This window comes from Nyctibius grandis, chromosome 7, assembly GCF_013368605.1.
Source record: "Nyctibius grandis isolate bNycGra1 chromosome 7, bNycGra1.pri, whole genome shotgun sequence".
NCBI classification, from domain to species: domain Eukaryota; kingdom Metazoa; phylum Chordata; class Aves; order Nyctibiiformes; family Nyctibiidae; genus Nyctibius; species Nyctibius grandis.
The window spans coordinates 12,385,066-12,511,485 of NC_090664.1; the positions used below are offsets into that span (position 1 = coordinate 12,385,066).

Here is a 126,420-nt window from a genome sequence, read left to right on the forward strand (position 1 = left end):
CCTGACGTTTCTGTGCACTTACTGCTGGAAACCAGTTAAACTAAGGGAATATTTATAGCACCAGTAAGAGAATAAAGTTGGTCCCTTAACTGTGACAGAGCCCATTTCAGTCCTGTCAGCTGTCTCCTTTCTTAGTTGAACATCAGAAAGCAAGGTCCATTCAATGGTGGCTTCATGCTGCTCTCTGCTGCTAGCTGAAGCTTCAGTGTCAGTGTGAGTTGGTTATTAGACCTTTCTGTCTGTACTGGCTGCGGCTCCTGCTCTTGATCCTTGATCTCTTGCATCTAACATCCACTTGCTCTCTTGATTGTGTAATGCTTCATGGAAGTTTTCTAGTCCATCTGTGTCTAGGGGATTTTAAGTATATGCTAATTTTATTGTAAATTATTGACAAGATGAATACAGAAAGATCTGTTTGTATAACACTTTTGATACTGGAGAAATCTGATCAGACACTTTCCATCAAGGAATCCTCTTGTCCTGTTTTTCCATCTTTGTATGCTTCATTGTGAGTGTCTCTTGCTTGGCAAGTGGTCTGAGAAACTGAGAACTAGCCCCCACAGTGCTCATAGTTGCAACTACATGAGGGGTATAATCAAGTTTAGGCTGACTCATTATGTTGGTGTCTGCACGTTTGGCTCTAGGGTGACTATCACCAATTCCTTCCCTGCAGGTTAGGGTGGGGAGACCCAGTGAACGCCTTCTGAGACATGCTCAAGAGAGCTCAAAGAACAGTGTTTAAGGCAGTTGGATATCATTAGTTAAAACCGTAAGTGAATTTCCTTAGCTAAACCTAGTAGCAATCCTTCTTTGACCTTTCAGTTATTGTGGGTTGTTATTAGGATTATTTTTAGGACATTATTAGGATGATTATCCTTAGGATTAAGGGCCCCAAGCTCTTTTCCTCTGAAAAGGATAATGTGTTCTTTTTATTTTAGATTAAGGAAATCACAGACCTGCCAAATCTCATGATTGCTCAAGAGGCTTCTGCCATGGGGTCACATGTCGCTTTCCTCACCTGCCTGTCCTTTGTCTTAGGCATACACTATATAACACCCTGCCCTTTCTCCAGCTTTGTGGAACCTGATGATGGAGGATGTGCATGACCAATGTGATCTGTAATCTGCCTGTAGTGGCAGCTGGGGCATGGGTTGGTGGAGAGGCAAGGCCATGGTGCTACCATGAAGCACAGATATGCCCTCTCATGAGATCCAGTATTCAAAGAGACTTTCATAATTTCTTCAGCAGAAGCCTTTTACCAAGATCCCTCTCTGTCACAGGCTTCCAGATCCAGTCCACTATCACACACTGAAGGCATAGGGACTTGAATACTGGGAAAGAAGCAGCTTGCAAAGACTAACAAAAAAACCAAACCAAAACAAACCTTCAGTGAAAGCTATGTGAATACCTTCCTTAAGAGCCAGAAGTGACTCTGATGCAAGATGTTTTCTGTGCTAAGGATTCTGAAGGCACAATGCACAGAAAGCATATGCTTTGGCTGCATAAATCATAGAATTTGAGAATATTACTGGTGTCCCCTTTGCAGATCCCTGCTGATTATCTGTGTTGTAGAGAATATAGTTTTTATTCCCCTCCTGCAAACTGATCTTGTCGACACTTGTCTGATGAACTTTCAAAAAAACATTTTTTTTTTTTCAGGTCCAGAGGCTGTAGCGCTGAGACCCTGAGTTCCTCCAGCTAGCTGACAGAAATTAAATCCAGGCTCTTTGATTCATGACCATGTCTATTTCCCATTATCAGCACTGATACCCTAAACACTGAATTCTGGGAATTTGATTCTGAATTTTACAGTCTTGGCCTCTCCATCTGTGTGCACATACCCAATGGGTACTATGTCCTTATATGCTCTGAACTGGTATCACTGTTTAGGGATCCTTGTCTGATATTTCTGGGAGTTGGAATTTGCTCTTTTGGAATGCCTTGGCAGAGAGACCTGAACTTGGCCCTCTGCCTGCTTCCTTTGGCCTTTAACCTTTGCAGTGGTATGTTCTTCTTTCCTGAGACCTGTCTTCATCTCAGCTGTCTGGGAGAACTCTGTGACTTTTCCCATCCTTTGCTCTCTGGTTTTGCAGGGACTCTGACCTGACTGAGATCTGCACAAGTCGCTGATATTGCAGGGAATGGGATTTTTGAGAAATCTTGCTCTTGATGTTCTTTTTTTCCTCATTTCCTTTTCCAAGTATCCATTTTAGCACCTTTGCTTTTCACTTGGTCTTAATTTAATATCTCGTGAAACTTCACACTTTGCCCACTTCACAGCATTTCATCTACCTGCTGAAGTTACATCTATTCAAAATGTCTTGCAAATCCCTGATTCAGTTGTAATATTATGAAAATATCAATATGGAGCACATTTCCTGAAAAGGAATCAAAACAAAAGAGTTAGATACTGTCTTATTATTGTTTTAAAAACCTCTAAATATTCATATCCATTGCATTATGGCATAGACTGCTGGAGCTGAAAATCTACTTGTTAGATTAAACATTATGGAAAAAGTTCACATGAGATTATTAATGACTTCAAAATGCAAGAGTTAATTTTAATTTCCCTTCCTCTTGAAAAAAATGTAATTTGGTGATCTAAACTGTGATGATCTGAACTCTTTCAGTAAAAGTTTTACAGATGTCCTGAGCAGTGCCAGATGACTTTCATTGTTGGAAAAATTTCTAGTTCTATCACACCTAAATATATACCTATTCTCTTTCAGAGACCTTTTAAAAAATAACTCCTCTTGACCAAGTTTCAATTATTAAAATTGCTTCAGTCTCAGTGAGGAGACTCACTGAGCTCAGAGGGAGATCAGAGCCCTTCTTCTGGTAGATAAGTACACCTGTAAGTGTACTGCGAAGCCTAAGATGCATCCAAAGTCAGCTTCCCTCTCTGACTACCAATTGATTCAATGCAAAGCCATCTAGAGGGCTTTCCAGGTAGCAATTAGTGTGGCAATTTGGCCTTTAGACGGGCCTCTGCTGCACAGTCCCATAAAGCTTGCGTAGAGGCAGTGTCTGTAATGCTAGATAAAATGGGCCAGGGAGCATTCTCTGCCCTTGGGCCAGGTAGTGTAGCCTAGCTCATGTTCACATGGCTAAATTCTCTTTCCCTCTTCAAACATGACTCAGCCCAAATGGCTTAATAAGGACGTGCCAATACTGTTCCATCCCCAAAACTGAGCCCAGGTAGGATGTGAGAGTGTGGGAGAATAGAGAGCATGAGTGAGAACTGGGCTGGGAGCATTCTAACACCTAAATAGCATCGATGCTCACGGACCAGAATGCAGGCTGGTACCTGGCCCTGCTTAGGTTACAGTATATAGTTATTAAGATTGAACTTCTTGGGTATTTTAAGTTTCAGTGTTACACATTGTAATGATCACTGTGGTGGCTTTGGGGGTCATAATGACAACATTATCAACAATGATGACAATTATCAACAAGGCTGACCAGCGATGAAAAGAACCTTTGCTATTAATGGCTAACCATTTCCAGCAATAGTAAAATAACTTTGTGAAGAAAAGGTGTGAATACTTGCTCGTCTTACTCCATTTGCTTTAAATTGGTTTCATATTCTGTGACTGTGAATGTGTAAGTGGGATAAGATTGGAAAACCTTTGTTCCCTCAAGGGAAAAAAAAAATGATGACCACATGCTGCCTTTGCCTTAGAAGTGTTGCCCCAGTTTGAATCCCAAGTAGCTTCTTTTTGGACCAAAATAGTTTATTCCCATGGAAACCCTGCATTTGCACGTTGCTGCTCTGAGCCAAGTCCTTTCAGGCTTTTGCCTTGAGGTACTCTGTCGTGTGCAATTCTGATCATATAGCCATAATCTTGTGCTTCGGTACAAGCCTTCATTTTCATTCCTAAAAATGCACGTTTTCCAGCTCAGTTACGAGATGACCTAACAAATATGCCTCCTGTAACCTCATATGTTTGTTTAATGGTCAGTGCAGCCCAGCAACAAATGTCAGAAATTTCACTCTTTCACTTTTAGTTGCAGAAGTTCAACACACGGCATGTCAGGGATGGACAGAGACTAATTAACATTCCCTAGGTGATTTTCATCCAGTTCATTTTTTTTATATCTTGACAGGACAGTACTGTTTTCATAGGTCTGATCTGAAAGTCATAAGTGTCAAAATGGATCAGTGTTCTCTTCCTCTGTGTCGTGGCTGTTTTCTTAATTTATTTTTCTGCTTTTAGAAGAATAATGATCATCTACTCACTTAGGTTAAAATATAAAGGCATCTGGGAATTCCAGGTTGTATTTTTGTTGGAAAATTCCAGTTAAAATGCTTTCTGATAAACAATGAAATTGATAATATCTTTGAAATATGTGTGGTTTTTTTTAGTAGTATTTGATCACTTGGAGGTAAGTTTTATTTATCCAGGAAGAGGTATGAGGAAAGAGCTTATTATGGTACAGCTTTGTGTGTGATTGTCTTTGGCCCCAGTCCTGCAACTTGATCTTTGCATAGGGACTTCTCTGAATGCGGTATAGAGGCACTTGAGGTCATGGAGGATGTTTCTGTATTATGTAATGAAACTCAACACGTAGACCTCTGGGGTACTAGTGGCCTTCACTCACACATGCAGATGGTGCAGAGATGCTAGCCTCGATCAAGCAATACTGCCAAAGAACCACCGGTTATGATCAGCTGCAAAAGAGTTCACTGAAGTGAGGCCTGGACTTAAAAAGGTTGGAAGTCAGTGGTCTACAATGTGTCACACTGAAGACTGCTATAACACTTTCAATTTGCAGCTGAGTCGTTCACAGGAATGGGCAAAGTGTTGTCAAAAGCATGAGGGTAGTCCTGCAATCCACTTTGGGGTTTGGCTTTGACCAGGACCTCCTTAACCAGAAGACAAAGGTCCCTCCTCCACTCTCCATCCATACACAGAGCCTGTACAGTTTAGTAATAAGTAATAAATTGTAGTAAGTAGCAAGTAATAAGTAATATTTCCTTCTGACAAGGGGGAGGCTCTTGACAGGCTTGTTAGAGACTGACGAATTGGTCTATTCAGCCTGCCCCTGAAGAGAGAAGACGACAGGAGGGTGTCCCACTGGGAAACTGCAGAGCACAGTCCTGGTGGTGAACCTGAGCTGGATGCAGTGAGCACTATAGCTGAAGGAGTGGAGAGAGGCAACCTTGCCCACAAACCTCCTTCATCTAGAGCTAGACTACTAATTTCCTTTCATCACAGGCATCTCTACTCAGACTATGGCCAAGCAACAGAATGTGAAAAGTGATAACAACTTGTCACCCGTTTGGAGAAGCTGCTAGAACTGTGTGTTTGCAGGTAAGGCTAAGTCAGTTGCTAACAAAACAGCTGAACTGGTTTAAGCTCTTATAGTCTCTTTGCTGTTTGCTACCCTCCCTCTGCCAGCAGTCACTATTCCTGTAGGAGACCTGGCAGAAGGAAATGTGTACCCGTGCCTCCGCCATTCCTGTTCACAGTCTGGCATCTTAGTGGAAACCCATGTTCTTTGATATTGCAAGCTATCAGGTACATTGGGAGATAAGGTGATTTTGGTTTAAACTTAGTGAGCAGGGTTTAACTAACACACTTCATATTTAAATTAACTTAAATTTTAAATTAAATTAATTGAAAGTCATGCTTTTGGTTAAACTAATGTTACTTCATTGTGAAGTTAAATCCTCAGATTTATATCTGAATACTCACAAATGTGAGCTGTTGTGGAGATTTTTTTTCTTTTTCATGGAGTTATGAATTTGTTCCAGACAGAAGTAACAGGTTTTGGTACTGCGCCCTCATAAATGTATGTTACTCAAATCTTTATTGCACTAGATCAAATGCTTCTATGCAAACTGCGAAAATTAAATCCAAGAAAATTGCCTTCATTAAGGTATAAATGAAACCATTTGCTGCACTTACGAAGACATTCCCAACCTGCTTTTGGCATAAAATGTGTCTTTTACAGCCTGTCTTGGCACGCACATCTCCTGCCTCCCAATTGTGAATGCCTTGGGGTAACCAAGTAAACAATAATTCCAGCTGCTCCTGACAGAGGAAGACACTGCTGCCCTGCATTATTTTTCTGATGAATGTATTTTCCCAATAAGCTGAAACAAGCTTTGCATCAGCAACATCTGCAACAACAGGGATTTAGAAAGTGGGTCAGGTATACTGATAGATTGGAGAAGGAGAACAGATGAAGGAGGGTGTGTGTAAGCACATGTATAAATGGGGTTCTACTTTTGTCTTCATATTTTCCTCCAAACACCTTGCTAATTGATTCAGGTCCTCTGGCGGTAGTCATAGAGGGAGCTTTCAGTATAAAGTGCTTTACATGGAGCTTTAGTCACCATGGCTGAAAAATCTGACTCTGTTTCTGTTAATAGTAATTCATTTTCTTGACTTGTATGGGGACAGCATTTCTCCTTGTAATTCCTAAACTAGTTCAGGGCAGGATCTAGGTAACACATTGATTATGCTATTTGTCCTCAGCACTGCTTTTTACTATTGGCTCTGTAATTTTGTATGTGGTAATGACAGTAGGTTGCTTAAGGTTAAAAAATCTTTAAAATAAGATGACAAATTTCAGGAAAGGAAGGACTAAAGTCTGCAGACCAAGGATTACAATCAGGTAGAGAAAGAGGTAGATGGAAAACCTGTGTTGTTTTCAGTCTGGTGTTAATATATCAGGCAGCCAGGCAGGAGGACGTATCGTAAAAACATCTGCAGTGTGAAGTTTGATTCCCTGGGGTGAGAAAGGAGATGGTGGAAGCAACAGCAGCTGCAGTCTGAGAAATCTCTGCTTTTGTTGTTTATTTTAACAGCAATATTGTGCTTATGTTGTGTTGATGGCTCTGGAGAATGTCTAAATTTCTTCTCCCTGGTCAGACAAGGCAGATTTTTTGGAGCATGCTTCCTGGGAGCTGCCCATTAAGTTGGCTAATGCATAAACTCGAAGGGCCACCTGGAGGGAACAGGGATCTTGAAGGAGGCACCTCAGTCATCAAATTTAGTTCTTTGCAATAGCAGGCAGCCCTGTGATAAATGTTTAGTACAGTTAAGTCAACAGAAATGCTGCTCTATGTATATCCCAGGAGCCGCAGAACACTTCCCCCAAACTTGTAATAACATAAAAGTCCATAATACAGAAGGCAGAAACACAAAAGCACACCACACCACAGGAAAAGAGCAGAAGAGACTGAGGCATTACCATTGTGTTCAGACTCTAAAGTATGGGGGAATTTGTACTCTAAAGAAGTCTAAAAGATCCCACAAAGTAAATAATCCCTCACACTATTGATAGAGACCAAAAACTTCAAGCCTTCTCTGCCACTCTGCTCTGAAAGAATTTTTTGGCCCCAAACCTGGTGACCAGTTTAACCCTCGATGCCTGAGCAAGATGCATCATGATTTGGACAGCTGTTTATCCTCCATGTCCATTCAGTTTTCTCCCTGGCCTCTATCTTCTGAAACACGTAAGGAGATTCTCCATTAGTATCAATTACGAACATAGTGAGTCACACTAGAAACTGACTGGACACAGACTTTCAGACCCATCTTATGTTGACCGATCACCCACCATTACAGAGATCTTGTCAAATCTTGTAAAAAAAAAATCTAACAATAAGCTAACTTTCTTTTTATGTTTGTTTGTTTTCCTTTAGACCTTGCTGCAGCGTGAAGGAAAAGGGGCTCATCAGAGATCAGCACAGGAGTCTTGTTGATTGGCTTTACTATGTTGGCACCATATGTGTCTATCTTCTTTTTCACTGTCATTGTCTATAGTAGCAAGGATCAGATAGAAAATCTGGCCTTTCCTATGCATTTTTATGAATTAAACCCCTCCAGGTGGGACCGCTGTCAAATTTGGTTAATTTATAGACTCTTTATCATAGGCAATGTCTCTTAAAATTAGCCTGTGGAGTTTCAAGGCCACTAGGGCCATATGCTTCTAGCCTTTAAACGAAACAGAAGAAACCATATGTGTAGACATTGTAAGAGAGAAATGAAGTGAAAGCTTCAGCCCATTCTTTACAACAAGAGGTTGTACATAACGTTCTGGAGCAGGGCACAGCAAACAGGGGGCTGTGAAAGAGGCCATTAGTGGTTATGTTGTCCTGGGGCAGAAACTGGCATTTCAGCACACAAATCACCAGGTACTTTCTAAACAGACAAAGTGAACTCTGAGTTGCAAACCTGTGAAAGTCTCATGCATAGTTCCCAATAGGTGGGAAAGATTGGGTTTATAATGCCTTAATATACCAACAGAAGTTCTTATTCTTTTTAGTGTTGAGTAGATTCTGGAAACCCCCTGAATGCAGTCCTGTTACTTACCATTTTTCTGTAACCTTTTTATTGAATTTATTTTTTTGGTCTGGTAAGAGAGAAATACCAATTAGCTCTCTCCATTTTTGATAGCTTGCCTTATTATAAAACTAATTACTGTCTGACTTTTATTGTTGTGAGAATTAGAATACTGAAAAAAGCCTCAGAGTAATAAAATTAAAAATATGAGATTTTTCTAATGATTCTGTGCTGGGTCAGACACTTATGTATTTCTTAAAAAAAAAAAAAAAAAGTAATTTTCTTTGGTAAAGGAAAAGAAAAGAGGGTACTCTTTGGGATACTTGAAGTTCTGTTACTGCACCAGTTCTTAAAACTAGCCTCTGAGAAAATGGGAGCAGTAAAGTATAAAAGATATTCAGGGCTAGAACTGTTAAGCAAAAAATCCAACTTGCTGTCAATAGAGGTTTCTGCTTGAAAACTAATGGCATGATTATCATCTTCATTCTAGTACTGAGAATACTCAAGAATTTCTTTGACATCTGAAAAGAAACCAAAGCATCCAGGATGGAACAAATGCCCTTATTGCTTCTCTGCTGCCGTAAATGAACTGAGTAACAAGGGACTAAGATTAAAGAATATATTCATGGATTTACAGAGAAGGGTCAAAAATAGTAGCAGTGGTGTCTTTTGATGGCCAAATACTGCAACAAAAAGCAAATGGCCTTAAATCTTGAAAAAAGATTTTTTTTTCTTCCATCTTGAAAAACTGGAAGTAATCTGAGATACCTAATTTTGCTACAGTCGGTCAATTTATGTTACAAATTTTATTGAAAAGTTCCAAACTATAGGGATTGACCTTTGAAGAGGAATCAAATAGCTACACGATTAACAAGAATTACCCATATCAATATAAGTAGTCCTGTTTTAAAAGGCAATATGCTGACTTGAGCTACTGATGTAGCACTTCTGAATACCAGTGGTAAGAGAATGTGTTTCAGTGGTTGTGTTAGTTTTTCTGTGTCTGAACTGCTACACTGACACTAAAACTGTATTGAGATAAACCTTTAGAAATGGGTTGCTTATGTGCAAGATGCAACACAGATGATGTAAAATTACATATTTTGATTTTATGTTGCTGTTGACATTAAATGTTTGAAGATAGTTATGATTCAGGAGGGAATGTAACTGCTTTTAATGGACCACAGTTGGTTGTGAAGTATATAATTTAATGGCATCTTTATCTCGAAGTATGTTACATACCGCTCTGTATTGCTTTACATAAGTAGGCACTAAAAGAATATGTTAAAATTATGCATTTTCTCTTCATTTAATTTTTAAGAGTACGTATATTTATACATTTTAGGTGTATATACTTGTCAGATATTCCCTATAGTTCAGTTTATTTGTAAAATGGCACTGGCATCTTTTCTAAAACAAGGTGGAAGTTCATTTTGATTTCTTTCCATGGCATTCCTGGTAGGCCTTGTGTTTTGTGACTGATTTGGCTCCATTCTTTCTAATATGCCTGTAAAGTAAGTCTTTGTATTTGTATTCTTCTGTGTTGTCAAGTACAGAAGACTATGCAGTGTTGTCATCTCTACTATTCTGAATACAACGGGTTGAGTGGGCAATCACAATCTGCATTTCTTTAGCTGTGAAATCCAAAGAGACCCCAAGAGAGGAGATGTCTCAGCAAAGAATGCCTTAAAAGTTTGAATGGAGGATGTCTCAGGAGAAAATAAGTTCTGAACGATTAAATAAAAAAATATTCTTTGAGATAATGAATCCTTCTTCCTGCCTGGGCAGGAAATTGCTGTTTTTGAGATACCAGTTCACATAATCCTAATATCTAATGGCACTCCCAAAGTGTTTGATGGTGAAGCAGTGCACAGGCTTCAGTTCAGCTATTCAGTTGTGAATGTCTTTGCCAAAGTGAAAATGTGGCTGAAAATGGTCAAAAGGCCTCCTTGGTTCAAAGTTCTCCTATTCCGTCACTTGTTTACACACTGCCATTTCTACACTGGAAACTCTAGTTTCTTTTTCTTATTAATATACCGATCCTGTTGCAAAAGGTCTGTAGGTATCCATGTCAAAACTCCACTGCAGAATAGAGGTTGTGCGATACTCGTCAAGTACCACAGCTTATGTTATCAGTGCCTTCCTCGGGTAGACCTGTCCTAGCTTTGCCTCAGCTTTATAAGCAGAGACAGCTGGTGCTTTTCATGTGCGTCATCTTTGGAGGACATGGTCTTTCTAGTCCTTAGGAAGCAGAAACAGGGGTTACAGTGTTTCAGCAACAAGGATAGACTTTTCTCCTAGTTAGGGGCTGGGACTTACATTTCTTTTTGCTGCATAACAATTTTAAATCACTGGCTCATTCTCAGTCACAAAACGTGAAGTGTCCTCCATGTGCAGGGCACTATGCTGGATGCAGGAGATGGGAGTTCAGATCCTCGTTCTCTCAGGAGTGTAGTAGGTAACTTTCCGCAAGACACTGGCATTGAGTTGACCTTTCTGCACATGATATTGTCTGTATACAAGCTGTTTTCTTTAATCTAACAATGGGGACTTTTGAAAAGTTATGTAAGAGTTGAAGACGCTAAGTAGAGCGTGCTGCTTAGCAGAATTCTTGTCCTGAGAGGTACTTATATTTCTTGTTTATATCCTTTGATCTCAGAAAAGATGCTTTGTCACAAACTAACCTTTTTCACACAGAATCACAGAATCAACCAGGTTGGAAGAGACCTCTGGGATCGTCGAGTCCAATCGTTGCCCTGACACCACCCTGTCAACTAGACCATGGCACTAAGTGCCATGTCCAGTCTTTTCTTAAACACCTCCAGAGATGGTGACTCCACCACCTCCCTGGGCAGCCCATTCCAATGTCTAATAACCCTTTCTGAAAAGAAATTCTTCCTAATGTCCAACCTGAACCTCCCCTGGCGCAGCTTGAGGCTGTGTCCTCTTGTCCTATCGCTAGTTGCCTGGGAGAAGAGGCCAACGCCCACTTCACTACAACCTCCCTTCAGGTACTTGTAGACTGCAATAAGGTTGCCTCGGAGCCTCCTCTTCTCCAGGCTAAACAACCCCAGCTCCCTCAGCCGTTCCTCGTAGGTCAGACCCTCCAGACCCTTCACCAGCTTGGTCGCCCTCCTCTGGACTCGCTCCAACACCTCAACACCTTTCTTGAAGTGCGGGGCCCAGAACTGGACACAGTATTCAAGGTGTGGCCTCACCAGTGCTGAGTACAGAGGGACGATCACCTCACTGTAAAAGAGTTGCTGAAGAAATAACTGCCAAAAAAACAAAGTTGCAGACATTACTGATACGCACTGTGCCCAACTCCCAATCATCTCTGTTATCGTCTCTGTTTCTTGGTCTTAAGCTTGAATTTGCAAAGCCAGCTTGTCACATACATTGCCTATTTGTAGTCAATGATGTAGTTGAGTGTTGTGAAAGCTGTACGAAAACGAGAGGCATCAGGACAGAATTGAACTGCAGTTGAATGTGTGTCCATTGGTAGTAACTAGGCACTTTACTTTCTGCAGGGGGGGGCTGGATACTAAAACCACTTCCAGTTACCACAATAACAAGGTTTGGCATAGCTTTGCTTTTTAACCGACAGTGTACAGACAGACAAAAGTGCCACTGAACTACTTAATTTCTGCCTCTGCGATCTTGAGAGAGCTGGCATAGGCCAGAAGTGCCTTCTGGTTTCATGTAGCTAATACTGATCTGAAGAAGTTAGCCCTCTCCCTGTTGCTGCTTCACTTCTCCTGAAAGACAGAGGAGTAGTAAGCCACCTAACTGAAACTGGTTCTCTAATCTACGTGCAATATTTACATTATTTAAAACATGTTACCATTAAAAAAATACTTTGTTCTGGGTGTAGGCTGGTGACATCTGTTTCCTTCTTGCCTGTGCTTAGTCTCTGTATCCCAGCCATGACATCAACTATTACAGTCCCTGCATACAGCAGATTTCATTTTACCTCAGATTTCTTTAGTCATAACAGGTCTTTGCACAAATACAAGAAATAGTGCTTATTGCAGTGAAATTGTACAAGGTCACATCAGATATGAAGATGCTCAAAGAAGCTTTTTTTTTTCTCCCTGAATGCAGTTTCATGATGCTTGGTGTACACTATACACAGAATTCTACATTTGCCATGCAAGCGAGTGTTGGAGTCATTTCATTTGCAGAACCCACAGGCTCCTTTTTTGCTAAATAACATTGCTCAGTATGGTTCTGAAATTGCCTGCTGCTTTCCATCCTTCTGAATGTTATGTGGTCCATGACTCTTGTTTTGCAACAGGAAAGAATTCATATAAAACCTGTCTTAAATTGATATAAACTTCATTCTTTTCCTGAAGTTTACAGAGACAGGAAGCTAATGCATTAGCCCTCCTTGCTTAATATGGTTACATGCTCTGGAAGACAACATATACATGTTCCACTCACACTCCGCAGTACCTGTATCTGCCTCGAAACGGTACCATACAATGCCCTGCACAGGATGGAGCCTTAGACCTGTTCAAGTGTATTTCTTGGGCTCTTGTTACCTTCTGGTGGCTGCAAGTTACCAAGGACATAAATCCTGATTCTAGAAACAATATTCATTCCTTTTATTTTATGGCTTTATGACAGTTACAGCTTTTACCACAAAGGTATTTCAGGAAGGCATATACTTAGCCTGCTCAAAATTTCCTAGTTTTTATTCTTTTGGAAAATCACAAGAGATTTTTTTTTAGGTGGGGAACAAACATGCAAGCTACTTTATGTAGAAAAACAGGTATATAGGGTTTTCTTAAGACTCCTGACACTACAAAATGTAAAAGTGGGGAGGTTGCCCCTTCTCTGCTTCATCACCTCTACTGTTGTGCTCTTCAGAGTTTATTGTCTCAAGAATATCTAGTGAAGCATGACTCAAAAGTATCTATAAAACATTTTTGAAAAGAGCCATTGTGAGACAGTCTGATTGATGCACCCAACTGATCAGTGATACCCTGTCTTTTTACTAATTGCGTCTGCAACTTTTGTAACCTTCATACATGGATTTTACCTCCTAACTTCCAAGATAAACCAAGGACTGATCTTTGATCTGTTCTGCCAGCACATATGATCATCTGTTATAGCCCTGTGCATGATAGCACTCTGGCTGCAGCAGTGTGTAGCTCTGTGTGGGCCACGTGCCAAATACCCAGCCTTGAGGAAGTCTGCAGCTTGCCTTGAGCATTGTGTTACTTTTGCTACTTCTTTAGCAATATCCAAGCTCTCTGGTTTAAAGATAGCTCACACTAGCTGCAGTGACCGCTAGTAGAGCAGTATATGCTGCTTCTTTAATTTTTCTCTGTCCCTTCTCTGTGATCCCCTTTCTCTTTCTATGCTTAAAATAGAATGTTAAGATTCTTTCATTTCAAAAAAAAAAAAGAAAAAAGCTATGTGCACTTGTAGTATCTTTTTGTTTATCAAAAAACATCGAGAACAGACACATAATGAGGATAAAAACACCTTGCTTTTATTAGCCGTTTTCCCCTAGGCTTCTCTGTCTAGAAACAATGAAACAGGCAAATGTGAATTATATGGCTATCAAAAGATTTTGGTGTTATAAACCATAAGAATGAAGCTTATATAGTCTTTTTCTTTGTAATCAATGAGATCTTGAGATAAACTTAGAGTCTGAGATTTGAAATATCCTCATTTATTTGTTACAATTCTTGAACATAATTTCCTCATTGCTTCTGCTCCCTCTTTTGTCTGCCTGATTCAAATAGCAAACAGAAGCCCTGCTCTAATCAGTTGATCATCCTATTTTTAATTTGTAGCAGTGATTTAATCCCTCTGAATTACAGAAGGGGCAAGTGACTTCATAAACCTGAGCAATGAGATTTGTTAAGCTTTATTTTATCATGAGGATCTTTCCTAGAGCATATAGCTACCCCAGGAAAATATTTGATGAAAACGTAATGGGTGAAACAGTATACTAATTCACAAATCCTGCAAGGTTCCTTCTCCTATGGGGTTTTAACTTCTGTTGCTTCCCACCAAAGTGAGCGTTAGTGAAGGGATATGACATGACCTGGTTTGCCAACATTGATTAAAGGAGAATGTACAAAATGTATCAGTTATTCAAACATAGCTTTACAATTTTGAAATCAGGCATCTTAGGTAGTCTACCCTTTAATAACGTGTGTTGCAAGGCTTCTTTTATTAAATATGGGAATAATAACAGTTAGATCTGTAATTATCATTATTGGCTTGAATCAACAAAAGTCAGTCTTGAAAGGTTGCATGTTCAAGGGTTATAAATAGCCCTATTTGGACTCCCCTATATATTTTTTCAAGAAAATACAGATGTGATTTAATAGATTTAAATACACAACATGGGTATCTAAGTGGGGTCTATGAAACCACGAAAGACTTGCCAGCAATTTGAGTGAGCTTCCATTTGAGCAGCAAGTGGGGATAACGGTAGCAACATGAGGTTGCATTGTGCCTGAGCTGGATGTCCAGCCCAGGCCTGCAGTGAAGTGGTGGTTTGTCCTTTCAGTGCCTCTGACTCTTTTAGGCTGGTGTTGTCTCCTGCTCATACTGCCCCTGGCACCACCAGCAGGGACAGCAGTGAGTTCTAGTATTTGACAGCTCCTTGCCCTGCTTCCTGAAGATGCAGAGGCCTTTGCTCTTTGTGAACTGCTCCCTGTGCTTTTCTCCACCTAGACTCTTCATAGTGTGTGTGACCTTTGGACATCTGAAGATGCCTATGTGTGTCTCAAGGGAATGAGATTTAATCACCTCTATATGCAGAATATAATTTCCAGAAAGTGTCCTGTAGCCATATTTTGCTGCTTGAATTCAGTACTTCTGCTGGCTTTGTTGTCTTTGCCGATGCCTTTAGGGTCTGAGCCTCACCTACCGATGTTTTGTTGCTTTGAGCCTTGATGTTCTGAACAAGGTGTTTTGTCAGCCAGCTAATGTAATATTGTTCCTTTGAAGGCATCAGATGCTGCAACTTGAGAGCCTAACTACTTCTTCACTTCACTGTATAGAATGATCAGTCTTCACCTTTGGTTGGCCTCCAGTAGCACAGCAACATTACTCCTCTAGGCATCAAAAAGGTAATGAATGCCCTTCAGCCTCTTACTGCTTTTTCTTCCCCATCTCAGTTACCTGCACCAGACTACTAATGTTTGAGTTCCATAGGTGGTGTTGATGCCAATAGAGGTAACCATGACACTTCAATAGTTAATGCCCCAGGATCTGATTTTCACAAGCAGCTTTTGTTTACCCCATTTGGACTTGGGAATTCTTTGTAATTCTAAAAATGAAGCCCACAGCTGCTTCTGGGGAAAAGACAGAGAAAGAGCTGAGACCCTACTTTATGCAGCTTCCAGTTTAGATTTGCAAAAGTATCTGGTAATTTTGAAAGCTTTAAGACCCTCTAAAGGGCCCAGCATTTTTCTAAATAATTTCTAGAAGTCGGAACCATCCACAGGGTGTTAAGGTTTGCATACCAAAATTAGGCAGTTCAAAGTCTTTGAGTCCCTTTTGGATAACGTTTTCTTGTTTGAAAAGCACCTTTTTTTGAATTTAGGGGTAGTGGAACCAAAAAAAAGTTTATATGCTAACTCCAAAATGAACTCTCCCTCTCCCACTTTATTGTTTCTTCCTTCGGTAAGGAATGTATTTTTATTTGTTTTAACTATTTGTTTATGGCCACTGGTTTTCTACATAGTTTAGAAAAGATTCCTTACTTGATGAAAAGGTGGTGTCTTCATGTAACAAACTTCAGGGACGGGGACAGGTGATAAGAACAGAAAGGGCACTGAGGTGAACATTGCCATATCAACTTTGTGAGCAGAAGAGAGAAAATGCAGGTTCACATGCTGGCAAATACAACAATTTAAAAAGAATGTTAGTTCATTAATGTTTAAATGCAGTTCTCAATAGTTTACATGCAATGCCATTCGGTTGTGTGGTCCTGGCTGCTTTCAGAAAGGTAGGTATTACTTGTCAGTGTCAAACCTTTTAGTCTTCCTTGCATACCACAGCTCATTATGGGGGATCATAGCTTCAGGTGAGGTAACTTGAGTCGTTTATGCACAAGTTGGGCAAGAAATCCATAAATATTTAAAACTGATGTATATTTACTAGTGTAATATTGCATATAGAATTAGTTGTCTGGTTTGTCTGCCAGTGTTTCAAAGCTTGCAGTTTAATTATCATGTTACCTATGTCTGATGGCCAGTGTTTTTAATGGTGTCACGGTTTAAAGCTGGGCTGGCGATTAAACCTGCGGCAGATGCCCTCTGTTATCCCCCCCTCCTCCCCCCAGAGGGAAAGGGAAAGGGAAAAGGGAGAGAGACTTCTGGGTTGGAAAATTAAAACAGTTTTAATAAACTATAATAATGAAAAAAAAGTATAATAATAATAATAGAAATAATCAAATATATACAAATATATATACAAAACCAAGATTGAGCTCCCCTGAAGTCAGCCACGTCACCACCGGCACTGCAGGGCAGGCTCCGGGAAGGCCCAGCCTGGGCCCAGCGACGGACAGGAACTGGATTCAGGGATGCACGGATCGGGATCGGGGGCAGCAGGAAAACAGACGGAGTCCTCCCTGGACACCGGCCATAGCAGAAAGAGAGCGAGACCCTCGTGATCCCCCCGTTTTATACTGAGAATGACATGTATGGGATGGAATACCCTCGTTGGTCAATTTTGAGTCACCTGCCCTGTCCGCTCCCCCCTGCAGCTGCGACCCCCCTTCGGCTCTTCACTCGTAAGCAGTGAGGAATTCAGCAGTGACCTTGGTTTCTCTCAAGAACAAGTACAGCAAGAGTCTTTCTGCACAACATCCCTACCGGTGCCTCAGTGATAACTACAAACTTCAAGCGTTATCAGTCCTGGAAGCAGACACTGTCCGCAAAAACATGCAGTTAGTTTCAGAAAGTGCAGTTACTTAGAGGAGACTTAGCTGAAAGTAAAAATCACTGAAAGGAAAATCGGCCTGGTTTAGGCCAAACCAGGACATTCCACTCCTTATTCCATACCATTCACGTCATACTCAGATCACCACTAACTTTTCATTTTAAAATATATACAGATAACATTAGTTTATGATTCATCTCTTTACAAAAAAAAAAGTTCATCAAGTTCATTTAGTTCAGGATTGTGGGTTTCCATCTGGCTAGGAGTCTCCCAGGGTAGGAGAGATGATATGAGCTTTGTCACAGTTCGTGCCCACGGGTTTCAGGTTAAAGATGTCAGTCTCGAGGAGGCTACTGGACGCCACTTGCAGCTAGCTCTGGTCTCATCACCACTGCTTCAATCTGAAAGACACTTATGAACACTGTTAGTATTATGCAGCAATTAACATCATGCAGTTCAGAATTAAGTATTCTCACCCAAGATCAGATCACCTTCAGGGACACATCGGATTCCACCATCCTGCAGCATCACCCACCAAGTACATCCAGGTCCTTGAGCAAAAGCAATCCCATGAATGGGTTTACCTTTGCCCGTAGCAGGAAGAACCCAGACAGTTTTTCCCAACAGATTCCTTTGATGCACCACAGGGACTTTATCCCCTTCTACTGTATGTAAAAGGTCTGACTGAGCAGGGCCAGCTCGGTTGATAGATCCTCTGGTGTTAACTAGCCAGGTAGCTTGTGCCAAATGCTTATCACAGTTTTTAAAGGTTCCACCCCCCATTGCTTTTAGGGTAGTTTTTAACAGCCCATTATACCGTTCAATTTTCCCAGAGGCTGGTGCATGATAGGGGATGTGATATACCCATTCGATGCCATGCTCTTTGGCCCAGTTATCTATGAGACTGTTTCTGAAATGAGTCCCATTGTCCGACTCAATTCTCTCTGGTGTGCCATGTCGCCACAAGATTTGCTTTTCGAGGCCCAGGATAGTGTTCCGGGCAGTGGCATGGGGCACAGAGTATGTTTCCAGCCATCCGGTGGTCGCCTCCACCATGGTAAGTACATAACGTTTACCCTGGCGGGTCTGAGGGAGTGTGATGTAGTCAATTTGCCAGGCCTCCCCATATTTATATTTCAACCACCGCCCCCCCATACCACAAAGGTTTTAACCGTTTGGGCTTGCTTAATTGCGGCGCATGTTTCACAATCATGGATAACCTGTGCAATAGAGTCCATAGTTAAGTCCACCCCTCGGTCACGAGCCCATCTGTATGTTGCATCTCTCCCTTGATGACCTGAAGTGTCATGAGCCCACCGAGCTAAAAATAGTTCACCTTTATGTTCCCAGTCCAAATCTATTTGGAACACTTTAGCAGCCTGATCTGCTTGTTGGTTGTTTCGATGTTCCTCAGTTGCCCGACTTTTAGGTACGTGAGCATCTACATGACGTACCTTCACGACTAGTTTCTCTAGCCGAGCAGCAATATCTTGCCACAGTTCAACAGCCCAATAGGTTTACCTTTACGCTGCCAGTTGCTTCGCTTCCACTGCTTTAACCACCCCCACAAGGCATTTGCCACCATCCATGAGTCAGTATACAGATACAGCCTTGGCCACTTTTCTCGTTCAGCAATGTCTAGAGCCAGCTGGATGGCTTTTACCTCTGCAAATTGACTTGATTCACCTTGTCCTTCTGTGGCTTCTGTGACTCGTCGTATAGGACTCCATACAGCAGCTTTCTACTTCCGATGCTTTCCTACAAGACGGCAGGATCCATCGGTGAACAGGGCATACTGCTTCTCATCCTCTGGTAGTTCATTATACGGTGGGGCTTCTTCAGCACGTGTCACCTCCTTTTCTGGTGGCATTCCGAAGTCTTTGCCTTCTGGCCAGTCCATGATCACTTCTAAGATTCCTGGGCGATTAGAGTTTCCTATTCGAGCCCTCTGTGTAATTAATGCAATCCATTTACTCCATGTAGCATCAGTTGCATGATGAGTAGTAGGAACCTTACCCTTGAACATCCAGCCTAGTACTGGTAATCGGGGTGCCAGGAGAAGCTGTGCTTCAGTACCGATTACCTCTGAGGCAGCTCTAACTCCTTCATATGCTGCCAGTATCTCTTTTTCAGTTGGGGTGTAATTGGCCTCAGAGCCCTTGTATCCTCGACTCCAAAATCCTAGGGGTCGACCTCGAGTCTCCCCTGGCACTTTCTGCCAGAGGCTCCAGGTAGGACCATTGTCCCCAGCTGAGGTGTAGAGCACATTTTTAACATCTTGTCCCATACGGGCTGGTCCAAGGGCTACTGCATGCACAATTTCTTGTTTAATCTGTTCAAAAGCCTGTCGTTGTTCAGGGCCCCACTGAAAATCATTTTTCTTTCTGGTCACGCTGATAAAGAGGGCGTACAATCTGGCTGTAATCTGGAATATGCATTCTCCAGAAACCCACAACGCCTAAGAAGGCTTGTGTTTCCTTTTTATTAGTTGGTGGGGACATAGCTGTTATCTTGTTGATCACCTCTATCGGGATCTGGCGACGCCCATCTTGCCATTTAATCCCTAAAAACTGGATCTCCCGGGCAGGCCCCTTGACCTTGCCTCTTTTTATGGCAAAACCAGCTTGCAGAAGAATTTGAATTATTTTCTCCCCTTTGTCAAAAACTTCTGCTGCTGTATCACCCCATACAATGATGTCATCAATATATTGCAAATGTTCTGGAGCTCCACCCTCTTCTAGTGCAGTCTGGATCAGTCCGTGGCAAATAGTAGGACTGTGTTTCCACCCCTGGGGCAGTCGATTCCAGGTGTACTGGATACCTCTCCAGGTAAAAGCAAACTGTGGCCTGCACTTTGGTGCCAAGGGAATAGAGAAAAATGCATTAGCAATGTCTATAGTGGCGTACCACTTGGCTGCCTTTGATTCCAGTTCGTATTGAAGTTCTAGCATGTCTGGCACAGCAGCACTCAGAGGTGGCGTAACTTCATTTAGGCCACGATAGTCCACAGTTAATCTCCATTCTCCATCAGACTTTCGCACTGGCCATGTAGGACTATTAAAGGGTGAGCGGGTCTTGTTAATCACTCCTTGATTTTCTAATTGTCTAATCAGTTTATGAATGGGGATCAGGGAGTCTCGATTGGTGCGATATTGTCGTCGGTGCACCGTGGCAGTAGCAATTGCACCTGTTGTTCTTCAACTTTCAGCAACCCCACAACAGAAGGATCCTCTGAGAGGCCAGGCAAGGTAGACAGCTGTTTAATGTCCTCAGTCTCTACAGCTGCTACACCAAAGGCCCATCTATATCCTTTTGGGTCCTTAAAATACCCTTTCTTAAGGTAGTCTATGCCAAGGATGCACGGAGCATCTGGACCAGTCACAATGGGGTGCTTTTTCCATTCATTTTCAGTTAGGCTCACTTCGGCCTCCAATACAGATAACTCTTGAGATCCCCCTGTTATTCCCGAGATACTGACAGATTCTGTCCCTTTATGATTCGATGGCATGAGGGTGCACTGTGCACCAGTGTCTACCAGGGCTCGATACTTTTGTGGTTCTAATGTGCCAGGCCATCGAATCCACACAGTCCAATAAATCCGGTTATCCCTCTCCTCCTCCTGGCTAGAGGCAGGGCCCCTCTAATTAAAGACTGGATTCGTGCTGCTCACGGGGATTGGACCTTCATTTCCCCTATTCACTCTTGGAAAAAAGGGATTTGAGGCCCATCTACCCTGACTGGGGTCCTGCTCACTGGTAACTGGAGCAGCCATCCTCCTAGGAAAATTCTCTCTGGTATTTCTGTTAGCTTGCAACTCACGTACTCGTGCCTGTAGGGTACTGGTAGGTTGTCCATGCCATCTGTTCATGTCCTCCCCATAATCACGCAGGGTAAACCACAGGATACCTCGTGACGTGTTCCGTTTCCTTTGAGCCGGTCCAGTAGGAGGGCGTTGCCTCCTAAAGGCTGCAACGCGGGCCTGTGTAGGTAGAGAGTCAAGTTTATTCTCGATCCTGGACAGTTTGTCTGACAGTTGTTTCAATGAGTCCTTGTTCTCCTTAGTCAGTTTTTCCACAGCCGAGACACGGGCCTGCAGTGGGGAAGAAATACTATCTTCATACTGTCGCATACAGTTAGCCATTTCGCCCACACTAGGTCGTGCCATAGCATCTTCTCCCCAGACTAATATTGACAATGTATGGGTATGTGTTGGTGGAGCACTCTTCACAACCTTCCGGAACATGGATCGGTTGCATTCCACTTCATCAGGATTTACAGGATCTACAATGTCCTGAGGGTGTTTATAAATGATCTCTTGCACAGCTAGTTCTCTAAGGTAGTTAATACCTTTTTCTATAGTGGTCCATTTGCTTAGGTGGCTCATAACATCATCTTTATAGGGATACCTGCTCTTTACAGCTGACAAGAGTCGCCTCCAGAGACTGATACTGTTCGACCTTCTTGGAAGCATCTTATCAATACCACCATCTCTGGACAGGGATCCCAACTGTCTGGCTTCTCTACCATCCAATTCTATGCTATCTGCCCCATTATCCCAGCATCGGAGCAACCAGGTAATTATTGGCTCACCGTCATAGCGACTAAAATCTTTTCTTATATTTCGCAGTTCTTTCAGGGATAAGGAGTGGTAGGTTATCTCTACTTCCGAGTCCGAGTCCTCCTGTGATTATTCTGCTTTAGAAGGACCTTTCTTGTCCTTCTTGTGTAATGGGCCTTCTTTAAAAAGACGATCAAGGAAACCCCCTCTGTGTCAGGCCCTGACTCTGACTGAGAAGGGCCCTCACCTGGGTCCCGTGCTGGCTCTGCCTTAGAAGCCTCTGAGTCATCATCCTTCACTTTACTAGCTGATTTCTTTTGGTGTTTTCTCCTGGTTACAGGGGCAGCATGATACCTCCCGCTGTTGCTGCACTGACATCTAATCACATAGCACACCAGTAACACATTCAGGACACACGAAAATAACGACATGCCCTGTTCGAATTTTGCAGGAATCAGCTTGGCAAAAAAGGAGCAGATACTATCAAAATCAGTTAAAAGACGCCCGGTGTGCGCAGCTACGGATTCGCGATTAAAGCTGCCCATCATTGTATCATAGAGATAAGAGATCGGAATAATAACTGCCCGGTTTATCATACATAAATCAGTATCAAAACCCATACCAAAAAGACACATTTCGACCAGCACGCCCTGTTAACCACATGAAAGCACTAACACACAGCGCATACGGCAAGTAAGGTATCATTACACATAACTCTAAAACAAGCTTTATAAAGAAAAGAGGTAACACAAAGGCTCACAAATAACATTATCATCTTAGCTATCTGTTTTAATTTCCAACCCCTCGTAAATCTCAAAGGAAGAAATCTGATACTCTCTTGGCTGAGCTCTCCGGGTCTCCTCCCACTGGAGCTGGGATTCGACTTATCAGAGCAACCTGTCGGAGCTTTCTCTCGAGCCCCACGTTGGGCGCCAATAAATCTGTCACGGTTTAAAAGCTGGGCTGGCGATTAAACCTGCGCAGATGCCCTCTGTTATCCCCCCCCCCGCCCCCCAGAGGGACAGGGAAAGGGAAAAGGGAGAGAGACTTCTGGGTTGGAAAATTAAAACAGTTTTAATAAACTATAATAATGAAAAAAAAGTATAATAATAATAATAGAAATAATCAAATATATACAAATATATATACAAAACCAAGATTGAGCTCCCCTGAAGTCAGCCACGTCACCACCGGCACTGCAGGGCAGGCTCCGGGAAGGCCCAGCCTGGGCCCAGCGACGGACAGGAACTGGATTCAGGGATGCACGGATCGGGATCGGGGGCAGCAGGAAAACAGACGGAGTCCTCCCTGGACACCGGCCATAGCAGAAAGAGAGCGAGACCCTCGTGATCCCCCCGTTTTATACTGAGAATGACGTGTATGGGATGGAATACCCTCGTTGGTCAATTTTGAGTCACCTGCCCTGTCCGCTCCCCCCTGCAGCTGCGACCCCCCTTCGGCTCTTCACTCGTAAGCAGTGAGGAATTCAGCAGTGACCTTGGTTTCTCTCAAGAACAAGTACAGCAAGAGCCTTTCTGCACAACATCCCTACCGGTGCCTCAGTGATAACTACAAACTTCAAGCGTTATCAGTCCTGGAAGCAGACACTGTCCGCAAAAACATGCAGTTAGTTTCAGAAAGTGCAGTTACTTAGAGGAGACTTAGCTGAAAGTAAAAATCACTGAAAGGAAAATCGGCCTGGTTTAGGCCAAACCAGGACAAATGGATTCATGCTTCTGCCCTTTTCTTCAGCTTCCCCTTAAGCTCTTCTGATCTCCTTTGTGAGCCAGAGGAATTGAAATCTTGTCAGCTTAGTGCACTGACAAATGAAAACAGGTGACTAATGTTGATTGTCTTTTGATATTTCGTACTCTGCTTGCCAAGAATGTCTCATGTACTGCAATCATTTAAAATCCTACACACTTGGGATAGTCATGTTTTTCACAGAGACTGATTGCAGTCAGTTGACAAGGAATATCATCTTGAGCAGATGCTCGCCACCCCTTCTTATATTTACTTAGTACAACAAGAAATAATGAAGTAAGACCACAAAGGACCATTTAGTCACATGATCTGATCTCCTCTGTATCCTATGCCATTAAATTTCATGCATGTACATGCACTGAAGGCAGTAACCTGCATTTGGCTAAAACCTGTCTTTCAGAAAGACATCTTGTCCTGGTTGGGGGACATAAAACTATTAAGAATTTCTTGGTGCCCTGTTAGCTTGTTCCAGTGATGTATTGTCACCTTAAGAAGAAAAATTCTGTGCTTCATTTGAATCTGTCTGACTTCAGTTTCTACCGCAGCTTCTTGTTATGCCACTCTCCACTAGGTTAAAGAGCCCTTCAGAATTCAGTATTTTTTTCTCCGTAGAGGTACTTAGATGCTGTAATCAAGTCAATCTTTTTGATACGATAAACAGATTGAGCTCTTTAAATCTTAGCAGCATTTTTCTTCAATTCTCAAATCACATTTTCAGCTCTTAATCTGCCCCCTCTCCAATTTTTCAACGTTTTTTTCAAAACATGGGCAGGAACACAGTATACAAGACTGGTCTCATCAGTGATCTAGCCAGAGATAAAACTATCTCCACTACTTCCTACTCCCCTGACGCAGATTAATCCTTCCTGTTACCAGCGTCAGAGCGAGGGTTTATGATGAGTTGGTGACTACAACCCCTAAATCTTTTCCAGCAAGTGCTATCTCCCTCTCAGTACACAGCACCTATAGCCCTTCACGCCTGTTATAGGGGTTTAGTTATAGTATATGTATTTTGTTTGACAAGGCCTGGTTTGCCACTCAATTCAGGCTCCTTCACATGGTTGCTTGGTCCTTATTACTTTTACCATTTCTCTCCTCTTTATGTCATTTTCAGATGTGACCCCCTTCTCACAGAAACATACCTGTTTGATGAATGTTCCTTACTGTCAGCTACTTTTTGTCATCAGTCATTTAGGCAAGTCTTAATCAATGTACTATGTGCTTGAATGATATTACGGGGTACTACCTTTTCTTTCAGACTGTCTTAAAGGTCTAGATCATCAATATGCACTAACCAAATGAGCAATCTCATCAAAGAATGAATTTAGAGAAGTTGGATTAGACCTAGTCTTCATAAAAAAAAGACTGGAATAATTTCTACTCCTTTCTTTGAAATCTTTTTAAATTAAATCTGTTATTCCCATTATCATGTGGGGTTCTGATGTTGGCCCATATTTTCCTGTCATTGGAATTGCCCTTTTTTGACTACTGGTATTACATTAGCATCCCTTTGGAATATCACAAGTATTCCAAAGTTTACTAAAACAGGTGAAGAAGCGCAAGTAGCTATTCTGGAACTGGGAGTAAAAGTTATCTAAGTTTGCTTATAGGATAATGGTCATGATTCCTATCTTTCTTACTAGCAGGCTGGAGCAGTTCTTCATAGTCCCCGTGAGATCCATCTACTTGTTTCTTTTGTATCACGGAAGTACTTATTGAACATATTTACATTTTCCACATCAGCACAAAGCCACTTAAGAACCACATTTACTGATGGTCCAGAATCACCACTGGGTTTTCTTTTATTCCTAACACACTTAAAATGTCTCATTTGTCTAGCTCTTCTAAGCACAGTTTTTTCCTTGCCTATGGAATTCACTTATCAATTTTTGATATTGTAATTTATATCAACTGTAAGTTATATAATTTATCTTTGTTTTCCATTTTATTTCTAACTGCCACCTTTGAGGTTTTATGGGAAAGTTACTGCCTTCTGTGATTGCAAAATCATAGTGGTTTGGCCATTTAATAGTCTTTAAAAGAGCCCCTTTTTTTGATATTCTCACCTTTTCGCCGTGTCAGTTTCCCTTACTGTTTTTCTCAGTTTGTGGAAATTAGCTCTTTTGAAGCAGCAGAGATACATAGTTTTGATTGGGGCTGTCCTTCATTTACCCATGATGAATGCAATCAGGTCATGATTACTTGTTCCCAGGCACCTATGAACTTTTAATTTAGTGGTATCTACCATTTTCATCTATCACAATGAGGTTCAAAGACTTATCTCTTGCAGTGTAGGATATCTATTGGGCTACAAAATTATCTTCTGCAAGTTGTAGAAGTTATTAATGACTTAGTAGAGGCTGCAGTCGAAGCTAGAAAAGGGCTGCATTTATTTCCTCACAAACAAGGAAAATTAGGATACTATGTGTGAATAAGTGTTTGATTCATGCCTGAATATTTCCCCAGCTTCCAAAAATCTTTGCCAAACTTTAATCAGGCCTGAATTTTAATGGAAGTCATGTGATTTTGGGGGCTTTGGGTGCCTTTCATCAAAAAGAAAGCTTGTTTTCATTTATTTTTTTAAAGGTAGCAATTAAGAGGAAATAAGGGGATGAGAGTTAAGAAGGCCTGTGTCGCGTGGAATGGGGCTGGTGTCCTGGAATAAACTGGAATAAGGAGGTCAGCCACAACTCACTCGGAGGCCTTAAAATAGCCCTTAGTGGCCGGTGCAGATGACACTAAGTTGGGCGTGAATGTTGATCTCCTGGAGGGTAGGAAGGCTCTGCAGAGGGATCTCGACAGGTTGGATCGATGGGCTGAGGCCAATTGTATGAAGTTCAACAAGGCTAAGTGTCGGGTCCTGCACTTGGGTCATAACAACCCCATGCACCGCTACAGGCTTGGGGAAGAGTGGCTGGAAAGCTGCCTGGTGGAAAAGGACCTTCGGATGTTGATCGATGGCTGACTGAATATGAGCCAGCAGTGTGCCCAGGTGGCCAAGAAGGCCAACAGCATCCTGGCTTGTATCAGAAATAGTGTGGCCAGCAGCACTAGGGCAGGGATCGTCCCCCTGTACTCAGCACTGGTGAGGCTGCATCTCGAGTACTGTGTTCAGTTTTGGGCCCCTCACTACCAGACAGACATCAAGGTGCTGGAGTGAGTCCAAAGAAGGACAACAAAGCTGGTGAAGGGTCTAGAGCACAAGTCTTGTGAGGAGCGGCTGAGGGAACTGGGGTTGTTTAGCCTGGAGAAAAGGAGGCTGAGGGGAGACCTTATCGCTCTCTACAAGTACCTAGAAGGAGGTTGTAGCGAGGTGGGTGTCAGTCTCTTCTCCCAGGTAACAAATGTAAAAATTTCTTCACTGCGAGGGTTGTCAAGCATTGGAACAGGCTGCCCAGGGAAGTGGTGGAGTCACCATCCCTGGAGGTATTTAAAAGACATATAGATGTGGTGCTTAGGGACATGGTTTAGTGGTGGACTTGGCAGTGTTAGGTTAATGGTTGGACCTGATGATCTTAAAGGTCTTTTCCAACCAAAACGATTCTATGATTCTATGATTCAAAATGCCCCCTTTATTTACCGCAGCCTCCCCGCAGCCGGGGTGCAGCCGGGCAGGGGAGCCCTGCGGGAGGCTCCCCCCCGTCCAGTGCGCCCGGTCGTGCCTCATCACCCGCCTCCCCGCCGGAGGAGGTGGCTGGCGGCGGGCCAGCGGCGCCGAGGGTATTAATAGGCGGCCCGGAGGCAGAGGCCGGGCGGCTGCGGGTGTGCGGGGCGAAGGCTGCGGGCTCGGCTCGGCCTCGGTGCGGCACAGGACGGCTCGGCGCGGGAGCGGCCACGGCCACGGCCGGGAGGTGCCTCCCCTCCTCTCCGCACCCGGCTCCCACCGCGAAGGCGAGATGGAGGGTAAACGCTGCCGGGGCCAGAACCGCCTTGTCCCTCCTCTCTCCCCGCTTCAGCGGGACTGCGGCCCCCGCCCGCCGCGCCTCAGGCTGCGGCCGCCGGGGCGGTGCCCTTCGGTCGGGCGGGGGAGGCGGGGAGGAGGGGAAGCGCCTCGCTCCTCTGCCCGCTCGGGGCTTTTAACCCCTTCCGCCGCCGGCCGCCGCCCTGCGGGGGCTCCCGGAGCCTCCCCGGGCCCGGGGAGGAGAGGGAGCTCGGGACTGAGGAGGGAGGGAGGCAGGGCCGGCTCGCAGCCGAGGTGCGGGAGGGGTAGGGCTGCCTTCCTGGGGGACTGCCTGTTGGGTATCTACCTATAACCTTTTGCTGAAGTGCAGCAGTAGTGGAGCCAGAACGGTTTAACAAGGTGCAGAGTTTGCACCAATGATTATAAAAGAATCGCAGCACAGTATTTTTTTTGGAATAAATGATCTTTAAAGAGTGGTGCCTTTTATTTTTTTCAGGCACCAGAATAAAACAGGCATGGCAATACAGTGATTTGCTTTGGAGCAAAAGGTCTCAGGAAGGGAGAAGTTAATCCTGTTTTATAAATGTATTATCAAGTGAACTTGTTTACCTGCATTAACAGGAAGGCCTTGCATCATTATGTAATGAAAAATAAAAGTTGACCATATGTTTATGAAAGTTGGGTGTATGGAAGACCTGTGGCTAATACAATAATGAGGCTTCTGTAGAAGCTTGGAAAACGAGAAGAGACTAAATTGTGGTATGCTTAGGCTTTAGGTATGCCATTATTTGCAAGGTTAAGAAGTGAGGAATTCCTTGAACTTGTGGGTGTAAACTGGTTGCTAAGTCAGAAAGCAGTAAAAGTGGTTATGGACGGCAGTCCCTCAAGATCAGTATTCTTGATAAGAGTTTCTCCACTTATCCCAAATTGGGAATCTCTTACAAAAACAGTCAAAAAGGCTTGGGAGCTAGTAGGTTTCTTTTAGTTTTACCCTGAGCATGGACGAGGAACTAAAAAAGATTTTACTTCTAAGTTGAGAAAGTCTCCTAGCTTGTCTCCAAAAGTTCAGTCTTGCATTCGTGGGTGACCTAAGTCATTACGACACTATTGGTGGAAACTCTCCAAACAAAAATACGTTTGAAATTGAGAGAATATAAGAACTCCAGAAACTTAATATTTAAGGACAGTGATTCCCTTTTTCTTAATTTGCTGTGAATTGAATGAGCTTTGTGAAGTTACGTGACAACTCTAGTATGCAGTAGATACGTTCTAGAGTGCACAGTAGCTTGAGGCTGTACTGTACAAGTAGCAGCAGCAGTACTGTATGAGTGGCAGCAGCTCCAAAAGTGATTCCCTTTAGATGCAGCTTATCTTAATGTCCTCTGCCAAGACAACACTAAAGCTAACCTTCTAGTGGTCACCAAGACTGAGATCTCGGTGTTCCCTTCAGCTGAGTAATAGTGTTCTTGTTCAAATATTGCCCAAAGTATGCTACCAGAAGTCTAATTTCCTTCCAAAACCATTGGCATGTGCTGGTAAGACAGAATGAGTCTAGTGATAATACGATCCCCACCCTTGTTGCTGCAGGTCCTTCAGTCCCTATACCTTCCTTATGAGTAGCATCTATAACTTCTCCCTACTTTCCTCTCATCAGAAATTCTTCAGTCTCCCTGTCCCCTCTTCTTCCCTTTACTTTTGGTGATTTGCTGTGTTTTCTGTCTGGTGAATGAACTTCACATCAGTGAGGTGGTGAAGGAAGTTGGGCTGCACTGTAGCCTTTGCCTTTGCTTTTGCTAGGATGTTGATTGTAGACTGATTATTTGTGGATTTAGGTGATTTGGGATCTGGGGAAAGATTTCGCTTGTTATTCAGAGCCATTGGAAAAATGTGGCTCAGGTTCTTGAGGTGGTAAGGTGCCTCCTGAAAGCTTTTTTTTGTAGTAAGTGTGCATCCACACTTAAAAGATATTTCTGGGCTGGTATGTGCAGTCTTGTGCCTTTCAGTACAGATTTTATGTGCTCTTTGATGGATCTTCTTAAGGTTGTACAGAAAAACATCTGGGAGACGAAGACTGAAGGGCACTTGCCTGTTGCAGCAGTAGCATTGTGTTTGCTTTGCACGACTGGAGCAGCTGGCAGAGTGGACACTGTTGCGGTGGAGACTTGGATGTGTTTCCCAGTGCATAGAATTATCCTTGCAGTGGCTGCTGTGGCTGTGAAGGCAGTGGGAGCGCTCTTGGGTGGTGACAGTGATTTTTAACATCCTTAATGTATCTGAAAGTAAGCGCTTGTGAGGTTCACCTTGCTTGTTGCTAATTGAGCCTAATTTCTCTCAGACATTATCACCACTGTCCACAAGGGCAGCCTTACTGACTGCGCAGGGATGGGTAAGAGGATTCTTTAGGCTATGTCTCCACTAACACAAAAGACAGCAAAATCTCATGTGTGAGTGGGGACCGAGTTGTAGATTCCTGCTACTAGCTGCAGAAACAGGTCTTGACTGCATATATCCTTCAGTCATTTGGTATCAGGGTAGCTTTCCAAGGCTGTTTGGCAGGGAGAAAGCCTGGAGAATTCTGTATTTGGAAAAAAATAAATAGGTGAGATGTTCCCTTGTGGGGCATACAGGCTGAGTCTCTTAAGCAGACTCTCAAGCAAGTTGTTACTAGCTCATCAAGTACAACAAATCGTATTGGAGCTGGAAACCACAAGACGAAGGGAGCAGCTAGCATTTATGCAGTATGCTGCTTTTTGACTTCTGAATTGCTGGCTGCTCGGTGTGTATATGTTAAGTTTGTGGCGTTATGTGGTTTGCATCTGCCAGCAGACCAGGGAGATGAGTCAGCAAACATTTATTTCATGTAAGATGTTGCTGTGTTGCCATCTCAAACAGATGTAATGTGAAGCAAGGTAAGACATACTGGAAGTTCGGGTGACTTTAAGGCTCTGGTAATGTGACACTCAGGTTAGTATTTTGGTCAGAGCAGAGGGATAGGATCTCTCCTGTGTCTTAAAATCTGATCTGATAAAAAAGATACTAGGATCTTTGCTAATATCACTTCATCAAAGGAAGGAAAACATAGGTTTGCAAGAAATTAAGTTCGCACCAAGTAAAGCCATTCTGTGTGAGTGCATTCATTGTGCTTTAAAATTAATAAGAATTTTCTTGGCAGTTAATGAATGTTTAACGAAGAAGCTTAATTTGACATTTGAGAAGTTCAATAAATAATTTTTCTTTCTTGATTAAGGTATCTTTTAAGCTGTCACTTATACAGCCAAGAATTGTCGCTTTTTAATGCATTGGGAGATCTTGTTACATACTGATTCAGCTATTATTGTGTGTTAAACAGTTTCGATTTCATGTGCCTTAATTTCCCTGCCCTTAATTATTTTAAGCAGACTGTTTCTATAAAGACCATTTATATTTCCATAAGCATTTATTACATTTTCAAGACACAAAAAATGGACACATTGAAATAAATGTCTTTGTATTTCTCTGACTTCCTCCCTTGCTGTGATCAGATTTGGGATAGTCAGTCCTAATGCTCATCCCAAATGTTTACAGAAACTACCTTTTGATTTTTAAAATCAAAAGTTAAATTTTTTATGGCCTTTTTTGCTTTGTCTTGTGTCACAAACTATAGAGGTTGTTGGAAGTAGTTGTTTGTAAAGCACTGATAGCTCGAGGACACTCAGCAGGACATGGCTAAATTGGGGCCATTCCCCCCTTTTTTATTCTCCCATCTGTGCGCACAAGTTATCTTAACATTAATGGGGTTTATACATGTGCAATGAGGGGATGATAAATTTAAAAGGCAAATGGTTGTTGCTTTGTGGCATGTCAGTGGAAGTTGTTTCTGTTGATAATCATTGTCAGGGATAGTCTAAGGGTAACAAAAGGTGACTTTGACCTGGTTCAAATGTATGTATCTCCATCTGTATTACTGTTTCTTGAGTATATGTGATCTTGATTTTTTTTTTTTTTTTTAAATGAAAACCTTGTCAAGTGTCAGCAAATAGAGGTATCTTTAAAGAAAAAGACACTGGACAAGAGGTTTATCAGTGCCATAAATATGATGAGGAAAGTGGTTCTTAGTGACCAAGGTCTTTTGTCAGCGAAGTGGTGATAAATCTACAAAGTAGCTGGTTAAATCTAGATAATTTGGAAGAACTTTTGGCTCTAAAGCTTGGATGTCCCTGCCCTTTCTCATGTCTCACCTTATGTTAAGCTGAAAAGCCTCATAAATATGATCTTATCCATCAGCAAATGTCAGGGTTTCAACAAGAAAGGTTGTCTCATAAGCAGCTTGGTGTCCCTCTGCTAGTTACACTGCAAGACAGCTTGTGTCTCATTGAGCTTCTTAAACTCATTTTTCCCAAGCAGACCTACTCCATTGTTCAGGGATTACTGAACCCCCTTTGGGGCCAATATATTATGTTAAAAAGCTGATACACCCGCCTGAAGGGGAAGGAGCAAGCAAGAAATACTGTATGTACCTGGTATTTGGTTGCAGTGCTGATGTTGATCTCAAATGACTGATTAAAGTTTCAGCATGGTCAAAAAAACCCCAAAATAAGTTATCCATTTTCTGCCTTCCTTAGAGGGAAAAATGGAAGACTGGGATCACGGGTGCAGTCAGACTGCAGGTGGTGTGGGGACTCTGTTTGAGCCTCTTCCAGCTGCCTTGGGGCAGGGATCACATAGTCTCGTTGGTGAGCCCTAGCATGCATAGCATGGTCAGATCTGTGCTTCTACCACGCATCATGCAGGCTGCTGCCTCTAAAAGGATTGCCAGTGTCTTCTGTTGGCACGTACCATTGTGTATTGTCACCCAGCAGCTTGGCCTCTTTCAGCTCAGGAGATGTTTCCCAAAACCACATAGGAAAAGCAAAGTAGATGTGATCTGAAGTGATATATCCAGAGCTCTGCTGGGTCCTTCAGCTGTGGGACTGGTCTCTGCTGATCTGACCAGCAACAGTATAATGGTCTGTGCAAAGCAGCCTGTTCCATTTTGAATGTGCATTAACTGCTTTGCTATACATAATATGCTAATAAATTATGAATGTCTACACAGGAACTAGTTCAGAGGACCTCGTGGGCTGGAAAGTTACATCTTGATTTACTATGCGCTAACTTCCCTGTGTTAGTAACTAAGGGCATATCTCAGAACAATGTTGTAAATGTGAATTAGTGAGCAGTAATTAGAAATCCTTTGTAGGAAACAGAAAATATGGAAGTGTTTATAATGTTAAGAAAAAGTGAGAGAAAAAAGTTGTTTTGACCGTAACTTGAATGTAGAGGTAAAACTTTCTAAAATGAAATTTAGACTTTTAATCTATTTTTATGTTTTAACTTGCATTGAATCCCAGAAAACTTGGTTTTAGTAAATTACTGCTTTCTTAGTTGGTTTTTGAAAGACTGGAGTTAAAAGTTGTTTTTATGTTATGACTGAAAATGTAGCTCTTGCGTGAAATTGCAGGCTGTCATGGACTCTTTTAAATCAAGTTGCAGGACTTCCATTTGAAAAAAAAAAAACCAAACAATTGTACTTTCACTTCAATTTTTTTTAGTGGGAAGCAGTGGTGGAATCTCAGGGTTTCTTTATGTTCTATGTGGGTCACACATATATTCGTCGCTTCTGTCTGAACTCAGCTTCCTGAAGTTAACTTTGCTATTTATGCATAGTGCCTGTGATTGACTTGGATGTTGCAAATATATTCACTTTCCCCCAGAAAAAGGAACGTTCATTAAATGTTCATTATCAACGTGCAACTTCTAATTAAAATAAAAGCCATTTTGTTTCTCACATGCTCCCTACATTGTTGGCAGATGTTAAAAATTAGAACATGTGAGCTGAGAAAATTTCATTGGGGTCAGGGAGTTGGGATTTCCATTTCATAGTTGGCATTTGCCATTTCGCAGTTTCTCATCAAGGTGAATTCCAATTCTCCGCAGCCTTTCTTCCTAATTGGAAGTGTTGCAGCGTGAATCGTTCCTGCAGTTACTTGGTTAGGGCATTAAGAAGTCATTCTTAAATATTAACATAAATTCCTGTGGTTTGGCTGCATAAAAATTCCTGATTCTTGTTTCTTATCTTTTGTCTGCTTCTTTTATTATTTTTTTTTTTTAGCCTAGTACTGTTGTGTGTAGCAAGCAGTTGGCATGCAGTGAATGGGCACAACATGTCAAGAGCATTCAACTTATAAGGGTGTCCCCTCAGGACTCCGGAAGCGTCTCTGAAAGCAGAGCCTCTCTCCTAGCACGGACCTTGCATTGCCTGTCATATACTTGTCCCTGGGGCTCCTCTCCAGATTCCTCTCTCTCCTCCCAACCTTTCCTTTCAGAATGGGAAATTTAGGTGTGGGGTGGAGAATAGGACCTGTTTGTTGTACTGTTGCCATTTAGTGCTAGCAGTGTGCTCAGAGAGTCTGTTGAGGGGCCTTTGAGCCTGGACACAAGCACTTTTGTTTTCCTGCTCTGTGAAGGTCACTTTTGCATTTTCACAGTCAGAGGGTTCCTGTATGTGGGGGGCTGTTAACAGCCCATCTGAAAGAAAGCACCCAACTTGTTCCCTGTCCACAGGCCCGGTCCATAAACCTGAAAAATGGGAACACATAGTGTAGGGGCAATTGCATGAGCCCTACCATACCTGTGCCTCCTTTTCTTTCCTATGGATGGCTTTGCCAGGACACCAAGTCAAGTTATATACTGGATTCTAAGAAACCTGCATCTCCTTTACTTGGCAACAGGCCTGGGAAATCAGTTTACTAAGCAGCAATGTATTTCGCTTTAAAACTGGAGTGGTTTTACTTCAGCCATAGACATACAGAAACCAGTGATCAAAGAAACAAAAGTATCTTTAAAGATTATGTATGCCAAGGGACTCAAATAGCTGCATAGTACAGGAGAGGTTTATGTTTTAATAGTTTGGTACATGATATGGCACCACAGTAATCCATTAAACATGGTGGTGTGGAGTCTTGACAATGAAGTTCACTTGTTTTCTTTTGCTTGACACACTGAAAGAAAATACCAAGGTCTTCTGAAAGAAGAACCAGGAGTAGATCATACAGGATGAGAAATTTGAAATCCGTTTCTGATTAATGTTAGCAATTATTATTGCATTTGTTACAGAGCAGAAATCAATCTTTGGGCAAAGCCAGCATTTTGCATTCATTTGACTAGTCCGTGGTGCTTGTACAGTGTAAACTGAATAGGATTTGGCTCTGCAAAATCCAAATCATTCAAGCACAAGATACTCTTTCACAGCCACCCCCTTCTGTTTCTGCCTTTTCCTTGTGAGCAGTAAATCTTTCTGGGCATTTTATTCTGCTCTCCCAAATGTTGTCAGAACGTGCCAAGTACAAGGCTCCAGTTTCTTTTTGTAGTGCAAGAATTTAGCAGTGAAAGTTTCTATATGTTTATGGAAACACAGATGCAGTTTTTAAAATACTTGGTAATGCTTACATAAAGATATGGAAACATCTGAAAAATATTTATTTTTCTGTACATTCTTTCAGCCAATTAATTTATGTTTCCTGCTAGGAAAATAATACTGATCATAAAAATGAAATGCTAGTTGGAAATCCCTAGGCTTCTGTAATAGAATATTTCATTAAGGATGAAATGTGAGAATTATGGGCCTGAGTCTACTGCTGCTGAAGCCAGTGGCTAAATGCCCAGTTACCTTCAATTGGAGCAGGATCGAGTCTTCTCTTTTGCAGAAGGATATCTTGAACAATCAATAATCCTTAATCTCTGATTTAAAGCACTTCCATTTGGTAAAGTTTTAGTTCTGTTTCAAGCCTGGAGCCATTTGGCTGAAATTGCATTTGATATACTTCTGGAAGTTTGTTTTCTGACTCTGCTTAGGAGTCTGTTTCTGTATTCTTAAATAGAAGAGAATATATTTATTGCAGCTACATCTCTAGATTGTTTGCCTATTGTGCTTGAAAACAAAAAAGGTATATGTGACAAGATGCTGTTTCTATGAAGTGGGCTCCATGTGGAACATGTACCCTTAGTGCAATCAGGTGTGTTTGAGACAGATGTGTAAAAGGCCCAAAATTCTTGGAGAATAATGTTTTGAGCATTGGAAGTATTTTTTTTTTATTTTTTAAAGACACAACATGAATTATCAGCTCGTAAAGATAGAGTGTGCGTTTCTTAGCTTGGATGCTGAGCTCTGAGAAGGTGTTAAAGGCATGCTATTTAACTTGGGTACTGTGAAATAAAAAGTGAAATTTGACTCTTTCTGGAGGTTCACCCATCTAAAACATAACAAATTGGTCATAAGATCTTTTAAAAAATGTGACAAAAAGAAAAACAATGTTATGGAAATTCAGACTTTTATAATCTGCTTAGTTTTCCTCTTCAAGGATTTTGCTGCAACCAAGAGGAAACAAACTTTTTTTTCAGTAAAGAAGAGCTTGGGATTCTCATAAGAACTCACAAAGTTAGACAGTTATAGGGAGAAGATTAAGTATCACAGGATTTGCAGTAAAATCATGAGGGATGGGAATCGTGTATATATCCAATAGTGGCTTGCAAAACCTGAAGACATTTACCTCAGAAAATGTGTATGTTTGTGGCTTGATTTAGCTGCTGATTGTGAAATAGTTGTTCATATTCACTTCCAGTAATAGTCTTATTTCCAGGGCAGAATTTAGCTCAGCAAATTGAGATTGAAATGGTAAGTGATAACAAAAAAATATTGAGAAGGTGGTATATGATTGCAAGGTGTATTATTTCATGAAATATAATGCAGGCTAAGTCCTGAACTCTTTGCTGGAGCCTTACACAGGTAAATTGCTGTTGAAGTGGACTCTTTTCTCTCCCTTCCTTCTGACCCCTCTGCTTTGCCTTTCTGTTTCATAGACTGTGCCTGAGGCCAAATACAGATCTGGTGGGTTTAGAGGTACGCTATCGCCCATTTTCTAGAGGATATCTCCTTCCTCAGGCTCCACAGAGAGTCCTGTGGACACTGTAAAACTGTGTAGAGTGGAATAGACCTGCTTCAAAGAGAGAGCCATTGTTAGACCCATCACCCAGCCCCTTAAAGACCTGGTAGAAAAAGTAATGTGAAGTTCTGCTTTTGCTTTTTACAGAATCCCTGGAAGATATCATTGTAAAGTCATAGAAGTACTAGTATCACATCTCTGTGCAAAAGTATCAGAAATAGGGCTGATAGAGTTACCAACAGAAAGCTTTTGCACAGCTCTTGTTCTAGCAGAGACCCGAGGGGTGGAGCAGAGCAAAAAAAGGAGTTAGTGAATTCTCTTGCTCTGCCATCTCTTGTTCCTGTAATGAAAGGAAGTATCAACATGTGTGCTCTGTGATAGATATTAGTCTGCTATAAAGTTTTTTTCAGATCCTGTCCTCTTTTTTCATAGACACAAAACACCTTTGATATACATGGAGATAGTAGCATCTCCAGGAGATGGCAAGGCTGACATATTTTAATCCAAAAATCTTAATCCAAAAATAGTCCCTGTTCTATCTGCCCAAAGACCTGATGGCTTCCAATTCCTTGTTAATACCTGATGTTTTAACTCTTGTAAAGTTGACCTAGTAGTTTGTGTTTTCAGAGAGAAACCTCTGAGAATTTTTCAAAGCTGCAATTTCTGTACAATGCCTCTGCTGTGGTGTACTGGGAAGCATGATGAGAATTGACATTTCTGATGTCTGGGATTTTCCCTCTTTGCCTGTTGAAGATGGAATACTGTTTACCTGCTAGTTCTGTATCTGTCCCACAAGAACATTTATGCATCTCCTATAACAATGTGCTGAAGGCTACTCTGTTCAGTGAAATTTAGTATATTGCTCCTTTGGATTAAAAATAGAAGTAATTTCAGAAATGCAGAGGGTGAGGGTCTCATTTTTATCATCAGTGCTATGGGAAGCCTGAGGTTCCAACTCTTGTTAGAATCTGATCTTGTTTGGCATATCTCTCCTGATAAGTCAAAGTAAACTGAATAGCTTCTTTGAGTCATCAGTAAATAAAAGCTCATGGGATTGACAGGGTTTCTTTCAATCAGTGGACCTCGAAGTCATCCACCTTTCTAGGCAGCGTTGTTGTTCTTCTATATTCTCCTGCACATGAGGAACTGTAATTATGATAAGCATCATGAATGTGTCGGACTGCAGTGTCTGACAGCCTTCTGGAAATTCAGTTGTTTGTTTAGATCTATGAAAAGCTGCCTTTCTTCTGTATTTTGTAACTGGAGCAAAAAGTAAAGCAGAAGATAAAGTTGTTTTTGGCACAGAACTTTCTTCTTCCACCATTCTCACTGTAGATGAAGAGCCTTCAAGGCAATGCTTCCTGGCTTCATAGATCTTAGCTATTCTAAGGCGAGATCAGTGGACAGATGCTGTCTGTAACCCAGATAATTTGGATATGGTAGTTACCGCTTCTCCTTTCAGCGCTATACTGTTTCAAATGTCTGTTGCCTTGATATCTCCAAATGTCTCACTTTCATTTTATCGTCACGTTGATTAACACTGGAGTCCTGATCTTGCCATATGAAATCAACACATGAAATAGATACGTGGTTGCCGCTATTGGCCAGTGTCTTTTAAGCATCTTGGATGTGCTATCAGAAGTAATATAAAGGAGGAAGTAGCAATGTGTTTATGGAACACTTCAGGAAAGTACGTCTCGTGGATAAAGGTGAGGACGAGGAAAGAGATCGTTGTTGAAGTGAATGAACAAGATAATCTGCACAGCAAATTGCTGTAATTAATGACTGAGGGCACTTAATAGGATAAGGGCAGAAAGGAGAGAAGTACAGGTATGTGATATTGACAGCAGTCTCAAAAGGTTTTAGCTTCATGGAGTGTGGGTCAGTGAAACACTTTGCAGAGTATGCAGAAGACTCAGAGCAATAGGGCTGGCTGGTGGGAAGGAGAAGCATAAACATATGGGAAATGAAGCTGAAAATTATTTAATGAAAAAAGGGGAGCAGGAGGGATGACATGTGGAGGGAAATATTTTCAGCTAAGAAAAATGCCTATTATCTTGCAGTTTATTTTTGTTTATCCAGCTGTATCATGTTCTAGGCCAGAACTGTATTTTCCTCTGTGTTTGGAAGGTGTCTTGCATGCTTTTGTATGCTACAGAAAGCATTTGATACCATAGAGTAGGCTATTATTACCTACATAATAACAATCTAGGTTTGAAATAGCACATTTGTTTTTTTTGTCTGTAAAGATTCTTCCACCAAAATCTAGGATTTTTGTACATGTGAAAAGTCCATGTGAATTTTTTCTTTAAGTTGACTAAATCTTCATCGATGAAAGAATATTTTTTTGGTTTATGATTTAGTTGTTCAGGCCTTTCTCTAATGGTGAGTTATTTATCTTACAGTTGGTATTTGGAAAGAGGAGATGCTCCAGAAGAAGAAGAATGCTGTTTTGGTGGATGGGGTCATCCTAAATGGTCCAATAATGGACTCAAAGGCAGGAGAGAAGTTTGTGGAAGATGCCTGTAAGATTATAATGGAAGAAGTCATCCAGAAAGCTGATGATGTAACAGAAAAGGTAAAGCCATAGAGTGTTGTTGAGAATTTGTAACAGAGATAATGGACAGTAAATCAGTTGTTTTTTTTTTTTTAAGCTGTATTTTATTGTGCTTCAAGTAGCCTCAAAATTGCTTCTAGTCTGTGCCTGGCTCTGAAATAAAAATGCAGCCTTACAAATTAAGAAAGATTATATTATAAAACCTTTCAAAAACATAATTAGCATACATATTTGCCAGAAAATAATGAGTTTTTTCATCTCACAGTACAATGGTCACTTTCTTTCATATGACAAATGGGTGCAGTGTTTTTCTTGTTTGGGGTGGAGGGAGTTATTTGCTCCTCAGGGGCACTGGTATCGGAGAAGGAGAAACAATGGATGTGGTACCACTCTGAAAGGGCAACATTATGAAATCGCTATGGGTTTCGCAGAACCCCTGCTTAAGAGAGTGTATGACAAGAGGAGCTGCAAATGAAACATGCTTGCCTTTTGGCATGCACTGGTTGCTCCCACTCCTTGGCAGAACAGCATCTGAAAACCCTGTTGATTACAAATCCATAGCTAAGGACAGAATTTGACCTGCAGGCCTCTTGCTTTTCAGCCTTCCAGCATTCCCCACTCTAATTTTTGTGGTCAAGCAATGCCCGAGACACAATAAAACCAAGATCCCATAAGAGCAGTTTACCAGAGATATTTTGTGGTCACATGCTGCGCTGCACTGTAGTGGGCAGTTTTGTGAAACCAGTGCTGAATGTGGTGCTTAGCGTGTACTTTTATAGCCTCTTCTTCTTGGCTAACCTGTTCACTGCTGGTGTCTCCCCCCTCCCCATCGCTAGGTTTGTGAATGGCGAGCCCCTGAAACACTGAAGATGATTCTTGATCTGGAAATGAGGGACACTGGAGAATCTCATCAGAAACTCTTGCAACTCTGCCGGGATGTTATACAATACAGCGTCAAAACCAGTAGGAATGTGCTTTCTAGTGGTTATTTTGTATGCTAATCTAGGAAGACAGGATAATGTTTACAAAGTTCTGTCACCTTTCAGGAAACTGGGGATGTGAATGTTTGTTTTCTGCCTGCCTATACAAGTATGCAAACATTTGGCTGCGTTTCCATTGTTTGACTGAATGCTGGTCGCCATAGATTTGACTCAAATGTGTAATCATGGCAAACTCATCAAAAACTAATTCCTGTAACGCCATTGACATTAGTGGTAGGTTCTGTCATTTTGAAGTCTAGTGAAAGTCAGTTAGAGAGGTATGATATAAGCTTCCAGCAAAACAGGCAGGGAAAGGACCTTTGTGTGTGATTTCCCGCTCTCTGAGCGGTGAGGAGTGGAGTCGCCGTCACTGCCCTTGTACAAACAAGAATACATTCTTAGTGATGATTATCCTGCATTTACTATTGCTCCTTATGAGCAATGGTCTTATAGGGTGTTAATTTGCTAATGGGCAGTAATTCCTGTTTCAGACACTGTGAGAAGAGAGCCTGCAGTGTTTCAGAGACAGTACACCACATCTCTGCAGGATTAGCTCTCTATGGCTAACCTTTCTGCAGCATGTGTAGTATAATTCAATCTTAGCGAAAAGGGATGAACAACATCTGTTCAGGAAGTAGCGCTGTGGATCAGTAGCTCAGGATTTCAGATGTGGCATAGCTTAGGCTGTGTTTTGGAAAGTGAGAAGGACATTTGATATAGTTAGTTGTGCATTTCCAGGGCATGTTCCCTGTTGCTACAAAGTAAAACCATAAAATAATTTTGCGAGTGAACGCATACCTTTGAAAACCCTAGAAAAGCAGCAATACTGATGTACAGAGGGAGTGCACTAATAATATGCAGATATAATTACTGAGTTACTAGAAGGTGTTCTGTTTATCTTACTTTTGCAAATTGCCTTCAGATTTTCATTTGTTACACTATGTTACCTTAGAAAGGGTATTGTATATAAAAATATGCTGTGCAAATAGTCTTTAATCTAAGTATAAACAATTATTGAAGCCCCAAATATAATATAAATGGAGCCATACAGTTTACCTGATTTTGCATGTGAAAGTACTATGCTGTGAATTAAAATTTAGGTGGTGATCCCACTGCTGAACTTGTTTTTATAATCAGAAGTACTATAGAATTTTCTCATAATTAGTTATATCTCAGTGTTTCAAGGCAGGTAAACATATTTTGTAATTTTAAGTCTGCAGCAAGTTTTCCCAAGCTGTTATACTGCCGTTCTCCATCAATACTGAGATTCTGGTGGGAGCACAGGCACAGCTGCCTAGGACTGGCAGGTTCCTGTATTCTACTGCTTAGCAAAATTTGGCTGAGCATCCATCGTGGCCTCTCAAGACCACTGTTAAAAGCCACTGCGTATACTCAGTTGTCAATCCCTTTTCTTTTTTTGATTTGTAAAACTTGTGAACAAGCCACATTCATTCTGTGCACTGCTTACATCTCTCAAACCTTGTTTTGGGACCTGAAAGTGCTTATTAAATTTACTTTCAAAGGATTGTCTATCCTAAGAAAAGGACAGTAAGTCCAGAAAATACTGAGAATGATGGAGTGAATTGTGGTTTGCAGTGATCAGCATTCAGCTGAGAGGGCCTGTTGTATATTCTCTTTTCATGTATATCCTGTCACTGCTTGCTTTTCATCTGTATTTTCAGGTCATCCAAGATTTTTCAATCAGCTGTATGCTGGAATAGATTATTACTCGTTAGCAGCCCGTTTCATTACAGAAGCACTGAACCCAAGTGTGTAAGTGTAGTTCTTGTTCTCCTGATGACGAATTAGCATGTGTATTGGAATAACAGCTTATTTTTTTCTTTTGCTTCCCCTGCTTCTGATTTCTGTTTTCAGTGTTAGAGGGGAGGTAGGAATTGTGCAGGAATTTGGGAGAGAAAACAGTTTGGATTGGCTGAATAGTTCACCAGAAACTTGGCTAAGCTGATGAAGCCTTTTTTCTAGTTTGTGAGGTGGGGCTTAAGAGGAGAGATCTTTGTTTTTCAACACTTTTAAACCTAGTTTTTTTTTTTTTTTTTTTTTACTTAGTGCATAAAAATTAATTAATCAGACTTACTCAGTTATTAATTTCCTTTGAAGTATTCTGCACAGAGCTGAATGCAGATGGTTACCTGTCTACTGTTTACTTGCAAATGTAAAGCCAAAACAAAAAGTAATTGTTGCTTGTAATAGATCATTATAGCTGAAATTTAAGTGTGTGACCTACATTAAAAGCAAACTCTGATGTATTAATTTGAGAGTGGAAGTGTCAATGTGATGCTGTCAGGAACTAAGCAATTGCTCTACTGTGTCTGATCCATAGTGTTTTTAGTTTAGGATTTTACTGCTGATGGTGGTCAGCTTCTGATAGATTAGAGAAAGGTGCGAGAAACCTTTATCTAGTTTTAGCAATATTCTGTGGCATGAGTTCTGTAGTCTTAATACCAATCATGATGCTCTTATTTTTGTTCAGATATACATATGAAGTATCGCCTGTGTTTCTGTTGGTGGAAGAAGCAGTCATCAAGAAAATGATTGAGTTCATAGGCTGGGAAGAAGGTGATGGCATATTTAATCCAGGTAGGAATAGTTTAGATTTCAAGCCAAGTTGCTGTAAATCAACTAATACAGTAATTTCGTGAACATTTGATTTGTGCAGAATATTTGAGAATGCGTGCAAAAATCCAGTGATGCACACAATTTCATCCAGGCTTATTCTTATCATGTTTCTAGTAATAATTCTGTGAATCTGATCAGCAGATGAATAAAACAGTTCTGTATTAAATATAATTATGTGGAAATTAATTGTTTGTAACTGATGCCCTTCCTGACCTTGTTAACAACAATACCAACAGCCTCATTGGACTAAGTAAAACTGGCTGACAGACACGGAGCTGATGTACAAGCTAGACACCAACTGGTGGTGCCTGAGGGCACTGATGTGTGTATCCTGCCTATCAACTGTGGGAGCCAGAGTTTATCTTGGTGGGAGTGTCATGAGCTTAACTCCTTTGAGTTTTGATAGATTTTTGAAATGTTTTGATAAAGGCAACCAGACAAATATTTCTTAAGCTTCTTGATAAGCCACAGTTTTCAAATGTTCTGCAAAGCAGCATTTCAGCCCACTGTATGGAAATAATAAAGCATAATAATATTAGTCCACAGATTATTCAGATAACAAATTATTAGGCTAGATGTGAAGCTTTTCTATCTAATTTTGGGGTGAGAAGAGAAATTAAATGACTAAATGGATTTAAACCCCCCCTCTAAAACCAAAGCAAAATCAGTAACTTTGGCCTACATGTGAGTAGTAGAAAAATAAATAAACTAAGATCCCCTATCATTTTTTAAAAAAATATATTAATGGTATGGATTTTTTTTCACATCAGATTTGATGTATATTTTCAATAGAATCCTTGCTTTTACTGCAGAATTACTTAATTAAAACTTACTGAGACACTGTCAAAAGATAAATGAATTGTACCTTTTTGTGCTACCTTTATGTAAAGATTTTTCTTATTATTTTGCTCTTTTAAGTGAATAAAACCTGTCCAGATCTTACCTTGCAGACCTTGCAGTTTCACTCACTTCCTCCCGCCCAATGGCCTTTTTCTCCCCACAATATTCTGAGATGGGGTTGCCCAAGAGATGGCCTAGGCTCTGTATGGTGCGGCCACAGCTGAGCTTGGAGCAGGCAGCTGAACTGGCACTGCTTCAGAGTAAATGGGAAGGAGCTGTTGCAGGGTATCCTCTGTTGAGGAGGGCTCTGTCTGGGCATGGTTCTTATTCTTCAGGAAATATCACCAAAGAGTATTCCAACCAGCTCTGTTTCCATGCATGCTGCAGAGCCCAAAGTTCCTTTTATGTCTATAGGCTTTTGAGGAGCAAACAAGCTATGATGCATGCATCTATAGGCTAATTCTGTGTTGTCCCCCCCCTGCCTTGATAGGTCAGGCACTCAGACACAGGACAGGTGCTAACATGGTATTTGTATGTCTCTTTCTGCAGGGGGCTCTGTTTCTAATATGTACGCTATGAACTTAGCAAGATACAGGTTTTGTCCTGAGATAAAGGAAAAAGGGCTTTCAGGTTTGCCAAGACTAGTCCTGTTCACTTCGGAAGAGGTAAAAACAAAACAAAAAAAGCTTTTTGAACTTTATTTTTCAATGGCTGCAAAATTATATTGTTTGCATATCTGATGGGGCACTGGCACAACAAATTTGTCACCAGTGTATGATGTGGAATATTGGAGCTAAGTAGAGAAGTCTGATGGTAAAATTCCCTGCAGAAGCTTCCTTGCTTGCAGAACACAAACACAGATGTTCCTGTTCTTGGAAGCTGCTGGTATAAGAATAGGTTGTACGTGGGGCAAACCTGTAGCAGAATGTATATGGGATGTTGTGGAAGTCTGCAGCATTTGATTTCCCACAGCATAAAGACTAGCAGGAATCATAGGTAGGTTTTGGACGTCAAAGTTTTTTTCCTACAGGTTTAATTTGTGCTAAGCTGAGCACTTGTGGACCTGTGAGATGCCTCTCTGCAGCTCCTACTCTGCCCTAAGTCTGAATACAGACTGGCTGTGGTAGTAAACCAAAACCACCATAAAGCATTTTGGAAAAACCTGCTTGTTCTTTAGACAGTTCTTCTTTAAATAATTGAAAATATGTGGCTAGTGTTATAGTTTTTGAATAATACCTGTCTAAACTGCCAGTGGAAAATTGAGTTATATTCATACATTTATTCTGAAGCTAATTTTTTAGAGGCTTTTTTCTCTCACCTGTCCCTCCAATTTTAAGAGTTTGTAATTTGATTAATACAGAGTTGTTACTAATTCAGACTCCATTGTATAAAGGTCCCAATGGAAGTGAGAACCTTGTTGTACTAGGGAGTATAAAGTTACTAGAATAATTTTGGCTCTTAAGTTTATGCTCCAAAACAGTTTGCAGTGTAAGTAGACAAGAGAGGCTTATTTTGAAGAGGCTTCAGGGATGAAGGCGTTGCATAAGTAGTCCAAGACGGCACGTATATTTTGGAATGGAATCCAAATGTCCTAAATAAAGGGATTTTTTTTTTTCTGGGCAAAATATATTCAGTTTTTTCTTTCTGAAAAGTGTGTTTATGAAATGACATGCCAGTTCATACTTAACCCATCATATTACATCTTAAAAATAGCTAAGGAGGAAAAAAATGAGGTTGAAACTTGTTCTTTTAATGCTTTTTGAGATGAAGCACATAGAATTTTTATCATGAATTGCAAGATTTCATTGCAAGATTTAAATAAAAAGTACAGTCTCTTACTCCAAAACAAACAAGTGTTTAATTTAATGACAAAATAAATTTTATTTGACTCACAGAATAAATTTTTTTTTGGTATCTTTGCTTCACCAAAAAGACCAAAACAATAAAACGTAGAACTGACCAGGAAAAATAAATTGGTAAATTATTTGTAAGGCAATGCTCTTGATCTCTAATACTTTGCTTGATTCACAAAACCATGTTGTCTTCTGTACTCAGTAATCACTTGCTGTAAAAATGCCATTTTTAGTAGCTAGATATTGGGACTATCATCTAAAATATCTAGTATTTATTCATGGTTATGAGGGAGATGTACATATTCATGTATCCTTAGTTGAGATCCACCTGTACTGGGTCCAAGTTACATTGCCTTTTGGAAGTTTGTTTAGTTCAGATATGTCATATTATTGAGAATATGTTTAATAAATGGCCCACATTGAAAGTAAGTATATAAGTGCTTGTGTCACACACTTTTCATTTTTTATTATTTGTTTTAATTTTGAGCTTTTTTTTTTCTGTTTGTGCATATGTGTGTCCTGAAGGATATAGACCTGTTTTGCACTGATCAGGCAAATGATTAAAAAAAATGATCCTGGGGAAGTTAACAACCTGTGTTTTTCTTTGAAGTGAATCAGGCAAACTGTGTTAGTATGGAGAAGCCATGAGGCTGTAATGAACTGAGAGTATTAACAAGGAGTCAAAACGCATGGCTGCTCAAGGCACTGGTGTTGTTTTAGGGCTTGGCTTCAACACTGTGTTCAAATGAAATTATTTTTGCCTTGAGTTGCCAAGTCCCAAAGCTTCAGTCTGGCACTTGGCAGACTGGAAGAGTTGCCTTGCTGTAGAGCAGGGGAATGCACGGACTTGTCAGTGACTTAATATTACATGATCTGGGGCTGTACATTCTTGGATAACATGGAGGTGAATAGCGTACCCAAGGTCCTCACGTGCTCTGCTTGGCCTTCAGGAACAAAAGGGCTCTTTGTTCCTGCAAGTAAAATGATTAGCTACTTAAAATTACGGTAATACACAATGAACACTGTTTGTGCTACTACTTCATAGTTCTCTTGCTGGACCATTACAGAGTGATTCCTCTTGAGACAGTAGCAGTAGTAGAGAAATTGTTATATCCCACTTTCTTGAGGCATGATTTGTGGCTCTGTGGGAGCTAAATACAGGTGTAGTTAGCCCACCTTTTTATCACTTTTTGTTATTTGAGTCCCATCTGAACTTTATTCTGACCCAAGAAAGTATTGCATTGATCTGAAAGGTAGAAATGTGCTAAATTTGAGGTAACTGAGGGGAGAAGAGTATGTATAAACAGTTGAAATATGCATGCTGATACGAGCAGTTTTTTAGATGCAATGAAACTAAATTCCTCCCCAGTGCAACTTGATCATGAAAGTAATAAAGTGAGAGAACACAACATTAACTCACCATGTCGTCCCCTGTTGAAATTACAACAGACAAAAATGAGTAATAAAACAATCTCATAATAATGTAATTGCTTTATGCAATCGTGTTTCTAGGAAACTTTTCAAGATCAAGAAAATACAAATTTATCTTCTGTTTTAATGAGCACAGAGGGAAAGTACCTTGTCTTTGCAAATGTTATTAGGAAAAGAAAACTATGTCTAGCTATAGTTAAAATAATACAGCAGCACATCTTAAATGCACTGTTGCGATTTGATCTTGTGCTCAAAGGCATTAATTTCTTACTACAAATGGCTATAGATTTAATAATGTGTCCAAATGAAAAAAACTGTGAAAGACATGGCAAGAGTAATCTGAAATCACAGTATTTAAAATTATTATTTAAAATTATGTATATAATCTAGATACAAATAATACCTTTTATCTGGATATTTCTTTCCCTTCGTTTGGAAAGGGAACTGTGAATTAGTTGACACTTGTGACTGGAGCTGCTAAATGTTCTCTGGTGTATTTTTTCTTAAAATGATGCGGTGTAATTTAGCATAATGGCTTCTAGTAATGATAGCGGGGGAAAAAAAAAGAAATTCTTGTGTGTTTTCAATCAATATAACTGAAAGACTACTTTTTCATCAAAGAAAGCATATTCCAAGTTTATGTAGTAGTATGTCTTGTCCCTTTTCTGTCAAAATTTTCCAAGAGGTGCAGAAGTACTTGTGGAGGCGAGAAATAATGTATCTTGCAGTCTGTTTTGTTTTGTTATTCCCTTTGTTCTTCTCTTTTCCTCTGCTTTTTGGTATAATCTCTCAGGTGCTCCAGCCTCTTTTATCTTTCTCCCAGTCTCCCATACCATTTTTTGTAATAAAATACATTTAGTGATTGCCTGTTTACTAGTATACTGAATTTGCAGGTCTGCTGCTTTCTCAGTTTGGAGCAATCTGATTATTCCTGGTGATTCATACCTTTCATTGGAACCTAATGGATAGAAATCAGTGATGGAGGCAACTTGTATTTTAAGTGATTCACTAATCCGTTGAAAACATCTCCAAACTTCTACTGAGTAACACACAGCCACTCTATAATCATTATTACCATTATTGATGTAATTTGATGTAATGTAAGACTAATTATCCACCTATGTATGTTATTATTCTTGTAACAGTCTAAATGAATGAGCCCTAAAGGCTTTGTGGATGTGTCATGTTACAAAATGAAGCTTTCTTAAAACTACCTGATAGTATCAAGTAGTGTCTTTGTATGACTTTATTTAAAAAGTGGGTGATGGTGGGGGAAACCTTCTTGTCAAAAAGAAAAAGAGCCCTTTGAGATGATCAGTCTCATCAAAATACGCGTGACAGGCTTTAATACCCTTAATATATTCATACCCACATACTAAAATGTTGTACATTTTTCATAATTAAGTAACTGCATTTGTGTGAACTCTCTGGAAGAAAACGGAATTAATTAACCACCTGGCTTCACCTGCTGTATGAAAAGTAACAATTCTAGACATCTTCATGGTTGCTCGAGCATGCGTTATTTTAACTCTTCACTAATAATTTGAAGAAGAGGCTTTTTTTTTTTTTTTTTTGAGAAGAGCAGTGATAATCCAAGGCTTGGATGATCTTGATTCTGAGAAGAACTGTGTAGTCCTATGAGATGCTGCATACTCTCAAAACTGACTCCATTGCTATGAGTGTGTAGGGATTTGGCATGCTGCAGGTTATTCAGGTTATTTTTAGGTTTTGACATCTAAAAGTATCTTCAGATTAAGATCACTGTGTCTTGAATTCCCAGGCTTATCTTGAAGATAGATTAAGCAGAGATCAGCATACTCTTATTCTGGAGTAATACAAAATGTTATGCTAGAATAACAGTATAGACAGTAGAGTAGGTCCTAACTTACAGAGGTGGATGTTGGAAATACGGTAAGATATGACCTTCAATATTTGTTTGACAGAAAAAAGCTTGTAAAAAGTAGAGAGTGGACTGTGGTCTTGAGTATCCTCCTTACCAGAGCCACTTTACCGCATTCTGATTGAATAAACACCCATTTCTAACATCCTTCGTGCAGGTGAAGGGGCCTCTTCTTTTACACTCACTTCACAGGCTTCATCCACTAATGCCCTTTAGTGTAAAGTGAGAAGTGGGCTGCGTGTATCTGTAATCATTCAAAGATGCCTCTGTGATGAGACCTAGCTAAAATACTTTGCTGAAATAGTAACTTCATTTTCTGGAAAATGCAGACTGGTCCAGACTGGAAACTATTGCAAAATCCATATTTATTTAAAGACTTTTGAAGATTTGCTTAAGTCTTATCTAAAGTCTGCTTTTGTAATGGCTTCTAAGATCCACATTCATATGAACAACCTCAGTGTCTAAACACCAAGATTTTCAGGTTCTTTTGCAGAGACAGGGCTTTGAATGCCTTGGCAGTCCCAAATGTACTGCATCTAAAGGCTCTGGTAAATCTTGGGACTTGAGCTCCTTGATCCTATTAACAGACTCACTGGATCAGGACAAGGGTCAGTTTAGCATAGTATCGTGTCTCTGGCAGTGGCCAACATCTGATGTTCAGAGAAAACATATAGAAAAATTACAAAGATAAAGTGGTAGAGGCTTTCAATATATCATAAGATATATCCTAGTTAAGGGTCCGGTTTCCAAGGAGTGGTGCTTTTGGACTTTCAGACCTCGCTGTTTTTCTAGGGTGTTGAGTTCAACGGCCTTTGGATGTTTCTTCTCATGCATTTCCTAACTCTTACACTCATTAATACTTTTCACTCAGTTCTATTAAAACATTTTGAAACGATTAATAATTCTTCCCAGATGATACTTCAAAATTTCTACTTTTCATTCTAATGCAGAACCAGCTTTAAAAAAATTGTGTCAAATAGAGCTTTTTATTTTTTTTAAGCCCACATTTTAAACATGGTGTACGTCTTTTTTTCTTTTATTTTACCCAGTCTTCAGTGTGTGTTATTAATTGTTAAATACAAGATGGTCTTGGTGCTGTGTAGCTTTGTCAGTTTGCTTTTTGTGTTAGGATATGCTGTTGTTGTGATTGTTAGCTGCTATTACATTAATTTCAGTGTCACTGTTCCCTATGCTAAGGAAGTTCTTTCTTTTGTTTTAATTGTGTACTTACTTTTTTTTTTTTCGTGCCTCTCTCATTTACAGTGTCATTACTCCATGAAGAAGGCAGCCTCCTTCCTGGGTATTGGTACAGAGAATGTTTACTTCATCAAAACAGATGAAAGGTAAGAAAGCAAAAGCCATGGCTGTGGTCTCTGAGCATTTTTAAAATGCAGTAGTGCTGTACATAACCAACCTATTTGAATGTAACTGAAAAAGTTTTAAATCTGTGTCCCTTAGAGGTAAGATGATACCTGAGGAACTGGAGAAACAAGTCCAACGGGCCAGGAAAGAGGTGAGAGGGGGAGAGAGAGCATGAAGGAGAGAAGAGAAGTGTATGCAGACTGTGTGCTTGTGTCTGAGTGAAAGGAAGGAAAACTAAGAGTGAGTGAAATCTTAAAAATAGGGCAGTTAATGTACCAGTGTCATTCTCACAGGTGCAATCTGTTCGCCACAAACTTGTGGAACAAGCCAAAACTTCTAGGTACTACACTCTTTATGAGGGAGAAAAATTCCACAGGGTGTTTACTACTAATGAAAGTCCTCAGTACAACACTGCTCTGAAGTATTTAGCACATTTCTTCTAGGATTTCTTTTGACCTTGATCCTTTTTTAAATGGATGCAGTGTTTGTTTTCCTTAATCGGTAAATGAAAACTGTAGGTTTTTCAGTTAATTACAGCAGATATTGCTCTATCCTTTGCAGTAAGCAAGAGCTGTAACATGTGGCTTAGTCTCTAAAACTATTATATGAGCTACAAATGCTAAATTTGGTCCTTTCTAGTATTGTAGCAAGAGTGCAGAGATTCTGTCCCGTGCCTCTTTTCCCCCAGGGACTTTGCAAAGTAGAAAGTCAAAGGCTAGCATTTGGAAATGTGCTGATGTATGTATTTAGACAACATTAATATACATTCACACAACCTGAAAGACAGTACTTACTACAGTCAACATAATATATTTTAGAGATCTTGGAGGACTGAATGTGAGTTCTAAGGCACAGAGCATCTTCTTTTGGCTTGGTTAGCTCACCTTATTTCTCACTTCCAGTTTGTGAATGAGAGCAGTAGGATGCAGAGCTCAGCCCGTAGTCCACGATCTGTGAATACCAAGTAGCTAGTGCAATGTCTGTGGTGTCGATAATGCCTACCATGGAATCCTACCTTGGGAAACCCTACTGTTGTGGCTGATAGAAAACCCAAGGCAGTGCTGTCCTGTCATGCACTGGCATGGCCACAACAGCTTTCACTAAGACCTGATTTGGATACATCTTCTGACAAACAACCATCTCCTCTGAGTTTCATGCTAGATAGCATAACTATTGATACATGGTGATTCTAATTACCTAGCAAACTCTCTTGCTTGCCTCTTTCTGTACTTTGCATTATCCATGGAAGACCTCTGTACTTTATCCATTTAAGAATCAGCTTCCTCCTAGAGAAACCAATGTGTTACAGTCTAGAGAAGTGGTCTATGTGGTGGGTGGGGAACTGGCTGACAGGTGAAACCCGGAGGGTGGTGGTAAATAGCTCTTTTTCAGACTGGCAACCAGTCACAAGTGGGGTCCCCCAGGGACCAACGCTGTTTGATATCTTCATAAGTGTCTGGATGATGGGATCAAGTGTACCTTGATGAAGTTTGCTGATGATACCAAACTGAGTGGGCAAGTGGACACTTCAGAAGGGAGAGCCACCCTGCAGGAGGACCTGGATAGGCTGGAAGAGTGGGCTAACAAGAACCTTATGAAGTTCAACAAGGACAAGTGTAAGGTCTTGCACCTGGGAAAACATAATCCAGGAGTGCAGCACAGACTGGGATCTACCTGGCTGGAGAGCAGCTCTGTGGAAAGGGACCTGGGGGTCCTGGTGGACAAGCAGCTCAACATGAGAGAATAGTGTGCTGCAGCAGCAAAGAAAGCCAACAGGATGCTGCATTGCATCAGCAAGGGCATCACCAGCAGAGATAAAGAAGTCATTATTGCACTCCACTCAGCACTTGTCAGGGCACACTTGGAATACTGTGTTCAGTTCTGGTCCCCACTATAAAAAAAGATGTGAACAGGCTGAAGAGGGTCCAGAGAAGGGCCACGAAGATGACTAAAGACTGGGAAGCCTGCCATATGAGGAAAGGCTGAGAGAATTGGGTTTGTTCAGCCTTGACAAAACAAGGCTTAGGGGAGACTTCATCACCATGTTCCAGTACTTAAAGGGTGGCTACAAAGAAGATGGAGACTCCCTTTTTACAAGGAGTCATACGGAAAAGACGAGGGGTAATGGGTACAAGTTACTCCTGGGGAGGTTCCAATTGGACAGAAAAGGAAAATTTTTTACAGTGAGAACCATCAGCCCTTGGAATAATTGCCTCAGGGAAGTGGTGGATTCCCCAACACTGGACATTTATAAGATTCAGCTGGACAGGGTGCTGGGCCATCTTGTCTAGACTGTGCTTTTGCCAAGAAAGGTTGGACCAGATGATCCTGGAGGTCTCTTCCAACCTGGTATTCTATGATAAGAAAAAAAGGACTGAAATAAAATGAAGCAAGAGGAAGCAGGCTGATGGGAGAATGAGCACTTTTCTGTTAAAAAAACAGATTTTTTTTTTTTTTTTTTGTTGGTGTAATAATAAATTTAGTAGTTATTTTTAAAAAATCATCTGGCATTTATGATGTAAAAAAAGAAAGTTAGCCTTAGTATGGTGCTCTGCAATTTAGAAATAAATGTTCTATATTTAAGTGCTCTTCTTACAGGAGAAACACTGTCTCACTTGCATTTTAATGGAAGTTACAGGTATATTGGAAGGTTTCCATTTCACCAGAGCTTCAGTAAGTGTGTCTGTCCTTAATAAAGTGCTATTTTACAACTCTTACAGAAGGACACTTCAGTGAATTACAGTAAATATTTTAATGACTCTAGACAACAGAAGATGTATTTCCTAGTGGTAGGAGCACAAAATGATCACTGACTGTGAGTAGCAAGAGTCTTATGCCTCTTTTAAGAGGATTTAGTCAGGAAGATTTATTTAAGTATATTTTCAAGAAGAATAAAAATTTAATTCCCTTCTTTGTGGGGAAAAAGGCAAAGGTAATGATCTTTGGAATTTGTAGAGATCCTAGACTTGCCCCATATTCAGTCATATTACCTGCTGGCTGCTGGAGGAGCTTTGACTTTGATGTAGGTGTGGGAGAAAATTAAGAATGCTAACAGAAACTCTTAAGTGCAGCAGTTACATCTTTGCCTCACTTGCAAGTGTGTTTTGTACTTGTGCTTCAGGCTGGCATTTACATTTGACTGAATTTTGTAAGTTGTGCTAGGAATGAATGACCAAGAAGTGAGTTATAGCCTGGTAATTCTTTGTGAATGTACGGGATTAATTTAAATTCATTCCAAGGTTACTTCTCACTGTTTTAGCAATTTGTAAAGACATTTTAAAATACAAATAAATCATAATTATGCACCATTCTAAGTCTTTTACACTGTTAGAGAAGGATAAAACTGTCAGAGTGTAAATGTGAATTAAACCTGTCTGTCTCTGTAGTAGATATTTAAAAGTGGCAACACTTAAAACAAGAGAAAAGAGAGATCAAATTGCAAAGACTCTTGTAGAGTTTGATTTTTCAGCTGATGTCTGATTTCAGTGAAGCTACATTGAGTTACATCAGCAGAGAGACTTACATCATCTGAGAGATTTAGTTCACTGCAAATGAACTCCAGGGATCCCAGACTGTACAATTCAATAACAACTTTAGTGCCTTTTCAGTAACTGCCTTGTCATTCTTTGGGCCAGATGCTGAAACATGCAGAGGAGTTCCTTCAGCATGCATTTACCAGCAAATGAGGCTGCACAGTCATTGCTAGGGCTGATACTCTGAATTTCATGTAGTAGTTACAGACTCCGCCAATTCTTTTCATTGTTTCAGTTTCTGCTCCTGCACAGCCACAGGCACATACATCTGCCAGGGTTCGTGACCTAGTTTGCTGTTGTAATTGCCCCCATGCTATTAGTTGAATGGGAAAGCAACAAGCAAAGCCACTGCAAACAAAATGGATGGCTTGTGATGGTTGTCTGAGACTGCAGCCTGACAATAGTTTTCCTAATCCCACCTTAAAACTGTCTGAGATTTCCAGTGGTCTCTCTCCTGATGTTCAGTTACCATCTACAGCCCTTCCAATTTTCTAGACAGGGGTGAGAGCAAGAGAATAGTGCTTTGCTGTACATCAGGCACGGGGGTCAGACAGCGATGACTGTCCCAGTCGCAGTGTGTGCCAGTGCTGCTGAAGGCAAATCCTGTTCCCTAACTGAAGGTTCCTCTTCACCAGGCAGAGAATAGGGGCATTGTAGAGACAACGCAGGTGGAACCCTTAGAGGGATGAGCCCTCTCCTTGCATGGGTAGCCTGCTGGCTGAGCCAGCGGCTTTATTTTATTCGGCAGAATGGCAGCAAATATGGTAGTAAAATGTGGAAGACTGAGAAATGAAAATCGGTGCATAAAGAGAAATGTTAAATAGCTGGTATGTTTTGATCCTGACAAAACTAGCATCTGTCAAAACAGTCTGAAGCTGGTGAAATCTGCCCTGGGATGGTGATAACTGGAAATGGGAAATGTTTTTGGTGTTTTTTTGTTTTTTTTTTTTTTTTTTTTAAAGAGTCAGCACTTTTAAATGAAATGTCTTCTGCTGGGAGACTAAAATGTGAACTGTCGCATCTTTGTCCTACATTCCTAGACCTTTTTATACTTTAGCTTTGCAGCTATACTGGAGGAAATGACAATTTTGTTTTGAATCCTATTGCAGGGGTCAGCACCATTTCTTGTCTGTGCTACAGCAGGCACAACAGTGCTGGGAGCATTTGATCCTCTGGATAAAATCGCTGATGTCTGTGAAAAGCATGGCCTCTGGCTTCACGTTGATGTGAGTTTGTATACGGTGTGGTTTTGTTTAGCATTGCTTTTTTTATAATTGCTATTTTTCTTTGAATGTTGATGTTTCTTTGTAGAAGTAAGTTGGGCTCTAATAACTTTTTTTTTTTTGCATAGAGAACAGAAATACATTCTGATTTGTGCTGAAAAACAGCAAATGTGCTGAAAAACAGCAAATACATGTGCTGAAAAACAGCAAATAATTTGGTTGTGACAAGCAGTCAAAGCTATTTTGTCATTGTCAGGTTATATTTCAAAATAATTTAAAAATGAATTTCTCTTCTTGCTACCTCCTAAAAATTTTTCAAGTGTGATTATATACAAATATAACTTCGGATTCTTTCCACATTCTATTGGAGAATGGACACATTAGAATTGTGGTGTACGGTTCATACAGGTTAAAATAAAGGTATATTTGTGACTCACTAGTTGTAAATTATTCTGTTTCATATTTACAGGTTTGAGTTTCCTGTAGATCTCCCCACGTTTTCCTAAATTCTTCAGAAATTTTTCTTTTCTACTTTCTTTACAATTTAAGGTTTGGATATTCAAATCCGTTCATGAACCTTTTTGGAATAATCATTGAGACTTTTTATTACCTGAAAGAGTTAGCTGTAAATGTATTTTTCTAAAACTAGGTCTCTTCATATTTTCTGAAATTGCATTCTCTTTATAATTGCAATGCCACAAATCCAGAATGGCTAGATTAAAAGCCATGGAGCACTGAGAAAATCTGGAGCAACATCAATGGAGATTTTTAGACCTGCTCTAAATTTTTGAAGTGTTTGTTTAACATTGAGTATCTAAAGAAAAATCACATAGGCACCGATGTGTGTTTCAAATAAATGTCTCCCAGGCATTAATATATAAAGCCGCTGTATGTGTGAGTCAGATGAGTTTTCTTATTGACTTGGAGGCAAAGATGCAGAATTTAGCCCTAGTATTTAAAGTGTCTGCAGAGCCTCCTCATGGCTGTGTGCTGATGAGAACGACCCAGCAGATTTTCAGCAGAAGTGCAGCATTCACGTTAGGCGCTAGTCTCTTGCATGTCTGCGCATAGTCGGGGGAAAGAGGGATGTATTCAGAATCTGTGTTGGATCTTCAATGAGTTGAGTAGACATGGCTGGCGTCATCTCCAATGGCTGTAGGAGGACAATGAGTAGTCTCCTAACATATTCCCTGTAGCTGGATAACTAAAATTAGGTGGGATGACCCTGGGCCATATTTTGAACTATATAATTCATAGGCAGTTAATAGTGTTTTGTAAAGAATTAACTTCTTCCAATTTCGCCTCATGTTAAACTGAGGTAAAAATGTCAGGGAATATCTGAAAGTTAATTTTCTCTTTGAACAGTGACTGTAGTTGTCAGATGTTAATTGAGTCCCAGTAGAAGGACAAATGTCCAGTAATAAATCAGGTTTACGGTTTGGAAGACCAATCGTTCTGTTAAGATATGATTCATGTTATGAACCTCTCAGTGGTTCTCAGGAGTTCTGTCAATATTTTTTCCATCTTTCACCCTCTATGAAAAGTTGAGTGGATGGCTGTTTCTTTATTTTTTGTTTAATGTTTCTAGCTGTATTTATATGAGAACAGGGTATGGGGAAAAGACTGAAAGCTTTCCACGTAAGTGACATCAGGCATACATGTATGTACAAATGTGCTATGGTAACATAAGCAGACTGTAATTCATAATGTGACCTTTTTTCACTCACAGCACCATTAGAAATAGGTTTACTAGAATAATATGTGAAAAGGAACAGTGACACTAGGCATCTGCCATTCAAAAGAGTGTACAAGAAACATAGTGAAGAGTTGGATTTTTTTTCTTTGCTTTTAAGCAAGCCTACCTACCTCCTTCTAGCCTTATAGGCAAGAATATAATATTTTTGAAAGCTTTGGGGATCTACATTCCTCTGAAGGGCCTGGCTTCTTGTTGAATGATTTACATGTTATGCAGTCTTGAGTTATAGCGAGTGACTACTGCTGTTTGGGCCTGCTGTAACTTTGGAGGAAAAAAAGATACAGTACAATTAAAACAAAGATTAAAAACCAGGGAAAGTTCTTTCTAATTTAGGACTGTTTGTGTATAATTGGTGGGAATCAGGATTTTCTACTGCAAATGGTCTGAAGAGCTGTTTGTAAAAATATCTTATATGAATGTCAGTGGTGTTATTTCCAGATTTACACTGATGTATCTCATTTCAGAATATTTTCTGATCCTGAAAATTGATATGTTTGCCTTGGGGAGACTCTTTTCATTAAATATGAGATGATAAAGCTCATGATTCTTAGGAAGGGCAAAGGAGAGAATGCCAACATAAAATCAGTGGGCTTCAGGAAGATAAATTTCAATAAAGTCAGAAATAGCAGATAAGCTCTCACAGGGAGACAAACCTAAACAGGAAAAGGGAGTTAAGGAAAAAGTTGTTTTAAGAAGATAATACCAATAAGTCCAAACTGTCTCAGCAGTCAAGCCATTCAACAGCCTAAGTGCAGAGACTATAACCAGGCTTATTTTGTGCACATTACAGTATTCATACATGCATTCCAGTTGCTTATTGCACTCTATCGTACATCTATGATGCCTTTCTTAATGACTTGTTTTGCATCATCAATATGCACTCAAGCTGCAGCACTTATGTATGTCATGTATTATGTTCATGTAGCTTTAAATACTCTGTATGAGGATTTCTTCCCTGCTGGTCCTTACTTTGACTTTTTTTCCTATGGCTAGACCAGTACAGAAAATCAGGTTTGACCTATTAGACTGTGCTTAGGTAGTTAGTTTAATCACACTGCAAACACTGTGATTCCAGCTGTAAGCGGTTTGTTGCATATGAAACACAGTAATTTTCTCATACCTAATTACCAATTACATTGCATGGGACACAGTTATAATAATTATCTTCATGCTTTGAGCTACGCTGCATTGCTGTCAGCTGGATTTGTCATAAACAAAATGTATCAATCTAGTTTGATCAATTTACATTCCTTCTCTAGCCCATGGATGGAGGAGAAGCAGTTAACTTTATTGTGTCTCGGTAATATCTCATCTGAAAGCCAGAGAAACATTGCCAAGATGCAGCTTTGATAGTGAGTGACAACCTGGCTGGAAAATCATACTCAGAGAGCAATTACCAGTGGTTCACTGCTGAAAGGGGTGAAAATGTTGAGTAGGATTCCACAAAGGTCCATTCTAGGTTAGAATTTATCTGGTATTTTCATTAATAACGAAAAAGAATACGCTGACTAAATTTGAAAATGACATAAAACTGCTGCAAGAGGCAGTGGGAGGACAGGGTTAGAAATCAAAGAGATCTTGACAGTTTGGAGAAAAAAGTGGAAAAACTAGGCTAGAGTTCAATAAAGATAGTGCTCTAGGTTTAAGCTGTAATAATCAACTGCATAAACACTGTCTGGGGATTGTTGGCTAGACAGCAGATCTTCAGAAGAAGATCTGGGGTTTGCAGTACGTCACAAATCAGCGATAGTAAGCATTTTCAAATAGGTTTAAATGTCTTTCAGAATTCAATAAAGAAGATACATAAAATAATTGTCTCTTTCTGCTTGGTGCTCCATCTGCTTTATCTACATTGTGCTCAAATAAAAAGCTGCATTTCAAGAAGGTTAAGGACCTACAGGAGAAAGATTATAAAAAAGTAAAGCAGTGAGGATAAACAGAATTGTACCCAGAAATTATGACCGATGAGGAAATATTGAAAGCACTGATGTTATTTAAACTAGAAAAGACGAAGAGACAATCCGTAACGGTCTACAGATGCTTTAAAAGCTGCTGCAAACAGAAAAGCAATAATCTATTCCCCTGACCACTGCAGGTATCAGAAGAGGTAACACTGTTTAGGACTGACATTTTAAATCCTTAAGGTTGGTATAGTTAAACAAAAATTAAGTGGTTAAGATGTACAGCCTCAATCATTAGAGGTGTTTAAAAACAGACAAAACCCGTGATTCCCAATCTTCTTAGGTGCCTTCTCATTTGTTTTTGGTTTTTGCCAGTGCTGGATTCTAAGTGCTTGATCTTTGAACTGGGTAAAGAAGCATGGAGCACAAATTCATCTTGTAGTACTGCAGCTCAAGGAGAGATTGAAAGGTGGTGGAGATGCCTGGACCTCCAGTACTATCATCCCTCTCTTCCAGATCTCCAGCAGTAGTTTTTAAAACAAAGGCAGAAAGTAATGCCAATAGTGCTGTGGAGGCAGCAATTGCTGATTCTTTCTGCACCTTATTTTTCACTTTGATGCTGATCACAAGCCAGGTGTGTTCATTGATTAGCGATCTCTAGAAAAGACAAGTGTTTGACAGAAATCAGATGAGTGTGGCTGATCCTGCCTTTGGGGGCGGCACACTGTTGAGATGACCTCTTAAGGGCCTTTCTAGTCCTGTTTTTCAGAGGCAGTGTGAAAATGTCAACTTTTTCAAATATAGACACATTTGGATGCAAATTTTTTAAATATTTATTATATTTCAATGGGTTGATTATGAGTTATGAAAATCAGGGAATAATTTAGTGACTGTTTTGACTTTATTGAATCATAGAAGGAGAAGAGTATAATCTGTCTATGAATAGGAAGATCAGTTTGCTTGTCTTCCCATAACACGGCTAATTTGGGCTAGCTGGAGAAACTCAGTTTCAAGTTTGGTTCTGCCACAGGGTTACTGTGAACTTTGAAGCAAATAATTTCCTGCCCTAGGTCCCACCTGTAGATTAAGCAGCAGCCGTTTCCTCAGCAAGGATATTGTGAGCATGACAACATAAAATAGGATGTGGTGCATGAATGTACTGCATTAATGAGAACAACACGTGTTAAAACAAGTTATTAACCTTTCATTTCCCTTGTGAGCCTTTACTGTTCCTGTCTCCCAGAGATAGCAGATCTTATTCCTAATGTATGGCCTATAAAGCAAATACTGATGCTAAATTCATAGATCAACTATCACATCTGTTTCTTTCAAGGAAAAAAAGAACAAAAGTCAAACAAGCATGTGTTCTCCATGCTTAGATCAAGAATCTTCACATCTGTGATTTCTTCTTCTTAGCCCAAGGTTTATGAAGCTTTTTTTTAAATAAGCTGAGACCAGGTGTGTTTGGTGGACTGGTGCCTCCTGTATGTCTTTGAGGAGCCTTGCTTATTTCACAGGGAATTTGTTTAAGTGGATTCTGCCTGCATGAACATTGAAAATCCTTTTTTTCATGTTTAATAGTAATTTCTCAAATGCCCTGTATGACATGTCTACTGATGTTTTGTGTTCTCTCCACCCTGCCCCTGTGGACAAATATTGTTGTTTGAGGACTGAAGATTCACAGCAGCTGGTGGGTGAAATCTGATCCTTGCAAAATTCATGGATGAGAATCACCTTCCCTGACTCCAGTTGCCCAGAAATTAAACTTGTGTAATAAAAGCTTGTTGTCTGGGTTCCTTCTACAGCCTGTAGAGAGAGACATCTGCAAAAGGTGTCACTCAAAGTCAGGTATCTAGGATAGATAAGATGACACTCGATAAGGAGTTTCAGTGGAAAGCTCCTCACTACAGAGAAGGCCTAAATGACTCTTAGACCACACACTTAGTTCTTAGATGACCTGAGGGGAGATGTGGTGAATCTTACTCCCTTTTAACATCAGTTGGATTGCTGGTAACAGAAATGCTGCTGTTGCCTACTCACTGACTTTGCTTTTCGTATCCAAACTCTGTGCAAAGTCTGAGCCTGGACTTTGCAATTGGCAGAGGTTATAATTCTCTCCTGTTTTCCTTGTGAATGTCTCAGAAAGGAAATGGCTAACGGGAAGAAGATGGGGCTTTCTGCTCTCTTTGCTTAGGTTGAGGCTGCGGGAAAGGTAGCATCTCTGACTCAGTAGCAGGAATGGGTCTGGTTATGCAAGGACCCTTCAATTCATGCCCTTGCTTCCACAGAAGGCACAGTGTAGTTTGTGACTCACATAGTGGCACAAACCATCAGCTCCTCTACTTTAGGCATAGCCCCAGGCTGCCATCTTAATTTCAGTAGATGATATTAAAGGCAAAATTTAGCCCACTGACTGTGTAGTAAACTAAGTTTTAAATTAGATAAAACATCTTCAGAAATTGTTAGTTGAAGCATTAGCAAAAGAGTTTTATACAGATAATATTGTCTTGGCTCTATAAATGTTCCAACAGGCTTCTTGGGGTGGCTCGGCTTTGATATCGAGGAAGCATTGCAGACTTCTTCATGGCATCCACAGGTAAGTCAATTTAGTTCATGGGCACACTTACCAGGGCCTGAGATGGAAGTTGTGTGACCTGTTGGCCTCCATAAGAGCTGCATTTTCCAAAACACATACTGTTATTAATTGGAGAGATTTCTGAACCTATGGGGGTGTGTGTGGGAAAAAATGGGAAATACGATATGTCTGCCTGGATTGTGTTTGGCCATTTTTTATTCTCCAGTACCCATGATTATAGGTGCAATTTCCACCTCCCTTTCTCTGTTTATAAATTTCGCAGGGCTGATTCTGTCGCCTGGAATCCCCATAAAATGCTGTTGGCAGGAATCCAGTGCTGTGCTCTTCTGGTGAAAGACAATTCTGTAAGTCCTCCTGTCCTTTTTTTTTTTCTTTTTTTTTAATGTGGTAGGCTGTCATTGCTGTAATATGGAAGTGGAAATAATTCTAAAACAACTGCAAGTCAGTTTTAATACACTGCAGTGCAAAGGCTGAATGATATTATTTTGGATTTCACCACAAAATTAATAAAGGGTGAATAAGAGAGCAGAGTCAAACCGATCCAAATCACTGTACTCACAGTGGTCAAATTTTGCAGCTGGTGCCCTTGCTAGTTAACTTCTGTACATGATTTGCATTCAGAATCGAGTATTTTGCACCTGTGTCTGCAGCACTTAAACACCGAGCTCATCAAAGTCCTCAGAATAGCTGTCATCCATTGGGACTGCAGCAGTACTGCGTCTCTAAAGCAGGCAGAGCTCATCTTCGCATCCTCTTTCGTGGGTGCACCAGTGTGGGAAAGGAGAGGGACAGGAGTCGGAGTACATGCAGGTAAAGGTGCTGAGCCTTCTTTCCTCGCTCTACTAGTTCTTCCTCATCACCAGGGTGATTTAGGCTTTCCAAAAGCCATGACTAATTAAAAGGTCTAGCAAGCAAACAACAGAGCTCTGATTTCAAGTGGCACAAAAGTGACATGAGTCTGCAATGTGGTAAAAGTCCCTGCTTGTATCTTTGTGGAATTCTTCTGTCTTAATAAAGGAACCAGTAAGAGGTCAATTATTTCAAACCCCATTTTAAACTTAGCTGTGCTAAAACTTATGCCCATTGTCCACCATCAGGGTTGAGTTTTAGCTTATACTTTGTAGGTTATGAATGACTGAACATCATGGAGATACAGAGCTCCTGAGGTTTGCATCGCTATTTTGTGGCCATGGTTTGTAGATCACTTTTATCAAATCTCTGTCAAAATAGCTGATAGTTTCTATTCAGCTGCTAGTGGTTAGCTAACTGTGTAATTGGTTACTAACTTCTGGTAGTAAGAACTGATGAGGACCAAAGAGCATAGATGCTAATCAGCACTCTCTTGGAGCCGATTGCGCCAAGTCAGGGGTGAGACATGGCAGGACAGCAAGGAGAAGTATGCCTCATTTCCTTAGACTAGAGTCTGCGGGATTAAAGAGGATTAGGCTCCAGGACTACCCGTCCATCACTTTATCTTTATTCCAGGATGAAAAACAAGCAGAATGAAGTTATTGACTAAGATTAATGTGGTGTCTTAATTGCAGACTTGGGAAGAATTCAGTGCTATATTTTTAACTAATTAGGCCCAGTACATAGATACAGCCCCAGGTAATGATGAGACTACTTGGGCTGCATAGTGGAAATTTCACAGGAAGAAAAAGGAAAGAAACAGAGAGGAATGAAATATTCTAGCTGCCCTGGCGTTTAGAGTAACTTTCAGACACTGTTCCAACTTCAGGGCTCTGGCAGCCTTCCTGTATTCTCCTTCCATGGAGTGTAATGTCTGGTAGAGCAATCCTATTCCACCTCTAAATCACAGCTAGGCAATGTTATGCTGGAAACACTTGTAGAGCTGATTCATAGGCTGTTGAGGGGTGAAAACACAAGTATTACTGATCATACAATCAGATCCTGTTGTACAGTGAGACGTGTTCTGGAAAGTAGAAGATTTCTCTGCATGGTGAGGAGAGGGTGTTTTACTCTGTTTAATTCCTGGAAAATTGGCACTTACATGTTTTGTGTATCTGCCAGTGCAGTCTTTATATGCAAAGAGACTCACGTACAAATTTGAGTACTTTCTTACTAGCTTTTTGGAAGTGTTGGAATATAAATCCTTAAGAAAAAAAGATCAAATGCGTATTTAAGACACTTTGGCAGAAAGGCCTTGCTTCGCGTTGATCCTCTCCATACCAGAACAGGCAGTTGAATCCTGTTTCCTATTAAAAATACTATTTTCACACCAGTAAGAGAAGGGAAGAGCATGTGTTTCGGTTTCTCACTTTGGAGCTTGTTCCACTGCTCCTAAATTACATAAATACCTATGGCTGCAGATGAAGCACCCATTTATATGTGAATGTAGTTCCTTCATGCTGCGTCACTGGGAGCTGGATGCTGAGGTGGGAGCTGGAAGAGTTTGGCACACATTGCTCTGCTAGTGAATGTTCAAGGAACCTCAGGTAGTTTCTGAAGTGGTGAATTCTGCAAGAAATCAGAGCAGCAAAATGTTAAACAGATGTTATGTCCCATTTATGAATCAAGCCCTAGGTCCCTTTGAAGGGCTGATTAAGGAAGTTTTGGTAGCCTGTCTTCCCATTTGCTTTGAAGTCCATTTGGAAACTCTGGACTACCTCAGGATTAGGGTTAGATGATTATAAGTGGACAAATAATCCCCTTCAGTTTTTCTTTCTCTCTCTCTTTTTTAAAAAAATGGTATAGATCGTTTAACAAGCCCAAGATTGTATGTTACTTTGTGTATGAAAAGATAATCTTTAGAAGGAATCATCACATTTCTGATGTAGTGGTAACACCCTAATTTCCCATTAGCAAAAGCAATAGTGACTGGTTTTGTTTGGTTTGGGTATTTTTGCCACATAGCATCAATAAAGCTATGTGGTTTAGCAATGGTAATACGCTTAAGACATTGCAGCTAGATTATTAGAATGAAACATTGTATTTAAGTATTTTCCTATACAGATTTAAAAAAAAAAGTACAGACTGCAGTGGAATGCCAATAAAAGAGTATCTCCTAGCCTTAGTGAAACAAAATTGGAATAATTTCCAAAGAAGGTAGAGATAGAAAAGAAAAATACGTGTTTGACTTGATTAGAAGGGAGAAGCTTTTTCACCAAAGGGAAAGAGGGATAGGTTGATCCTCTGTAAAAGCTCAGATCAATGACAGTAGTTCTTCAGTGCTTAAAGCACTCAAGAAATGCACAGCTATCGCTTTTCCCCTGCCATACCCTGAGTAACTTTCATCACTTCTGTAATGAGACAGACTTACTCAGAAAACACTTGTATTGCTGTGGAGTGAATTGCCGTGACTGTTTAAACACAAAGCTACATGGACCGATATCCTCAAAATGTTAGTGAGTCAACTTTGTTCTTATATGTTCTTAAAATGCTATGAATCAGTCTTGGTTGTGCATACTCCCTTAAGACCACAGAGCTACTCCAATTTGTCCTTGCTATAATCCATATAAATGTGAATATTATTACCATATAAATAGAGAACTAATGTTTAGCACCAATGCCAAAGTTCTGTGACTCGTTAGAGTGTAGCACTGGGTGAGGTAATTAGCAATCAGTTCTAGGTAATGAGCAGAATTTTCACTTATTAGTTAAAAATAAAGTCTCAAAGAATGTAGCTAATAAAATCCCAGTTTAGCACAGAATATAATTGATTGAGGTGATTATGGTAGCCATCCACACCATAATCTGTTCCTCACCGTTAGCAGTATCACAAAGATACCTACTTCCCTGATTCCTTTCCAGGGCAGCTGCAGAAAATACTCTATTCCTATTGCTTTCTGCTGGGTGTTATTACAACTGAAAGCTCCTCCTCACCTCTTCAAGTCAATTACAGAGATGGCCTTTTGCACTGCACTGCTTTTGAGAATTTATAAGTATGCCATTTGAAAGATTGTCCTTATTACTTCAGATGAGGCAAATCAGGAAGATGTTTGTCTTGGGGAAAAAGATGTTTTCTTAATGAATTTAAAATTTCACTTTTTTAAATGTAAAGAGATCAGAAGGCTTGCTGTAGGTAAGTGTGTTCAATGAGAAAAATATGTTGAATTATGAAGCTGGAGTTCTTACATATTGATTTCAGTATCAATAATTATTCATTTATTTGCCATTAATTAGAACACACAGAAAATATCCATAGACTTCATCAAAACCAAAGGCTATTTGAAACTTTGTAGTGGACTGGGGCCTCCATGAAAACAGTATTTTCATTTTCTAAACTTTAGCAGCCCCAGTATAAGGCAGAGCACTACCATTAGTCTCTGTACAAAGGGTAGAAAGATGAAAGCTGCTGAAGAAAGAATCTCAAACTTGTCATAGGGAGCAGTTCTAATAAAATTTTTGCAATTCTTCTGAACAGGTGGAGCAGCTCAGTTACTGTGTGGAAAACTTGTAGTCGTCTTGGGACTGAGAATGTTGAAAGCATACTTTTTTCTTTTTTTTTTTCTTCTTCTACTTTTCCATCATTTGACTAGGAAAACTGAGATGACTTTTTATGCCTTCAGCACGTTTATATCTATTACTTTTAAGACAGTAGCGATTAAGGAGTAACTACTTTCTTGAGCATAAAATTTATCTTGGATTTTTTTCCTCTTCTGTTGTCCTCCCTACCCAAACTATTCTGCAACGTTCACTTTCTCTTCCCTTCTCTTTCTTCTCCACATTACTTCTTGCATTGGTCTAGCATATTTCTTTCTTTCTCACAAAGCATGATTTTTGTTTCTTCTCCTGGCTGCTCTAGTATTGTGCTGGAGGATGTCACTGTACTTGCCTCTGGAGATTGGCAGTAGGCAGTATCTTCAGCAGGATTTCTTGAGCATGTTGCATTATTAGTAAGATAAGCAGATGGAAAAGGATCATCAAGCCAGCACATCTTGTCAGCTTCGGATGCACCAGGAGAGTAGGATAATACCCGCTTTTTTTTTTAAATGAAATATGTTCCCAGGAATTTGAGTTCGCTCAAAGATATTGAACTATTTGTTCTTGTTGCGTTTTTACTCTAGAGCACTTGTTTTTAAACTATGAAACTCTGCAGCTGTACTGTGATCTTAAGTGAGCTTCTCAGTCTTTCTGTAATATTACCAACTGAGTTTAGGTTTCTTGTGACAAACAAAAGTTATTATTTCTCAGACAACAGGCATGAGGGGAACTAATATGCTGCGATGTCCTCTATTGTGCAGCTGTATTACATTCCGATAAGGCAGAAGATAGTCCCACATTGATCAGACCTGCTATACACTCACTGCAAAAACACTGTGAAAAATTTTAAAGTCAGTAAGAGACAAAGCAATCAAGTTAAATTTGTGGATGTTGCGGCCTTTTTTTTTTTTTTTTTTTTAAATACCATGTCTAGTAAACTTGTATTTCCCCTGAAAATCAAGGTATGGGGATCTAAATGAATAGGGCACAATGGCTTGACAAGCAGATTCCCGTTCCTGTTGTGCAGCTACTAGCCAGAGAACACAAAGCTGTAGAAAAACTGTAAAGGATGGATCCTTCAGTGCTTGAGTTTTCTTTGGTTTCTAATGTTGTCTTCTTGCTTTTCCTTTTCTGAGAAAGTTGGAAAGTGGGTGTGAGAATCTTGGGTACTGCAAAAAACTGGACCCAGCACTGGCTTTCATCTATGGCCACTGTGTGCTGCAGCAGCACATTATCACTCTGATGACTGCAGAGGGAGAGCAACTGCTGCTCCTTTTTTCCCCAAGCTGTCACATAAACTGTCTTTTCACAAGGCTGAATGTGCTGGTCCTGTGGCTAAAGAGTTCAGACTGAATTTGCTGTCCTTTTTGCAAGCCAGCAATACTACAATGGCATTTTCAAACCCCTGCAGAAGTTGTGGAGAAACCTTTGGTGGTGTTCTCCTTTTGTGCTCTATGAATAGGTGCGCAGGTTGGTGTGTTTCTTTTGTTTTCATTTTAGTATTGATGGAGGGAATTGAAAAAGCTAGGAGAGGAGAGACTTATTCTGTGTATGCCAGTGGACTATTTCTCCTTTGGATTTTTTTTGCCTTGACCTTTTTTTCTCTGTTTTATTGCCAGTTCCAAAGTTATCAGTAGTGCATTGTAATGTAGATCAAGAATTGTACCTCTGTTACAGGAACGTGACACTTTCATTAAGTGTGATGTCGGACACTGTCTGCCATTTTAAAATCAGACTTGCAGCAGATGCAGAGAAAAGGATGAAATGTGAAATGCTTTTTCAGTTGGTTCAAACTGAAGAGTGATGTTGAATTGGAAAATGAATTGTGCTCTTTGAGATACTGTTAAGCAACTTCTGTCATGCTGTCCACTTCTGTTCCTTGGTCTGTTCTGCATGGAAGACTTCTCGTTCAACTGTCACTTAAATACATGTTTGCAGACCTGAATCAGATGCTGTAGCTATGTTTTTAACCTCATCTGAATTTCTATTCTAGTATTATCTTACAGATTGTGGTTTATTTTTCTTACCCACTTTTAATATCACTGACAAATCTACAACCTTTTCTGTCTCTTGGGCTTCTTATACGACCACCCTCATCTCTGCTCTTGTAACCTGCTTTGTGCCAGCCCTTCTCTTTACTTCATAGTATTACGGAGTATACTTCGATATTTCATTCTTCAGCCAATGGCCAGTCCTATGCCTCTTGTCTTCCCCTGCACCTTTAAACCTATAACAGCTTCTGTCCTTTCTGTTTCTCACCTTTGTTCTTTGCTGGAACTTGCCACGTTACTCATTTATTTTTGTCTGTTTTCTGCTGCTCATCTCTGCCCAGGCAGCCTCTCAGAAGTTGGAGGCTGGAGATTGCTGAATAAAAAGAATTTCATTAACAAACCATAATTAGGGTATGCTGAAGTACCTCTTATGAGGTTTATTTTCAAATGTTAAAATTGTCTGAACTCTGAAAAAAGAAAAAAAATGGGGTTGTACTAATCTCTTCGTGGTGTTTCCACTCAAACAGTCAGATAGCCTATGCTAAATCCTCAGTGACTTTATTTTCTAGTAAGGGCTAAACATTTATTTCTTGGAGCTAAAATCTTCCCTACCTGCAACTAACTGTGCTGTATATAAAGTTCTTTGACAGAAAAGGAATAGATTGAGCCATTTGTGAACATGTAGGAAGCTCCTCGGGGGCTGTTCTTCCAGTCTATAGGCTGGAGCAATAGACGTAGGCTTCTCCTTCTCCTCCCTCTTTCCCCCCCTTGTATGTCTTTGGGCAACTGTTTCTGTGCTACCCACTGCCATGGTTTCTTGAGATCTGAGCCAGAATTGCTCTTCAATCTGCAATTGTTCAGTGACATTATGAAGAAAATAATTAAAAAAAAAAAAGTTTCCTTGTTGTCACTGCTGACTTCACTGGGTTCAGGTTTGTCCAGGGTTCTTAAACTGCACCATAAGCTTTGGATAGTTTCCTGCACATCCAGTTCTGTTTTACTAAGCAGTTGGTACAGACAGGAAAAAAAGGCTTTGGCTTGTGAAGATAAAAAAGTTTGAAAATGCCTATCAGCAATATAAGTCTCTGTTGTGTTTCTAATAGGGCCTCCTGAAGAAGTGTTACTCTGCCAAGGCTGCATACCTGTTCCAGCAGGACAAGTTCTACGATGTCAGCTATGACACTGGTGACAAGTCCATTCAGTGCAGCAGGCGTCCAGATGCATTCAAATTCTGGCTGATGTGGAAAGCATTGGGAACCACAGGCCTTGAGGAGAGAGTAAACAGGGCACTGGCTTTGGCTAGGTACCACCTCACAATTTTGATATGTCTAGTCTGTTTGACTGAAATGTTGACACTGCCAATACTCGGTATCCTGGAACAGATGATGTTGTTACTTTTTTTCCCTTTCCTTTTGTTTGTGTATAATAGGAAGAACTAATAGCAATAACAATTAGTGTTATTACATTTGCTACAATATTTAATAGTAATTATTACTTTTAGCAATAAGCATAGGTGTTGGTAAACATAGAAGTCCAAATTAGACTATCAATCTACATTGTTTAACATTTATGTTATTGGAACCAGACATAGGACAGGTTTATCAATAGACCCTCTTCTAACCCACAACTGTGTGTTCTGGTGTTAATGTAAAAGCAGCCTTATGTGCCAGGCTCTGAGCTGTGTCTAGCAAGAAGTGAATTAGCCTTTCTTCTGTTCACTTCATTCCTCATGACTGAGGAAATGCAGAAAGCCAATGATGTGGGGAAATTTGTATGAGGACACTCTTAATGTTAGGATGTAGCAGAGGTATATGAAGGCATATTGTTCTGAGATACTGCTTGTTTTTTCTCCACAAGTTTGCTGAAGTTCTTAATGGTTACAGGATGTTCTGTTAGGGACTGAAGCACCTTTTTCTTGTGATCTTCCCCTTGCCTGTCCTGTTCAATTTTACTAAGATTTTGGTCTTGCAGAACTGAGTTTCACAAGTGAATTCTGCAAAATTCTTGCTAGAATGTGTTTCTAAAGTGATGGTGATGTCTGTATCTGGGAAGAAGCTTCCATACACAGGTTGTTTTGTCTTCTGATAGAAGAAATAGTATTGAAATAAGAAAATGGCCCATTAAAAACAATTCACTTGAAGTATTATATTTGTTCAGAATTTACACAAGATAAACCACAATGAAATCTTCACCAATTCCTGGGCTAGCTACACACTACCATAAGTGAAATAATTAATATTGAAAAACAGTCACCCGTATCATATTGCCATTTTATTTTTGATATGAGCTACCAAGTTGAAAAAATCGAATGTTTACTCCAGTGAAAATTAAAGCAATAGTCTCACTTTAATGTAGTCACTTAAAGAAAAGGTAAAAATATCCATGACCTAAACCCAGAGTGGATTAGAAAGGAATAAAAAGAAAGAAGCAAAACCAGAAAAGCCCAAATGAGCTGTGGCTTTTTTCTCTATTTTATTTCTTTAAAGCTACTCATTGTTTGACTCGTTAAGTGTTCCTTAATATCTTCTGGTTAAATTGCACCTTGTTTTTGTTCTGAAGCATTGTACAGTTCTGTGCCTGTACAAAATATTGTATTCCACTAACAGTACGAGAATTCAGCCTTATCAAGGTCACTGGCCAAGGTCGTTTGAGAGTGTAGTGATTAATGACCTTTCTGGGATCGATATTGTCGTTGAATGTTAGGATTCAGCTGGTAGTGCTTCTAAGGAGCGACTGGGTTGTCTTTTTTTTTTTTTTTTCTTCTTTAAGAAGAAATTTAATTCTTAGTCATTATCTGATGAAGTATATTCTTTACAGTAGCTGCATTGCTATCTTGAGTTTGCATGGACATGGGCACTTCGCAGCTGAGACATCAGATTTACTGGGCACTGTGCCAGGTTTCCTAACTACTCAACAGCTGTGCAGTCTTTCTCCTGATTTGTAACAGTAGGTTTTACTTTGATGTGGCAAAGATAGTATTTCAGTGTTCCTGAACACAGACCTGGATTAATTCTGGAACTAGTCCACTGACTATAGAATTTAAGAGCAAGATTCCTTTTTTTTCTTCCCATGGCCAGGCAGAGCTGCAAAGGTTTCAGGGTAATTGCAGGCATGTATTTCTGTTGCATCAAACTTTGCTTATTGGCTATTCCATTAATTTCTTCTTGTTCTGGAGATGAATCATGTTTTCAGTGTAGTAGGTATCCCAGGAACATTGCGATGCTACCTATTTGGAAAGGCTTATTTTTAGAATACCTACAGTAGAGCATCCTGCTTATCACTTCAGAAAAATTTTTGCGGTTTTTTTTTCCCTGATTAGTTTTGGTGCAGGGATGTTGCTTTATGAAGTACACTAAAAAGAAAATGGATGTAAACTGCTTTTAGAATACAACTAAAACCACCTCTGCATTTTATGCTACAGCATCTTTGCAGTTTTTCTGCCTGATTTCTCTTCTGACACCCACTCTTAGCAGACATATGTCTACTTTCACTGCAGATCTCCACCCCTCATTTTCTACAAGGCTTAATCATAGCAAATACCACTTCTCTGTGTACTCCAGTCTTCACCGAGACTCAAGCCCTCTGACATTCTACAACTGTGACATGATAATAAAACTCCACTGTCAAGTGTGGAAAGATGCACAGAGTAAATTGCTCCACTGCCATCAAATGGTCCTGGCAAGATAAATCATGGGTGATGGATTTTCTAATGGCTGCCTTCTTAGGCTATTGGCAATATAGTTAAGAACATGATTAACAGTGTTGTGAGCTTGACTGACATCAGATATCCTATGTCAGATGGTTGTATAAACAAAAGGCACTTGTGGTAAGACGTAAGGGTATTAAGCATTGTAAAATAGCTCTAACAATTCAAGACCTAAAAAAAAAAAAAAAAGGTGATCATACATAGTTTCTTTTTCATGATTTATTAAAAAAAATAAATTGAGGGCCACTGTCTTGTGAACAGCCTGCTGATTTTGCTGAATGTTGGTTTTATGGCACAGACAAGTATCTTTTAATCAACAGGACAAAAGCACTGAGCTTGTTTCGCTTAAGACAATTCCCCTACAGAAACAGGTTCCCCCCAACAAGCTCACATGATATCTAGCCTCCCACTTACCTTTCAGCATGCCTCTCTTTCAACGTAAACAGAGGTGTGGGCATTAACAGCCAGGTAACAAACAAATGCACATAGTAGGATCTAAATGGTCATGGCAGAAAAGACCCAGAACTGTGACTTGTTGTAGTGAGAGGAAACATGTCAACAGCGCACAATGCGACGCAACTCATAGAGCTGTGTGTCGTGGGAACAGCACTCTACCACAGCGATCATTTTGCAGGGATGTGTGCTAAGAGGTAATGAGTCACACGCACAATACTTTTTAATGATAAACAGCGTGACAACTCCCCATGCTCTATTTTGAAAAATGTATACTGTCTAGGGTATTGTTTACTGCCTCCCTAGCCAACCTGTTTCTGCAGCACATCTGCCGAATAGCAGGCATTGCAGATACCACTATGCTAGAGGTGTCCCTGTGAGGCAGGTTTCAGACATGTGGGTGTGACTGAGGGAGGTTATTTTGGCAATATTTTTCTTCCTCAAGTAGCAGATAAAAGAATTGTTTGTGTGATGACCAGTAATGCAGGCAGGAAAATACCAAATTAATGCAACAAAAGAACAGATTTGTACACAATCAGTAGTTTAACTGTCTCAGTTGTATTACTGTTAGAAGCAAAACCTTTCTGTAGAAAACTAAAATTCAGCTGAAATGGAAAATCTGTGTGAAATTGAGGTGATTTCTTTGGAGTTTTCCTTAGGAAGGCTTTGACAGGGGGGAACAAAGAGAGCAGTCCCAGCTATGTCAAAGCATTGTCTTTGCTTCAGAACTTCTGTGTGTTGTGTGCCATGGCAAAGTTGAGGTCATGTTTTAAAAAAATTGCTATAAATTGAAGCTGTTTGGATCCAAAGTTTTGATTCAAACTCATCTTCCCATTGAAGGCTTCTCTGTTTTTCATACTGACAGGTGAAAGAGAAAAGGAATATCTATTTCAATGCATTGTTCGCATAGGATGCCCAGGGATTATGTGCATCAGCAGTGGCTCACTGAATGGAAATGTGCACTGTTGTGTACAGTGTGGAATAAGAACAGTACTGGGAAAATTGCTGGGCTTGAAGTATATGGAAACTTAAATTTTTGGCTAAACTAAGGTCCCGGTGACTGTAGTCAGGGTGACCATGAAATAACATGGCAGCACAGCATCAGCACTTGAGAAAGAGATGGAGGAATTAATTTGTAGAGAGCAACATCAATGGAAATTTGCATTGGGAAAGTTCACAGCCTAATGCAAATAGGATCAATTTGTGCCACGTGACTCCACTGAAAATCCGAGCCTGAGGACAGAATATGGCCTCTCCTCAGTGCTCCTTGGCTGGCTGTAGCTTTCATTTGTTTCCAGGAACTGATAGCTACTGCATTTTCACAGCAGGTAAAAATTAGGTTTAGCTCGGTGCTTTCTTTAGGGGAGGGAAAAAAAAGGAAAAGCAAATTGGGGGAAAAAAAAAAAAAAGAAAACAAAGTGCACAAATGTTCAAGATCTTTTTTGTTGTCTGTATGTATTGTTTTGTTCTATGCTTTAAAACTCTACACCTTTAATTACAGATATCTAGTGGAGGAAATTAAGAAAAGAGAGGGATTCCAGCTTATTTTGGAGGTAAGTGAAAATGGAACAGACCTGTTGTTCTTGGGGGGTGTCTATTGTTTGATTTGTTCTTTTTAGCCCATTGCCAAGTTGTATTTGAAGTGTATAATTGAATAAGCTTTATGTATTGGAGATGCACAGATATGATTGAACACATAACATGCTCTGTATTCTCTGCCATCACTCTACCTGTTTTCCTAGCTTCTGGGCCTGTGTTGCCTCAGGGAGTATAGATGGAGCACTTTCATAGAAAATAAAGAGTCTGCCTGCCAGTGCTTGCCAGACTTACGGATAAGACTGTGTGCTGGATGGAAGAATATTTTGATCCTAAAAATGGACTTTTCATCATTAAACTCTATTTTTTTTTTTTTTTTTTTTTTCCTTAAGTGAGGAATTCTGAGCCAGCAGCACATGGTGGGGTTACTAAAGTGGCAAGTCTGTTAAAAGCTCTCCATTCTCTGCTATTGTAGAGCTTTAGCAGAGAGCCCAGATCTACTGTAGATGTGAAAGCTGTTGGTGAGAGCAGAGACTGCTGTTTAGTTCCTGCAGGAACAGGATACCTGGATTAAAAAAAGTGGGATTGGAGGGAGTGCTATAGTATGGGCTATGAGAAGGATGTTGAGCAAGGGTTAAGAAAAGGTTTTCTGGAGTGCAGGGGGACAAGCAGTGAGAAGTCAAAGAAAGACTGCCGGGAGGCAGCTAGGCCCAGTTATGCGAGACCTTTCTGAAAGGAAGTTGGACTTTGGACAAGAAGCTCAGGAAGATGATCCCCTGATACGTGCGGTGAGGGAAGTCCTGTAATGAGAACCACTCTACGGCCGGGAAATGCTGCTCGCGCTTGAGTCATCTTGAACTCTTCTGTGGTATAATTGCTTACCCGCATGGATAAGAGCTGTGACAAGAAAATCAGAAATAGAATGAGGCATGGCTGGGGGTAGTTAAGTTTTTCTAGGATGAATGGTATTTTCAGAGGGGGTTGATGTATTTGATGTGTGAAAGGAAACTGAGATAATCAAGGCGGCAATGCAGGCAATGGCAATATGGTAATATATGCCATCTGTCTGCTCCTGCCATCTGATTTTAAATAGTTTTAAAATAAATCCTGTAACAGTGAGCTAGTACTTGTGCTCATGAGGAAGCCACTGCCTTTTCAGGATCTGTGTTTATGTGTGTACTCAATGCATGCTCTTTGGGGAAAGAAATGGGACTTTAAGAGCTGAGCTTTATTTCATTCAGTGGAAGCAGGTGGCAGGTTTGCAGCTCTGTTCCTGCTGACAATGATATTCTTCTTGATGATTAAATTGTATTTAATGCATTCTTTGAAGTGAGGTGGAAAATGATATGAGCAGTTCCCAGTGCCCTTTCATGAAAGAACATGTCTCAGCTGGTGGGCTCTCCTCATTCAGGAGACTGCCTGGGATTGTAAGAGCAGCTGCATTCACAGTGGGGCAAAGAGATGGTGTGACCCAGCTACCAAGCTCCCTTTTAACTTCGTTTTTTTACTTTCAACCAGTACTAATGAGGATGGCGTGTGGGGAAGGGAGAGGGGTGTGTGAGTTTATAATCCATGTTATAATCTAGACCCCAGTTAAATACTGTGTTACAAATAATGTAGGTCAAGACTGACTAAATGTTTTTATGGGAAGTGCTGAGTGGGATTTCATCTATTCCTCATGCTATTGCTATCTGTACAGGTAAAAAAAAAAAAGAAATTTGTTCCAAATTAGCAGGAAATTTAGAAAGACCCTGGACTGGTCTGCTGGGAACATTTTCTCAATCATATATGAAATAGAAACCTCATAAGCACAAAATGCCTTATTTTATAATGCATTGTGAACAGCCATTCTTCTTGTCAGAAGGCTTGCAGCTAAATCTCTGCTGAGTTTAAAGGCAAAATTTCCCTGGAGGCAAGCAGAGATGTGGAGTCTGAGTCTTTGCTCAAAAGGCCTGCTTAGATATTGGACAAGATATATCCAGGATATGGCACATACCGTGCAAGGGGTCCTGAGATTCTTATAAAGCATGGAAGTTGAGAAAGCCAGCATTAACTCCAGCACTGTGTAGTGTGCTGTGTTCCATATGATATAAAAGGCGACTGGCATTGTTCAGTAGAAAAATGACTAGGTGTGCAAGTGTTAAATGGTGACAAAAACCGAGTTTGTGTGTTTTGTGTAAAATGCATCATAGGAAACTTCTATTTAAAAAAAAAAACAAAAACACTAGAAAGAAAATTTGTTGTTCTCTTTAAAGTTGCTTCAGTTTTGAAATCTGTAAGTTACCTCTCTAAGCCTATCTTTACACTTTTTCCTAACTAAAATTGTTAGTGAGCAAAGCAGAGTTAAATATGTATATAGGAAGGAGAAATGAAAAAGGAACCTGGACAGGTTTCCTTTTTCTGGCAATAGGGGGAGATGTGATGATGTGAAAACTATTTCGAAACTCAAAAAAGGGAAACAAAAGGTGCATTGGAGAAGGAAGTTTTAATGAAAAGGGTGTAAACTCAAAGGCTTTTTTTAATCCCCTAAAAAAATAAGACAGAACTTTTGGGCAACCTATTATATGTATTAGTTTCATCTGTTACATCTCATAAGCAATCACTTCTCTTGTTTAGCCGGAGTATGCAAACGTTTGCTTTTGGTACATTCCACCAAGCTTAAGAAAGATGGAGGACGGACCTGAATTTTGGCAGAAGCTACACCAGGTGAGTGTCACATGAACAGTCTTATCTGTAGCTTACTGAATTACCTCTGTGCCAGATAAGAATGTGAAGTAGCCTCTGACTTTGCCCACCATTAACCTATCAGTATGTGGATTTAATCCTTAAATAAGTGTTAGTAGGATTTTTAAGTGTGAGTAGTGTAAGTAGGATTTTTAAGTGTGTCCTCTATTTAGACAAGGCTAATTAATTCTTCTCTTAATGTAAGAAATGCAGACATTCACAACTATTCAGCTTACTATCAAAGCTGTTAGCCGATGGCAGAACTGAGAGAATAGGAACAATGTTGTCTGCATCTCTTGTCTAGAGCTGTTCATTACCTGTTTCAGACACTTAACGTTGTCCTTGGAATTTGTCTTGCATTATCTATAATAATCTATGATAATACAAGTGAGGAAGTGCTTAAGAATACATTTCTGATGTTAAACAACCCATAAATGACAACAGGAATACAATGGGAAAAACTTCATTGGAGAGCATTTTGGTAACTCTTTGCCATCCTAGTAGAAAATCATGAACATCTTGAAAAAAGCAGTAGTAAAATTTTGAAGTACTAGTGGAGAATCAGTAGTTAAAACTTCATTAGAAGCCAATAGACACTGTGGTATTATATTTCACTGAATAAGCTATTCAGTGAGGAATTTAATTAATTGTTTGACCTCTCTGTAGCAGCTTTAGTGTTCTATATTTATCTTTTCCTATAATTGGTTACTAAAATTTAAATTAGAAGGTAGATGTGTATACCATATGCATACTTGCACATGGTATACTTATTATATATACATGCTATACGTACTATATATACATGCATAGTTCCTATAAAGTCTGCTCTCCTTTCAGCAGCTTTCCTTTCACATGAATCGCTTTCAATTTATGCTGGATGCTGGTGTCTTTAGGGGTGAGGTCTTCCTTAACCCTGTCTGTATTGTTTTGGAAAGTATATTTAACTTTTGCAGTACAAAGCCATGCATAGCCACAGTGTGGATACAAGGGCTTTGCATTTATCATGCTTTCACAAAGCATGGATGGGTTATGATCACTTCATATGGGGCTTCCCTTCCTCTCATTAGAGTGGAAGACCTATAATATGTACGTATACACACACACACACACAGATGTATAACAGCTCCTCTACCCATGGAGGAGTGAGGATTTGGAAAGAGACAATGGGAAGGCACAGAAGAAATAATGCTACCACTGCCACCTTTTGATTTATGTATCTAGGGAGGGGACTGAGGAGGGAAGGAATGAGGCACAATGAATGGCTTTGAGTGCATATATTGTGAGTGGCTTTTTTGAGTGTAACTTACCAGTTCTTTGCTCTGCTGCCTTATGGTGCTTCCCATATAGGGTGGGGAATAGATGCCTGGGTTTATTTTATGTACTGATATAGACAGACTGATGCTGGAAATGCAGATTTCCTAGCCAGTGTTTTGTGGGAGAGAACTTGGAGGGAAAGGAGCTTGTGTGCAATTTCTCCCAAGAACTGAGCACCACTCTTTTCATGGGCAAGATGTAATTTTCTTAATTCTTATGCCTTCTCTGAAGAAGCATTAAGGAACCCAAAATCCTAAAACATAACCAGTTTTCCTCCTCCCCACAAAAGCCCAGAAGAGAATTTACCACAAAATAGACCAAAACTCCCTAGCAAAGCAAGGCACTGAATGGCACAAATTCCTCTCCTGGAGGATGGGGAGAGGAAACGACGAGTGATGATAGCTGTGTTGCTTTAGACACTGCTGGGAAGTTCTTGGACACTACAAAAATGAGCCTGTTATAGAACTAAAACATTATTTCACCTCCCTGATTCTCTACAGGGATAGGTCTGGTCTTACTTTGCTTTTTGGGTACTGAGGACCAGTTTGGGGTACAACATGTATTGGTGAGCAGACGAGATGACAGCACTGGGTCACAAAAAATAAGGCTGACTTGACTTTTCCAGCTAATGTCAATTTGTTCTAACATTGCTGATGCAAACAGCATAGTCATTATATTAGTATTACATTAATCAGTACAAATATATGGCTGGGCAAGAAGTAATGCATCCTGATCAGCAAGGTGTAAGTGATAAGAAGATGCAGACTGGAGAGGTTGCTGCATTATGCCATTGATGGGCAGATGGGGATGTGTACAGTTTCTTGACTGCAAGTGCTTCCTGAATATTCCCATCATTTCACTAAAGTGAGCATTAAAATGCTTTAATTAATAATTTGTCTTTCCACACAACATTTTAACATCACAGTATTCTGTTTATCCAGAAATCAATCTTCCTTTTTGTTGACCTGCATATCTGACAATAATTAAGGAAATGTATGTCTTAAAAACCCCTTAAGCAAGTAATTGATTTTATTCAGCTGCTTGTTCAGCAATATTGTTCAGAATAACATGCTGTCTTCTAAGGTTAGTTATGTGAGTTTTAGTGCTGGTGAAAGTTGATAAGCAAATAGCTCTGATCTCAAGTACTCAGCTTCGTGAAGAATTTGCATAGTCCTATGCAAAATAACCCTGAAGTTTTTCTGCTCTGGCTTTTCTCCAGCTTCCATGGCCCACTTTATGTGGAAATGTGTCAGGGCTGACTGGATCGCAGCATGATACCTGATTCTGATGTCAGTCTTCTAGCTGTCCTAAATACATTGTGTCTCTCGGAAGCTTTTTTTTTTTAAAATGTGGTAGGCTGTTTGTTTGTTTGTTTTAAATTCTAGGGCCTTGGACTTTAGGTATAAAATTTGCCCTCTTCAGAGTCTCCAACATGCAAAACAGAAAGATGATAGGAAAGAGTATCCTGGAGGATTTGGGTCAGCCACTAGCTGGTCATTTGAGTCATCACCTGAACACTTTAGGGAATGAGAAACAACGTGATGGTGGGAAAGTAAAGAACAGCATAAACGGTACATTGCTCCATTACCCAGTGAAACTGGGAATTCCGTGCACATCCGCAGTCTTACAACACTGTCATCTTTTGGGATTACAGCAGGAATTGGCTGTGTAGTGTAACTGGTTCTATAGACAGTACAGCAAGGCTTTGGATGCAGTTGAGTGGTTCAAGATAGTCCATGTCCTGAACATTTTGCAGTACTCTTAGGGCACAGCAGATGGCATACCCCGTAAAGGAACCTGAGATGTAAGGTGTTTTTCAGTGACTTTCTTCACAAGTAAGTAAAGATTGTTTTCTTCTTGTAGAAACCATACAAATGGGCACTCTGTGGTAATTGGGGAGCTACTGTTACATTCAACTAGAAATATTTGTAAGTGGTGTTATTTTGTCATTGCAAACTGGGAGCAGTTTTCTCTGACCTGGCACTGACGTAACTGATGGGATGAAGGAACAATTGCTTTGCTGGTACTGTATGTGTCCCCTAGTGGTATTTTGCTCTTCTTCCTCTTATGACACACTGTTAAGATTTACTTTGTTTACTGCTGAGGATGGTCAGTGTGCCACCAAGTCACAGTGAAAAAAATGTAATGAGAAATTACAATCCAGAAATGGAAGTGAGGGAAGAAGTAAAAATTTCAAGCCCAAACCATTCCAATTTTCATATTTTTTCCATAACTACAAATATCCATGCATATTCTTACTTGTAACAGTCTTCTCTTTAGAAATTCAAAGGTCAGCTTTCTCAGCTCATGCTGAAATGTCTTCAGATGATGCAGAATTGGGTGATTGTTAGTAATACTGTCTCTGGGAAGCCTCCTGGCAGCTCAGAGGGTGCTAGGGCACAAGGAAAGGTTTGGAGGGATACTGTTGCCATCCTGTTGCTAACCCACCCAGCCAGCTATGCCTTGTGCATCTGAATAAGCTTGTAGTCTGCTCAGACTCAGTGTGGTCTAGAAGGCTAAGAATGAGATACAGAGGTAACAATCTCTAAGAGATCCCTCCTCAAGCGGGAGCCTGGCTTTGCTGAAGGATCCTGGAGCATAACTGTAGGTAGACTACTGCATACTGAACTGCTCAGTAAAGAAGGCTAGTGGTATATTGCTAAATACCACTTTAGACCTCAAAATTGAGGTTAAAAAAGTGTCAGTAGGTTCCTGGTAGGTTTTTTATGCTTTAGTAAACTTTTCTTGGTCTGTAGTTGTAAACAACATATGCTGGAATATCTGATTTCCAATGGTTCAATAAAGCTTTTATACACAGTTGTTAGCTCCAATTATTCAAAATTCTAGCATCTCAGTCTCAGACTCTACTTGTGCGGTGTGTTTGGGGTTTTTTTGTTTTGTTTGCTTCCTGCCCTTTTGTGGATTTTTGGCCAAATAATACAAAATTTATTGGCTGTATTAGAATTCTCAGGATACAATTTCATAATAAAGCCTATATAGCTTTGAATGCCATTTTTGCCTCTCTCCCTTAGTAAAAAGTAACCTTATTCCTGCCTTCCCTCCCAGTTAAAAGAAGAATATAGCTGTCTGCTATCTGAAGGCATATTTATAAAATAGCCTGTCATACTGACTGGTGTTGTGATACATTTATATAATGAGAGGTTTCATATCAAAGCAGAAATGTAAGGAGCTTGAACTGGTGTTGCCTTGGCAACCTCTGAATCTTGTGGTCTTTGTGGTGTAAATCAAACACTAATCAAGGTCATGATTCAGTATTCTTTGTGTATTCAAAGTATCTATTGACTATGGTATGAGGTTTGAATGGGAAGGGAAAACAAGACCTCCAATTGGTTATATTAATAATATTTGCCCTCTATGTTTTGGAAGAACAAGAGAAAAATGACATAGATTATAACCACAACATTAAATGCAACAAGCCCAGGTTGATGCACAAGAAAGGTCTCCAACATGTCACTGCAAGTGTATTTCCACTTGGGATTTGTGTGAAAAATGTTGTTACTTCATCACGTGGCATGCTTGTGTACTACACTTTGAGTTTTTCTTGCACTTGAACAAGAAAACAATTAAACAATATTTTAATGTGTGTGTTTGAAGAGTAATGGTAGAGACCCGTTTCTGTGAACTTTGCTTACATGAGTGATTTTTACAGTAACCAGTAGCCTACTGACTCTAGCATCTAGCTCTGTTTGACACAAGTTTCTGTGGAGGGCCACATCAAATGACAGGAAAATCAATGGTAAGATTTACACAGAAGCATATGGGAGTTAGATTGGCTAAATCATTGTGACTGACAGATCTGGAGCTGTTCATCAGTCATTTGTGAATACTGTACGTTGATCTAATTGTTTCTGATCCCATGTGCTTTCTTGTTGCATTGAAATAGTGTAATTGTGTAGAAATGTGTTTAGAAAAGAACAGAAAGAAAAAGAGTGGGTCATGTTCTGTGTGGTTTTTTTTTTTCCAACATGTGCGAATTGTTAAGAGATGATGCCATCTCTTAACCTTTTTGCTTTCACTCAAAGCAACCTACAAATATGTTGTGGACTTCAAGAAATAAAAATCTACAAGTAGAAGAGATTGCTTTGGCAGGTCTAAAAGAAAGACCTTCCGGGAGGATGGATTGTCATTTCAGGGAATCAGATGAGGACCTCCAAAGGGGTTGTCTGAAGAAATTTTGTTTGTCAGGGAAATCCTCAGGGTCAACAAAAGCTCCAGATTCATCCTATATAGCTGGAGTCACTTACCCAAGGAAGCTACTTGAGGAGTTGGCACAGTTTCCCTCCATCTTTAACATGGAGAAGGGGAACCCCAAGATCATGACTTAGGCAACCTAGTGTCAGAACCACCCTTGGGACAGACTTGTCTGGCTTCATTATTCAGGAGGGGAACCTTAGGGCTGCCAGGATCCCAGCTCAGCTGCTTTAGTTCATAAATACAAGTACAAAGAACCCAACACTAAATCCTGACCGTGCTGTGCGCTGGTTTAGACCCCTATCTTACAGGCTCTTGGAGGGAAGAGCTGCAAAATCTCTTCCTAATTCAGTGGGCCCAACTGAATTCTCAGTATTGTGTTCAAGAGGGGCAGAAATGCAGCATTCTTGGAGAGGTGAGAGCAGGAGGCCTGGTAGAGGCAGAGCTGCAGGCAAGGACCTTAGGGGAGAGAGGCACAATAAGCCTTGAAACCACAAAATGAGTAATATGGTAATAACCAGGACTTATGTTGTAGTGTGACCATTTCTCAGCAGAGAATAGTGCTCAGAAATTTAATAATACAATAAGCAGTCACTTGTTAAAGTAACATCTCTTATTTTACAACTAATAGTACGTAATATACAGCAGCAGATGAATAAAAATCTTTGTAGTTTAGCTGCATATAAATGACTGTTATTGTTAAGCAGAGAGATCTGAGCTCTGATAAATGAGAAGGAACAGTACAGTGGAGTATAATAGCAGAGAAAAATTACAGCAGTGTTTCAGTATCTTGTTAATGAGAGATTTGCACACTTTCCCTTTTAATATGTTTTTTCTGCAGTTTTATATAACTCATCAGTACAAAAGTGTCTGTAGCTGTTAATTAAAAAAGATATTTAGCGTGACTTTGTTTTAAATATCTCCTCCGTAGATTTGAGTTGTAAGAACACAAAAATAACATGCCTTTTAAAAAAATTTGTTAATTCAAAATAGAATACTTTGTTTTTTTGACTGCATATCTGCACATTACTGGAATTTAGGTCTTTGTTCTCTGTTATATCTGTTCTTACCTGAGTATTGAAGTAGTAGTGTAGACTAAGGGGCCAAATTCACTGTTAAAGTCTCCATCAGGAGAAGTAGAGATCAATACATTTTACATTGACGGTGTCCATCTCACCTTAGTATTAGACCCCGGTGCTAGGTCTATACACTTCAGTATATATTTTACATTGGTGGGGTTGTACACCTGCTTAATTTTCAGCCACATATAATGGTTTGTGAGACTGACCTGATCTCATGCTTGCTCTTTCATGGGATGACTGGCATATCAGACACGTGTATGGGAATAGAACAGAGGTATATTTGTATGACCGTATTGTAACCTACAGTACATGTAGTAAGACAAGGCAAAGATGTGAATGGCTTCCAGCTCATGCTTTCTGTAATAGTCCTAAGTGATATATTAGTAATTCATATGTCAATTGTAGAGATTTCTGTTCTAGCTGTCTGCTTGACCCCTTTTCCAGACTGGCTTTTCAGGAGTGGGTAGTACCAGCTGGGCTCCAGTTGAATGCAGTTCTATTCATGCAGAAAACTTTGCTTTTTTTTTAGGTTAGTGGTACCATTTCAATTGAGGTGAATATGCAAGAATCAACATCACTAAATTACCTTCCACTTCATTTTAACCATCTAAGTTCTGTCCTTTGGGTAGCTGTCTATTTCTATTCTACCCCTCAGTCCCTTCCCAGACTTATAATATCAGGTGATATCTTGAAGTGATGATATTTACGTCAGCAATAGTAACACATACGGCAGCAAAACATCTCTATTGTACGAGCACAGTTACACAGCTGCTAGAACTACCCCTCAATTCTTGGAACAAAGGGAAGAAACCCAAATGGTTTTGCTACTGTATGGTTTACTAGATGAGAGTGTAGGGCAACTTTTGTCAGAGATTTAACATTGAGCTGAGCATGTTCAAGGCCCACTGGCGACTGAGGTCTATTGATCCCTAGTGCTCAGCGTACATACAGAAATGATCGAAGCTGTGGGGAGGGAGTCTGCTGCAGCTCCATACGCTGCATTCAGGCTGAACAAGGATTTCATCTTCTCTGAGCCACCTGCAGAGCAAGATTGCTCAGATCTCCAGAGGTAAAGTAGGTTTCACATTAGTTGTGTCTTGCTTAAAATCCTTTTAAGGATAATGGATGGTCCAATCATTTCTCTGTGTGGTAATACATGTAATGGTATGAAATGAAGCTGGGGGGGATAGAGAAGGTGGAGAAAAATATTGTGAGGAAATAAAATCATGAGAGACTGATAGATTCAAAGTAAAGGACCAAAGCTTCCAGGGAGATCAAATGCAAGATGTATTTTCATCACAGTATGTAATGCTCTGTGAAGGTACCTCAGCTAGCTCAGGTACTAGGAGCAGTATGGCCATATGTAAGTATGGTACTTAATTCAGTTTAAAAAGTATCTCACTAGGACTAGTTAGCTAACATGACCATTCTTTCAGGACCCAAGCAATTCACCTACGATAGTGGGGTATGTTTTGTGTAGATGTACTCCCTTCTTACAGGGGAGGTATAGGTTCCACTTGTCTGATGTCTTAAAAAATTTTGCATACTGCCTTGCTAAAACCTGAGGGTCATTCTAGCTTTCAGTTCAAATACAGAAGAAAACAAGCTGATTTCAAACCTTTGCACTGTTAAAAGCTTCACACAACAAATCTTTCTGTTTACATATAAGAAGCATCTAAAAAGCCTTATATTCTAACCGAAAGATCACAGAAACAAAGGCCATGGGGGATTCAGTGGGACTGCATTCTCTGCTTTATTGCCACAGATTCAATTGACTAAAGGGTGCTTAAGCACTGCATAAGCACTTCTTGCTATTTCTGTGTGAACAAAGACAGTACTATTTAATTTGTATGGCTTTCAAATAGATACAGCTGTGCTACCCAGAGCAGTGGACGTTTTGCATCCATTGTTACGAGTCTCACGGCTTGTGGAAGGACCAAGAGGGTAAAACTAAACCTCATTTCTTTTCCAGAAAAGCGAATCTTTTGGGGGGCTAAGTGGAAGTGGCGCAGTTCATATAAATTAAGTAGGCCGTTGGTGACATACCTCAGAAAATCGTTCTCTCTGTGTTTGTGAAGAATCGAAAAAGTAAGATATCTAAGTGTTCCTAATTTGGAGATAATGGTCATCTTGATTAAAGGGTTATACTAGGGTAAAACTAAAGCATTGGAATGTTATATCCTACTCTGAATGACTAAGGCAGAAAAGAAAAATAATGATCACTGCCTGTGAACAGAGGAACAAAAAATAATTTAACATTTTCTGTTATTACTAGCCTGTCTTTATGCTAATAGGCAAAACCAGCTAATCTGAAAACAAAGTCAACTCTGTGACATTTTTTCAAAGCAAGCATTAAACTATTTTCAGGGTATAGGAAGCCAAAGGGAATTTACATTGAATCTGTCCCACTAGTTAACCTTTGTTACATATTTGAAAGGCAGGTAAATTATTGATGAATTATCAATATTTTACAGATAAATAAAATAAGGAAAAAGAGGCATGGATATGGAAGTTTATCTTGTTTTTGCATTAAGAGCACTTCAACATGTTGTCCTTATTTGTACCTCTTGTCATTTCCCAATAGCATAATAAAAATAAGCACTTTTTACTTGGAATCATGTTGCCACGCAGAACAGTATTGCATTGTTGTTCATTACTACTATAGAAATGAAAAATTTCATATTTTGTAATGCAACACTGGGAGACTTTTTAGAATTGTTCATATGTGCTTTTTGAATATAAATGTGTGTGTGCGCTTATGCATACATATGCATATGATCATGTAAAAGAAAATTATTCTTGAAAAGGAAGAGGATGGAATAAGGCATAGTATTACTGAGGTAACTAGGTTCTTAGAAAAACTTGTTACCAGAATCACAGAACAGCTGAGGTTGGAAGGGACCTCCAGAGGTCATCTTGTCCAAGTCCCTGTTCAAGCAGGGCCACTTCGAGCTGGTTGTCCAGGACCTTGTCCAGATGGCTTTTGAATATCTCCATGGATGGAGACTCCACAACCTCCCTGGGCAGCCTGTGCCAATGCTCAGTCACCCTCACAGTGAAGTGTTTCCTGATGTTCAGAGGGAACCTCCTGAGTTTGTGCCCATTGCCTCTGGTCCTCTCACTGTGCACTACTGGAAAGAGCCTGGTTCCCTCTTCTTCACTGCCTCCCTTCGGGTATAAATGTTCATTGATAAGATCCCCTCCCAAGCTTTCTCTTCTCTAGGCTGAACAGTCTCAGGAGACTTCCTCAGGAGAGACGCTATAGTCCCTTAACCATCTTTGTGGCCCTTCATTGGACTCTCTCCAGTAGGTCCATGTCTCTCTTGTACTGTGGAGCCCAGAACTGGACACAGTACTCTAGGTGTGGCCTCACCAGTGCTGAGTAGAGGGAAAGGATCACCTCCCTCAACCTGCTGGCAGCACTTTGCCTAATGCAGCCCAGGCTACACTAGCCTTTGTGGCAAGGACACATTGCTGGCTTGTATTCAACTTGGTGTCCATCAGGATCCCCAGGTCTTTTTCTGCCAGCTGCTTTCCAGCTGAGTGGCCCCCAGCATTTATTGGTGCATGGGGTTGTTCCTCCTCAGGTGCAGGATTTGGCATTTCCCTTTGAACTTCATGAGGTTCTTGTCAGCCCTTTTCTCCAGCCTCTATTATCTGCGTGTTCCAGTTTCTCTTAAACGTGGTTGACATTTTTGCTATCTTAATAGTCTTTCGCTACTTTTAGGGGAAAAAAACAAAAAAGTAGCAACAAAAAAAAACCCCAACAAGCCTACAACCTTACAAAAGCAAACACAACCTTATTCCTTGCAAATGTACACTTTCCAAGAAATGGTGACCTCTAAATCTATGGATTCTTCTTTAACAAAAATATGGTGTGCATTCTTAGCCTATTTACAGTCAAATATTTTCCTTCTGAGCTATGGCAAATTGCTGTACTCTTGATGTATTTTGTTGATTTCAGCTAGTGCATCCAGATTCATAGTACTACATGTTGTAGTTCTTGTTTGCCTAAACAGCATGTATTTTCCTCTGCTTAATAGGACTAATTATTCTTCCTTTCCTTTGCTTCATTTTGGAGTTAGAACATATTGACTGGTATTTTAAATGGCCTTTTGTGTCTGCCTGTGAAAAGAACTGCTCTTAATAAGAAAGCAGAGTTTGAAGACACTCAACACAGTTAATTTAGTTCTAGTTGATCCTATTGACTATGTTCTTATAAAGCAGCACTGTGCTCCTGCATATCTGTGCACCTCTTCATTATGCTCTCTCAGTGCCATATGCACATTAATAACCAGTGATGGAAGAAAAAAAAAAGAAGTTTGAGTTACAGGCTGAACTCCAAACTATAGCTTTTCTGAAAGTGTCATAGATCATGTTTAATAGCCTATGGATCAAAATGAAACCCAATATACATCACAGGGGAACTCAATAATTGAAGCATCCCAGGAATGTCTAAGTACTGGAGTCTTGAGGTCACTAGAACCTTCTGTGCTCAGTTTTTACCTGAATAAAAGCTGTCTCCTTCCCCTATCATCTTTTCTTTTTGTAACAAACAGTAATCACTTTTTAATGCACTGACTTAAATGATTTTTGTCTGGCATTTTGGGAAATAATTAACTCCCTTTTCTTCCTCATCCACCTCCTAATTTTCTGTGAAATGAGAAAAACAGTCATTCAGAGGTATTAGTATTTCAGAGTGTCTTGAGTATACTCGGCTTATGGTTATCTCCTCTCTGTGCTGGGTGTCTGCAGAATGGTCCCATAGGGACACTGAGCGTGTTCTCCAGGTCTGTGAAGCTGGTCTGCACACCAGCTCTGAATTTACTCCTTTCATATGAGAAACCCCAGGGGCTCTCTGAAGGATTGTAACTGGTCCCTTGGTGATGGGAATGCAATAATTTGCAACCCTGGGGCTGCACAGGTGGTATTGTGTGGGTATGGGGAGGATGTATAGTCTTGTCTCAGGAAAACAGCAGTCACAGACGGGTTTTGTGGACTTGGTGCTCTGTGGTTTGCACGGGGGATAAATTCTATTCCTATGTGAAGGAGGTGGAAGGAAGGTTGAATTTTGCAGCATCATACTGACAGAAAAATACTTGGAATGAAACTGTAGGAAGCCTGGCCAAATTGAGGCCCTTGGGCCTTTCTTGAGTTGTGTTCACGGGGCTCTTGTGCCAGGACTGCATTGTGTGATTGTAGCAGAACTGGGCTTGTGTGGGGCTTGCTGGCTGATCTGGAGTCCTAGGGGTTAGAGGTAGCGAGGCAGCCGTGCAGCCCAGATCAGTCCCATGTCATGGTGGACGATGGTGCTCCTTGAGGACCATCATTGTTTCACCACATTGTTTCACATTGTGCCTGTAAGCTGCTCCTACAGCTGCCCTTCCTGCAGCTGTCCAAGCTGTGGCTCCCATCCCTGTAAGGATTTTGGTATGCAGTTCCGAGGATCAGGAGTTTTGTCTTTTCTGATATATAGTGGGAGTTTGAACTGGATGGGGTTGATGACTGAGGAATGCAAATGAGGGAATAACAGATGATTTTTAGGTGAGCACTTGCAGTGAATATTTTAGGGTGCACTAGGGATGAGGTGACTGCCCAACAGAGCCACTGGCTTGATACATGATGGTTATATATATTCCATAACCTTGCTAATACTTGATATTTCAATGCTGAAGGATATGTGTAGGATAAAAGTAACGTCTTCCCGTCCTGTTGGTCTTTTGCATAGGCTGAATCTCATTGAGAGTGAAAGCAAAAACGTGGCCCAACAAAAATTATTTTCAGCAGTTTTTAAATGGTTTGTGCATGATTTTTCTTGCTTTTGCACACAGCAAAACTGCAATGTGGAATGGAAGCCACCACTCTTGGCTGGTGCCTTTGAAGTGCAGCCTTTCCCTCTGCAAGGTTGCGGTAACAGGAGCTCCTCTGAATGCTCTAAATATTGAATGAAGGTACTTGAGTATCAGAAATTGCAGGTGGGCTAAATGACAGTCTCATGAATGAATAATGAGAGCTAGTGTGGTCCATTGATAGTGGCCTTTTAAACGAACCCTTTCTACACTACACAATAAAGTTTCCTCTAGTTACAAATCTTTCTGGTGGCCTCATGACCATTCTGCCCTGCCAGCTGGTACCTGCTGTGGTTTCTGAATGAACTAAGTGTTTTCTAGCATTCTGTGGTTTTGGCATGTTTAATAAATAACAGCAATGAATTAGCTGTAGTGCAATAATAGTGATTACAAGATAAAGAGCACAGTGATTTTTTTTTTTTTGGTCATTTTATAGGGAATTGGACTGAAGGAAAATAAAATCTTTGAGTTTCACCCTTAATTAATGGTCCCCTACAGCATGAGTTACTATGTATTTGATGGAAAACAAGATAAGATATCTTTCTGCCTTATCAGTCAGAAAACAGAAGCTGCTTAACAGTATAAGCCTTTATTTTACCTCACGGGAAAGGTAAACTTCTGCTGTAGTCTGAAACATGAGTGACAATTTCAACACTGGTTTAGCCTATCTGGGGAAATATTTCATGGTATTTGTTGTATCAGGTATAAGTGGGGAACTCCCATGTCACATGAAGTTGCAAAGGACATGGACATTAGGGCGTATCCATCATTTCTAGAAAAAGAACAGCAAACATACCCGCGTTACAAATGTTTGATGAAATAATTGTTTAGTGGCTGTTCTAGGGTACAAATGAAGCATTTATGGCTTTACGCTTCTGCTTGTGTTGGACAGCTTTTGTAGATTTTGTGGAAGAGCAGTAGTGCATGGAAGTGTCCTTACTTTGTTCCTGGTAGTCCAAAAGATGCATTTTTGGGGCACTGGAATAGCAGCGCAAGTACGACAGAGGAGAGCGTATTGTCTGCCAAAGAGGAGCAACGAAGCTCTTTTACTTGCCCTGCCATTCCCCTGTCTCTCTGCCCTTCCCTGCTGCTTCCTGCAGCAGCAGCTCTTCACCAGTTCAGTGTTTGTGCTCTTACTCTCTGAACAGACCATGTGTGCTGGGAGAGATGCGTTCAGATGCAATTCCTGTCTCCTTTCCCTCTTTTGGGCAGACCAGATGAGCCAGCTGCAGTCAGTCCAGAGGTCTGTGGGAAGGTGTCAGCTGACTTCACCTTTTTCCCTTGAAAGTATGCTTAAACTGAATTGTGCCTGCCAGACAGGAACGTATTAGGCATCGTTTAAGAAGCTTTAGGTTGCTGCATGTGACTTATAAAAACAAATGAATAAACTAATTTACATGCTGGCAGCTGATTTGCATCTAGCCATAAAACTGAAGCCTATCATCAAAAATAACTTAAGGACAGAAGGAATTAGCTGACCACCTCTGTATTTTGGGGACTTTTCTATGGGTAGCCTGGTGACTTTTGTATGAGCACATCTTCTAGAAAGGCATCTATTCTTGACTGGAAAATATCAAGGAATGGTAAAACTACCATTTTCCTTGGCACCTTCTTTCAATGGCTAATTAGCCTTCCTGTATGAAAGGAGATCGATTGAGAAGGGCGGAAAAAAGGTGGTGGAAAAATACCTTTCCACACTAAAACAGCCTTCTCTACTCTGTTTTTCCCTTTTCACATGCTCATAAGCTATCATCAAATCTGTTCTCATTCTTTTATTTATAAACTAAATAGATTCACATCTTTAAGTCTTCATTAGTCACTGAATCATTCCTGTGGCTGTCATCAGGATCTTTCCAGTTTTTTGTTATTGTTTAAAAAAAAAAAAGTGGGCATCTGAACTGTGCATTGTCTCCAGCACCTGATTTTCCACTGCTGCATGTGGAGATAAAATTGCCTCCTTAATGCCTATGCACTTGTTTATAAAATCGTGGATTATATTAACTTTTTTCTTCTAGTGTATTTCTTTGGGAGGTCAAGCTGATGAGGCTTTGTAAAATATATATATTGTGAAGATGAATGCTGAAATGAAAACTTCTCTTGTGTGTATAAATGACTAATTCAAGAACAAAAGAAATTGTCAAGACATCTTGTGGGTTTTTTTTCCCATTGGCCCATGGAAAACAGACTGACATCCCAGATTAACCAGTGGTCCTAGAATCTGCTGCGATTCTGTGTTTAAGAGCAGCCCTGACTGTTTTAAGGCATCCACATAAATGATCTACTTAGAAAACTTTGTAGTCCGTCTCTTGACAGAACTTTTTAAAGCTGATTTTGGCTCTGATGTAGCGAAAAGAATTGCAGAGAACTCATTTTTTTGCCAAGAAGGGTTCTTGGTTTCTGATATCTGACCTGGAAGCTCATATGAATTTTGTTTTATTGTTGACTGCTACAGTCTTTTCAGAGTCACTGTTTTTAGGACAGTCATCCATTCTGAACTGTTTGTGGGTTTTTCACCTACATGCACAACTTACCTTTTGACTGTATTAAAAAGCTGTTGCTGGAGTGGGTTTGAGCACTCCAGGTCTGTCTTCCTCTGTTTTCTCCCTTTGTGAGTCTCTCACTCACAAATGGCATCAGCTGTCATTTACTGACTTCCAGAAAACCAACAATGGGTATTAGCATCAAGGCTAATCCTGATCTCTGTGGAGCCTCACTAGCAGCAATGTTTGATTGACGATCTATTTACTACACGTGTAGATATGCTAGTTATTCAAATCTTGCTTAGTTTTACTTTATTGATATTGTGTGGTCCTAATTTTTTGTGCTGTTGCTGTGTGGATTGTTCCTGCTATTTTTCATCTAAATGGCTTGTGTAAGGCTTTCTTATTAATGCTCTAAGTGCAAATAAATCATCAAGAAAACTTGTAATATCAGCAAAATAATGAAGGCAGGCTGACCCAAAAAAATGGTGTTTGGCAAAGATATAAATGTAACTGAACACAAAAGACTAAATTTTAAATCTGTTTCTATCAATTTTAAAATGGTTATATATTCTTACCCTTTAATTAATTATAAATTAAATCCAGAACAAGTGTTTCTTTTTTTTTAATTTTATGTTCATGTTGTCTTAAGCATCCTTATTTCACTAGGTCCATCTCCTTACCGCTTCTGATAATGGGGCTTGCTTTCTGAAACTTCCATGGTATCCCAGAAATTATTAAAGGATTCAGTGAGCCTTTTTAAATCTTGGGTACAAGCCATCCAGGCCTTTAGATCTAAAAATTTGCCCTCAGTAGATCTTTAACATCCCAATAGCTACTGATAGCTGGGAAAGTTCATCAGATTTGTGGTAGGAATCCCTCCATGCAGAAATGGAAATCTTGTTGAACACTTTTGCCTTGCCTGCGTTTTTGATGATTAACGATAGGTAGGGCTTCACTCATCCCTAATGTACATACTAAAGTGTTTCTTCTTTTCTTGGTCCTGTCAGTCAAGGATTTCTTTTCCTTCTGATGAATTTTCTCCATGTCACATTTGTATTGATTGCTATCTGATCCCTTTCCCCCTTTCAACTTGTTAAATATTGCTTTGCTATCTTCGCTTTGCCCATAAACCGGGATGGGCTTTTAGATAAAGCTGTCTTCTTTCTTGATTGAAGGATTGCAGCTTTTGGCCATCTAATCTCTTCTTAAAGAGCTTTAAGCTTTCATCTATATTTTCCACATGAAGTTTTTTGGAAATTAAGTCTTTTGAAACACCCTTTGTGATTGGGACCATCCTTTTCCTTTGGCTGCAGTGAGTATAGTCGGGTTGTGATCAGTTCACAAAGGGAAGTGCTGATTTATAGACCAATGATTAATTTCGCTGTGCCACAATACGGTTGGAAATGAAGATGTATCACACTGGGTCCGCGCCACCCCTGCTGATGAGTTGGGACAGGATGCATTGCCATGCAGAACTGATTGGTGTATGAGATGGGGACTGTCTGGCCACCTTAGGTCAGTGTGTGTGATAATGGGATAGGGTGACTGGGGAAGGGAGGGAAGGCACAGGCAGTGCTGGGTGTCCGTGTGTCTCAGCTTCTTGAATGATGATGCTTCAGTTCAATCAACATAATGTAGTTTTCTACAGAGACCGTGGATGTAGCATCTGTGCTTGTGAATTGGGGTAATTTTTGCAATCAACAGTAGCTATGAGGTAGTTGTGTTGACCTGGAGGGCTCGCTGCTCAAGCTGCCAACGTACTTTGCTGGAAGTGCATAGGGATGGTGGTTAGTACCTGGCTGTAGGACCCACCCTGCATGTCCAACTCTGGAAACCACGTACGGGAAATCTGCAGTGTCGGTAGCTGTGTCAGGGCTCATAACGCCGGTTCAGCTGGATGAAGCGCTACTCGTGCATTTGGGGATTACACCTGGAACATCGATTTTCCAACAGAGGTTTTTAAGCCGTAGCTAGTAGTAAAGCAAGGTGGCCATTGGAGGGCACCAGAACAACAGCAATATGTTGGAACTGCTCATTAGTGCACATGCTGTTAATGTCTATTTGGTGCAGTCAGGAAAAAAAACTATATTTGAGGAGGGGAGGAAATTTCTTCCAGTTCTTAAATCAACATAATTTCCTTAGTAATACTGCCAGCTCTGTTTTGAGGGCATGAGCTGTTAAAGAATAAACTATAGCAAGCATGAATTATCTCCTGCTTTCCAAGCGTTACTAGCTTTTTCTTTCTTTTTTTTTTTTTTAATCCTTTGTATAAAATTATATATTGCTTACAATGTTTAGACTATAAAGGTATTTTGAATAATTACCACTGAGAGGTCAGTGACTAATGAAATATGAAACGGTGCTTGTAAAGATTTTACAGTTCTCTCCTTCCTAGGCATTTGAGTGCCCTATATGGGGCCTGAATCTAGTAATGTTTGAGGAAGTAGTATACAGTTTTTACAGCAGTTGAGTGTTGTGGGGTGTGTGTGTTTTGTGTTTTGTTTTGGTTTTTTTTTTTTCCTGAGTGACAATTCAGCTGATGGTCTGAATTTCAGACATGAAGGGATACCTAAAGACATTTCTTCTGGCTAGTTGCTGGATGTGGATTTTAGCATGGGCAGATACTGTAAAACAGTGACTATAAGCTACTGGTAAGTCATGGTATCAAAGTATCTCTGCCTGTTCCTTAACCTGGCCTCATAAGAAAAGGAGGAGGAAATAGTATTTTTCCATTTAAAAAGAAGGCTCTTCTGCTGTCTACAGACAAAGGCTTCTTCCAAGTGTGTCTTCTGTAACCTCCTGAAATTCCTCCTGCTAATCTTTGATGAAAATTTACACTATTACTATTTAATATTGAAGGTATGACCCTGATTCAGTAAAGATGTGTTCTCTGTTTTGTTTTAGCCTTTTTAAGTTCCTCAGTATGAAGATGTTGAGTTCCTGTGTGTTGAGTCACAGCATGCTTTCTGAAAGGCAAGGCTACTTGCTTGGCCATTGCTGTTGGAAAGCATTGTCTAAGTTACCCTGAGTCACCTGCAATGATCAAAATCTAAAGCTGCCAGAGACTTTCACCCCCAACGGTACTGGTGGTCTTCCTTTGTCCGGTTGTCTTACTGATTTACTGGCTTTGAAGTCCCCATTGCATGCATGAATGTTGAAGCACAATCAGAGTGGGGGTTTTAGTCATAACAACACACACAACACATTCTTGTAAGTGAAAAATTTTGCAAACAGCACTTCCGACAATCTTGACTAAAAATCAGAAAACAATGAAATGAATGTAACATTTGGACACCTGGAAAAGACACAGAGACTTGATGAAAGGACTCCTTGCCTGAAACCATGTTGCTTTTTCTTGCTGTGTAATTTGACCTGAAAAAGATACTACTTCCCTATGCGGGTCTTGTCTTCCTTATATCCCTAGACCATCCTAGTCACAGCACTAGTAGAAAACAGTGTCATTATGAAACATCTGGCTTCCATCAGGCAGCTGGGGGCATCTGGAAATTCCTGCCTTTTTCGAGTTCACTAAGCCTGTCTGAGGTCTTCTAAAAATGATGGAAAGGACTGTTAATCCTACTGCTGCTTAACTTTAAATCGGGAAGTCACTCCTTAAATTTCTGCAGTTCCTTAATTCATGCACTAGATGGTGATCAAAAGCAGCCCAAGTTATATGCTCTCTTCTGCTTATCAAAGTCACAGTTGACAGTGGAAAATGAAAGCACATGAGAGTGATCATTTTTCCTGCCAAGCTTTTAAACTTTTTTCTCTGTCCCTCAATGATTAATCTATTTAGCAGAATCCTCTTAAAGATTAAGGTAGAAACGAAAGTGTTTAGTGGTGCTGCTAAATTCATGTATCCTGTTGGAATTGGTTGTTTGCTAAACACACAGTTAGTACTTTTGTCTGTGTGATCACCAAATATTCATAAAATATCCCATAACTTCAAGCTGGGATTAGTGTTGTTTCCACAACACAGAAGTTCAAATATACCAGTTCTTAAAATAGTTGTTATGGACTGAAACTCAGTCTCTGAATGTAGAAATTGGTTACTGGTGGTTAGTACAAGACAGTAATGGAGAAGGGGGAGCACTACTCTGAAAACATGATTGCAGATTTTTATAAGATTAAAAACACATCAAGGAGAAACCATTTCCCTACTGCACACCCTGAGATTATAAAAACTGCTCTAATCCTGTACTTTGGGAATACTACTGGTCTTCAAAGGGAAAGATTGCAAGATGTATTTTGGATTATGTAACTGAAAAAATGAGTTGCACTGAAGAGAATCAGTAAAAAATATTCCTTTTACTAAAAAATCAAAGTGTAATTTTCAGGAATGGAGGCTGATAAATGGATTTAGACAGATTAGGGACATGGGGAAGGCTAGTACAATACTATGTAGAGGGATGGTAGGTATAAAATACTGAAGTGCAGTGTTCAGATAGTAGAAGGGGAATGTACAACACACAGGACTGAACGATAGCCATTATGGGCTAATAGCATAGTTCAAATAAACAGTTGAAAGAAGGAAGTTGTCACGTATCTAATAAGTCTTAATAGCTAGGAGCCTCTTTTTGTCCTCTGTGTACATCTTTAAGTAAGGCAGAAGAAGCCTGTCTCACCACTAGTGCTCTGAGCCACCGTTGTGCACACATCCTGCCCAGGGAGGTTGTGGAGTCTCCTTCTCTGGAGATATTCAAAACGTGCCTGGATGCGACCCTGTGCAACGAGCTCTAGGTGAACCTGCTTTGGCAGGGGGTTGGACTAGATGATCTCCAGAGGTCCCTTCCAACCCCAACCATTCTGTGATTCTGTGATCCTTCCTCTGGCAGGGTTAAAAGCTGGTGGAACCAGCCCTTTTGCTGCTCCTCTGGTCCCACAGGAGATGTCTATGACAAAAGATACCGTGCTGTGGAGTCACCTTCACATGTGGAAAGATGGAGGAGATCTGATAGTGTATGGAGTAATGGTACGGCTTAAATTAGGTTTAAATTGAGAGTCCTCTTTTTTTCTTCCTGAGCAGAATACAGTCAGTCAATGCTGAGGGCTTATCCCAGAAGCTGGATAAAGAGATCCCCCTTGGGCAATAACCTCAAGTTAAGTATTTGTAACTCTGCGACTTCTGTGAGGCAGGCAATGAAGGCATAAATCATCAGTGGTTAGAAGCTGGATAACAGTAAATAACTATCTGCTCACAGGCAGTTGTAGGGTTAAAAAGAGCAAAAGGAAATTTGATGGAGCTACAACATGTTTTACACTGGTGATCCATGTAGCAATGAGGAAATTCATGGAAAAGCAAGATTCCAGACAACTGAGTTGAAGATATGATTCATACACTGACTTTTTAACTCAGCACTCAGCCTGGTTATAATGAGAATCATCTGAGGGAAGTAAAATAACAACAGTCTGAAGCTTGTAGAAGGGCAGTAGCCTGTAGCCGTGCTTGATGTGGAGAGTCAATTGCTCTGTAGCACGTTGGAGAGATGGAGGTTGTGCCATGTACTAGATGGAGATTTTTCTTTGGCTTGTTTTTTGTTTTTTTTTTTTTTCTGTGTTTTTTTGAGGAGTCTACTGCAAGTGTGACTTTTGTTCTAATTGGTCCTACACAGCTGCATCTATACGCTTGCATGCTTGTAATACATGCATGCAAATAATCTGTGTGTACATGAAAAATTGATCTGCGCATGAACACAGAGCCAGCTTGGCAGCAGTGCACCAAAGGGATTTGTATGCACTAAATTTATAAAAACTGGCTCTGAACGTATGAAGGGAAGTAGCGTCAAGAGAGCAAAGGCACGCCCTTATTATGGTGTTAGCATGTATTCTTGCAAATGTTCTTAGTTAAAGGCGTCTCTTCCTCAAACAGAATCAGAACTGCAAACCTCACATTGTTTCATTCTGTGCATTTTAAGTTTCTGAGCTCAGAGAACTTAATATATGATAGGATAATGAGGTAAAAGCATCTCTGGATTTAATCCTAGTCTGAAGTTCCATTTCAAGTTCAAGCCAGATGAACCTCCACCCTGAAGGCAGAGTTTTCTAATGATCAGTATGCGTGTGTGAGACCAATGGGATGCTTCTGGGAACAAATGTAAATGAGTTCTTATGTATAAAAGATGATTCAAAGCACACGTCCCCACAATTTCAGTGAAAATTGCCAGCCACAGAAGAGAATTCAAAGCAGTGGCAATTCAGTATAATGTCAGAAGGTGGCTGAATTCAGATGTCCTTGGGACCCAGGGGCTTTCCTCCTTTTCCAGCCCAATAGATACAAGGCCACTGTGGTTCCCTGTCCCCAGATGCAGTGAATACACAGAGTAAGTGCACACATGCACACATGTGTGCACACAGACACTAAATACACAATATACATATAGCTGGCCACACAAAGCAGCATAGAGAGCAGTGTCTTTACTGGCAACGCCCCCCACTGCAAGTGGGGCACTCTGCATTGCACCCCGATGCCTGAGTTCAGCTGTGGTTCCTTCAGGAAGGAAACCACTTTGACCCAAATGGCGCCAAGTTTGTGTGTATTCTGCAAGAGTATTTGCAAGACAAATTTGCACTAAAAACACCCTGACTTGCTCACTAACACACTAATATACCTGAGTGGTGCCTAGCTTTGGCATGAAGTTGTGGTCAAGATCTTGGTTGTTATTTCCTTTCTATATGCCTCAGTTCCTTCCAGATATTAAGATGGAGATGATAGTATTTCCTCTTATCTATGAAGCACATTGAAATGTGGGGATGGAAAGCCCTGTAAAATTTCAAAATAGAAGGAATTTTTCACTTACACTTAGGAGTATGACCCCTTTTTCTTTTCCCTTTTTCTTTTTCCTGACAGCAGCTACTTATTGATTTGTGTCTCTGCTCCTTACCTAGTGCATGAATAGTAGATGGATGTGGCTTTAGGAGTATCAGTTTTTTAAGACAAATGAGGAAGTTTAAAAAATGGTGTAGCTCGAACATTGCTTTGGATTCCTTAGCTGTGCTGGTCCTGGCAGAAGAATGGAAGGAAGGTCTACAGCAGCTTGAAGGAAGAACCCAATGAAATGTACAATAATACAGTCATAGTAGAGAAAAACAAGTATTTCTATCTCCACATATTTAATTTTATTGGAAATTATATGATTTAATTATCAAAGCATAGTAATGATGACCCATGCAATACTAATGACTATTGGCAACAAGGCTCATGAGGACACACAATCTAATTAGCTTTAATGGGATGAATTTAATAATACATTAGATTAACATCTGTTAGAACCAAGTATCAAGATTTATTGTTCTCTGAATAAATATTGACCTCTTGCTCCCAGGTCAATAAATCTTAAGCTTACCTCCACTTAAATGAGTATCTACTTATTACGTTCGCACTCTGCTGTTTCCTGTCACCAGCTTCAGTAGGAGGAGAGGGGAGCTGCACTTTCCTCCCACTGCATCAAACTCTTTAAGAAATTGCAAGAAAGCATTGAATTTGCAAATAGAGGAAAAAAGGGTTGGGGCCTAAAGTCTTTGTCCTTTCTTCACATAAAGCTGCTCTTCCTCACTGTTGCTTGAGAAGTAGATATTTCAGAAATGTTCAGAAAAAATCAATTAATAGTAATGCCACAGAAAAAGTGTGTAGCTTGTATCATCTGCTCAATTAAGCAGGTTTTATATTTTGTGTAACGTTGTGAGTGGTGTCAGAAACATTTGTGGGGGTGAGTGGGAGGAAATCCTGCTCCTTCATGTGTACTGAGATAGAAAGTTTTCTCTAGGACTCCAGATTTCATTTTGTGCTTCAGACATTTAAGCACAGATTCCTTTCTAACTGTAGGTGTCTCGAGAGGATTGAGGTGGAATATGTTTCTTTTTCATGCCTACAAGGGAGGAATTTCTTGTTACTCTCCAAAGAGTTCAGTATGGTCAGAAATACCTACAAGTCTTACATCATTTCTTATAACTGGGAAGAGTTCCTCTGAAAGCAGTAGAAAATACTTGAGATTGATACCCATTCAGCAGATATTTAGACCTTCCTTCCAAATTTAATAGAGTTATAAGGAAACATGTATTAGTCTAATTCTATTGCAGGTGAATTCAGCTATAAAACTCCCCGTGACTTCAATGGAAGACTTCTGTAGGTGAATATTGATTTATGTAGAGAATCTTTTCCAGAGCCACTGATCAATTGGAGACTTTATAAATTTTGTAGGAAGATTATTTGTATTTATTGAATTCTGCAGAACCTTTTCAATAAAGGAAGTGAAATCTAGCAGACTTGAATGGATGAGTTTTATATAGCAGATCGTAACTGCTTTCAAAGATCAAAAGGTTGTTCTTGCTCACTCTGTCTTGTAAAAAATATATATGCTGGTGCAGAAGCCCAACAAAAACATGCAAGTTTTTCACCTTTTTTCACCCTGCTATTCTTTTCCTTCTAATTGTACAATATTTACCTTTTTGATACTATTTGTAGGTAGCTCTGGCACTAAGGGAAGTTGTGGCATTTGTCATGGTCCAGAGTGAACACCAGGTCACATTGGTGAAAGAATAAGGTCTCAGAGCAATTTGGTGTACAGGATTAGAGGATTTAATCTGTGCCTCTGAATACTGAGTCATATCTATAAGGGTGTAGGGTAGGCCTGTGGTTAGCAAATTTTTCATTCCATGTATTCCTTTTAAGATAAGTATATTGTTACAAGTCTCTGCAAGAGGGATGCTAAATTTTGAGCCCAGTGTGCCTTTCTCCCTCCAACTGCTGTTAAATTATCTAGGGATTGACTGTAGACTAGTTCTATTTAGCTAAGACTTTTATTAATCATAGTTACCTATATTTTGGTTCTTTCGTTTGCAAATACTTGTAGGTGGAAATCATCATTTCCCTTCACTCTCCACTCTTTCAGACTGCAAGAAAATTTGCAAATTTTGCAGTCCTAGGGGTCTTGCTTTGCTCTTTCAGTTTCCTGATTGTCCATTCATTTAAGCTGAGAGGTTTGTGTCATATGTTGAATTTCAGTTGTAGAAAAAAAAAAAAAAAAGGGAAAACATGCTCACTGGAGATGGAGAGAGGAGGAAGGCTAAGCTGGAATGAACATTGTCCAGGGACAAGATGTACATGGGGAAAGTGTTGTTGACTTGGATAGGGGTCCATGTGGAAGGGTTTGGTGGCCTTTATTTCACATCCAGATCGGGCTTTAAATAAGTGAGTCTCAGGTAGGCAAAACAATTCTAATAACAGACCGTTATTGGTCCTATGTTTCACTGGGTGGAGGGGGAAAGGGGATCATTTTCTTTGTTAAATTGGGTGATCAGATCAGACAGTAGCCTTGCTTTCATGGCAGCAGTCTGGGTCACTCCCCCAATGGAGCAGAACAGAAGCTCATCCCTATGTATACAAACTGAAAAGGAATTTTTTTTTGTTAGCTACTCTTGCTTTCGAGATGACAAGCTGCTCTTTCATCTTGGATGGAGAAGGGGTGCTTGTCTTTGGCAGGGTTGAAAGACTGAAACCTAGTCACTAAAATGGGACCTTAATGAATTGTTGCATAGAAGAACCTCATGTACGCTATGAAAGCTTTTAAAATAATTGTTTTTATAAAACCAGTAGCGCTCAACTCTTATTTAAACAGATCAGAGTGCTGGCTTCATAGCATTGTGTGCTAGCCTCCGGAGTTTTCTTAATGCCTACACTTTCCACATGGCTTGTTAGCAAGACCTCAGTAAAGCAGCACAGAAACGTGAGAATAAGAATAAGAAATCCACGTGAATTGTCTTGACAAGCCACATGGATTCAGACAGAAGACGACATGGGACTGTGCACCTGGAAAACCATGTTGTTCACCAGTGTATGTTTTAGCTGTAAGTAAAAACATACACAAAGATCTTTAAGTGCTGATTCTGTTCTGAGTGCTGTCTGTTCTGCCTCCTTTTCAGAGGCAAATACCATTAGTGTAAAAGCCTTTGTCTGAAGGCTGTTTTTTGTTGTGTAAATGACCAGCTAAAGAAGTCATTTAAGGCAATCAAAATCCAAAGCCAGCCCACCATCTCCTATTAGTCAGGTCATTTTCAGTGATTTGTGGGGCTCATTAATGTGTCTTCTGGCAAAAAGTAATGGGTGAGAAGATGATGTGCAAAATATGATAGCGTAGACATACCGCACAGCCCTGAGTTGAAGGTGCACGGAGGATGTCAGTACTGGGACAAAAATACAGCAGCATCTGTTCTCCTTTGATACGTTAGTTGCTCCGAAGAATGTGGAAGTGGTTACTGCTATTTTGACAAATGCGCTTATTTCTCCTTTTGTTGCCTGGTGTGGCACAAGGGGAACGCTGGTGCAACAGTGTACGGCAATAATTTATTAGTGGTTTAGGGATGTGGGCCCAGAACAAATTCTAGACAAAAGAAAAACATGTTTGGGTTTTACAGAGTGCCTTGGCTACAGGAACAAAGCTGTGATTGGGTGTGCAAATATTTGGTATTTTGATTGTCCCGGTTGGGGTGACAGCTGACAAATGGCCTGAGTTTGTTTTTAATTATCACCAAAAGGGAAAAAGCTGGTTGTTTTAAAGCCAGCAACTGATGTTGCAGCACAAGGCAAGAAAAGATATTTAACAGTGGAGGATATACTGTCTCAGTGTTACAGTATGTTGAAAGCACTATTACTTTCAAATATTTATAGTATTTAGCTAGTTTTGTGATTACAGCCAACCAAGGAATGTGTTTTGTTTGCTTGTATTGCATCCAGTGATCAATATTAAAATGCCAGCTACTGTTCTTACTTAATACTGACTGGTATTGTTGATATCAAAGTTATCTTGTGCACTCACACTGGGAAATGCAGCTATGCTGTGACAGATGTTTGAGAGACCTATTTGGCACAGAAATTATTTAATATATATCCTACTAGCATACATAGCACCCACGAGGTATCAGGGCCGATTACAATAGATGTATGAATACATGGAGACTTCACTGCCCTGAAGGGTTATATGCCTCCTGGGAAAGGAAAAAGAAACCTGTTACCTAAAAGATAGGGAGTGATTTGTCCAAACAGCCTCTGGCAGTGTTAGGGACCAGTCCTATTTGTTGAGTCTGTATTCAGTACTTCAACCACTGTGCTATCATTTAAGCAAGATAAGAAACAATATTGTGAAGACCCACTGAAATTAATAGCCCATATGTAAAAGTTTAAAATTGTGTCCAAATACTTCACTGAATTGTCTTTTTTTTTTTTTTTTTTTTTTTGCTATTTTGGTGGCAATTGCTGTACAATAATTGTTTTCTTATGAGTATACATGAATCCAAACTGGTCATTTCTTGCAGGAAGCATAACTTGTCAGACTTTGAATAGCCAATAAGTTGCCTTTTAAGCAACAATCATGAACTTCCAAATGAAAATTTGCCCCTTCTGGTGTAGCCAGAATAGATTTTTGTGGCCAGATGAGAGAGACTGTTCTGTGTAAACTTGTCTTCCAATGCAAGGAATAATTGAGGCAAGAACACAAAATGAACTTTTCATTTTTGTGAAACCATGAGAATGTGATCTTTCCATTCTGTCAAAAGGGCGACTTTTTTGTCTTCTAATGACAAATCTCCAGCCAATTTCTAGTGCAGTATTTGGTATCTTGGAAAGTTTCATCAAGGCTGTATTTGAGGCAGAGAAATAGTTTGAGCTGCTAATATGCTCCTGTCCTTCCAACAGTGTCTAGCCTGCTTTTGTGGATCCCTAGAAAGGTTATTGATTTACAGCGAGTGTGGCTTTCTCTAGTAAAAGCTGAAGGCTGTTTGCAAACTGCCACCTGAAGCAGGCACATAAGGGAGAAATTCAGATAATTGCATTCTGCTTCCATTGAAGTCCCTGGCGATTTTGAAAAGAATTTCAGGAGGAGCAGAGTGGGGTCTGGTGACTGGGAGTTGCTGCTGCCAGCAGCTGGAATAGCTCTTCAGCTTTATGTTGCATAGACGCTCAGTGACCTTGGGAACTGTCCAAAAGATTTGGCAAAATGTTTCTGATAGCAGTTGCCAGTATTAACACCAGTTTTTATAGGCATTCTGACTTTGTAGTACTTGTTGGGCTAGCACATTTAGAGTCATCCACACTACTCGAAGCTGTTCGCATGAGATTTCCAGCCAAATTTTGCCGACAGAACAGGCAGTCCCATGAATTTTCTCATACTTTCTGTCTTTTCTGGGAGCCAAAAATTCTACAGATGTTTCAGTTAAGCAGTGTCAGCACTTTTGATCCCACATATTTATGATTGGACAAATAATGAATTTTTTGGTTTGGCCATTGAATTAAGAAACTGGAAGCAATTCTTGATTTTAGTTGACCAGACAGAATTTTTGTTTTCAGACAAGCTAAAATGAAGCAATTTGCTTAGTTTTGGTTTCCTCAGTCCTTTTCTGCTGGCTGCAATAAAAACGGGTCAATTTCCAATTGAATTTAAGTTTTAATTGAAAACAGTATTTTGAAAGAAATACTCAAAATACTGTTGTTTCAGAAGTTTATAAAACCTTTAGGCTGTTCTGGTTTCTTTGTTTTTCTGGCTAATGCTATCTTTTCACTTGGGCTATTTGTCAAATTCAAAATTTTTTTTCCCCTCTGAAGTAATATAGTTTCATAAATTCATTGCTTAGCAGAATATTTTTACCCAGTGTTGTTATCAATTTGCAACTCATTCCTGTTGCCTTAGTGTTTAAATACAAAATTTACAGAATGTTGCTTTTAAAGAGAATAGCCTCTAGCCTACAGTTTGGAAAAGCTGTTGTGATATGTCAACATCTGGTATGAGTAGACTAATACAACTAGAGTCTGTGAGTATGACGGCAGTACAGGTAGCGTTCAGGTAACAGAGGTACAGTGTCAGAGGCATAGAAAATCATTTGTGATGGGACGGTTTGAAAATACTGGATTAAGTCTAAAATGAGATCCCCTACAGATTAAGGGGAGGGTATGGAGAAAGAAATCTATAACCAAGGTTGGACATGGTCTTACATTATCAGCAAGCTATTCTTCAGTTGTCCAGCCCGAGCTTTCTTGCACTTTCTGCTTATATGTTAATTGCAATTGTCAGAGACAACATTAGAGCAGAAAAATAAGAGGCTAATTAAAACCAGTAGGTCCTTATTTCTGTATTCAGCAAGAAGAACAAGGTAGCATATTTGTTGGGAAATTCTGCTTCTCCTTAGAACAACTTATTTGTCTATCCATATCTAGCAGCACTAGTGCAGTTGGATGGGGTTGGGAGCTCAGTGGATTTACCTCATATGAAAAAAAGAGCTACATTACTCTTTTCTGTCCATTGTCATCAGAAAGCATCAGTTATTTTGGACTAAATATAGGACTTGAGCTATAAAGTGGTAATAGTGGGGTATGTATTTTAGAAGTTAATGGGATTGTGTGATTTGAAAAAGCTAGGCCCTTGATTATCTTATTATGGTTTTTTTTTTTGTTATTGCTGTTGTAGTTAGAATAAACTTCTACAAAATTCTAAATACAAATGTCCAAAAGGAGGCAGCTTACCGTGAATTAATTCCAAAGCATTGTACTGTGCCATGTGGTGGGAACATCAACTGTTTAACAGAGCTGCCCTGGAGATTTCACTTTGCACAGGAAACCCATGTGCTAGGAAATTGTCCTTAGCTTAAGAACCAGGCTTACATAGCTTGACTACTAAGAGAATGGTTTTGGAGGCCTTGCTAGCTGGAAGAAGAAATTAGCTCAAACAGGTGTTTCGTCAAGTCTTCTGAAAGGATTTTAAGTGTCCAAGCTTGGGAACTAGCTCTTAGAGATACTAGGTACATGCTGCTTCTGCTGAGAAAGTGCTCAACTCTATAGATGAGTCAGTCTTTAACGGTGGTTGCTGAACTGTGTTATGCGGTCACAGCCTGAGCTTGGGGAAAATTCTTGAAGTGTTGGAGAAACTTGCACTGAATGCCATTGACAAGTCAATTAGTGGGAACACAGTGGTTTTTAAGCTATTGCCCTGTGGTATGATTGTGCAGAACCATTCTTCTCAAGAATACTTGAGATATGGAAAGGGAGATATGTTGCTTTCCTGACCCTCCTGGTGCACTAGATACTTCAGCTATAGTGTCCAAGCCGGCCCTGGCTGCTTATCACACTGGTCTGTGTGTGTGTATGTGCTGGGAAGAAACATCGGCATCTTTCATGTGAATATATATGCGAGTCAGCTGTGGTCTGGACTCTTGATAGAAACAGCTTAAACTTTAGCGCTAAAACTTTCTGTTGTTTTAGTGTGGCTGAGTGCTGGCTAAGAGATTATCCTGTCACCCAGGTAGATGGAAAAGGAACTGAACTACTTTGTCGTTTTTGCTCTAGTTTAAAAAACTGAGCACAAGATATTACAGCCTCTGTGTCAGTCTGCATGGGGAGTCTGTGATGCACCGATCAGTCCTCAGGCAAAGTAGTCTCCTGGGCCTCTGGTTGCACAGTGCAATGTGAACATCTCTGCTGCAGGATGGCCTTCCACACACTGCACCTCCTCCCCACCTTCCTAGATGGAAGAAGGGCATGTCTGATAGCTAATAACACTGCTATAGTGAGCATTTAAAATAATAACCTCCAGGATGGATTGGCCGGGGAGGCCAGTGGTGGGAAGGAAGAGGCGAAGGGAGCAAAGGAGACAAGAGGACTTTGGTTTTAGGATACATTACACTTAAAATTCTGAGACTGCTCCACTGATGGGCCACATAAAGAATTAGATTTACAATTTGAACTAAGTTCCGTAGTAAAATAATTGGACTGGTGAAGCAATCTCACTCTCACTGAATTGCTTTCCAAGGAGCCTATCCTGAATGGGGCTGTGCAGCTCTTTCTGATATTTGAGCATCCTCAGGTCTCATTGACTTCAGCGGGAATTAAACTCATTGAACTCCTCACTAGGCAATTATTTCCTTATAGGTCTAATTTTTCTGCTGCAAAGTGGTAGCTGCCTTTACTTTCAGTTAGCAGTCATACCCTGTGCCCCTCAAGCGCAAGCCTTAGCATGCAGGTATCATTTCATGGTTCTTTTGTGAGACATGGATTTAAGCATTTGTGCACATATTTTGTTCCTCACTGCTTTCTGTGGATAAGATCCCTGATAGTTTTGTTGCACTGACTGCATCACGTTAGCAAATAGAACATGCAAAATACTTGATGGAAAATCTTTCCAAAAATAATCCTGTCCAAAGCCCATAAGATTGTTTTATGTTTTGTTTCTTTTAAATAGAAAGTGTTTGTTTTGTCTTCAAAAAGGGATGGATGCACTTCACGTTAAGAGGACAACTTCATTACAGGATGACCATGAGCCAGCAGTGTGCCCTTGTGGCCAAGAAGGCCAATGGCATCCTGGGCTGTATTAGAAGGGGTGTGGTCAGCAGGTCGAGAGAGGTTCTCCTCCCCCTCTACTCTGCCCTGGTGAGGCCGCATCTGGAGTATTGTGTCCAGTTCTGGGCCCCTCAGTTCAAGAAGGACAGGGAACTGCTAGAGAGAGTCCAGCGCAGAGCCACGAAGATGATTAAGGGAGTGGAACATCTCCCTTATGAGGAGAGGCTGAGGGAGCTGGGTCTCTTTAGCTTAGAGAAGAGGAGACTGAGGGGTGACCTCATTAATGTTTATAAATATGTAAAGGGCAAGTGTCAAGAGGATGGAGCCAGGCTCTTCTAAGTGACATCCCTTGACAGGACAAGGGGCAATGGGTGCAAGCTGGAACACAGGAGGTTCCACTTAAATATGAGGAAAAACTTCTTTACGGTGAGGGTGACTGAACACTGGAACAGGCTGCCCAGAGAGGTTGTGGAGTCTCCTTCTCTGGAGACATTCAAAACCCGCCTGGACGCGTTCCTGTGTGATATGGTCTAGGCAATCCTGCCCCGGCAGGGGGATTGGACTAGATGATCTTTCGAGGTCCCTTCCAATCCCTAACATTCTGTGATTCTGTGATTAGCATGGAGGATGAATGAGATAATAAATGAGATAATGAAAGTGAGATTTTTCTACCTTTCCTTTCTGTGAGAGAAGACCTATTGAAATGCAGTATATTTACAGTCCTCAAACTACTGAAGCTCTAAATATTTTTGCTTTCATGGTCTCCATTTGTGCTACTGCACATTTTGGGATGATGAATTGTGGAGCACTGAGTGTTGAGATGAAGAAAATCAATAGTGTGATACAAAAGATGAAATAACTCTGATGGAACATCAATAAAAGCTAAAAGTTGCCATAGGGATTTGAATCTTAAGGAAGAGCTTGAAAAAGTATATTCAGAATTCTCTTCTCCCCTTGCACTTGTAGTGTCTTTATTCCATGACCGGAAGTTGCTTGGAGGCTCTTGTCAAGTACAGGGGTGGAGGAATTTTTGCTTTTCTGTATGTATAGGGTGCCCAGCACAATGCATCCTGGGCGTGATGTCTTCTGAGCATTGTCACAGTGTCATTGCTATCTGAGCCTATAGCTGGCATGAATAATAATGGAAGGGTAGACCTCTTAATTGTGCTGTTAAAGGTTTCAACACACGCAAACTGTAGAAGTAGGACAGTTTATATCGTGCCAAAGTTATTCACTGTTTAAGAGAACGTGTGTTGCAGATCTGTTCACTAGTGTGCATAACCGGGAGTGTTCCCAACCAAGAGTCTTCCCATTCGAATCCGCCACTGCCAAATTGTGCAAGAACAATTCTAAGGCCCAGATTTTGCCCTAATGTTAGGACTGCACAGCGCTGCGTTCAGCAATTTGTTAGGATGCAGTTTGGAATATTTGGTCTGAAGCAGAGAGGATTTTTTGCTGAGTAACATACTTCTCAGGGTGAAGAAGGCTGTCTCATGCAAAATAGCTGCCATCTCTATCCAAGCAGAACTCCAGTGTTTTGGTTGTGTTTTTTTTCTCTTGAGTATGGAATAAATGAGGTTAGTCTGGTGTAATTCTGAGCTATAAAACAAGAAAACTGAGGAATCCTTGAATCATTTCCTAGGCAGACAGAAACCCAAGTGGGTGATGGTATAGAGGTATATTTGATTACTTCTGTTTCTAAACGATGTACGCATTGCAGATACACAGCAGAATTGTGTTTTCCTTGGTAGCTTTCATTAGGGTCTTTACGCAGGAGGCACACCTGGAGCTCCACATTAGATTTTATGGATTTTATGGAAAAAGGTGCTATTGAATGTATTGCAGTATGCCTCTTAACATTTCTGTTCTAATTCTGAGTGTTCCTGTCCTCATTGTTATCTTCTTGTTTCCCAAATGTTTATCAGAACTACTTTCACAACTTATTTCTCATTTTTTGCTTGCAGCAATATGCAGAAAACCAAAATTCTGATTGCACATTGCATTCTGAAAGGATATTAATTGCTTTCATGTGCCTAGTTCATACTGATGTCACGCTCTGGACTTTAATTAGAATTCTGACTCTATTACTCTCATAGTTTAAAAAGAAACACTAAATAGACCACATAGCTTTGTCACAAAGATAAACCAAAATCAGAGAGGCAAATTAAGTTAGAACCATAAACACTCCTTCTCTGGATTCAACATATATCTTGAAATAATGGTAATTCAGACACATACCACTAAACAAATATGGGAAAGCTAGGCTGTTAGTGTTGAATACCTTAGCTGTTTCTATCTAAGCAAATTGTACGGGACTTGCCTACTAAAATGTGCCACGTAAAAATAAAGCTATTAAGGCAGGGTTGGCATCATCATTTTTCTTTTGCAGATCAGGTGGTAGTTTCTGGCAGTAACTTTTAGAGCTGAGATAAATTAATGCAGAAACCAAGGTTAGGTCATACACCTATTTGCTTAGCTCAAAGTCAAACCGTCACGAAAGGAAGAAAAGGAATACACTGCTCCAAAATACATTAGTGTTATTAGTAATATATTAAAAGGCAACACATTTTTAAAAATACTGCTTCTGTCAAAATATTTATTATGTTGAATTCTGTCTTCCAAGGAACAGAGTACTTAATCCAGCAATGCATTTAAGCTTATGACTGATTTCAAGCGTGAGAACACAGAACTACTCACACGCTTAAAGTTAAGCACAAGATTAATTGGACAAGGTTAATAGCCCTGCTTGGATGAGATCAAGTGTTCAACTATAAGGACCTGACTCTGACAATCTTACTCATGTTTTTTTTTTCTGCAGTGAGACACCTATGAGATTTCATCCCGTTAACACAAGAGTGGTGTAGCCAAATGCTACTTACGCCTTAGATCTTAGAGATGAAATCTTAAGCTCAAGGATCAGGCCTTCTCCCTTAATATTGCATCACACTGACTTCTTTGGCTGCTTAAATTTCACAAGGGTTCAATGGAGAATGTCCTCTAGGGAGAGCTACTTTGCAGATGTGGAGAAGATGCAGAGAAGGGCCATCAAGGGCGAGCAGTCAGGCTTAGCCTAGTTAGCACAAGGAGAGAAACCCTGCCTTTTACCAGCTGCAGTTGATGTTCTTCCTGAGCTCAAACCTTTGATCTAAATCAGGAAGACTAGGGACCTTTACCCAAGCTTTCCCATGGCACAGATGAATGCCCCAAGCAGCAGGCTTTTGGGGGTTTTAGATCTTTCTCTGATTCTGCCAGGAGTCCCAGAACTTGAGGGTCTCAGTGCACAGTCTGCCTCTAAACCTGCAGGTCTGAGCTTTAATGTTTCTTGGGGCAGGCAGTGGGAAGGCAGGCAAGGGGTGCAAAACTCAGACACTTCAAAAAAACGTCGTAAGTCACAAAATACAGTTCCTGCCCAAATCTGCTGTATTTCTGAGTGTGCCATCAACCCTTTTTTTTCCTCTGCTTTCAGGTTGCTCCTATAATTAAAGAAAGGATGATGAAGAAGGGAAGCATGATGCTTGGGTACCAGCCTCACCAGGGCAAAGTCAACTTCTTCCGCCAGGTGGTGATCAGCCCGCAAGTTAGTCGAGAGGACATGGACTTCTTGCTGGATGAAATTGAACTGCTTGCTAAGGACTTGTAGCTGTAGCTCCACAGCACCAGGCGCTGCTCACATGTGATATTTATGGAGTGAGAATGGCAGCAGCATTCTGGTGCTATTTTGTGAAAGGTAGTAAAAAGCTTGACATATAGTTTGGAAACTGTCATTTTACAGAGCGATGTTGAGAGCTTTGCAGGTAGAACACCCCTTCGCAGGAAAGTATTTGCTGATGGGGGCTGAGAGTGGCCGGGGGCAGGCCAGTGCTTGCAGCACCACTGCCGCCATTCTGGGAAGTGTTTCCTTGAGAAGGGAGTGCTTCTGAAAATGGTGTCTGTGTCCCAGGGAGAGCAGCTATTTACAGGGTGCCTGTGCACAGCATAGCTCAAACTGGTCACTTACACATGCAGACAATACTCCTCTGAAGTTACTGTTAGGAGTGGATTTAGCTCAGTGAGCTTTAAAATGCTAGTTAATACTCTGTCTACTCTGTCGATATTTTGGTTTGGTATGTGTTTAAGGGTAGAGGCCTGTTTGGTAATTACACTGATAAGACTGAACATCGTGGACTTGTATGAAGCATTCCTCAAGGCCCCCAACTATGTGGATTGCCCAGGTTTTCCACCATGAGCACGGTCAACATGGGGTTGTGCAGTCGCTGTCCTGGGAGGTTTGCAGGACCCGCCTGCACAAAGCCTCAGGCAACCAATATTGACCCTGCTTTGAGCAAGTGGAAGTAGATCACCTACTAAGGTCCCTTCCAACCTAACTGATTTTGTGGTTCCTTGAAATACGATTTGGCCCAGTCAGTGTTTGCCAATGTTGCCCACCCAAAATATCACCACCACTTTAGCAGAGCTGAGAATACTGGAATAGCACTTAGAACTTCTTACCTCTTTGTTAACAGGAGTTACTTGTCATTTCTGAACTGCTGTTTGCCTTCCTCTGTTTTTAAAGCGTAAAGATTTATTTAGCAGCTTTTAGATGCACTTTAAAATTATAACAGAGAAAAAAATAAATATATTTACCTGAAAGATATATATTTTTTATGCATGGTGACTATATATTAAGAGTGTAGCAAAATTACATATTTATAATTTTCTGTCTGTATTTTCCTACAGATTTGAGATGGCTCAATGTTATGTTATCAGTATATAATTTACATTTTGGCGCTGACATTAAGGTGGTGGTGATCAGTGAAAGCCTGCCTGTGATTTTAGGATATGAACGGTCTGAGTATTTTTGGTCAATCTTAAATTGCAAAATTAAATTCTAAACTTTATGTTTGTGTTAAGAATTACAGTTTACTTTTGATCTGTTTTTATTCTATAAAATGATTCATTTTATAAAGATAGAAATTTCTTTCATGGGTGAAGTTCTTGCAGCAAACTAATAGAAATAACCGTCTCTTTCACCTTGTAATCAACACCCACTTAACTTTAATGTTTTGATGTTTGTTCCTTGTTCTGTACTTAAGGTGGCACTGACCAATACGAACCTTTCTGCTGTAATGTTTTCTGTCCTGCTGAAAGCTGTCTTTAAACCACAGTGCTTTCTTGTTTTCATTTCATACATTGTACTAGGATCTAACATTGCGTGACATTCCTACTTCCAATCTCCAGGATGATGGTACAGAAAGTTTAACAAAGTCATGATACCCAAGGAGGTCACCCTATCAGAGCAGTAGATAGGAGCAAGAGTCTCCCTGCAGCACTTCACAGATACCTTTAACAGCTTCCTGGAAGTGAATATTCTTGTGCTATTGTGGTGAGCCACTGGACTTTAAGCCAAAACCCACACTGATATTAACATAAAAATGAATATAATGATGTGGTCCCTGGATTCTGCCCTGTCATACCTGCAGTTCACTTTATCATCTTGTGCTTCTGGCTATACCAGCTTGGAAAGCACTTATAACTACATTCAGGGCCCATAAGGCTTATTTAGCCTCCCAGCCACTCCGGGTGGAGCACAGAGTACGCAAGGGGTGCTGGATGGACGGGATGACTTTGCTGCTCCATCTTGAGTTAGATAGGATGGTTACCCCTCTCTTTCTCTTTTTTGACCTCGAAGGGAAAGACAGACTAGAGTGCCAGGATGTTTTGATTATGGTCCAGATTCTTGGTGAGTAGTTGATTTTCGATTCAGGGGGAGCTATCTCACCTTCTAATTCAGCTAAGAATTTGATCCATGGTGTTCCGTGACACTGCTACTATCAAAAAAAGTGTTACTGTCTTGTTTTTCATCATGTTGTTAGTGCATTTCTGTTTCCAGCTACCGTGACACTTACAGCACATGTCAGACTGAAGTAACCAGTTCCTTTCTGTAGCAGTAGTGGCTATAGTATTTTTAAAAGAGAGCAAAATGGAACTTTTTTAATGTTTGCAGAAAATAGGTCTCCGATCAACATGTGCGCTGATTTCTTGAAAGGTATCGGTTAACCTTCCAGTGTGATGTGAGTACCTTATCTCATCTCCATATAGTTTCTATTATTTCTGACCCCTTATCACATCCCAGGTGTGCAGTATGACGATCTCATTTCAGGACTAATGTCATTTTCTCATAGTTGCCTATTTAGGACTAGTATGTGCAAAATGTCTGTTTTGTAGCTGGTGATTTTAATAAAAAGTGAAGTAAACGACACCCTTATAAATACAGGTTGTGTTTGTTACTTGTCAATCTAGAACTGCAGAGATATATATAAAGAAGGTATGCATGAGCTCTCCAGATGGAGAAACAACAAACTGCCAGCACAGTTTTAGAATGTGAAACCTAGTCTAACCCTACTTCAGGATGTGGTTTATCTGTGTGCTGTGCCCATGTCGTCTTTAATAAATATCTTGAATGCAAATGTGTCACAATTTATCTTACTCCTCCTTTCAAATGCAGAAGTTAAATTTTTTTTTCAGAAATGGCCATTTTATGTATTTATTTACTATTCTAGCTAGATGGGATTTGGCCCATGAGCTCCCCTGTCCTAGGTACTGAGAAGTGCTATCTCTGAGGATGCTAAGCCAAGTTCTGGAAGTAATGAGGTACAGATATAAATCAGTGTAGAAGCTGATCCACTGGCTGTTTCAATCTTTGTAATTTCTTGTGTCTACTTTTGATAATTTTTCTTCAATATGAAGCTTTAGGAAAGGAAGGAAATATTTAGACAGAAGGGATGCTGAGGTAGTTTTTGCTCTCAGTTGTGTGCATGCATCTTGTAAGAACTTTCAACATTTTGTGCTGGGTCCATGTGCAAAATCACTCACACAAATCATTGTGCCTGGAACAAGCAGTCCTGCTCTCAGGACTTCGAATATGATTTTCTATGGTAGATTAATACAAATCAGTAGAGTCTGGTTATGTATCATTTTAGTGCTTCTAACTCTCACTGAGTTAACTGGAAACCCTTGCTGGATGGGCCCTGCGTTTTGTCACTGGGATCTTTCATTTCAACACCAGCAGTTTGACACTCAGAACATATTAGTTATCTATTCAAGGTTTGTGCCTAGAGATTCAGATTTATCTTTATTTCTGGGAGACTGAATTGAAATATATTTTCATTTGTATCCTTCAATGATGCATTAAGATGCTTTTCAAATATAATTTGACCCTTAAAGGACAAGTAACGTCCTTTAAGAGAAGCCTGGTAGAACTGGTAGAGTTGCATTCCCAGAATGCCAGGTAAGAGTGTGTAAAAATCTGTTATGTGCCTGAGGCTTCCTCATACACACAGATCACAGCATTAGTTCATGCTCGAATAATTTTTATTTTTAAATCCTTGGGTAGCATGATTGGGCTTACAAAACTGATACAAAATGTTGAAGGCAGAGGAGAAGAATAATTCAGAAATACCAAATGCAAAATCTGCTTTCTCCTGTTATGTCACACATGAGCTCTGTGACAAGCCAAGGCTAAGCTGAAAGTGTCATTTGAATCCCCCAGTTTCAACAGTGCGAAATTTGTGCAGCCTCTCTTCCCTGTTGGTTGCTTCCATGGGCTTTCAATGGGAGAGTGAAGTACGTTCATCCTGGAAATCGCCTGTAGGTAAGGCCCGCTCACACACCTGCCCTCTTTCCTGTGGCATAATTGGTAAATGCTGATAAATCGTTTAGGCTTATAAGCACTGTCTAGTACAGTAACTGCTAAATATTGCTACTGTTACATCCCAAAATAATGCAATTGCACACATTCATTATGTCTTAATTGCACATGCTAATTGCAGGTTAGATGCAATCATCAAAGCAGCACTGCCTGGCAAATGCACTGTGCAAACCATGAGAAACCCTGGTGGAGGGGTTTTCTTTCTTTAAATTGGATCTACTCTCCCACAATTACATGTTTTTGCTTCAGATGTACAATTAGATGTTATTACTCTAATTCTGTAACTACACAATAATCAACCAAAAATTACTTTGAGAGGCAAAACAAAACAAGGAAATTTGCACAGCAAGAGGTACAATAAAGAGAACGTCAAAGGTTTCGAGGCAAACCCACAGAAGGAAACAATGGTTGTGCGAATGATTAACCTCTGCTAAATGTAATATGTGCCACATAGCTGTGCTGCAGGAGTGGAGGAGCGGTGAAGACCCATCATGGAGTCATCAAAGAACTTGCATATACCCTGACACTGCAGCAATCTGCCCCAACATAGCATGGTCCATCCACTGATCCGAGACAAGCCCTTTCAGAAGGCAAGACACTTGTAGTACAGTAATGGGGTTTTTTTGTATGTACCAGTCTAAATTTTGTTTTAAAACATTCTCAAAAATAAAAGTGATACTGAAAGGATAATCTTGAAAAAGTCCAACAGAGATGACCATTTTAAGCCTTAGTAGCTCATGTACAATTGAAGTACAATTGATCACGTTTTTAAAATTCATTTAAAAAAACCAGTAAAATCTTTATTTTATGAAGGACAAAGGCAAATAACAGAAAGCGAATGACACGGACCCTTAATAGTTCCGTCAAACACAGATGTTCTGTTTTGATGAAGTAAATTCTTTCTTGTAAGTAACTTGGAGAGTGTTAATTTCTACAGAGTTATTTAAAAATGGGAAGTATGATGAAAGCACTTGCCAGGAAATAGCAGAGGCCCGTGAAAAATCACATCTGCCTTTGGGACTGTGCAGTCTATAGTGTCCTCTGCACAACACTGTTCTTCCAAGAAACTTTCATCCAGCTTGTCTTTCTGGAACAGGACTCCAATCTGGCAGGCATTGGCACTGGCAGCTTTATACATCCTGCCCCTTTCATGCCAGGTGATATGGATTTTTACTATTATTCTGTTTCTGTGCCCTCTCTCATGCCTGGATATTTTTTCAGAGGGAGATTTTCAGTATTTGGCAGCATAGCAAAAATGTCAGAGTAGCAGAAGAGGGAGGATTGAAAGCTGAAGCAAAAGCAGTGCTCAGGTTGGCATCTTGAAGTGATATTTTGCCTTCTCATTCTCAGCAATGGATTTGTCTAGATGTTCAGATGATGATCACTCACTACTCCTGTCAGAACTATGGTAACACTAAGATAAGGACTTCACTGTGCACTATACAATGTGGGAGACCAGTTTGGCCCTGGGAAACTAAATAAGACAAAGGGTGGGAGAAAGAAATGTTAGTTGTCCTGTTTTACAGAAGAATGATGGACTGGAACTTAAAACTTCTATTTTTGTGAAAACTTGTAGTGTGGCTTTAGGAAACTTGTTGAAGGAGTCACCACCAGGAGACAGAAGTGAGTGAGAAATGGTACGTAGGGTGACATGGACTTAGCAGAGGCAGATGGTGCTAGGCTAACCAGAGGGCTTTCTGGGGAAAATAAAATTGATCTTCTAGACTGGACTCTTACAGTATTCGATGTGGTATTATTTGGGAAAGCCTCCATAACATGGGAAGCAGGACAGAAAATGTAAGGTGGGTAGGACTATCTAGTGAAAGATGAAAACGAGTGATGGAGAAAAGAAGATACTATTCAAGTATTGGTATTGATTCTGGGCTAATCTAGCTTCATGCTGTCATCACTAACCATTTCAGACATATGTTCATGAAATTTGCTGATGAACCTATGTTGGAAGTTTTAGAGTTTGACATGCATGAAGAACTAGGTGATTTTAAGAGCTTGTGGCAGGGGATACTGTCAAACAAAGTGCAAAATCTTTGGGGACTTGCAAAAAGCTGCAAGAACCTTTTGGTTAGAGGTAGGATGTACTAAACACTTGGGAAACAGAAAATTGTGGGGATAAGTATAATGATGGCATAAATAGCAGTGTATGGGCTAAGCCTAAATGCCATATAAAGTCAGCCAAGAAATTTGGAGGTAAACATCAAAGCAGATCTAGCCTTTCACCTGGAGCATGGCAGCAAGGAAACCCTAGATGGGTGGCAGACTCAGTAGCTGGTCCAGGCCTCTATCCCCCAGCTCTGTTGTGTCAAGCTGTGAGCAGGTAACAGTGAGGATATTAATTGGTGTTACAGAGCTGATGAGCAGTGCTGCCTAGTCATGTGCTCCATCTACCGATAAGCAACATGTGCCACACACAGGATGTCTCTTCCAAGGAGCACTCTTGGACATCTCATACATGGCAGAGGAGGGAATTGGAACTAAAACTTCGTGGGATTTTTCAGACAAAAATGTTTTTTTGGAAAATTTTGCTTTGTTTTAGGCAGTCTTGCGTGAAAACATTGGATTTCAATGGACTTTAGGGTAATACGTGCAGACCTGTGATAATTTCTTGTCATGCTGCCTAAACAGTAATGGGAATGTGTCTCCATGCTGTGTAACCCATGATGTCACTGGTGTGTTTGGGGCATCCAAGCTGAGCAGTGGGGAGCTCAGGGTGCCATGAAAAATGCACTTCCCCAACTCTGAGCCCCTCAGCTGAGTAGTAATTCCTTACTCTTGCTCTTTAACACGGTTAAAAATGGAGGCAGGAACGTGCAAGCCACTTTTATCCGGTATGGTCTCAGAGTGCTGTTTCCAGGCTTGATTTTATTCTGAAGCAATCCAAATGTCTGTTTTTTTTTAATATTTTCCTTTCCATGAGAAATATCGATGTTCTGTGGTGAGTTATGATAGAGGATGTCCTGCCCCCGTGCCCCAGAACATTTTGGAATTTCCCATAGAACAAAATTTCCAGCTTCTTGAACAGCCTGAACTCAGCCGTTTGGAGACACAGATGGTGTATAGAACTGCAACCCCTGTGGCAGGAAAGGCGCTTAAGATGTCACTGAGATGCTATGACCTCCATCCTGAGTCAGGATCAGTGATACCAGAGAACTAGTGTCTAACCTTTGCCTAGTCTATAATTCATGACCAAAATTGCTGGACATCCTGCAGCCTTCCCATGAGGTTTTTCTTAATGGATAATCTAGATTTTCCCTGCTGTGCTTGATCCATCCACCATGATTAGAGCCAACACGTATTTTTCCTCTTTGCAACTTCTATGTGTGCAAAGATTATTATCTTTTTGCCCCTTAATCATCTTCTTTTCTAGTTCTGAATTACAGTCATTCCTCCCACGTTTCCTCAAAGGCCATATTTCTAAGTCTTCTGATTATTCTGCTGTCCTAAACAAGACAGAGCAGTCCTCTGAAACCTTGCCAGGGTTTAAAAGAGAGGCAGGATTACTTTGTACATCTCTCAGCCACCACTGCTGCTTATACGTCACAGTGTGACGTTCACCTTCTTTTGTAACAGCAAGACGCTATTGACTCTTGTTAGGTTTGCGATCCACTCTGACCACTACAGCTTCTTTTGCCAACTGCTCTGCATGGCTTTTCCGCACTAGATATCTGTATGCTTAATTACTCCTGTGTAAGTAAGTGTCCCCACTAAAGAAGATCATGTTTTTTTCATCAAGCATAGCATAGCTAGCTGGTCAAAGCAGGTGATTGTCCCACTCTACACTGCACTGGTGTGGCCCCACCTCGAGTACTGTGTGCAGTTTTGGGCACCTCAGTTAAGAAGGACATCCGACTATTAGAGTGTGGCCAGAGGAGGGAGACCAAGATGGTGAAAGGTCTCGAGGTCAAGACTTACAAGGAGCAGCTGAGGTCACTTGGTTTGTTCAGCTTGGAGAAGAAAAGGCTGAGGGGTGACCTCATCACAGTCTACAACTTCCTCAAAGCAGGCAGCAGAGGGGCAGGTGCTGATCTCCTCTCTCTGGTGACCAGTGATAGGACATAAGGAAATAGGATGAAGCTGCATCAGGGAAGTTCAGATTGGACATTAGGAAAAGGTTCTTCACTGAGAGGATTGTTGATCACTGGAACAGGCTCCCCAGGGAAGTGGTGATGGCACCAAGCCTGTCAGAGTTCAAGGAGTGTCTGGATGAGACTCTTAGTCATATGGTTTAGTTTTACGTAGTCCTGCGAGGAGCAGGGATTTGGACTCGGTGATCCTTATTGAGTCCCTTCCAACTTGAGATATTCTATGATTCTATGATTTATTCAATCTGTCAAGAACAATTTGAATTGTCAGTCCATCCTGCAGCACACTTGCAGCCTCTCACAGTGTGATGATACAGTTTGCAGATTTAATAAGCATATATTTTAATCCATCACTTGGGCTATTATTTAAAATACTGAATAGGGGCTAGACCTGGGTTGCTGTGGAACTGTACTCAACACCTCCCAGGGACCTAGGGATCTACACAGCAATGATTACATTTTTCAAGCCAGCTTTGCACTTACTTTGTACTTGATTTTAGGCAACATTTCCCTGGTTTGCTAATAATAATAATATCACTTGAGGTGATGTCAAAAGCCTTTCTAAGCTCAAGCCATATGATATTTACTGTATTTTCTCCATTTTACAAGAGCTACTGCCCTGTAGGAGAAAAAAACCAAAAACACCCCGCATGATGAATCCATGTTGACTCCTACCCTCTTCTCTTTGTTTTTTCCAGTTGCCTTCAAATAGTTTGATTCCTCCCACCCTCTGTAATTTCCTGAGACGCAGGGACCTGAATGGGTTCCCAGCTCCTCTCACCCTGTTTCAAATGGTAAGTACCACCTCTGCCCCTTTGGCAACACGGGAGCAAGCTGTGTGACTGCAGGAATCCTTTCTGGGGCATGTTGAAGCTCGGAGAAATTGGTCCTCAAGTAGTTGAACCTCAGGGTGGCTGTGGATGGAGGGTGCTGAAAGGCCTTTCGGGGCCACATGCCTGGGTGCTGACTCTGCAGGAAAGCAGAGGTCTGGGAAGGGGAGAATGGGTGAACATCGAAGTCTTGCCTTGGTACAGAGCCACAATGCAGCTGGGAGGTGTGTTTGGATTTGGAGTCGGACAAGTACTCCCCTTTTATGCAGGAGAGTCAGGGTAATCAAAGACAAGCATGAATGGATCTGGGATTGCGAGGATGAATTTCATCATGATGTTCAGTCAGGCTGAAACAATACACCATATCTAAGCATTTTCCACCCATGCTAGTTTGAGAATTAATCTTTTATCATCTGATTGTAGCTAGAGAGAAGACTGATACAACCAAACAAGTACTAAACATCTTGGCCTTTCCAGCCACCCTTCTTTTCAGTTGTGCAGTTCTTCCTGAAGGGATTTCTTTTCTTTTCTTCTTTTCTTTTCTTTTCTTTTCTTTTCTTTTCTTTTCTTTTCTTTTCTTTTCTTTTCTTTTCTTTTCTTTTCTTTTCTTTTCTTTTCTTTTCTTTTCTTTTCTTTTCTTTTCTTTTCTGTTTTCTTTTGTTTTCTTTTGTTTTCTTTTCTTTCTAATGTCTTTCTTCATAAAAAAATACCCTCAGTATTTAGTTTGCAGGGTTTCTTTCTTTAGAACTAGAAGACAAAGACATTGCTCTGGTCCTGGAGTACTGAGCCTAACAAGACAATCATGTAGGAGATATTTGCATAGGACATTAAAAAAAAAAAAAAGAGCTCCTCCCCTTGCCCGATTAAGAGCCCTTCCCCCATAATTATTGTCTTAATGAAAGCACTACATGCAGCTCACAATACCTATAATTTCATTTTAATTACTCCTGGAAGACAATTAACGCAGTTGTTTAAAAATGCAACTCTTACCATAAAGTATAGCAAAATGGAGTCACAAGCATACACAAGTTATTCATCAGAGTATTTAATATCCTCAAGTTAAGAGTTTTATTATTGCCAAGATGTGCGGCTCAAGCAATAAATATGGTGCTATGATGGTGAGAGGAGTAATTTGCTCTATGGCATTCATACATTCCAATTGCTAATGCATTGGCTGCACATACAGAAAAGGAGATTAAAAAAAAATGCTCATCATTTGACCTGTCTGACCTGTATTCAAAGCTTATTTCATCCATTTGTCCACGAAATAAATTTCTGTCTCTTCTAGAAGCTAATATGATTGATTGATTTTTCACATCAGGGCAAGTAGTGCAAAAATACAGAGCTCCAGCCTAGCCAACCCACGTGGCAATCAAGACTCACCACGGATTGTCAAAATTCTCATTGGAAAATTGAAAGGCAAAAATTTCTTTGTAAAAATCTGTTGTATTTCTCACTGGGATTTTTGAACCTGGTACTCTGTATCATTAAGAGCAATGCAAAGACACGTAAAGAAAAGAACAACCACTCTTTAAGCTAGTCTATGAGCAGTCTCCATATGTTGGTGTGAAAAGCACATCGTCCATACTAAAAACCTGCCTATAATCCTTAGATGTAGTAAGCCAAAGCGCTGAAGTCAAACCTAGTGGCTTCAGAGGTGTTAAGAGTGGAGTGAAGGGATGGTCTTAATGTGAACCCATGAAAGCACATGGAGTAGGCTTCATCTCTCCCAGCTTCCCCTGTCTGACACGCTCAGGCTCCCTCATGGCTCCCTGCACAGCTCCACTCCCACTGCGGAAGGGCTTGCCCTGCCTTAGGAGCCAATTTTAGGCCAAGTTGTTGATGTGGTGAAGGTGGTGAGACTCTGCCGCATCGCTCGCTCGCTCTTGGGAGAGTTTTCCTGAGAATGTTTTACATTGAAAAGCGAACCTTCTGCCAAAATGTTTTCCTCTAGAGCTAATAAAACCAAATTAGACTGTTCCCCAGATCAGGAATGAATTTTGTCTGGTTGTGTGTCATGGATATAATAAACAGTTTATACTTGGGCAAAGGCTGTATTTAAGTATGGCTGAATCCTGTTTGGTTTACGGTGATTAACCTAAACAATTTATAAATGGATGAAGTAAGTTAATTTAAATTCTTTCTTCCCTTTCCTATGGCTTTGTTAAGATTACGTTCTTAAAGCAACCATTCCAGAAATTATTTCCAGACAAGCAAATTAATGTTAACATTCCTACATTAAAATGAAATTGCCTTATTTTTTTCCTTATTTAATAAGGCTTACATGTCCTTTCCAGAAGTACTCAGGCTAAACAACCTGCTGCTTAATGGGAGATGCTATTAATGCCTTAAAACAGGGAGCGTTTCTCTATGCTATTCAAAGCATTACAAGAAAAATTTCAGTCTAATCCCCTGCAAGTTGCTTCTGCAAACTCCTCCTCAGTGGTGAGGCTGAAGTGTCGGTGATATTGTCATGTTACAGAAGTATTGCTCCTGCCTTTCACAGGGGAATTAGATGAGCAAAAGGAGTTGTAGCCAAAGCACACGAGCAAGTCTGTGTAAAAGTGTACAAGGCTTAAGAACTGGAAAATTAAAAGTCCTGGTATGAGATTTATGTCCTGTTCAAAACCTTTTAGCTAATTAAAGGTATGGCCTACTTTCTTCTGGCTCCAGGAGCACCGGATGGCAGACGGAAAGTGAGTCTCTCGATTGAAGAGAATCAGTACGCTGGCTTTAATTTCACCAAAGGAGGAAAACTCACCTTTCCAGAAATAAGGTTGGATTCAAGTTATCATCTTTCACTTGCTAAGTGCATCTCTTGTGGATGGGCTGTTCCTGAATACACTGTCTGTCAACCCATGTGCTGCAAGTTATAATTCTCCTTGGTGGCAGCATCGCATAGCAGTTTTTCTTGGTGGTGTGAGCAGGTGGGCTTTGTAATTTCTTTTACCAGCTCCTTTCTCTGACAGCCTTTAGTTCAGTTTTGTTGGATCAAAGATGAAACACTTTTTGTCATTCCAGGCACTCATATACTCTGTACAAAAGGCTTTGCTCTTTCAAAAAATAGTATTATACTTTAAATGATTCTCAAACAATCATTGCAATGATGCACTGAAAGAGCCCAGAGTAGGTCCTGTGTTTTCATCTTGATCTCTGCAGTGATGATCTCTTGGCACTTCAGAGTTTGGGAAGGCATTTCTTATATGTTGCCAAATGATGTATTACCAATTTAAGATCAATATTTTTATCATCACCTTATTTTACTGGGTAGTCGTACATAGATAGCCTTGCTAGATGAGTGCAGAGAACCTCTAAGCATGTTCACATACACTTATAAGGAAGTCAGTAGATAAAGACCAGCTTTTAAGAGCTAAACATTTGCAGCCACAGACAGACAGATGTTTATCTCATGAGAAGTTTATACTGTCTTCTGTTTGAGAACTAGAAAGACAGTTTTCACCTTCAAGCAAAAGCAGGAATTAGATGCAATCAATATGTTCTGTAAAACATATTCTAACCTTAAATGGTCTCCTGCAAGGTTGGTGTGTGAAGACCCCGGCATATTTCTGACAGAAGGAAGTCTATTTCTGTAGCTCTGTGTGCGAGACCGAAAGCGCTGGGTTTGGGTTTTGTTGAGGGGGGGAGGGGGCGGGTCATGAGGAGCTCCACTTCTGTAGCTCACCATGCAGTGCTGATAACACATCCTGCATCCCACGTCGGTTTAGCTCATCCTAAATAAAGCACTCCCCTAAACCCCGCATGCAGCCAGCCTGTGGCTGAGGCACGCTGCAAAAAAAACCGGGACATTTCAAAGGTCCTTACGTTACTCTGGCAGGCGACTGAGCTGTGCACTACAGAAAGCCCTGCTGCGGCAGGGCTGTAGATGTTGTAGGAGTATTTTCATTCCTGGCTCAGGGGTGGGATTTGCGGGGGGGGGGGGGGGGGGAGGGGGTGTGAGTGTTGAGGGTAATGTAAGTCACGCATGTGGATGAAAAACCTGTGGAAGCTTCACCCCGGGGGGGGGAGGAGGGAACGGTGTGGTTGTCCTCTCCTTCTGGAAACTAAGGAGACATCCCTGGTCTGGGGCACCTCACACAACTGCTCGCACTGGAGCAGAAAGCCAGTGAGCCTGCTGCAACCTGACCACCATCTCTGTGCAAGTTGGTTAGAAACACGTATGATGTGTTTTTCTTTTGGGCTTTGCTTCCTCTGCATTGCATAGGCCCTAAATAAGCAAAGTGGTGGTGTATTAAACAGGCGTATGCAACGGGTTTACTCAGATGCTGTTTACAGAGGAGGCCAGACCGTGGTGGTCAGGATGGGCCCTATTGGGGAGAGGAGCGGGCCGGGGGGGGAGAGGCACGGGAGAAAGGGCACAGTTCCAGCCTGAGCAGAAGCAACGATGAGGTGCCCTTCAGGAGGTCGTGCAGGGCAGAGCCCAATATCATCTGCCAATTATTAAACCCCCAATATCTGCCACAGATCTTGTTCTGAAACACAAATACCATGAGTTGCTTTCATGAAAGAAAGATGGGTGCCTTGCTGCAAAACTTGAGGCAGGAGGGAGTGTGCTGTGCAGCCCCACTCAGGCACCTGAAGGTGCCTGGGAGGAGGAGAGGAGCAGCAGGGAGGGGAAGGCAGCAACCTGGACTTGAAGACAAAGATGGGTGAAAAAAAAAAAAAAAGGCGGCATGAATTGGTTTTTGTTTCTGCGTCTACAGGAAAGCCTTGCTGCAGCAGAGGAGGAAGAGGAGGGTGTTTTCAGCTGTGAGGGGTCCCTCCTGTGACACACAGGAGATGGCTAACCTGGGGAGAAATGCCAGGGATCTTTGCTCTACCTGCTTTCACATGGCAGCATGTTTGCGAACCAGATGTTTCAGCAGTGGGAGTTTCATCATGCCAACATGATCAGGTGGCCATTTTATTTTTTTCAAGAATTTAGCTACATAAATGCAACCATCCAAAGAGATCAGTTTATCACCATTGTAACTGAGAAAATCATTCACAGCAGATAACTTATGAGCTGCCTTTTGCCTTTGCCTCTTCATGAAGAGGATGAGTGCTCAAAGCACTCATTAGTCAAGAGTTTTAAATCTGTTTTCTGGGCTCGGTCCTCCCAGAAGCCTCACAATTTGGCCATATTTCAACAAACCACTGACTTTGTCCTCAGCTTTCTGCCCATGAGCAAGGCCTTTCAGCTGCTGGAGGTCAAAAATAGGTGAGAGCTGCCAATAGGTCAAGACACTGGGGAAATGGGGACCGGACAGACAGGCTGGGACATGATGGGCTCAGGACAGCTGGGTCTTGTAGGTCATGCTGGGAAATGTCACCCACTAGGACACAGGTGCCTGAAAAATCACCAAAATCCTGCAGTGAGGTGCATCACTTCTTATACTGACCCAGGATGAGACTGGAATTTTTTGGCTTTCCCCCCCAGCAAGAGTCTTCTGAACATGCACATGGTGTGCACCCACTTGCATGAATGTTTGCCAAGTAATAAGCAGCATGAACACAGCCAAACTGCCTTCAGGAACAACAAGCAGACAGTCTGGAACAGAATTCACTCCATCTTCTTTGTGGCCAGAGGGAAAAATTGCCATAGGCAGCATTTTATTAGAAACATAATGCCAAAAAAAACCAAAAAAAACAAAAAAAAAAACAAGCAAGAGAGAGAGAGAGACAGAGAAAGAGCTAAGGATCAGGAAATAAATTAATCAGTGTTCCTCTGGAAGTGAAGCAAGCCCTTGGATCCCAGCACAGCTGGCTTGACAGGAGGACAGTATTGCAGGTGCTCCACATGTGGCCCAGTTTGTTTCCAGGCATATTCAGAATAACGGTGTCTTAATGCCTTTTTTTTTTTTTTTTTTCCCCCCTTTTTTCCCCCCATCATGAGCTGGGTCATGATTTTTTTTTTTTTTTTTTTTCTTCTTCTTTTAACATTCTAGACATGAATGCTATTCCAGTAGCAGTTGGGAATATCCTAGAAGGGGTGACATTCCCATTGTGCTGGAAATCGTGTGAACTGATAACACAGAGGCAGGCTGCACCAGGAAACTTTGCCGTCCAGTTTAGACCATTGCTTGGTTCAGCAGTAAACCCAAGGATTGCCTTCTGCATTGCATAGCTGGAGTCTGCTTGCTGCATATGCTGGCAATAAAACACATGCTAATTAAGAGCTACTCACAAAAGGATGTTGAATACCATATTTAGGGTAAGAAAGGTGGGCCAAAGCCTTAACTGAAAAAAAATATTTAAAGGATATAGTGTACTTTATTTCAAGGATATTGTGTACTTCAAGACTGAAATGTCTCTGGAGTTTGCCTGTTACAGTTTCTTAATACACTTTATATTTGTTTTTGCAACACTTGTTTGCCTTGTTATGGCAAAAGGACTTCACCTTTGAGCCACAGTAAACAGGATGTCAGGGCTTGAAGATATTTGGCAATATGCGGCCAGTGGTGGGGGCTGGTGAGGGGTGGCCACTGCCACCAGTGCACAAGCAAATGCTGGGGCGGAGCACAGTGATGCTAGGCTTACCTAGCCTAGGGTTTGGCAGAGTGCTGCTGGAAACCACAGAGGTGTGGGCAGTGAGGCTTTGCATGCCCATAGGAAAGCCAGGAGCTGTTTTGTATCTGGCCTTTGATGAAGGAAGAGCCAGGAAGCAAAGGCTGCACCGTTAACACTTGCTGAGGAGGGGGAGGCTGTAGAGCATCTCACCATCCCTCAATGTTAGAGCAACATCAGCTGGCGAGGGTCCTGTCCTGACCAGTCCCCACCGCATCCTCAGCAGCCCTGTGGCCAGGCTCCCTGCAGGACCCTCCATGCTGTCCCCAGGCAGATGGTTTCAGCTGGCTGTGGAGCATCCTCACTCTGCAGCTTGATTTTTAGTCTGCTAATACATGGCAGAGGGTAGCTGGCTTGAAGGAAGAGCGGGTCACCTGCAGCTGTCTGCCTGGGTGGGTGGGGGGGTGCACCTAGGCAGGGCCTTCTTCACAAAGCCCCCATTTTGCCAGTTTAGACTAGATGTGCCTGCTGTGCTTTGCACAACACCTGACATTGGCTACATGCATTGCTCTGTTCGAGCACTGTCTGCCCAGAGAGGCTGTGAAATCATTAGCACTGAACATACTCAGAATTCAGTGAGGTCTTGAGCAACCTGACCTAAGCTGACTGTTTTGAACAGGAGCCTGGACCACATGACCAGCAAGCACAGTGCCTGGACCAAAGGTCCCTGCCAGGCTCAGTTATGCTCGACTCATGAACGAAGACACTTGGGTGCCTGTTTGGGGAATCCCCACTTGAAGGTTCAAAAGGAGATATTCAGCACAGCCAAACATGATTCTGATGGAGGTTTTGGCACCAAAATACATTCCCTGAAACAAATGGTGATACCTGGAGAGTCTCAGATGCCTGACTCAGGCACTGGTGGGCTGCATCCTATGTAAGGGCTTAGACTCAACCTAATTCCCACTCGAGGCATTTTTTTGGGGGTGGGGAGGGAGGTAGCTCATGCTTTGTTTATGTGGTGCTTGTGTTCTGCATGTCTTCCATGGGAGGGGTATCAGCTTAAAAAGGTGAAAGCTCTGAGTGGAGAGTAGCAGCTGTAAGGCACAAGCACATTAATCATACACTTCTCAGTGACACAGATTTAGCAGGCTGTCTTCTCGCTCACTTTAATACCAGCACCAAAACAACTGAGGTTTAACTAAGGCTTTATCTGCACTGACAACTG

The 126,420-nt window shown here is 40.6% G+C and overlaps 1 protein-coding gene across 1 annotated transcript; it reads left to right on the top strand.

The window, feature by feature from the left end:
- The first annotated feature begins 27,299 nt into the window (after positions 1–27,299).
- On the top strand, positions 27,300–112,312 carry GADL1 (glutamate decarboxylase like 1). Its single transcript, XM_068405041.1, has 15 exons — positions 27,300–27,438; positions 38,802–38,974; positions 39,790–39,916; positions 41,616–41,706; positions 42,425–42,531; positions 43,960–44,075; positions 49,858–49,937; positions 50,053–50,107; positions 54,599–54,715; positions 60,901–60,965; positions 61,228–61,309; positions 68,503–68,702; positions 73,060–73,111; positions 75,711–75,800; positions 109,541–112,312. The coding sequence occupies exons 1-15, from the start codon at positions 27,432–27,434 to the stop codon at positions 109,712–109,714; spliced, it is 1,536 nt and encodes a 511-aa protein (XP_068261142.1). The 5' UTR covers positions 27,300–27,431; the 3' UTR covers positions 109,715–112,312.
- Positions 112,313–126,420: the final 14,108 nt, after the last annotated feature.

Excerpts from the sequence above, each read along its gene's own strand:
- GADL1 (XM_068405041.1), top strand. Across the intron at positions 49,938-50,052 it reads TTCATCAAAACAGATGAAAG|AGGTAAGATGATACCTGAGG; the intron begins GTAAGAAAGCAA and ends TGTGTCCCTTAG. Across the intron at positions 50,108-54,598 it reads TCCAACGGGCCAGGAAAGAG|GGGTCAGCACCATTTCTTGT; the intron begins GTGAGAGGGGGA and ends ATCCTATTGCAG.